General features: G+C 33.6%; 10 protein-coding genes and 1 long non-coding RNA gene across 13 annotated transcripts; 5 read left to right on the plus strand and 6 right to left on the minus strand.

The window, feature by feature from the left end:
• Nucleotides 1–328: 328 nt before the first annotated feature.
• Nucleotides 329–3,254, minus strand: LOC130804669 (uncharacterized). Its single transcript, XR_009040047.1, has 2 exons — nt 2,550–3,254; nt 329–692 (listed from the first exon to the last, which is right to left on the minus strand). It is a non-coding gene; the product is annotated as an uncharacterized LOC130804669 (long non-coding RNA).
• Nucleotides 3,255–3,471: 217 nt separating this feature from the next.
• On the plus strand, nt 3,472–18,413 carry LOC130803472 (DExH-box ATP-dependent RNA helicase DExH10). The gene is made up of 16 exons (XM_057667580.1): nt 3,472–4,793; nt 9,005–9,319; nt 9,603–9,707; nt 9,804–9,872; nt 10,227–10,394; nt 10,492–10,563; nt 10,643–10,759; nt 10,889–11,101; nt 11,213–11,371; nt 13,964–14,053; nt 14,158–14,250; nt 14,553–14,706; nt 17,065–17,213; nt 17,296–17,391; nt 17,701–17,793; nt 18,129–18,413. Exons 1-16 carry the CDS (start codon nt 3,660–3,662, stop codon nt 18,237–18,239), a joined length of 3,138 nt encoding a protein of 1,045 aa, XP_057523563.1. The 5' UTR covers nt 3,472–3,659; the 3' UTR covers nt 18,240–18,413.
• A 562-nt stretch (nt 18,414–18,975) lies between these two features.
• On the minus strand, nt 18,976–26,822 carry LOC130803473 (protein disulfide isomerase-like 1-4). The gene is made up of 12 exons (XM_057667581.1): nt 26,131–26,822; nt 23,519–23,648; nt 23,257–23,422; nt 22,436–22,554; nt 21,613–21,693; nt 20,894–20,980; nt 20,579–20,653; nt 20,432–20,500; nt 20,257–20,337; nt 20,037–20,171; nt 19,856–19,912; nt 18,976–19,358 (listed from the first exon to the last, which is right to left on the minus strand). Exons 1-12 carry the CDS (start codon nt 26,664–26,666, stop codon nt 19,173–19,175), a joined length of 1,722 nt encoding a protein of 573 aa, XP_057523564.1. The 5' UTR covers nt 26,667–26,822; the 3' UTR covers nt 18,976–19,172.
• Nucleotides 26,823–28,651: 1,829 nt separating this feature from the next.
• On the minus strand, nt 28,652–38,418 carry LOC130804122 (thiosulfate/3-mercaptopyruvate sulfurtransferase 1, mitochondrial-like). Its single transcript, XM_057668453.1, has 12 exons — nt 38,105–38,418; nt 37,461–37,652; nt 35,260–35,319; nt 34,953–35,015; nt 34,051–34,175; nt 33,793–33,955; nt 33,427–33,486; nt 31,859–31,917; nt 30,762–30,843; nt 30,519–30,582; nt 29,298–29,365; nt 28,652–28,909 (listed from the first exon to the last, which is right to left on the minus strand). Exons 1-12 carry the CDS (start codon nt 38,207–38,209, stop codon nt 28,814–28,816), a joined length of 1,137 nt encoding a protein of 378 aa, XP_057524436.1. The 5' UTR covers nt 38,210–38,418; the 3' UTR covers nt 28,652–28,813.
• A 1,394-nt stretch (nt 38,419–39,812) lies between these two features.
• On the plus strand, nt 39,813–48,509 carry LOC130803458 (uncharacterized). 2 transcript variants are annotated; one of them, XM_057667562.1, is made up of 7 exons: nt 39,835–39,951; nt 40,043–40,077; nt 40,643–40,706; nt 42,225–42,417; nt 43,024–43,091; nt 44,864–45,019; nt 48,287–48,509. In XM_057667562.1, exons 1-7 carry the CDS (start codon nt 39,920–39,922, stop codon nt 48,408–48,410), a joined length of 672 nt encoding a protein of 223 aa, XP_057523545.1. In that variant the 5' UTR covers nt 39,835–39,919; the 3' UTR covers nt 48,411–48,509. The 2 variants fall into 2 exon arrangements, with proteins under 2 accessions (XP_057523544.1, XP_057523545.1); XM_057667561.1 differs by having other exon boundaries at nt 39,813–40,077.
• Nucleotides 48,510–48,754: 245 nt separating this feature from the next.
• On the minus strand, nt 48,755–53,082 carry LOC130803457 (phosphoglycerate kinase 3, cytosolic). Its single transcript, XM_057667560.1, has 7 exons — nt 52,925–53,082; nt 52,629–52,833; nt 51,330–51,407; nt 50,969–51,229; nt 49,619–49,936; nt 49,332–49,490; nt 48,755–49,211 (listed from the first exon to the last, which is right to left on the minus strand). The coding sequence occupies exons 2-7, from the start codon at nt 52,821–52,823 to the stop codon at nt 49,017–49,019; spliced, it is 1,206 nt and encodes a 401-aa protein (XP_057523543.1). The 5' UTR covers nt 52,824–52,833; nt 52,925–53,082; the 3' UTR covers nt 48,755–49,016.
• Nucleotides 53,083–55,079: 1,997 nt separating this feature from the next.
• On the minus strand, nt 55,080–60,517 carry LOC130804060 (phosphoglycerate kinase, chloroplastic). The gene is made up of 6 exons (XM_057668367.1): nt 59,928–60,517; nt 57,739–57,816; nt 57,372–57,632; nt 56,102–56,419; nt 55,861–56,019; nt 55,080–55,521 (listed from the first exon to the last, which is right to left on the minus strand). The coding sequence occupies exons 1-6, from the start codon at nt 60,357–60,359 to the stop codon at nt 55,312–55,314; spliced, it is 1,458 nt and encodes a 485-aa protein (XP_057524350.1). The 5' UTR covers nt 60,360–60,517; the 3' UTR covers nt 55,080–55,311.
• Nucleotides 60,518–69,721: 9,204 nt separating this feature from the next.
• LOC130803888 (uncharacterized) lies at nt 69,722–81,246 on the plus strand. 2 transcript variants are annotated; one of them, XR_009039954.1, is made up of 9 exons: nt 69,722–70,238; nt 76,017–76,076; nt 76,331–76,579; nt 77,040–77,116; nt 78,265–78,341; nt 79,466–79,598; nt 79,675–79,862; nt 80,330–80,433; nt 80,793–81,246. XR_009039954.1 is itself a non-coding variant. In XM_057668116.1 (8 exons), the coding sequence occupies exons 1-7, from the start codon at nt 69,842–69,844 to the stop codon at nt 79,828–79,830; spliced, it is 1,149 nt and encodes a 382-aa protein (XP_057524099.1). In that variant the 5' UTR covers nt 69,731–69,841; the 3' UTR covers nt 79,831–79,862; nt 80,330–81,246. The 2 variants fall into 2 exon arrangements, 1 of the variants encoding a protein (XP_057524099.1); XM_057668116.1 differs by having other exon boundaries at nt 69,731–70,238; nt 80,330–81,246.
• A 1,893-nt stretch (nt 81,247–83,139) lies between these two features.
• Nucleotides 83,140–87,772, plus strand: LOC130803889 (peroxisomal 2,4-dienoyl-CoA reductase [(3E)-enoyl-CoA-producing]). The gene is made up of 4 exons (XM_057668118.1): nt 83,140–83,689; nt 86,351–86,520; nt 86,649–86,871; nt 87,349–87,772. The coding sequence occupies exons 1-4, from the start codon at nt 83,344–83,346 to the stop codon at nt 87,501–87,503; spliced, it is 894 nt and encodes a 297-aa protein (XP_057524101.1). The 5' UTR covers nt 83,140–83,343; the 3' UTR covers nt 87,504–87,772.
• Nucleotides 87,773–88,301: 529 nt separating this feature from the next.
• Nucleotides 88,302–101,496, minus strand: LOC130804154 (elongation factor Tu, mitochondrial-like). The gene is made up of 12 exons (XM_057668495.1): nt 101,097–101,496; nt 99,918–99,993; nt 99,575–99,667; nt 99,398–99,472; nt 97,178–97,282; nt 96,572–96,662; nt 96,278–96,483; nt 93,541–93,624; nt 93,308–93,373; nt 93,156–93,218; nt 89,496–89,736; nt 88,302–88,704 (listed from the first exon to the last, which is right to left on the minus strand). The coding sequence occupies exons 1-12, from the start codon at nt 101,300–101,302 to the stop codon at nt 88,634–88,636; spliced, it is 1,377 nt and encodes a 458-aa protein (XP_057524478.1). The 5' UTR covers nt 101,303–101,496; the 3' UTR covers nt 88,302–88,633.
• Nucleotides 101,497–107,128: 5,632 nt separating this feature from the next.
• Nucleotides 107,129–108,068, plus strand: LOC130803759 (uncharacterized). The gene is made up of 2 exons (XM_057667958.1): nt 107,129–107,765; nt 107,836–108,068. The coding sequence occupies exons 1-2, from the start codon at nt 107,129–107,131 to the stop codon at nt 108,066–108,068; spliced, it is 870 nt and encodes a 289-aa protein (XP_057523941.1).
• Nucleotides 108,069–115,388: the final 7,320 nt, after the last annotated feature.

The raw sequence follows: 115,388 nt of genomic DNA on the forward strand, positions 1-115,388 counted from the left end.
AGAAAATTTAAGTTTATATTAGTAATATATCATCTTTTTTAATTATTAAGTAGCAGTATTTCTTATGTTTTTATATGTTTTTTCCAAATAAAATTTATATATTTGAGTGTCAATTTTGACTATAATTTCTCATTGATCTATATGAAAAAACATATTTATGTGAGATCTTGATATATTATTCACAATATATATTTTCTAAAAATATCAAATTTTTAGAATTTCTAAAAACTCACAATTAAATTTTTTTAACTTTTAATATTGTATGGGATTTGCGCAAAAAATGAATGGGAAGAACATATGAAAATTGAAACAGCCCAAACCTGCGAAATAGTATAATAATACTGTCCACTAAACACAGCGAAAGACTTACAGATGTTTGGACTGAATCTGACCTATGATCCGATGATCATAGCAAACTAATATCAGAGTTAACGACGAAAATTTTTTACATAATTAAGTAAATACTATTTACAAAACATTATGAAATTATTACAAAACACTTGGTTATATAAATATTACATGATTTTAATTTACATAGTCTCAAAATACAACTGAAGCCCCCGCTACGCACAATACACATAACAAATAGTGTACATCCATCCATATAATGCAGCTAACCTGAAAGTGAATCTATTCCCTGAAAGGAATAGGCCCCATCAAAAGCAGTCAACAAATAAAATTTGTTGAGTAACCTGACAAACAATGCAACATTTAAATAAGAAAATCATTTGAAAGCTTATATTTTAATCCTTTGTTCATTTAGGTAAATCCCTTTTTTTTCTATCAAATTCTATCAATCAACTTTTGTTTGGCGACACATAAAACTATATTACATCATAGCGTAATATTCAACATTAAAGAACACATTTTTTTAATAAACCAAATACGGCTAAGAACTACGTAAGTTCAAAGCTTAACAATTTAAGGTAAATTCCTCGCAAAAGACACAATATTTGTCAACCATGAAAACAATACTTAAGATAGTATTTTAAAACATAATATAAGAGTAATACGAAAACAGGGAATATTCAGTGACCGCCAGAAGTAGGCTTGATCTAACATTCTGGTAAACGGGTGATCGTTATCACCTAAAACGGCTCTTGCAAGAACTAAATGGGATCGGGGGCTCGAGGCCAATCATAAAAGGGTACCTGAAATCAAGCTCTAGGGTTTTCACACAAAACCGGATACATAGTATCCGTTGTCTAATTCCCAAAACGACAAACATTTGTAATGTTTAATGCTTTATACAAAACTTTAGGTAAAACATGCTTTTGTAATCTCTAAATACAATGTTAAAATACTTTATTTCATTAAAAATAATTTCCGTGACATGGTAAAATTTATTAAAATCATTTTACAAAACTAATAATATTATTACGTAAACAAAATAATCAATGATCAGCTAGAATACCAATCGACTCATCATCAACAACACATATAGGAGTTGGAGTTACTATCAATGGAGTTTAACAAATCTTTACCCCAATCTTAAGTTCCAATGCCCATTTTAATTTAAATCCAAATAATATCAACTAATCAAATACGAATCCATAACTCAGCAATACATATCCATAAAACCCAATTGAAGAACGAATAATAACTCTAGACACATTATAAAAGGAATACTCAATTAATTTCCAAACTGGATCAATTTCAAAGTTAGTCTTTCATCACCGAAATAATATAAGTACTTCTGCACCTATAACCTTTCTTAATTTCATGAACTTATAACTAACCTCTAAATCATAACTTATGTACTCCATAACCGATTCCTGAGTCAATTCGAGTGTGGTACTTATAACACTTTCTCATATTAAACCCAAATCCAAGAATCCATCACTAAACTAAAGCAATCACATCTATTATAGGTTTAAAAATCAATCCCAAATTAATACTAATATTTACACATCCACCCGAGCAATATCCAAGCTTGGTAACAACATTGAACTCTTTTAACCACTTTTATGAAGATACAGACTCACTCAAAGGCTTATAGATAAAATTTCAATTAATATTTTTGAGTAATTTCAATTAGATGATAAACTAGACTTCCGTACGGTCATAACGACTGTAAATTTTCCTAAATCCGAGTCCGAACGAAGAAGATATCGCATTTTCAAAATGAGGCAGAAACTACTCGCGAGCCACGACCTGCACTATTCTAGTTTCCAGAAGCTTTACTAAAAAAATACAGAAGCTAAAACAAAGGGATTCGCAAGCTGCGTAATTATCCAATTTCGATTCTAATTTTTCTGTTCAACCGCACAACCCAGAAACTCAACTCAACAAATCCAAAAGCAATTTCAACACCAAAAACACTTCTAATCCAACCTATAACAACAATCAAACCCAACAAATACCACCTTATTCTACTTAAATCAAAGCTTGAAAATCACATAACTTCAAAATAATATGAAATGCTCAAATGTTAAATTACAACAAAATCAATTTAAATTAAAAGCTTAGATGAACAACTTAAATTACTTAAAACCAAATTGTAAAACAACTTTTAAACACTTTAAAAGAATCATTGAATTGTATCTTACCAGTAAATGGATAATCCACCATGAAAAGCTTGAGAAATCATGAAAACACCATTGTTAATATAAGAAAGCTTCACGCATATAGATCAAACACCATGGATGACCAACCTTCAACTTAAGACAACTTCAACACCCCACACATGAACTCTTGATCTTCAAATCATCATCAGCCCGAACATTTGATCACAACTCTATACTCAAACATGCTCTAACATCAGATACAATCCAAGGTTAACTTCAATTAAGCTCCATACTCCATATAAATTCTGTGGAGATTAAAATTGAACTTCAAGAAGCTTTTTATGAGATAAGGGTTACCTATAGTAAGGGGATACTATTAATCTCTTCATGATTTCTAAAATTATGAGAGAAAAAGGTGGAATTCATATTTTTAGTTTCTTGCTCACTTGAGAAAAAAATGAAATTTAGGATTTTGCTTTACTTGTTCACTTGGAGAAGGCAAAATTCTGAACTTGAATTTGCTTGTATACTTGGAGAAGGTGGAATTCAAAATATTGCTGTAGAAGTGGTGAGAATGATGGTGGATATGGCTTCTTGTATTAGACATGTGTAAGAAGAAGGAAAAGGTAGAGTGTTGGGTGAGTATTGGATTGAGGTGACATCATAAGAGGACTTCTTGCTATTTTATCCATTCAACAAGCTTAAGGTGTATAAAAATACCCATATATTCATCGTGCAATTTATTTTGTTCCTAAATTAATACAAATGATATCCAAAGATAATATTAAATTATATTAAGTCCCAATAAAATGACATAATTAAAATTTAATAATTTCAAATTTATTCAATCAATCACAATTAATTAAGTCGATAAAAATAGTACTATTTCAAAAATATATGAAGTATATAAAGTATTTTTAATAATCTAATATTTTTATGCAAAAAAAAAAACTTATATTTCGTGGTTGATACTGGTAAATACCTAGCATACTTGTAATTTTTTAGGGCAGCGGATCAAGTCGCAACTCACAAGTCGCAACTCAAGATTCAAGAAGTTAAGCGGAAAGTAAAGATCCAGCTAAAAACCCTAAAACCCTTCCTCAAAAAATATCCCTCCATTTCTCAAATTAAACCCCTCAACTTCTATCAGCAATGGCGGAATCTCATTCAACGGCAGAAACGTCTTCAACAATGGCGGAACCTCCTTCGACAACTACAGAAACACCCTCAGCAATGGAGGAACTTCCTTCAACAACAGAACCTACCTCAGATGCTCCTATTCCAGTACAACAAAACTTAGGAAAGAGAAAACAATCAGAATTTGAACAACCACCACAAAGCTCACACGAAAACACTCAAAAAATTGAGCAACATACTCAGAAAAATCCAGACCAACAAAGTTCAAAACGAAGAAACTCAACTCGGACATGCGTACACGAAGTAGCAGTACCGAAAGATTTTGTTTCAAGCAAAGATTCATCCATTTATGGAACTTTAGCAAACCCTAACTACACCGGTCCAATGGCGAAAACCTACGTTTTCACTCTCGATCCCTTTCAACAAGTCTCAATATCCTGTTTAGAGCGAAAAGAATCAGTCCTAGTCTCTGCGCACACTTCTGCTGGAAAAACTGCTGTAGCTGAGTACGCAATTGCTATGGCATTCCGAGAAAAGCAGCGTGTAATATACACATCACCGTTGAAAGCATTGAGCAATCAAAAGTACAGAGAATTGAATCAGGAATTCAGTGATGTAGGTCTTATGACAGGTGATGTTACTATCGCTCCTAATGCTAGTTGTTTAGTGATGACCACAGAGATTCTTCGTGGAATGTTATACAGGGGATCAGAGGTTTTGAAAGAAGTTGCTTGGGTTATTTTTGATGAGATTCATTATATGAAGGATAGAGAAAGAGGTGTTGTTTGGGAAGAGAGTATTGTTTTCTTGCCTGCTCAAATTAAAATGGTGTTTTTGTCTGCCACTATGTCGAATGCTACTGAGTTTGCTGAGTGGATTTGTAATATTCATAAGCAACCTTGCCATGTTGTTTATACGGATTTTCGGCCTACACCCTTGCAGCATTATGTGTTTCCAGTTGGTGGTTCAGGGTTGTACTTGGTGGTGGATGAGAATGAGCAGTTTAGAGAGGATAATTTTATGAAGCTTCAAGATACGTTTGTGAAGCCTGGAAGCGGGATGAAGGCGGCTGCTGCTAAGGCTAGTGGAAGGATTGCAAAAGCTGGCTCTGGACCTAAAGGGGGTTCTGATATTTTTAAGATTGTCAAGGTATGTTATATTGCATTGCTGAATTTTTTTGTTGCTAGATAAATGACTTGTTGGAAGTATGTAATATGTTGTGATTCCTGTGGCATATAACTGTCACGAAATGGAAGATATAGTCCTGTAGTCCATTACGTTACCAAATTTCCTTTAACTTTTGCTATTTTTTTGCATTTTTGATTGATATAATGATATTTGTTTGAGTGATATGACTTTAATGTATCCTTTTGTGATTGGTATTAGAAAAGCATTTGAAGTAATCCCTGGTTAAATTGTTTTTATGAGAGTGGAGTTTATTGTCTATCGGGGTAAGGTTGATCACTGAATTTAGTCGACATACTACATTATCATTGTCTTACCTTTATATGCTAGCGAATGAAATATGACGATCACAGGATTTTTGGGGATGCTTGCCATTGGGTGTTGACTATTGGATGTTTCGGTCGGGTTTGACAAACTGGTAGCGTTGACTTTTTAAACAATTATTTGTATAAGCCAACTATTGAGAAGATGTTTGATAAAAATAATTGCCGTTAGTTATTTATTAGAAAAAAGTGGGACAAAAGCAGTGGTGGTTTTGGTTTTTTTATCCGTGGGTTTGAATATATTGAATCAAATAATTTATACGTCTATCTACAATTTCTTGTTTTTTACAAAAAATAACAAATCGAGTAACCTATGGAGCAATTATAATAATATAAAAGAATTAAAATCAAACACGAATAAAATATTATTTTACTTTTATCAAAATTTCTAATTCATTATTAAGTTTATTTTAATCATCAATTTAATCACTAGTCTATACATTTATCTACTTAAAATCAAAATCTGAAAAAACTAATAAAATATATGAAAGCAAAAAAAACCTTAAAAGTTTTCGGAGTACAATGTCACTGGCATCCGCTTCTGACTGGCAGAAAGGTCTCGACGACGACAAGTTTGTGTATGTGAGAGCTAATGAAGGAGGTTGTTGAATAAAAAAAATCCAAAACTAGAAGGGTAAAAGAGATGTTATATGGGGTTTGAATCCCCTAACCTTGCGTGTGACATAGTGGATGCCATACCACTAGGCTATTGTGTTTCATATGCGCAAAATAGAGTATTTTTTTGATAACCGGGTATCTTGGCCAACTTGCGTGCACCAACTATAGGCCAAAGTTATATGACCGGGAAAACCCCTAAGTGATCCTTGGAGACTCGTACATGAGGTCTCTAGGATATAAACCCAGATTTCAACCAGTTGAGCTACTTCTCAAGGTTAAATAAAGAGGAATTTTTATATAACTAATTTTTTTTAAAAAACTGTTTGATTTTTTTGGGTTTTAGTATGGGTTTAGTTGAACCCACCGAGTTCATACTAAAACCGCCCCTGGACAAAAGCCAAAAACTAAGGAAAAAATATATTCCAAGTTGTTTATGGTTTTGGCTTTAAATGTAGCTTTTCAGCCAACTTATTTTTCAGTTGGTCAACTGACTAGCTAAAAGCCAACAAAAAATCCAGCTAAAACTCATTTGTCAAACACGTCCTTTGTCTTTGGATGGTGCCATTTTGGACTTTCTTAACACTAAATGTTACTTCATTTCTTTATAAAATCATGGCAAGATGTTGCATGAGATCAACTTTGCTAGGATCATTGTTAGTAATGCTTAAGGTTTGCTAAGGTCATAGGATATCTAAAGTGTTGGGGTCAATGTTTGTAGAGGCGCTAGGTGTGATATTTTAAAATAGGGATTCTTAAATCAGATTTGGCTTAGGATAACCAAAAATAAAAACAATAGTTGTGCCTTAGGGTTGCCTCATTGAAATGACCTCACTATAACATGAAAAGCGTTGTGCCTGATTCATATCAAGCCCATATAAGTAGGCAAATAGAGGTGAAAATTACTTGAATAAAAATCGCGAATTAAACAAATTCAATCCGAATAAGAAAAATCATTTAGACTTTCTATAGTCTTGTTTGGAGAATTTTAAACCAAAGTATTTTGTTTTGATTAGCCTTGAGCATACTAAAAATTAAAAACAAGAATTACACACCAAATTTAAATAGGTGCATAATAGAGCAAAATAGTATTGAAAAGGATGCGATGATAAGATAAGAGGATGATATAAGGTTGCGTTTGGTGGCTCATTATTAATCTTACTATCCATAGTATGTGGCGGTAGAGAGATTGTTTATGTTTTACCCAACTAATTCGAGGTTATTTGGTCAAAATGTTGAATTTTCTTATGAATGGAAGGGTATTACCAATAATTGATCCCACTTTGTTGGAATTGAGGCTTTGGAATTGTTGTCGTTGGAAGGGTATCGTCAAGATTTTGATAAAAAATTTACGTGATCTTATATACGACATTGGTATGTACATGTTTTCGAAAATTGATACTTCATATAATATACTATTGTTGTCTGAAGTTTGTGTTAGTCTTAGGTACAAATTTCAAAAAGCGTAAAGGAGGCTATAGTAAAATCACTCTTTTGGCCCTGATTCAATGATTTATGAAAAGGTGCACGCTTCTGTGAACATTTTGTGTTTGTTTTGGGAGAGAACATTTTTTAATACTGTCTTAGAACATTAGAGACAAAGAGTTGTGTCTTCTTGAAGAGTAAGAAAGAATCCAAAAAACGGTTTGCTCTTGGTTCAAAGTGATAAAAGAGAAAATGGGAAAAATAAGGATTTACCTGCAGTTCTAAAACTTCTATCCTAAAACTTTTCTCCTTGTGCCTCTACCACACACACCAATTGCCCATTGGTACTTCTGTTCCATTGCCTCTATCACACCTATAGGTACCTTCTTTTTTTGCCTTTTCTTTTCCTCTCATATATTCTTTCTTGAAGATTCCTCATCTTTTTCCTTTTCTTTTGGTTTTTTGTTTGGAAAATTTACTTAGAATAATCCAAATTTTTATTGATTTTTCTACAATAATTCCAACTTTTGATTAACCATAAATAATCTGAATTTTAGGGTCACTTACCCAAGAACATTGTTGCCCAAATGGTGATCGATTTTTATTGGTTAATTGCCACACCAAAAAAAGAAAACAAAATTAAAAATCAAAAATATTAAAAATTAAAAGTTAATACATAAAATATACTTACTCGATTCCTCTTTTTAATTTTAAAAATTTTTATGATTTTTTTATAATTTAATTTTGTATTTTACTTTTTTTTTTATTTTTTTTTATGCAAAATGACTTGTTGTATAGGTAAGAGGTTACCTTGGTGCATTCGTGGCAAGCACCCCTTATGGCTGGGATTATTTATGGTTAATCAAAAGTTGAGATTATTGTAGAGAAATTAGTAAAAGGTTGGATTATTCTTGGTAATTTTTCCTTTTTGTTTTTAGTTTTTATCATGCTTCTGATTTTTTTTCTTCTCTTTCGTTTCCTTTATTCTATGCGTACTTCTTTTTGTTTGTTTTTTCCTTTTAGTTTTCCTGTGTATTTCTTATCATTGCATTTTTCATCTTTGATTTTTGGCCGTCTTTAGGAATTGTCATTTTTACTCCCTTTCTTCTAGGTCTTTTTTCCCTCCAAAGCTTTAAAATGTGGGTTTAGTAATTTGTGCAATTTTCCACTATATTAGTGACTTAGCGTAATAATAATGAATTGATTAGATCTTATATGCATTTCTAATATGAATATCATATTATTCAAGTATAAAATGTTTTATAATTATTTGTTAGTTTTTGAGCAAAAAGGTGCACCTTGCCTAACAATAGCTCGTGCTTTCGCCTTGCGTGCCTTGCACCTTTTTAAACTAAGGTACTGGCTGGCGCGATCCTATAAGCTAAACGATGGGATTGAGATTGGTAAGCTAGCCAATATGGGACACTGTCTTATTATGGTTCTGAAATGCAGAACATAAGCTAAACAATGGGATTGAGAATTTGAGATTGGTAAGCTAGCCAATATGGGACTTTGGCACATTCTGATTCTGGAATGCAGAACTTTCAGATTCTAATTATTTATTTACTCCCCTGTTCCACTTTATAGTAATGCTAAGCAGGTGTACTTAGAGATTCTGAATTACAGAACCTATGGATCATATTTTTTTTACATTGTTTGCTCTTTCAACTTCATATTGAGTTGGAGAAAGGTTTGAGTACATCTGAAATTAGCAAATCCTTCATCTGGTAAAAATTTTATACACTTTTATATTTGTTATTCGGTGAGCCTTTTTGACTCTAACATTTCCTTTCTATCTAATGTGTGTTGTAGATGATCATGGAACGCAAATTTCAGCCTGTTATTGTATTTAGTTTCAGTAGAAGGGAGTGTGAACAACATGCAATGTCAATGTCAAAGCTTGACTTTAATTCACAAGAAGAGAAAGATATTGTAGAGCAGGTTTTTAAAAATGCGATTCTTTGCTTGAATGAGGAAGACAGGAGCCTTCCTGCTATTGAGTTGATGTTACCTCTTCTTCAACGGGGCATTGCTGTACATCATTCTGGGCTTCTCCCAATTATTAAAGAATTAGTGGAGCTTCTTTTTCAAGAAGGGCTTGTGAAAGCTTTATTTGCCACCGAAACTGTAAGTTCTCCAGAAGATACAAGTAATCACATGTTTTTATTGGCTAGAATCACCATTTCTGTTTATTGCTAGATGCTGTTCTTTACAATTATTGTCTGTTCAAAATTCTCAGTAGTAGCATTATTATATCTTTATTATTGGAGTTTGGACCTTAAAAATTGGTTTGCATGGAAAGAATTAGCATGTTAGGTTCGCTTTCCTTTAATTTTTTTTGTGACCGAATCATCTGTTGTTTGTATGTTTCATATTGCAACTTTTAGAATCTATTTTGTTTTTTTGGCAGTTTGCAATGGGTTTAAATATGCCTGCAAAAACAGTTGTTTTTACTGCAGTTAAGAAATTTGATGGTGATAGCCATCGTTATATTGGATCCGGCGAGTATATTCAGGTGAGTGAAAATGTCTCTTTGCCCCATTTTGGTGAATCTGATAAATGCTTGTTTTCTAATTTCCTTTGATAACTAGTCTCTTTTTGATTACTCAAGATGAGTGGAAGAGCAGGTCGTCGTGGGAAGGATGATCGAGGCATTTGCATTATAATGATTGATGAGCAGGTAATTCTTGTATTATCTTCTAAAAGCTTGCTGCTTTACCAATTGTGATGTGTGAAGACTATGTATTGATTATGCTTTGTATATTATACTTTCTGTATACCTGTTTATAACATGTAATGTCGTATTGAATATATTTTTTTTCTTTTTTCCTCAAGGTGTTTTTCAATGATCATTTTGCCTTACTAATTCAGATGGAAATGAATTCTCTGAGAGATATGGAGTGTGAAAACTATGTATTGATTATGCTGTGTATATTATACTTCATGTATATCTGTTAATAGCATGTAATGGCTGTATGGAATTTGTTCTCGACTTTTTGACCATTTTCCTCAAGGGGTTTTTCTGTTCCTCCAGATGGAAATGAATGTTCTGAGAGATATGGTGTTGGGTAAGCCAGCTCCTCTTGTCAGCACTTTTAGATTGTGCTACTACTCGATTTTGAATTTGATGTGTCGAGCCGAAGGCCAATTTACTGCTGAACATGTTATTAGAAATTCTTTTCATCAGTTTCAGTACGAGAAGGTTAGCCTTTAACCTTAAATAAACGTTACCCAATCTTGAAGGACAGACATACATTAACTATTATTTTTGTTGATTATATTTGATTTTCTTTTTCCAGACTTTGCCTGAAATTGAAAAAAAGATTGAGAAGCTTGAGCAGGAAGCTGCCGCGCTTGATGCTTCTGTAGAGGTACAATTTTCTATCCTTCAGAAAATCTGTTTTTTGAATTAGTTATTTTATCTTTCTCTTAAGGGAGCTGTGTATGTAGTCTGAAGTTGCTGAGTACCATAAGCTAAGGCTTGATTTAGCTCTACTTGAGAAGAAGATGATGTCAGAGATAACAAGGCCAGAGAGGGTCCTTTATTATCTTCTTCCTGGGAGGCTGGTAAACATTTATAACCTAATGTGATTGTTGCTACTTATATTACTAACATATTTTTTTTTTTTGCTGTCCTAGTTGTGATTTCATCCCATGAATGGTTAGTTTCTTACATATTTGTCCAAAATTCTTTAGGTTAAGGTTCGTGTTGGAGGAACTGATTGGGGTTGGGGAGTTGTGGTCAATGTGGTGAAAAAGGCCACTGCCACTGCAAGTGCAGGAACTATGCCATCGGGTGGGAGCTATATAGTTGATACTCTGCTTCATTGCTCCCCTGGTAAAACTGAGAATGGTTCTAGGCCTAAACCATGCCCCCCTCGTCCTGGGGAAAAGGGTGAAATGCATGTGGTGAGTTAATTCTGATGCTAGCCGCCACACTGTTATTGGTATTTAGATGTGTTGGTATTGTTCTGGATGAGTCTAGTGATTTGTTATTCAATTTTTTTGTATTCATTGCAGGTCCCTGTACAATTGCCCTTAATATCTTCTCTCAGTAAGCTCCGGATATCTATCCCCCCTGATCTACGCCCTATTGATGCCAGACAAAGCATACTTTTAGCTGTACAGGAGTTGGAAAGACGGTTTCCTCAAGGTCTTCCAAAGCTTAATCCCGTGAAGGTGTGCTATGGCTTTTTATCAAGTTATAAGTTTCTTCTCTTTATCTCTTTGGTGATGCTTCCTTTTGTCTAGTGGTGGATGTATCATCGGGGCTTTTTAAAACTTCTATCTATTTGAAATTCATAGATAATTCTGGTCGGTCAACTCGACTTTTTATCTGAACTTATATTGTATGGTTTTATTAACACAAATTATCAAATGAGACGGTCTCATGGTGAAACCATCTCTATCGGGTTGACCCATTGTACACTTAGTGTTTTAAAATGATGACTTATAACCTTAAAGTGATCATTTGTAGTTTTAAAGTTAAATTTTTTTTAGTCTTAGAGTGTTTACATATAACCTTAAAGTGATCACGTACAATCTTAAAGTGATCAATTAGAGGAATGTGCTACTTATATATATGGCTCATTGCATGATGATACAAGAGTAGCTGTATTATTAATACTCTCTGGCCCAAATTTATTTTGCCATTTCCTTCTATGCCTGTCTCAAAATAACTGCCCCCTTTCTTATTTTGGCATATGGTCCCTTGCATTTTTTTTTTCTTTTTTTTACCTCTACTTATCTTTAACCAACTTTTATATTCCCACCCTTTTTTTTAATTCTTTTGTTGTCGCCACTGTCTTCCCAAAAGCTGATGGGGTTGTTACTAAAGAATGAAGAGAACACAATTTTTGATTTGTGAATATATATGTCGTGAACACTATGGCCTATGCCTGCATATTGTTATAAGTTATATCTATGGCATGTTGTCAAGATAGATTTATCCAACTGTGGTAGAATAAAGATACATGAAACATTTATACTGTTTGGATAAGAATTTAAGTTGTAAGGGAAGGGTGAGGGAGTGAATGACGAGGGAAGTCCTTATTTGTTTCGGAGGGAAGGTTAGGGAAAGGGAGAGAAAGGTATGAATCCAAATGTACTCCTTCATTTCATTCTTGTTCCGCCTTTTCCTCCTCTTAGTTTACTATATTATCCTTTTTCTTTTTACTCTTTGTTGTTTTTTTCAACGAAATTTTTAGCTACTACTATTGTCAATTTGATGATAATGATTTTCACTACAAACAAATTTACATCATGTTGTACTCTTCTATAGATCTTGCATGAACAAATCAAGACAAATAGTGATAGCAATAAAATCATCATCGCAAAAAATTATAATATAGTAAACTAATTATACTAAATGTAAATAGAGTTATGACAACTTTTCCTTAGTTTCACAGTGAAGATATGAGGGACAAGTATGTTAGCACAAGATAATTACATTATTTCAAAGGCATATTAGGCCTAATACTAAATGAACTTTAAACATTGGTTTCGCGATTACTGTGACACTTACAAACAAAGAAATGAAGTTTATATTAGATAATGTAATATAATATAAAAAAGTTTAATTCTCACCGTAAAATAGATGGGGAAAGAAGCTCACTATAGTACATAATTTGATTTTTTTTTGGAAGGAAATGGATGGAAGAAGTTAAAGTATTTAATGCATATCAAGCTTACACATTCTCCCATAATCATTTTAGTTGACAACTAAAATAATAAATGGGTCAGGGCTTTGGCATTGTTGATCTATTGTTTTATGACTTCATGTGGCCGACCCCTAACTTTATGGAATTATGGCTTTGGCTTTGTTCATTAAAACGTTAACATGCTTGAAGCAAAGATTTCCACAATCAGAAATTCTTAAGCTTCTTAGGAGTTATGAAAATTACATCTCGGTATTTTATTGGAATTATGAAGGGTACAATAGTCTTTCCACAGAATTTTTTGATGGTCAACATATCATTAACTTCCAAATCTTTATACTTTTAGAGAGATTTGGTAATAATAAAGTTGAGGAAGTCAATCCCATCAAATCCCTCCCGTTCAAATCCCTCCTTTCAAAATTGGTATTTAAACAATGGAAAACATATCCCTCCCTTTCCTTACCCTCCAATTTGCTCAATTCAAAGTCCAAACACACCCCTCTCTGGTCCACTCCCCCATAAGGCCACAACTTCTTAAAAAAGAAAACAAGTCATTACGATGTTCGGTTTCCTGATTATTCTTATGTGTGCTGTTATCCCTCGTGCTGTTCTTTTTGATTTTTTTCGCCGTCTTAGGTAATTCCTTGACATATTTCATTGTCAATGATTATACACTTTTGAAGACAACCGTTGTAACAAGTATACTGCAACTAGAAGAAGTTTGCTTAGTTGGCTAGTCTTGCTGTTATGGTAGCTTTGTTACTATGGCTATTTTCAAAAGATAACATTCTAATGGCAGGAATACTGGTGCTTGTTGCATTCTGCTATCATAAGTAAGCCTTGTAAACCATTTTTGCCTGCTGCTGTTGAAGTTGCATGCAAAGCACCTCTGCAGTATTTTTTGTCACTCTTATGGTGAGAGAATACTGTTTTTACTTGGTTGTACTGTGTGCTAAATCATTTCAGTCTACTTTTAATGTTTTTTGCTGTTAGTTTTGAGTTGAAAGGGACTTTAGAGGCCTTTGATACACTGACTTTCGTAAATTAATGAGAAGGGCATTCAGCATCATTCTTTGAATGCTCATGTCGTTCGTGATTTTTTTTTGCATTGCAGGATATGGGTATTGAAGAGAAGGAAATTATTGAGTTGGTCAGTCAAATTGAAGAGCTTGAGAAGAAATTGTTTTCGCATCCTATGCACAAGGTTTGCACTATTGATCAGTTCATGTTTCTGAATGCTATGATATGCTCTGCAGATAGTACGTGCTGTGGTAGTTCTCTTTCTCGGTCTAACTTAATGTTTCACAGTCTCAAGATGCACATCAGGTCAAGTGTTTCGAACGCAAAGCTCAAGTGAATTATGAAATTCAACAGTTGAAAACTAAGATGCGTGAGTCTCAGGTATTGTTTTCTTTCCTGTTTTATATAATCATTATTAACGAGGATTTTCCATTTTAATTTGTTTTGTTTCGTATAGCTGACACAACATTGTTGGGTTTAAGGCATATTTTCCTTTACTCAGTTTTAGTTCTTTTAGAGGTTCTTAAGGCTTTTCCTGAATTCATGCATGCATGTGTAGTGTTAATGTTTTGCTTTGTTGCATCAGCTTATGTATAGTGCCTGCACTTAGAAAACTTTTTTCTATTAGGAGGAATATTTCTGATAAACCTAATCTGATTGTGCAATTTTTATTAAATTTTCAGCTTCAAAAGTTTCGGGATGAGCTTAAAAATCGGTCACGTGTCTTGAAGAAGCTAGGCCATATTGATGCTGATGGTGTAGTCCAGTTGAAAGGACGAGCTGCATCGTTGATAGACACTGGTGATGAACTTCTTGTGACAGAGCTGATGTTCAATGGTATTGGAGCTACATGTTATTGATGTCTAATTTCATCTCTGCATTTAAGTAATCTTGAACGCTTAAATTTTACTTCTTAATGTTTGAAACTAATAGAGTGACCTTTTTACTTGTCGGTAGGGGAAGTATGTTGGGGGAGGTAGTTTTCTGTTATAAGAAGAGGTGCATCTATGGATACGTCAAATCACAAATGAGGAATGAAGGAGTGATCCATTTTCAGAGAGATTTGTGTTTGGAGAGTTTAGGAAAATCGAACTGAATCAAGATAAGCTAAGAAACTTAACACAAAGTTGTGTAGGGTTTTGAATTTACCTTTGATCCCTGATCCCATTTTTCAAGCACTTGTAAACATCACTAAGAACCTTTTGAAATTTCACAAAGTTGTGCAACATGATTAATACTAAGAAATTTCACAAAGAAAATAATTTGGTTTCTTGAAGCTTTTATTTATAGGAAGCATAGTGCAATAACAAGGCCATTATATCACATTGACCGTATCCTAAAGGTTTTAAATTTATCGAAGGTATTACCCGCATTGTAAGGTGTAAAAGAACCATGTTTTAGACCGTTCCAAGTGTTGTTTCATGGTTTCGATCGATATTTGGCGGTACGGCAATTGTATCATCCCTGTTACCACATGACCGTGTCAGTTACCGTAACCTTAACTGTTACCATATTTTTGCACTATAATAGGAAGAGAAAATACGTTACAAATTAACTAATTTGCTTGGTTGTCAGTCTTGGTTGCTTTGCAAGTTCCTTAATCCCTACTGCTTGCATTGATTTAAGATGATAAACTTCTCCAATACACGTGTAACCTCTGTAGTTAATAGGCTGATTAGAACCATCTTTCTTTATCACAAGATAACAATACTAAGCTACATAATTCAGCTTTGTTAACAAGGTATAACGACTTGCCATTTAGTAACTTTGATGAGGGCTTCTTTGTTGCGGCAATCCCTGCTCCATTAGCCGATTATTTTCTTGTAACCTCTTTCTTGATGTGCTTCTTAATTGTTAGCCACTCCTAAGTAACAGTTTTACATCCTCTGTTTGATTTCTTTAGCTATGGAATGTCTAGTATTCCTCTTTACACTTCCAATAATCTAAGACAACCTGAGAACACTGAACCTGTATTAACTTCCATTTTCAAATAGCTGGTTATATTTTCATGTAAGAGCTGAGCATGGACATTGTCATGGATTTCTCGGACTTACTCATTAACTTCCTGATATTATTGTACTAAAACCATATCAAGGAGGGGATGTTTTGCATTTTTATCACTGGACAAGAGTTCACATAATGCCTAGGATCGAGCCTTAAAGCACATTAATTGTAAGACCAAACTGGTCTTGTCATTTCAGGCTGGATTCTTGTGTGATGCGAGACTGTTCAGGTTGGGGTTGAATTTGTAAAATAAAAATGTCAGTATTTTAAATTAACATAAAATAAATTTAACCTTATATTTACTCAAGTTCGATTGAAGATAATATAGACTAGACGAAAAATATGACAGCAATTTTATTTTTATTTTTTTTATAGTGGGTGATATTGATGATAGTTTGATGGTCGAGTTTGGGTTGATCTGGGCTCGGGTGCATATGGGGTTAGGTAAGCTTGGGCTGTTCGATGCATGTTGGGTTTGCTTTGAATCGTCTTTTTGTCTTGGTTGGTTCAATTTTTCCAAATCTGTATTTAAGGCACATGTTTCTTTGTTGAGGATCAATTAGGGAAATTCAGTGCCTCAATGCCTTTAAATGTTCCTCCCAAGGTCATTCAGAGAGTTTGCTTTTGTTGAATGTGTTAAGAGTCCTGCTGGCTGCTGGTCACCTCTAGTTTATTAAACTTGGCCTAAAGAGCACGTCATTTTGGGATCTAGTGTTTGAGAGAGCATTTAGGAGATGCAAAGGGGAAAATAATTTTCTCCTTACACTTTTTGTAGATGTACACTTTTATTGTAGCAAGGAGGCGCAGCAAAAAGAAAAAAAGATAGAGGCACATTTACTGCTTTTGACGAAGAACAAAGTGGAGTACCTCAATATGGAACATGCCAAAATGGAACAAGGATACATGATACATCAGTTCGAATATGAACTCATTAATTTGTACTCTCTTTATTTAGAGTGGGTTGCATTGTTGGAGTTTAGTAGAGTTGAACTGGAAGCTCAGTTTCAAAGTTGGAAGTTTTCTATAGATTGGATTTTAGCTAGAATTGGACTGAATTTCATCACTGTTAAAAGACCTACTAAACTTGGTCTAATTTAGCTTCTTGGTTACTCTTCCTTATAGGAAAATTTTTTGTATTCTTACGTTACTAGGAAGAAATAATTTTAAAGCTCATTGTCTAACATTACGCAGGGACATTTAATGACGTGGATCACCATCAACTTGCTGCTCTTGCAAGCTGTTTTATCCCAGTAGATAAATCCAACGAGCAGATTCATCTACGAGCAGAACTTGCAAAACCATTACAGCAACTCCAAGACAGTGCAAGAAAAATCGCTCAGGTTTTTTCTCTGTCCTCCTCCCCTTTGTTTAGACCTTTTTTATCCTTAATTACAGCCACTGGCAACACCTTTTGCATTGCAGATACAACATGATTGTGGACTGGATGTAAATGTGGAAGAATATGTTGAATCTACTGCAAAACCATACTTGATGGATGTGATATACTGTTGGTCTAAGGTAGCTTTCCTTCACAAGCTTATTTCGTGACTAAATGTCTTTCATAAGTCATAATGTTATTTGATTGCTTTACTTTTGATATTCGTAATTTGTTTGATCCGTGCCAGTCATTATGTGGTAAAGGCTGTCAGAGACTCTCAGTAAATATTATTTCTCTTTCCCCAGAAATGGGGAAGCTTATGCTGTCTGCTGCTTGTTCTGAACCTTATATCCGCAGGATTCTTTGATCTCAAGTCATGTCTGACTCATCTGTTTGAATTCTTTTACTCTGGTTTTTGACATCACAAATCTTTTTTTATTGGCGTTCAGGGAGCTAATTTTTCTGAGGTTATACAAATGACTGATATATTTGAGGGAAGTATCATAAGATTGGCGAGAAGGCTGGATGAGTTCTTGAACCAGGTGAGAAAATTTGAGGGCTATCTTTCTCTCTCTCTCATTGAACTTCACTTGAGTTGATTTATTCTTTTTTAGAGATTTTCCATTGATAGCAATTCCCACAATATTTAACCACAAAGCTGCTACTCTCGTACGGAAGGTTATGATGCATGAGAACATACAACATTAATTTTCAACATTTTTCGAAAACTACAAACTGTTTTGATAACAAAAATAAATTTTTTGAATAGAAAATGGGTGAAACAGCTTTCGAAGTGAAATCTTTCTAGTCGTTCGCTATTAAATTGCACTCAAATATATAAAATCTCCCTCTCATCTAAATTTTTGTGCTTTGTTAGTTGAAAGCTGCAGCAAGTGCAGTGGGAGAGGCTGATCTGGAGAACAAGTTTGGTGATGCTAGTGCCAGCCTCCGTCGAGGTATTATGTTTGCTAACTCTCTTTACTTGTAGTAGTTGCAATGCTTTTTTTGACAATATTTTTCCCAACCTTCAAATTGTAGTCAGCTGTATAATTGAAAGAATTTGTTTTGTATTTTGTTAAATTTAGAAACAAGTAGAATTTTATGAATGAAAATAGAATTGTAAACACAAATTTATCAATGAATATTCCTCAATTTTGATCAAGGTAGTTGCCAGTTGAATGCTGTTTTGTTGTTGATCTACTTGTATTTGTTCGGCTTTTCTGCAACATGCTTTATAAGGCTAACTTGAATATATGAACTTAGTAAAGCATTCTTTCCTCAAAAAAGTTAACTGGAGTATTCAAAATAAAGGCGAGACCAAAGCCTAAGTATGTTAATTCAATCCGATTCCAACCCTTATCCGACTAGATCCTAGTAAGTGAAAGACGATTTGAGTCTGAGGGACAATGTGGTATACATATGAGGTATTTTGCGTACATATTATTCTAACTTTTTGTTTAAAATCACGTTACTCAATAGTATCGTACACATAGGGAAACTGCTTAGGTACCTTATACTCATGGCAACTTTTGACCCCAAACCTAAAAATCGTTTTATATGTTGATATGGAAATGTAAGCCCCCTCTTGATTTTACCTTCTATTATTGTGATTCTATTAATTAAGAGTGATACACTATCGCAATTGTTCGGTATTTAAGTTGCTAATAATGGTGTATATCTTGTACGACTTTTTATCAGTAAAGTTAATACACGTACGAAGAGTTTCCGAAAACCTTAAATGCCATAATTGTTGAGTAAAGCTCATTACTAGATTGAACAACATAATTTCTATTCTCTATATTAGATTGATAGAATAGAAGAGCAATAGGAATCTCATAGTGTAACAACATTCATACAAAATTAGGTGCCATATTGTAAAAAGGAAAAGTATTAACTGAAAATAGAAACTATTTTAGTATGCTTATAACTCATCCCGTTCTACATTGGTACTGATGGGAGATTCAGAAGAAGTGATAGTCTCTATTGTTGAAGGCTCACTAACTTGTGATGTTGGAGTAATTGGCTTTTGAATCTTGAAAGGTGTTGTTGCATGCTTTTTGATAAATTTGTAGAGTGTCACAGCATTTGGTTCTTCCTCAAAAATTATCTGAATGTACAAACAAACAATTTATACATGAAAATTAATGTAAACGCAAATAATATAACAAACTATATCACATGATTCACCAATCTCTTTGGGTATCGTGAATTGAAAAAAAAAATTATGGTTGATTTTGGACTATTTTTACGTCATTTTGAGCAAATCGCAAATTCGAAAAGCAATTAGCTTGTGAATAACGGTTCTTTCTGTTGAAACCAATGGTGAAAAATGGAAGGGTTAGTAGAACTGCGGGAGGGGGTTTTGCTTTCGACTTTTTTTCGGAATATATTAAGTATACATAATTACACTGGTGATTTATGGTAAAATGATAATTGAGGTAGTGGTAAAATTAATATATTTGTAAATAAGAGGTTATAGGTTAAAACCTTTGTATCCTCTTATTTTCTAACTCAATTTTAAAGTTCAAAATTTAAATCTTGCCTCAACTATTGACCTAAGTTTCACCATTGTTAGAAACAATTGGAGTGAAAATTAATACTAACCGGATCAGAACTCTTCTTTCCTGCTGGGTAGAAAAGAATTGTAGGAAATCCTTGTGCCTGAAAAAATTTACAAAACAATTCATTTTTTTTTTGTATTAATGATAAAAAATGTAAAACATAAGCAAAAAAAAAAAAAAAGAAAATTATATAAAAAAATTATGCATAAATATAAAAAACTTACTGGTGCTTTTGGATGCTCATTTTTGGTGCCATCCATTTTTGTTACTAGTAAGGAATCAATTCCTTTTAAATGTTTTGCAAGCCGGTTGTACTTTGGTTCAAGTTCTTGACAATGAGAACACCAAGGAGCATATATCTAATACAAAATGTCTATAATTATAACTAATTTTTTCTTGGAATCTTAATTATATTTTCAAAAAATAATTTATAAAATTGATTACCTCAACAAGGACATCCTTTGATTCATCTAAAACAATTTCTTCAAAGTTTTTTCCCACAACGATTTTCACGTCACTGTCATTCTGAAATTATACAATAATAGATGAAAGTAACGTAAGACTTGATCCTGAGATAATCTTTAGCAAAGCTTAGGTCATTGTGTAGTCCGATACAAACCGTTTGTGGTATAGGCTCCGATTTGTAGAATGGTTTGAGTTTGTCCGCTAGAAAGTCGTCAATGAATGACTGTAGAAATTAATTAATTAGAATTAAAACGAAGTTGATGTATTTGGAAGAGAAGTGAATCAGATAAAGTTGTATAACCTTAATATTGTCTGATGTAATTTCTCCTTTCATAAAGAATTTTCTACGATCAGCGTTTCCGGTGTATGCAACTACCTATAACATAGCAAATTTTAAGAAAAAAAATGCTTCATTATTCATAATTTACGTCAACTTCGACAAAAATGATAAAATAAATATTATTATATATTAAAATATTGTATATGATTTATTGGACTCTTTGTCCACGTTCATGTACTTTTTTTATACATTTGACATCATTAACAAGAAATATGATAGATAAATTTTTCTATCAAAAAATAGAAATAAAGTAAAAAACAATTGTACTACACTTACTCTAGGAGCATCTCCAGTAACTCCCAAGAAATCCATCATTGGAATTCCATATTCTTTGTTATCCATTTGTACATATGAGAAAACGATCTAATTCAGACAAGAACAACTTTTAGTTATAATCTAAAATATAGATAAAAAAAATCACAAGAAATCATAACTTTTTTGACAAATTCTCAAATGAAACAATCTTACGGTGAGATCAACTTATTGGTCTAGTCCAATGTATATTTATAATCTCAAAGTGATCACTTATAACCTTAAAGTGATCGGTTACGATATAGCAGTGATCATTTCCAATCTTAAAGTGATAAATTAGAGAAACAGTTTGATTATATGAGTTCATTTCATGGTTAACGGTCTCATATAAGCCTTGTTGTAACTTGTATTAAGTGTCTTAATATTCATCCAAAATATTGGGTCTTGTTTCAGTTGGAGCAAGTACTGTCTTTCCTAAGTAAGGTCCCTCCCCTTCTCTCAGCCTACACTATAATAAAAAAACACAAAATAATTTTTGTTATTATATCTAAAAAAAATATCACAATAGCGTATCCATATATTTACTGAAACGTACTCCAAAATTCATAAATACTACTATTATTTTAGGCTAATGGAACACACTTTTCTCTCTCAACCTCAAATAGGACCCTGTGAAGAATCTTGACATTATTAATTGAATCATTAGCTTATATACAATGATTTACACTTCAATAAAGGATTACCTTTCCCTTGAAATCTTTGGCTGCTTCTTGGAGGTAAGGAATGAGTTTTTCTGACTGTTGATTAGGTGAAAAGAGGAAAACCTATATTCAAAAATAACAAAAATAAATAAATAAATAAATAAACCTTTTTCTTTTTTTGCCACTAACAGTGACATTTTATGCCATCTATCTCTTTGAAATTGTTGTTGACAGTGACATGTTGTGAAGGAGAATATCATTATCAGTAGAAATCTCAAAGCCACAAAGAAGTATAATATTGATGGATCATGACCTTTCTGAGAAACCATCTCTAATTGGGCCGGTCTATTGTATATTTTTTAAGATATTGTAAGTAGGCACCAAGAATAATAAGTAGTCATTTAAGATATTGAAAGTAGGCATTAAGAATACAATAATTAAGCATTAAAGATAATGTAAGTAGACATTAAGAATACGGTAAATAAGGCATTAATTTTTAATGGGTTGGGCTTGAGATACGTCCCTCAAAGAGATGGTCTCTCAAGAGACTAGCTGAAAAGATAAATCTAACTGATAGTGACATTTTACACTATCCATATATCCCTTTGAAATTGTTGTTGACAGTTATATATTGTGAAGAGAAATGTTACTATCAGTAGAACATTGATGGATCATGACAATAAAAAAGATAAATCTTATTGATAGTGGCATTTTAGACTATATGTTCTTCTGAGATTGCTGCTAACAGTAAGATTCTATAAAGAGAATTATTATCATCAATAACAATTTCAAAGGGACAGTGAAATATAACATTGAGATCATGAGAATATAAAAAAATAAAAAAAAAATCATATAAAGGACACACCTGTTTTTGGATAGGACCTTCAAATACAAAGGAAGCACTTTCCATGGTAAAATTTATAATTAGAGGGAGTTTATTGTCAGAAACAAAGTCCACAATAGCTGATTTTGAGAAATCACCATCTTGAGACAAAAATAAGAAGCTCAATTAGCTTAAAAATATACAATAAAAGTATTATTATTTTTAAGTAAATCGGTGGCGGACTTAAAATTTTAACAGAAATACAAGAAAAATCGAAGTGCTGAAATTTGACAAACCCAATAACTAATACAAAAGGGGAAAAATCAAAATGTTACTCTAAACCTTTTAAGTTGTTCTCAATTTTCATTTTTAAATGTTTTGTTTATTGTTAAAAAAATTATTCTATTTATATCATAAATTTAAACATAATTAACTTTATACATCTTCATTTTAATATTTATTAATGTTTATGGTTCTCATATATTTCCCCTAACGTTATTTTAACAATTTCATATTGCTAGCTAATGGTCTCCACATGTTTCATATTAATTTTATTTCAACATTTTTAATAATTGTGGTCCTAATATTTTTTTCATAACTTTATTTTAATATTTTGTAATGCTTGTGGTCCATACTTTTTCTCCATTAAGTATAATATTCAATAAAATAATATATCGATCATCTAAAATTTCTATTTTTTTGAATTTCTGTAAGCATTTCTCGTTTGAACAACTTTAAGATTCACAAAGACTAGAAATATCACATAGTGACACACAAATAAATAATATAATACAAAACCTAAAAATTTAAAAATTTTGAATCCGCCACTGATTATCGATAGCACGAAGTTAAATTGAACATACCAAACTTGGAAAACTTCTCAATCTCTTTCTTTAATAGAACCAAAACTGGGCGTTTAACATCAGGATCAATTTGGAAAATTTTAGCTACTTCTGCATTATCAGTCTGATAAAAGTTTACATCGTCCTCTTGTTTCGCAGCAGCATCCAGCACTTCAGATTCAGAACCCTACGATCAAATGCTACTATTATTTTCAAACCCTAAAAATAAAACATATTAAATTACATAAAAAAGTACGGTAAGTATAATAAAATTGAGTAATACCGTTAGAGAATCAAGATAGGCCACGACGAGTTTAGGTTCAGCAAGTAGAATATGCTCTGCATCTTCTGTGTTTGTCACATTGTACACCGCATGTTCTGTTTTCTTCTTTAACCATGAAACGATTCCATCCCTACATTATCATTTAATAATTATTTATTTGCATCATAAAATGATTTTGCTAAAGATAGAATTAATTTCAATTAGTAAATATATAATTTATAGTAAGGTATGAGCACTTTTAAATGTCCAGATGTAGTAAAAGATTTATTGTTTTTGATTTCAGATTATAAGAGACTGACTTATTTTCATCACATTTCACATAATGTTTGCTATCAAAGGTAAAGTTGGAAACCACCTATTTGTTAGCGTTATCACTAACAAGGTAAAAACAGTGCTTACATTCAGCTCTCAAACTCCATCCTAAGAGAAAGTCGGTTAACGCCATGACATTAAGATATTAAAATGTTATTACTATTGTATCGTTGTATGAGTATTTTCAGGCCCTTAGTAGATCCCGGACAACACTATTAATCACATAATCATATGTGATTATTAAGACAAAATATTAAATTAGATTCTCAAAGTGATTACTTATAACCTTAAATTGATTACTTACAATCTTACAGTGATTAATTAGAGACATAAACTGATTATATGTGTACTTTCAGAGTATATAACATATCCTAGGGCTTCAACCAAAAGCTTAAGCTGATGGTTGAGGCCCTAGGATATGTTAAACTCTAAAAGTTTAAGCTAATGGTTAAGGCCTTAGAATATGTTATATACTCTAACATGTACATTTTATGATGAAACGATCTTATACATAACTTACTGAATTTGAATCACATATTTCCTTCTTATGAAAACATAATTATAAAAAAGAATCATGAGAGAGTTAAGTCAACCGTAAAAACGAAGAATTTAATTTTCACCACTTTCAGCATATTTTTTTTTCTCTTACATGTAGGAATTTCCGATCTTACCATTTGTTAAGAAACCAGTTTAACTAAAAGTTTAAGATAATAATTAGGCCCCAACATATTTTACATCCTTTTAACACGCCTCCTCACATCACAACCCTTTAGATTAGAAGTGCGGAGGCGGCACATACCCTGCGCGAAATATTCCACTTAAATTTGAGTGACAATTGAAATTCGAACTTGTGACTTTTTTGTTACATTAACTTTGATACCATATCAAGGAAACAACTCAATCAAAAGTTTAAGTTGATGGTTAAGGCTCTAGGATATGACTTTTACGCGGGTTGAAAAAAAATAATATCACAATTCATCACATAATTATACCTGGGCCCACTCGCGTGGACACATCGGCCCACTCGCGTGGACACATCGGCCCACAAACTCACATGTAATGAGCATTAATGAGCATTGACTTGCATACACATTTGATGAGATTCACTATTTTTCAAAATCATATGGTAATTAAAAGATAACCTACCAAGCATTATAATTTATATGTAAGCCTGTAATCCACTATTTTAGTAACGTGAAATCTTCCTCACATGTGAAGTATGAGCACTGACTTACATACAAACTTGATGAGACTTACTCTCTTTCAAAATCATATGGTAGTTGAAAGATTACCCACCAAGCATTATATACAAGTCTAAAACCCACTATTTTAGTAACACAAAATCTTCATCACATGTGAACAGGGGCGAAACTACATGGGGGGCTAAGGGAGGCTCGGCCCCCCTTGCAGAAAACGCAATCCTTTGTATTTTTAGCTTTGGCCCCCTAACTAAAATATAATTTATAATTTATAATTTAAAGAGTGTTAAAATATAATAAAAATTACTATAGCTTAATGGTTGGAGTAATACATTTGTAACATAAGGTTAAGGGATCAAATCCTAATTCAACCCATTTTTTAAAAAAACTAATAAATTTATGTTATAATGTCACTACACTATATCTTTCATAATTTTACATTTATTGTTTTTAGTGCATGTTTATATTTTTGCTATTTTAATTTTAATAGTATATTTTTGGAGACTTAATAAGCGAATAATATAGTCAAAAACTCTTAGTTTTTCAAATGCAATAATTACAGGGAAACTTCAACTCTATTAATTTGTTGAATATAATTTTTACTATGATCCAACTTCATTTAAGTCTATATGATTTTAAAATTTTCATAATTTAACTAGTTTTTTTATTGGCAAATAATAGGGACGGAGCAAAATTTTAGACGCTCTATTTATTTTTACGATGTCTTTTAAAATGGTACCCTTTATTACATTAAAAGATAAAATTTTCACTTCCAGAAAAACAATTCAAGACAAAATGCATTGTAACACTATATTATTTAAATATAAAATATTTTGAAAAAAAAATTACTTAAAAAAGTATTGCGTAGAATCGGGTCTAAATAACACCCCTCAACATTTGAGGCCTCTTATTTATAGGGGCCCTAGGCGGTCGGCTATTCCAAATATCCTAATGATCGACACCGGTAAATAATTTCTGGTATAATGACTAGTTGCCCCCCCTAATTTAAAATACTAAATTGGCCCCTCACATGAAATATTTCCAACATCACTAAAGAATAAAGATAATAATGACAAAAAGATTTGGAATAAGAAAACTAACCTAGTCCTTTCACCCTCATAGGACTTAAACACACCATGATCAAAGAACAAAAGAGTAGGAAACCCATCAACTTTATACAAATCAGCCAAATCACTCTCTTGTATAGCATCAACTTTAGCAAGTACAACATTGGACCCACTCTCTTTAAGCTCACTAGCAGCATCACCATACTCAGGTGCCAATTGCTTACAGTACCCACACCATGGTGCATAAAACTCAACCATAACATACTCATTCTTCTCAATCACCGCATCAAAATTGGTCTTATTTAAGACCACAACTTGTTTTTCGTCGATCGGCGGCGAGGGTGGTGGTTTACGATTATCCCATGATTGGAATTCCTCGAAACTCCCAATTTCTTCGCCTTGTGGTTTGTACTTAGGATCGGCGTAATAAGGGTAGTCTCTCGGTGGGTTTGGTTCTTCTAAAAATCTTAAGTCTTCTTCAATGTCGTCCGCCGATTTAGTTGCGGTGGTAATCAGGATGAAGAACGGGAGAAGAGTGATTAAGAGAAGGGTTTTGATTTTGGAAGCCATTGTTGTTTGATTTGCTCTGCTTTGCTTGACTAGACTTGAGAGCCAACATTTTATATTATGCTTTGTATGTAATATGCGTGTAATACTCGCAGCTCATTGTAATATATTGTATGGAAAAATATTAACATGTAGTGTGGGGTTGGTAGTTTTTAGGTGTCTAATGATTTGATGTGGATGAGATGTAAGAAAATTTTCAACTATTAATTTTTATTTTGAATCATCATAAGTTATAATATTTTGAAAATGGTTATTTATATTACTAAAAGCATGTTTGGTAAAAGATTATTAGATGAAATTGTTGGCTGAAATTGTTAGCTGATTTGACCAACTAAAAGTATTGGCTATAATTAAGTTGTTTAAGTTAACTATTTAAAGTCGGTTGTTTGAAGATGTGGTCAAAATTATTTGTTGGGTGTTGGTTGTTAATTAGAGAAAAAATAGACTAAAAGCCAAAAAAAAACCAATGAAAATCTCTACTATGGATAGCTTGTTGGTTGGGTTAAAAATCAGTTTTTCAATTAGTTTAATAGTTATTTACTAAATATTATTTTAATTGTTTGATCAACTAAAAAGTCAAAAATTAAAATTTAACAAAAAAGACATTAAAAGGTAAATTGTCAAACACCATAAAATGCTAATATTATTATTAAATAAGTAAATACAACATTTAATTAGACCAAAATGGAGTACATAGTACTAGCTAGTTGCAAGATGTAATATGAAAATAATTAAAAAAAGTAGATCAGGATAACGGACGAACGTGAGCGACGACTAAGTAATATCTACCATGTCATTATTATGAGTATAATTGCACGTTTCAGGATTGATTCTACTTCAATATTGTCATTTGTATTTTAATATACAAGTACGAACTTATTTTTATCGGGAGTTAATATAGGTAAATAAAAATTATTTTAAAAAGTAATGAATCACTCTTATGTGTCTCTATAAGGGCTTTAAGATTTTTATTTTATCTTTTTTTTATTTTGTTTATTTTAATATTATGTATTTTGTCATTTTATAGTTTTTTGCAAATAACCGTTAATGATTAGAATTTTTTTTTTTGTTGGAGCAATACTCCCTTTGTATTAAAAATTTGCAATAATTATATATCACCTAAACACTTAGAAATGGTGAGACCATTCGAATTATGTGAATGATTTTATAAAAGAGTTGAATTTTACAGATGAAAATAAAAGACAAAAGTGAGATATTTTCATAGAAGAAAATTATAGCAAAGTAAAAGATACAAAAGAAAATTTTACGATCTATAAGAGACAAAAGGAGTATATGAGAGTTGCCCACGTGGGGATCTCTCATTGGTTTTGGAGGTAACTAATTAAGGTATTTTAGCCAATACCATTTTGACATGTGGCGACCGATTGTCATTTTGGCATGGTTGACTTGAGCTTTCATGTTAGTTTAGGGACTGTTAACATGCTGAGTGCGGTTATAGTGGTGAGCAACATTCATTCCTAATAATTCAACCACATTAATTGAGCCTTTAAAAAAATCCTAATTTATATTTTATTAACCCTTAAAAAATCCAAATTTATATTTATTGATTTTTAAAAATGCATATCAACCTGATTTTTTTATAATCGAATCTTATCTCAGTTAGAGCAAATATTGTTTTTCTTAGGCAAGATCCTGAAATCGAATCACACCTAGCATACTCTATATTTTGTATGTATCCATGTCATATCTACACAATGTTTCGACTTTTGAGTCCATGAGAGGTGGAGTCCCTAGTCTAACATTGCCAAGGGTTACACAACATTTACTCCGACCCACAAATACTTTGAGCCAATGCCAAAAAAAAATCCAGTTCGATTGGACAGACGATTGCTTACATGCATTGTATCTCAAGTAGAACGCAGACATGCATATCAATTACGAAAGTATTTATTATCGCAAACAAGCACACCCAACATAAAAACAAAATTGATTCACTTCACCCCGGGGCCAGGGATAAACCCAAAACAGATCAATGCTAATAGCACCAGCCGCTTTTTATTCATATTCGGTCTTTTAGATAGTTCATCAACTAACAAAAATGTAAAGAAAATGTTGTACGTAAAATATAAGAATTAGACAATTGAGCAACGCAAGTCTATAGATACAACTTTTGAGAATCTTTCAGACGCTCAAGAAGCCTCAATAGGGGTGTCGGGGTTTCCTCCCCATTCCGTCCAAGAGCCATCATAAACAGCAACATCGGTCTTCCCAAGGCGATGCAAACCCTAAGGAAACAAAAAAAGAAGCATGACAATTATTTAGCATACTCTCCATGCAAACTCCTTGATACATGTCTTGCTATGTCTCAAGAGTATAATTTAGGACTAAACTTGTATTAATACTTCGATTATTAAACATAACACCACTCATTGAAATTTGAAAAAACAGAAATTGTTCTATGAGACGGTCTCACCGAGAGACGCGCCTCATACATGGGTTAAATAGTCCATCTCATACACACATATTATGAGAATAGACTCCTTGTTTGAGGTCGTCTCACCAAAAAACACGGTCTTTTACAATAATAGCTCTTGAAAAAATCAGTTGGCCAAAACAATTCTGCAGCATCACTATTTAATAATAAATGTGCGTCAAAGGGAAAGAAAGAATCACCATTGCGAGAATACAAGCAGTCACGCCAGTACCACAGGATGTCACAATGGGCTGATCCAAAGAAATACCTGCAAAAGTAAAAGCGATAAAAGTAAGATTAAACTTGGACAAATTTACAGTTTGTGTAAGCATCTAAAAGCTTCAAATAAATTAAAAGAAAACGAACACTTAAAAGGCACAAGTCAAAATCTAGTTTGTTTATGTTTTTCTGACGAGTAAATAAGCTACACATCGCAGTTCAAAGATCAACTAAACATCGATATTTTTGAACTATGAAATTCTGGTTCAAAAGGAGACTGGTACGATCACCAGTAGAATTCTTCATCATCATAGATTTCACAACGAACAAGTCCGATTTTAACAATCAACAACCTAAAAACACAAAAACACCTCTATCAATTATCTTCAGCACTTGGTGGATTGGTGCTATTTTTCCCACTTTAGTCTCGTCTTTCCAAAATTCTGAGTGTTTACTAGTCATTACCCACATCTTGGCACCGGCGTATATTTTGACACAAGTTTTACTTTTTAATGGTGTAATTTATTTCATATGAGTGTTCACAAAAATATTATTCTGTAGTATATTCTCTTGATGGGGCACATCAAGTATCAATGATATTCAAGCTTCACATCCTCTTAGCACACACGCTACAGGATGACCTTTGTGTCATGCTTTTGTGTTCAACTTTCTTCATACTCTTATGGTTGCTCTTGTCCAAATCTCTTCCTTCCTACGCGCAAATCAGTGAGGAATGAATCACCATATCAGACTCACATGCCAAAGCTCTTTGCACGTAGGAGTCCCAATCTACATCATGTTTGCACCCTCGTGGCCAATAGGCTAGGGTGCACAGTGCACGATGCACGGTGCATTGCATGTTTCACGTGTCATATTTTAGACCACAAAACTAAGTTTGTGTCTATCCCTAGGCCCGCCTAAAGTTTGATGTACTTAGATCAATGAGTATATTATTCCTCTAACCTTCTATTTTAACTTAGCATTACAAGAGAACCAACACGTATTCGGCAAGATTTGCTTATTGGAGAAGCATTGGAGAATAAAAGACTACTTTGTTACCAAGTGGTCGGTTCCAAAGTCCTAACCAAGCATTTGCAGAACTTTATTCCAAAAAAATAATTATGCGGCTATAGTAACATCATGAAAACCTTCTCCAACGGCGTTGTCAGGAATAAAATTAAGAGGAACAACATAATCACAACCTTCCTGTTCAAATTTTTCCTTGAGCTGATCTCCAGATAAGAGAGTTCCTGACGAATCCAAAATCTGCAAAAAAATTGAGATAAGACATAATTTTGATTTCAAAGATGAAAAACATCATAACTCATAATAGAAATGCTGATCTTGAATCTTGTTAGCCAAATGGATACTCTTCTTAATCCAGTGAGAAAACGGGATATGCAACAAAGAAGTTCTTATTCATATGTTTAGCAGAGCTATAGTACCTTTGGGAAAGGAACACACTTGCTTCCTGGAACATGACCACTCCTTATTCCCTTTCGTGGTTCAGGTGCAGTTCCATCAAACCTGCAATGACATCAAAATACTCATCAATTCTACGCAACGAGACTGATCACTTGTTCAGATTAAGGACCATGTGCACCATGATAAGAAGTGATCTGACTAAAAGAGTGAACTATAGAGTTGAAGAGTTACGCCAAAGTGAACTAATTAGTAGAAACAACAGATTAGTTTATGATTCTAATGTTTATAGTGCTTTTAAACAAAAACAAAGTAGTGTTATTCTTTACATAATAAAGAACATGATTATCATTAATTTGTGAAAAAGAGGTTGTCACAGTGCCAAGGTGGTGGCTTTGACAGCATCTTGGCCACATTTTGAACACATTTTGAACAATGCAAGCTTCTGTTATCAGATGACCATTGTGATTACTCTTTATGGAACCATCCTGTACTGAAAGAAAATGTTTGCAAATTGACATCGCTTTTCGAAAAGAGCAGTTAAGTCAAAATTAATGAGAAGTTACTATCAAAATGAAGGCTATAACTAGACGAGTGGATTCTTTTATCCAACCCAAAACTGAACCGAAACCCGACCCAAAATTACAAGGTCACGGCCTGGAAATATTGACTTGTAAACCGAAAGGCGAAAATGACCCAGCCCAAAGAAAGGGTCAAACCAGACTATAACCCAACCCAACCATTTTGAGATGTTTTATCAATTTTTTTTAATTAACTTCCACATAATCACTTTTTGGACAGGAGTCAGGAGACACTATATTTCCAATCATTATTTTGTATTCATAAATATTGTTCCTTATTGAAGTCTTAAAAGCGATATATTGGTCTATTTATATACAAAACATTTTTTATAAAACAACAAAATATTTGATGTTTATCGGAAAATCTTAATGACAAAATAAGTTTTCTTAAACCCTTGAGTCTTGACCCATTGGGTCGACCCGGACACGGTCACACTAGAAGCCCGACCAAAGTTGACCCGATCGAAGAAACCTGACCCTGAAACCCACCGGCCTGAGCAGTTTGACAAGTTGAATTTAATTAATTAATATATGAATACCTCGCCTTTGATCGTGCATCAACAAGCTGATATGTCTTGTCCTCAATATTATTCCTCACCTGAGAATAATGTAAAACTTTTAGTAACATAGATGAATATAGTAATTTATGATATACAAACAAAAAGCACCTAAGGACATAAGAGACTTGTTTTTCATAATTAAGGGTGGTCTCAAACACTAAGAATTAAAATTAGAAAAAAAAATGTCACCAATCCACAACAGACTACCATCAACTCACACCTCATTATAAATACCCGAATATGCCCATTTAGCAAGTCTATGAGCTACATAAGAGACTATATAGAGACTCAACGCCAGTCATAAAACTTATCTCTAAATGAATCCAAGTTTCAGCATAAATTACTAGCATTATCAGTATAAAAGAAAAGACTAAATAGATCTAAGCATGTTCTCTTTAGCAACAAAAACTACTTTATTGAAGATACAATAGTGTTCCCAGTTTTATATGGCGGTGAGACGCGGACAGAATTCTGATGCCTCTCTATATGTAATATAGGAATAATTAGAAACTTAGGGATGAATAGGACTTCTACAGCGAATATGCAAAATAACCACCTTCATGTACAAACATAGAACATAAAAAGCCAAACTTGCAACAAAAATAGTTACCCCCGTCCACATTCTCTTGCCCAAAATGACCTAAATGCATGTCACAACCATTTTCAATACTCCCTCTGTACCTCTCAATTTGCACCACTTTTTGTCCCACTCATTTTGTACCTTTTCCCTTTTTGGCAGTGGACCCACTTTCTTTCTTTTAATCTCATTCACAAATTATTATCTCTTTCCATATTAACCAATCATTTCATCATCTACTTGTTTTTTTGTCTTATTCTCCAACCCAATTCACCTTTCCGCTAAATTTCCCCCAAAAATTTTGGGTGCACTCTCATAGGGACAGAGAGAGTAATTGGAAACTAACATAGGCTTCAATGTGTCTCATTAGAGATAAGAACTACATATAATCACAATTCTTCAAGGAAACTATGAGAGAAAATGAGTTTTTGACTGCAATGCATTCTCCCTCATTTGAATGGAATTTAATATCAATAAATCGATGCCTGTTTATGTAATTAAGACTCTTTACACAACCTTCCCATCATCCATCATTTTCCAATGATAGAACTTATTATGATTTCATCAAAATTTGTATGTATCCCTTATTTCCATCTTCTTCAATAGCCTAATCTGTTAAAAGTACATCTTTCCAACTCCTTAAACTAAAGCCACTGCCTCAGATGCCAATGATCTTAATGCTTTAGAGATATAATAAAAAGGGGAGTATATATAAATAAAGTTTTAGGCAAGAGTCCTATTCAAATGAGTACGACTATCTCTGCTAATCCAACTCACATAAAAGATCAGAATTCAGATTGAAAATTTAAGCATCGATAATAACCATCTCTAAAATCTGACCAAGCATTTCTCTTGTAAGATGAAATAACTATCTCCATTTCACAGAATGACATCAATAGAACTCTACCGTACTACAGAATGGATGCATAATTGCTATGCAAGAACACCGCAAGTATATAAGAAACATCACCTGGTCAAGCGTCCACACAAGATGAGGTTGAAATTTCGTCTGAAATGTGATTGGTCCAACCTGAGGAAACATAAGATGAGGTTGAAATTTCGGAGAAGAATTGCTAAAAAATTTGAGAGATTACACAGTAGTAACTAGCAAAACAAAATGGAACAAGCAACCCACACAACTTGTTGTCATTATAATCTAGTCCACATGTTTCTAAGGTGTATAATTCTGATTTAAACATAAAGCACACAGTAAATATCCCTCACATGGTTGCCTAAGAAAATTTCTCATCGCATTATCTTTTCAAACTGAAATTAAACCAACAGCGAAGAAGATGATTACAGATATAAGTAATTTACCAAATAATTACATAAGTACCTGTTGTCCTTGATATACTTTTTCAATGGCCTCACTGGCAGCACTTGCTTTCAAAATTGCATCACCAGAAGCACTGGATTCAACGTCATATCCCAATGCACGCCATCTAGGTAGACCTCCATCCAACACCCAAATTCTGTCATGCCCAAATACTCGAAACATCCTATACATTTTAAAGCAGAAATTATCACATTCATTCGGCATACAAAGATTCAGCAGTGAAAAAAGAAAATTTCACAGCCAAACTCCAAAGCTCACCACCAAACACGAGCAGCACTAAATATGCCCTTTCCATCATAGACAACAACTCCATCTTTATTCTCTATGCCAAGTGCTGAAACAGCAGCAGCAAAAGCTTCTTCAGAAGGCAACATGTGGGGCAGCTGAAATGATTATAAAATCAGTCAATGCTAAGCGGTTCTCTCATATTATATTAAACAACAATCCTAAAGTGTCAAAACTAATTGCAATGACTGAAAATTAGCTACAACAAACAAGTAAATGCAAAAAGTGAAATAGTTTCAGACCATGAGCAAGAACCACATAGTTATTGTCAAGTTAAATAAGTCTCATTAAATCATATGCATTTCTTATCTATGTGACGTTGCAGATAGTGTTTCCCCACTTTTTCACTTAAAATGGAGTTGCGGGATACATAAATACAATGAGAAAAAAATTGCTCTTCTTCTGACTAATGGGACATAAAATAGCGATGAAAAGTTGTTTTTCTTCTGAAGTTTGAAGAACGTGTAAAAAATGAGAAAAGATGCCTTTCTTTGGTTTATTTGAAATTTAAAAAAAGAGTTAAAAGATGTTTTCCTTAGGAAGTACGAGGAAGACAGAGAAAAGTGGGAAAGAAGTTACTTTCCTGGAAGAGAGATAAAAGTCAAAAAATCTGGATTACTTTAAAGATAAAAGAAGTTAGGAAAGAAATTGTTTTCCTTCATGATTACTAGATAAAAACATTAAGATTTGGCAAGTATAGTTCAAGACTTCAAGTACATTAAACTATTCCTCTCACTTTGACGGAATAAAGAAAAAACAGCCTCTAACTTGATTAGGTAAAACTGATAATTTGACAGAGATGAGCACATAGACATAATATATTAGCCAACTAGTATATAATGATCAATATTTATACATATGGAATAAAATCTTACATTTGTAGTTCGATCTGCAATGCCATCAACATCAAAGAAAAGCGCACCAGGAATATGTGCAACCTACTCAGTAGCAGAAATGGTTCACAGAAACAGAAGATATTTAGAAATAGAGAAGTACATTAATACTACAGGCTAACTTCTAAGATTTAAGTATCAGCTTATTGCCATGTTACTATATCCCAAAAACTAGTTCTCTACTCCTCCCCAGAGGTTTTTAGAAATAAGGAGACTAAATAAAATAGGAAAAATATTGATGGCAACATCAAATATTTAGCTTGATTCATAATTAATTAAATTTCAATACCTGATACTCCTGAATTGGATTCCTCTGCTCATCGGGCATATACCAAGATGCATCCACCACCTGACAATCGAAAGATGATATAATTTCAAATAGCAACTGCAGATTTCAGCATTTAGCCTCACAATTTTTCTTTTTTATGAAGCCAATTTTAAGATATAGCAGCTGGACCGTACACAACATAGAAATGAAAGCAACCTGCTTTAGCTTGCAAATACATCATTCTAAAGATAACGTAAAAAAGGAAACTAAGACCTCAATTGGTGGAGAGACAAGATGCCAAACACTACGAAAATATCAACCCTTATAAAATACTAAATTTGAACTAATTTTGTGAATGGAATTATTCAGTAGGCTAGCTTGCACATTTGAGGAGCAACAAACCCAGCCTAATACATAGGTAAATTTTCAGACCAATCCCGTTACCTCTTCTAGCCAAAACACGATAAGTGATAAGCCCAATGCTATGTAATCTTCTGTCGTTCTAGTGGAACATTAATGATTACAAAAGTACTAATTCAGCACCAGGAATCCAGAAAACAACCATAATAGTAACCTGCTATATGCACAAGAATAATTCACAATTCCCCTTGATTGTGCAAATTCAAAATAGTATTCCAAGAACACCCACCATGATGAAAAGCTTAATCGCATAAATCTTATCAAAGAACTTTAAATTCCACCTCTTTAATTTCATATGCCACAATTTATATTCCAAACACCACACAGAAGCGATAGCATTCTATGCAATTCTATCACTTCGGTGAAAAAAGTATTCCTTAAGTTTTTTGTAGCATGTCTAACTCAAAATATGTGTGTCCAATCTGGATGGAGCCAATAACTTGTAGTTCTTTGATTCCAGATTAATTATAATGGACTATAGTAATATAATTCGTTGAATCACGTGCAAATCTTATTTAAATGAAGTTGTCAATGATGTTTGCTATAAAAAAGAACCTCTTTTTTTTAACAAGAATAAGTTGCGTACAATCTACCCTAAAAACCCTGCCTATGTGTAACATTGTAAGACTACGAGGAAGCCACTTAGGCAGTTGTTGTCTAACTCATAATCATAAAAATAACAAACCTTCAAAAGCTAAATTTGCCAAATGCAGCAAAAAAATGGCAGGATTTAGCCATTTGGGGAGACACACTATGCAATAAAATGTGAAAGAAAGTCTCCACTTTCGTATGCTTCATTAAAACGTTAGGCACTCTCTCCATCCCTTTCATGAAAAGATAGCATTAGAAAAGTACTAAATGAACAGCTAGTCACAAACTTATGTCCCGCATATTATAACACAACTCATGTACTGTAAATGAGACACAAAATAAGTTTGAGACAGCAAATAACAAATATTTCCACTCATGAACTCCTGACTTATAAAACCAAACTGAAAAGCCAAGCTGATTTTGATTTCCAATTAATAAGCATGTAAATTTTGCATTTACATAAAGCATTACATCTATCTATAACTATATTGAAAGATTTCGTAATAAGTAAAGTTAAAGGATATAGTCGTTAGACTAGCATCATTATTATATGGGGGTCAGAAAGTTGGGCATTTGGAAGAGATCATTGCACTAAGATGATGGTAGATGAGATGCCTTTGTTGAAGATAAATGAGTTAACATAAACTAAAAGATAAAATATGAAATGAAGATACAAGAAAAGTATTAGAGCCACACAAAGTTAATTGAAAAATGCATTGGTTAGAAAAGTAAAAGACTATATGTTTTAGGAGCTTGGAAGAGTAAAAGGTGGGTCAAAGATCCTAATAATCGAAAATAGAATGAAGAGTTGAGATTTACATGAGCATAAGACGATAGATAGGAATTGATCAAGGAGTATAATATATATAGATAATCATTAAAATTGAATTTTTTTCTTTTATCTTTCTCGAGCTGAGGGTCTCTTTCTCCGATAAGGGTATGGAATGGTATGTCGTCTTTCATCCCTCTTCTATGAGCGAAAAATACACTGCATAATGATGATGATAATAATTGATTTTTCATAGTTGTAGCTAACATTAGACATAGGATCAAATAAAGTACTATTTTCTATTTGTTAGCGATAAATTCTCACATTAATTTGTTTTAGTTCACGTACCCAACTTCATATTATTGCGATTAAGGTTTTAGTATTGTCATTCTTTTGTTGTTCTAGCAATAAGTAAATTGTTCAAACTAGCTGAAGTAAGTACCTTAATGTCTGGTTGCCTGAGGTTGGCATGGAGCCATTCAACCGAAACGACAGGTTCACTCGTAGACATGGTGTCAGTGGAATAAGATTTTGCTCTGGAATCTGTCGACGAGACTACACAACGAAACCAACTATTTCTCTGCACCAATTTGCAGCAGCCCACTCCCTTAAACCATGAACCAACAGCTCTTGACTGCAATAAAGACAACAATTTTTTTTCAAATTACTTAACTAAATTTTGGATTCCAAATACAACCCACAAACTTTCTAGAAATTTAGCAAAATCAAGATATGAATCGCAATACCAAAAGACTGTACACCACACAAACTTCTGATCAAGAGAAGACAAAATAGAAAACCCATAAAAAATGACATTCATAAACTTATGCAAGCAAAACAAGATAAGAATTGCAATACAAAAAGACTGAACAGAAAGAGTACATCAAACAATCTTCTGATCAAAAGAAGACAGAACTGAAAATTCCAGATAAAATAATTGAAATTGACAGAATAAAAACACATTATATTTAAAACCGACAAAAATTAGGTTACAATAAGTGACTAAAACTAAGAACATATCGAAAACATTGAAAAACAATGAACAAAATTGATGGAAAAAAACGGAGAAGAAAACTAAAAGCTTACATGGAAGGATTGATTGTTGAGGAAAAAAGAGCGAGAAGAGGAAAGAAGAGATGTATTAGTCCTATAAACACTGAAAATTGTTCTGGAGAAAAGTGCAGACGCCATTAAAGAGTGTAGAAGAGCATCAAACAAAACAATCGGGGAGGTGGGTACGAGTGTGGGTTTGATTTGGAATTCGCATCAGCAGTCGTAATTGTTTGTGTATGAGAGCAACACGACCGATTCAAGACGGCGTATTACACTACTTGGAATTTAAGTGGGTTTTTTTAGAATTTTTGCTCAAAGTAATGTTTTAATAAATTTGAATATTCAATCACTATATATATATATATATATATATATATATATATATATATATATATATATATATATATATATTGCATTTTTACGAATTTATAAATTTTTAATTTAGATAGTTTTATTTTTGTTATGTCGTTGTTTTTAGTGCAGTTTTCCCCTTTATAGTGTCGAGAGGCCATCGTTGGCTTTATGTGCGTTTTCCATCAAATCATGTGCATATTGGCTTAGTCGATCATCATAAGAACGAAACACATCACCCTAAAAGTCATCGGAGACCATTAAAAGGGCATTGGATCAATAGCAAAAGAGGATAAAAAATAACCCTGGCTTGCTCGGACGAAGGCCACTCGGTCGAGCTTTAGAATTTTAAATTTTAAATTCTCGGTCACCAAGTTTGATCGAGCGCAACACAAATCATTTTTATGTAAATTTACTCTACAAATCATTTTAATTATCACCATTTACTACGAACAACCAACCAAACAAGTCATTAGCACTTACTATACATTACGTCCCCTATTATACTTTGGATTCATAGTTGAAGTTTGACAAAAATAATACCGTTGATAATGGTAATGATTTTATCTTTTGATTAATAAAATCTCGACATTATACCATTTATTCAAACATACAAATAATAAAAACAACAAATTTCCTGTGAGACAGCCGCATATGTATGACCACTCACAGGTCCAACCTATAATTTTTAAATTGCCATTTTAAAGTTTAAATTGGACATTTTGAACCTTAAAATAGGCATTTTAAATATTAGATTTGAAAAACATTGAACTATTGGAATAGACATTGTAAGTTTGAAATGAATATTTTATAGTTGGAGTAGGTAAGTAAAATATAAAATTAAGGGTTGGAGTAGAGGTTTTTAGAGTTACATTGGCATTTTAAGTAGTGGAACGAGTGTTTTAAGGGTTGAAGTCGATAGCTAATAAATTAAATTAAGTTTTTGGAAAAGAAAGATTAAGACTTGGAGTAAAGGTTTTAAGAGTTAGATTTGGCTTTTTAAGTTTTGAAAAGGGTGTTTTAAGACTTGCATTCGGCAAATATAAAATTCTTTTTCTCCCACGCGTAAGGCAGCTGTATATAGATTTTTGTGTAATAAAAATCTCAATTTTTATTAAATATATATATAAATCTCACATTTACATCATATAAAGTAACTTTCAATTGCTTTACATTAATTACCTATTAACATATGTTCAAGTGCAAATATACAAACTTAAGAATACAACAAAAAGCTACTGAAGATTATTTTAGATGAAAAATAATATAAAATAAAATATTTATATATTAATCAAAAGATAAGATTTTTATTATAAGACAAACTAAACGTAAGTTCTTTTTAATTTAAAAAGTATTTTAAATTTTAAAATTAAAATTTTTATTTTAAAATTTTTTTATAGATAAGATGATGAAAGAAAGAGGTGTAATGGTAGTAGATTTGATTTTGATTTTTGTTTGTCCTCCTCCAAGCAGCAATCGAGATATGACAGTATTGCGATGTCTGCTGCATCCAATTCCTTCATCTTTTGGTAAACCCCTTCTCACCCTTACTTCCTCTCGTTCTTCACTACAATCAAGAATTAATATAGCATTATCTTCTTCTTGTTCTTCATTCTCAAGCAATGTTTCTACTCATTCCTCCCCTTTTCTTTCTGGTACATATTCCTTCTTCCTTCACTGTTTCATTTCATTTTGTTTCTTGATTAATTGTTTGTAATGGAATTTGAAATTTAATTGGGGTCTTAAATTTTTATCCTTTGAATTTTTTAATTGCTGATTTTTAACATTGAACATAAATGATCAACACTAAGACGGATTCTTCTAAATTTGCATTATTGTTTGTGATTATTTATGAATTTTTCATTTGGTCTACTAGATAAGAGTCGTAGTAAAAATAGCTGGATGGGTTTTCAGCAAAAAATTATTTGGTTCTAGGTGGATTAACCCAACAGATTACTCCTTTATGTTGATCATACTCTCTCAAATTTGATTTTGCATCACTAGTGGGTAGTTGTGGATAAGTTTTCGCTTTGAAAATGGGATTTGAGTTAAGACTCTGACATTGTTGTTGTTGTGTGGAAATGGGATTTAAGTAATATTTATACAGTTGAGATGAAATTTAATAGGATTTTTGTCTGGCTACCTTCAATGTTATGAAATTTCCTTTAGCTTGCATTAGCTGTCGATTTGTGTTGAATGATTGTCAATATTTTTCTGCAGAGATACATGATGTTTTGAAGGGCTATCTATTTGGTCAGAAAAAAGTTACTGAAGTTGCTCATTTGTAGGTATTTGGCTACTGAATTATTTACTTTGTGAGTTTGCTCTTAATTTCTTGTTATTTATCTCAAATTGAGCTAAAATTAAGATTTAGATATCTATTTTCTATGCTTAATTTATTTATTATTACATTACTTCTGTTGGTAAACAATATTTTAGGGTTGTCTACATCTTTCTGCTCCGTTAACATGAGTGTTCTCTCTCCTCTCTCTCTCTTAGACGGGAGGTGGGAACCGTTTTAGGGACATTGGGCAATGTACTGTAATTATTAGTGTCTTTTTCTCTCCCGCGGATTAGATATATGCTGAATTCTCTCCAACATGTCTCTTTTGTCATGGAAAGGGCATAATAGAAAGCAAGATATAAGCTTCTTTTCCTTTCCGTAGCACCTCTGATATCCAAGAGAAAGTGCTCTTCTTCCCTCCTCAATCTTTCTTTTCCTTTTGTAACCTTCTCTCCCCATTTTTCCCTCATTAAGATCTTATCCTCAAAGGTATATTATGTATTTGTTCAGTCTATTTTCCACAACAGAGGGGGGGGGGGGGGGGGGGGGGGGGGGGGCGCGTTGTGGTTTGAACTTTGAAGTATGTGGATATGGATAAGTGGATGACATTAGGTTGAGTAACAAGTAACAACATTCTGCTATGTGGTGCCAATTTTTTTTTCGAGCACTCTTTGGTGATTACTAACAGTTAAATCCCAACTCTGTGAATTTTATAAAGGTAGTCAGCCAAGGTCTAATTTCTGTGCATATTATAAATGTTAATCCCTTAAAAGGTTGATGTTCACACAAAATTTGTCAATTTGAGAGCTAGTACTATAAATGAATTAGCAAACGTAAAACAAGGTGATGAAGAGGAAATATTAAGCTACATGCACATAGGCAAAATTACATGAGAAGGTTTCGGAAAAGTATCCCACCTCTTGTTTGACACACCCTACCTTTAGATGAGCAAACCTCCAAAGTCTCACATAAAATAAGCTCCTTTTCCTTCTTGTCACAGGGATGCTTCTATGAGTGAATAGTGCAAGCCTTGATGTGGGAGCATTCAACCTGGGGTGCCCAAGTTAGAGGGCCTCATATATCAATTGTTGATGGAATTTCTAAATTTGTTTGTTTGATGTAAAGTGTGATTCTCTTATCTGTTTCTTGTAGTTTAATTACAAGACTCTGAACCCTCTTTCCAATGTTTTTATTCTTGTTGGCTTTTCCTGTTTCTTAGAACCATCTTTGATCCTTTTCTAATTATTTGTTAATATATATTGTGAAAGTTTTATATAAATAATTAGCCGGTAACGATCAAAAGTACTTTTGAAATTGAAGTTAAGATTAATGGTAGGATTTTGATGGTCAAGTTTTAAATCTAACCACAAATTTTACAAGAACAAAAGACATAGAGAGTGTATGTTTGCTTTCGATTCCTATTATTGAATTTTATTCTTTTATGTGATATAGAAAGCAGTATTGGCTTAACAATAACTCTCTACAATTTCCATATGCTAATGCATCGTTTCAATATAGGGTATGGAAACTTGTGGTTCAAAAGGGTGATACAGTTGTTGATGCTACATGTGGTAATGGCAATGATACCTTAGCGTTGGTCAAACTGGTGATAGATGATTCATTTAAAGGGTGTGTGTATGGAATGGATGTTCAGGAAGATGCTATTAAAAATACATCATGCTTACTTGACCAATCACTTGATCCTGGCCAGGTGCGACTTACATTGATATGGTTGCTTGGATTTGTTCTATGCTTGTTAGTCACAATTAGCTTTCCTGATTGTGAAATTTTCACAAAGTAATTTCTTATCATAGTTTTTGCTAGCGGCCTTTTAAGAAAACAATCATGTTCTCTTTCTTTTTTCTCCTTATAGCTTTGCTGAAATGAAGCTTCTTTAATATCATACAAAATGGTTCTGTTCCCGTAGGCATAGCAAAAATAGATTCTAATTGCTTCTTTTTGCAGCAGAACTAAACTTATCTGTTTTGCATGGGATGTCATAAACGACAAACCAACATTGCCAAAGCTATCATCGATGAACACTATCATGATTAATAGGGTGTAGGTTTGGAGTTTTCTGCATTTCATATTTACAACTTACAAGTGCTACTATTCTTTCATGTTTTGCTTCTACATTACGTGCATTGTTCAGATCACATGTTAGGAAAAAGAATGAGAAATGGAGAGGAGGGGTAGGATGGAGAGATTAAAAAGAATTCTAAATTAGCTTGTGGTGGAGGCACCTCTTTATATCAATATGCTCAGCTGATTTATATAATAAGTGAAATGATGCATTGCTATCAAAACCTTTATGCAGAGAGAGTGCGTGAAGCTTTTTTCAGTCTGTCACAGTAAAATGGCGAACGTGCTTCCTACAAATGTCAGGTACTTTCTGCACACACTTGTGATTTATTTTATTACTGTTCACTCTGCCCATTGATTTATCCCCTCTTTACCATTTCTTGGTCTCTTTAGTTTGCTCCATTTGCCATAATCATAATTTTGCTTCATTTTTTCTCTCTTTAGGGGGCCAGTGATGGGTAAGGCTTAAAGGAAATACTAGGATGGTAAGGTTGGGTAATGGGGCATTTTTAAAGGATGAAGGTTATTGAAAGCAATATTTCCAAAGCAAGTGAGAAAACTCTGAATCTGCGTATTTTTTAGTCATGTATGTCTTTTCATTGTTCCTTGTCCTGCTTGTTGGGTCTGTTCAATTATGTGTGTGGTGCCTAGTTTTTTGCATAGAAAGATTATTATTTTGTACCACTTGGAAATCAGGAGTTATATAAATAGTATAGGTTTATCTTGAAGTTTTGCGTGTCAATTTCTCGTAGTTAGGTGACTTTACGCAAACTTCATTGGTAAGCTGTGACTTATGGAATTCTTCTGCATTGGGTGATGTCATTCCAACAAGCAACTGTGTCAGAAATGCTTTTAAGTTCCTTAATCATGAGAGAGCACTTTTTTTTCAGGTCATCGACTTCTTCCTTGTGGCCTTGTTCCTCAGTTTTTCTATTTCCCTTTTTTGTTTCTCTCGTCCTACTCTTTGGCCTGCTCTCATCTGTTCCTAGGAAGCAGGGATTCGGGCATGGATTCATGGACATGCTTAATTTTAAGATGTTATACCTAGGGATGCGTTTTTATAAGGATCCAATCCAGGACATTGACTCGGGGAGATGGGACTTTTTTCATTAAGATATCTTTTTATGACAAAATCTTGAACTCCTTTTGTTCATCTAGTTGAAAAAAGTTGATAAAAACTAATGTCCTCCCTCCATCCGTTTGACTCTGCTCTATTTCGACTTTTGTTAGTCGTAAGAGACTGTGAGAGCTTCCACATGAATTGGTAAAATTGAAATGGATAAAGGAAGTGTAAGATAAGGTAAACAAATAATTCCCATTTGAACCAAATAGCTTGTCGAATAAAATAGGAATGAGCCATGTGAAATCATGTTACGTAATATGGGATTTAAAATGTGCTATGAACCTGGGTAGTAAAACAACACAACAAAGTGAAATATGTTTAGATGTATAAAGTAGAAAGCTTTGATCCTTTTGTATATGGTAGACAGACTTTTGAGTAGTCAGGGCTCTCCCCAGAAAATAAATTACTAAAGACAATAATGTGAGCAGAAAAGTGATAGAAAATTCCAAGACTCTACTCCTAGATTTCTGTATTCTATAATCTATATAGCATGACCTGTGACCATTCTCATGCTTTTGGCGCTTGCACCTGTGTATTTCATGAATGGCCTGGGTGGGATTATACTCATTATAGTATCACGCCGTGACATGTTATAAACTGCTTACCATATTAGGAGCATTAACTATATTGAGTAAGGTTTTCAATGGTGTCTTTAAACTAGAATCTAAAATATGTTATAGAATCTTGATGTACAATCGTGTAATAAATTTCCGCCAACTTGTCAATTCACACTATGATTGCCACAAAGTGCATTGTTGCACTAGCAAGATGCCTCTTCCTCAACAACACACGAGTGTAAATATTAACGCGCACGCTACCTGTCCACAGTTTTTAATATTGTTTGCTTGTTAGAAATGGCGTGACATAGCTTATATCTTACATTTCTTTGCTTAATTCTTTTGTAATTGAATTCTTGCTAAATGCTGTTGGAATATGGTTTTGTAAACTCTAGGCTTGTTGCATTCAATTTGGGCTACCTTCCTGGTGGTGACAAGGGAATAATCACTCAGTCAGCTACAACCCTATTAGCACTTGAGGCAGCAAAGGAATTGTTACTTCCTGGAGGAGTTATCAGCATAGTTGCTTATGTTGGTCACCCTGGTGGAAGGTAATGCTTCTGTTAGTATAACAATCAAATTCATTAACAACAAATTGAAGGACTTTGTTCTCTTTTTATTCATTTGATGGGGAAGTCCTGTTAATGTCCTTTCTATGTATCCAAAGGTACAATTGGATTAATCAATTATATTTGATTTAATGACTGTCAGTTTGTTATGAATCAGAAACTGCCCAGAATAAGAAGGGAATATACAAAGAACAGTAGTAGGAAAGAAGCCAATGGGAGGGAGAAATAAAGAAGATAGAGTAGGGGGAAGGGCGTAAAACAGCTATCAGAATAAGAAAGAAAGAGAGAGAGAGAGAGAGAGAGAGAGAGAGAGAAAAAGAGAAATATGAGGGAGAATTCAAATCATCTTCATTTCATGCCCTCACCAATTATCGTCATATATATATATAGCTAACAAGCCTAACAAATTGCTATCACATGCTAGATTGGTTATACAATATTCCTTATCTAGAAGCTTCACTAAAAGACTATTTTGCCCCTTTTATGTGGATATTGATTCATCACATTTCCGTCACCCAAAGCTTCACCTTGTTTTGAAGGTGGGCTATGATCTGCTTCAATGTAAACAAATAGTGTCACAAATGCAATTTAGAGAAATCAAAGAGCGAAGGGAAGAAAATAGGGGTATGTCATTTGTGGAGTAGGGAAGAAAATAGAGTGTAATGGGGACTTTATCTGTATTGGCTTAATTAATTTTGGGTGGGTTATCTTTGGACTAAGAGCTTGTATGGGAAAGGAGGAAAATAGGAATGTGTTGATTGTGTAGTAGAAAGGAAAGTAGATAGTTGTTTGGGCTGAATTAACCAATTTTTGATGGTTTCCTTGTCGACAATTGTAAATAATTGAGCTAAGAAGAAGACATGAAATAACAAAACAACAACATTCTAATACCCCAATCCCATTAAGTGGCTCCCACCTAGGGCGGGGTTTCCGGGGGGTTCTGTGCACCGAGAATAATTTGTTGGCTGCATAAAACAAATTGAAGATTATGTAAAAAATTGACGAAGAAAAGGGGAGTGTAATTGTGATTTTGCACTACGGAAGAACAAGTGGCAGTCATCCTGAAAAATGCACTTCCTAAACAGAAGTTTGAAGAACTCAGGAAGAACCTTGGATTTTTTGGATTCAATTATTTAGGTGTTAGAGATAGCTCTTAAATCTCTTAAATCTACGGCATAATGAAGTTACTCAATTTACTACTCTAGTGCATATATAATAATTTTCTTGTCTTATTCAAGTTATCTCTTTCCACTTTCGGAAAATATCTCATTAAGTGCACTTCTTTTAACGTACATTTTTAGGAGTTTAAGGACCAAGGGACATCTTTACCTATTTACACACTGTACTCGCCCACATTTTCTTATATTACATGGAAATTTTTGTTGACTTACACTCCCTTTCATTATTAATTTTTTATTTTGCGTGTCTAAAACATTTTCATGCATGGAAAATTTACCCAAAGGGACAAGTGACTTTTGAAAAGCCTTGGAATACTCCAATAATCACAAGGTATTTTTTCTGTTCTTTTGTTATTAAGTATGTTAGGACAAGTTGCTGAGTTTTTAGAGATGTCCTCATATTCTTGTATATAAAGATGAAGCATGCATTGATAATCAGAGTGTTTTACACTTTGGAGCTTGAGTATGCTCGAAATACTCATTTGTTATCTCTTTACGTAATAGAACATCTATCTATCTGTCTATCTATGACTATTACTAATACAAAACACTGCTTAGTCTTAAAAGAATAATATGTATTATGTATCACATTGTCATCACAAATATGCTTAGTCTTAAAAGAATAATATGTATCACATTGTCATCACAAATATTCCCTCGAAATTAATAAGATGATGTTATCATTGACTTTTATAGCTAAGAAATCAATATATCCTTTTTATCAAAAAACTAAAAAGACAATACACTTATAAAAACCATAATTTTGTTACATAACAAATTTGAAAAGTACATGATACTTTAAACTTGCGGTAATTCATAAACTACTTTGGATATTTAGAGACTAACAATGTACTTAGAAATTTATTTTCTAAAATATTCCAAGAAATATTAGAGCTTTGGGTATTATCTAGTATTCTACTGTTTTACTTGTAATTTGTTCCTCTTCTGTGCAATGACCCTAATACAAACCCACCGAAACCCCCTAAAACACCCTCTCAGTCCTAACACCACACTCCGGCTAACAGCCATTCATTACATTGGTATCGAAGTGGTTCTTTTCCTTGGGATCATTCTGTGCAATGACACTATTACTAACCCACCCATTTGATCATTTGGTACTGTTGTTAAGCTTGCACTTGTGATTATATTTCACTTTAAAAGGTTTCTTTCAAGAGGTTAGTTAGTTTAGACTGGAAACAGTAAATTGTTTAAGTTTGATCCCCTTTCCTTGGCGGGTGCTGGGATTGAGGAGGATGGAGAAACGTCACATTTGCACATCCAAAATTTCATGGTTATTCTAGATACCGTTTATGTGATCGGGATGATCACTCTTGGAAGGACATTTTGTTCATGGCACAAAATATTGTATCAATCTCATTAATATATAAGTTAGTCTTGTGAGAGACCGTCTTTCGGTGAGACGACAATAAGAAGTCAATTAATGCTAATAATTGTATTAGCTAGTCTATTCAGCCCATTTATAGGGAGCGTCTCACAGTGGGACCGTCTCACACAAGAATTTATGTTAATTTTTTGATACAGATTGTTCTTAGTAATGTTGTCTTGGAAATGGAGGAATGCTCCCAACTTGGTCATATTGAATATTTCACACTTGAATGCAAGTGTAGTTGCTCCCTCGTCCCCTATTTTCGCATGATAGTATGGGGTGTGGATTCACCCATACAGGTGCCCGTTAGCCAATAAAACAAAAAATTAATAAATCAATATTCTACCCGTGTTTTCATTGATGTGGCTTGGTCCTTTCTATGTCATAATCGTCATCATGAGATATGGGATGTGTGTTCATTGGCACTATCACTTGAATTATTCGGGTAGGATAGCAATAGAGGTCCATTTTGGTATTAAAGGTTAGCTTTCTCCGTTGTCAATTTGAGTCATTTAATAACTCATCCATCTTTTCCAGTATTTCCTATGCAAACTACATTGAATCTTCAGAATTCCTTTTAAATTTGAGGGGCAAATTCCTTAATATTGTTGAATAATATGCATTTTAATTTATTTTGTGAAGATATGTAATCTCACTTCTTCAATTGAACTTGTCTTTATCCAGGGAAGAGTATGACATTGTCCAGCGTTTTGCGTCCAAGTTACCGGCAGAAAGATGGGCATGTAGCCACATTGAAATGCTAAACAAGCCAATGGCCCCGGTTCTTATTTTATTGTTCAAGAGATGAATTTCCAATCAGCATTGTAATTTCCGTCATTTTGAAACCCAGTTATAAACTAATAATCGCCTCAAGGTGAAGCATGTGTATTTTGAAAATGAATTCTGATGTCGTCTGTGTTGAGCTATCTCGTTTTTTTATTTGTTTTCCTTATGTAATGTTTCCGCTACTGTTTCAAGGTTTGTCATATTTCTTGATCAGAGGCACGGATCGCCCATAAACCTTTTCCTATAATAGGAAGAAGTGGACCAAACAAAATAGAAAGTAGGAAGTGATATATAACTTTTTAGGGCAGGCACGCTAGTCATTTTACCAAACTGATGGTTAATGAGTAACCCAATGGATGGATCAAATAACTAAAAGATTACGACTCAGTAGAAACCAATATTACAATAATCGCATGCTCAAGAAACACATTATTTGGGATCTGCACTAATGACAGTTCCCAGCCCCCTACTAATCTACAAAGGTGCATTGCTCAAGAAAAAACCAGTATCTCATCGACTTCAGGTAAAGATCGGGTCCATCCCCACATGCTCAAAATTACATTATTCAAGACCTGAACTAAGATCACTACAGGTCGTTTACAGATTTACTAAGTTGGTGAAAAAACACTTAAGCATGGTCAAGGGCCAACACTCCAGGAAGTGGTTTTCCTTCCAAAAGCTCCAAACTGGCCCCACCTCCCGTAGAGATGTGGCTCATCTTATCTGCAAGGCCAACCTTCTCCACGGCAGCAACCGAGTCACCTCCCCCTATTATTGTTGTGACACCCTTTCCACTAAGCTCAGCCAACTTCCTGGCTATTGCCTGCATATTCAAAATCAATTATCAACATGTTTCAACCACAAGGACCTATATTGTCATTAATCGATCGTTTGCAAAACAAATCTCTCAAACACAACGCATGTAAATTGGTTGATGATTTACCTCTGTTCCAAGAGCAAATTTGTCGAATTCAAAAACACCCATAGGCCCATTCCATATGACGGTTTGGGTTTTATCCAAAGCATCGCTGAAAGTCTTGATAGAATCGGGTCCAATGTCCAACCCCATCCAACCGTCGGGAATAGCAGAGGCTGGTACAACCTGCAAAAGAGTACAATCATTGAAAGAAGTCCATCATCATATAAACACTAAATAATCCATAATCAAGCACGACTTGAGAAAAACGGAGCATCACATCAGTAAACAAGCACATCGACATGTGTACAAACCTCGCTGTCAGCATCAGCAGCAAACTTATTAGCAATTACAACATCAGTAGGGAGCAGCAAAGATACTCCTTTCGCTTTCGCCTTCTCCATAAGAGAATTTGCAAGCTCAAGCTTGTCTTCCTCCACGAGAGAGGATCCAACTTTGAGTCCTTGAGCCTTGTAAAAAGTGAATATCATTCCTCCTCCAAGTAGAAGATAGTCCACCTTAGCTAGCAATGACTCAATCACGCCAATCTTTGTTGACACCTTAGAACCACCAACAATGGCTGCAAAAGGTTTCTTGGGGTTTGCCACGGCTCCAACAAGGTAGTCAAGCTCCTACGGTAAAAGAAAACATGTATTTGATCAAAAACTAATCACTCAATAGAAACTAGAAAGTCTGAGTTCCAACAATTAAGTAAACAAAGAATGAATAAAATGAAATATATTTGATGGTTAGAGCAAGACTATTATCTAACAAAAACTGTTCTAATATGGCCACGTCCGTAGTCCATGAATTGAAAGACTGCTAATTGAAATGGAAAATATTTTATAAACCGAACAGAACTGGCAAAAAATGCAACCAGAAGAAAAAAACGTACAGTTCAAATGGACGATTTGTCTGACCTTATGAATAAAATGAAATATATTTGATGGTTAGAGCAAGACTATTATCTAACAAAAACTGTTCTAATATGGCCACGTCCGTAGTCCATGAATTGAAAGACTGCTAATTGAAATGGAAAATATTTTATAAACCGAACAGAACTGGCAAAAAATGCAACCAGAAGAAAAAAACGTACAGTTCAAATGGACGATTTGTCTGACCTTCAATACAACAAGTTAGTTTGAAAAAGATCCATAAATCACATAAATCACTTGAATATATCTTTTCTAACGTTCAGAACGGTGAAGAACCAGTGTATAAACCTTCCAAACAGAATTACAATTGAGCTGAAACCTCACATGCTAGCTAAACAACCAATTTCATTGAATGGTCTTCGGTCCCAAAAATTTGCAAAGTACTCCCAATCATGCCTAAATTAAACACAAACCTGGAACATGATCTTTTCCTAGATACTATATGAGGTTTTGTTTCCAAAACCAGTTAGAAATATGTGAACTTTGTTTTTATTCTAGCCCTAAATGACGTGTCACAATAATATAGTTAAGTGAAGAAGATCACGAATCCACAAATTAGATGCCCATCAATATTTTCCTCACATGCCATGAAATTTCAAAATATAATAATAAAAGACAAAAGCACGTTGCAAAAGGCCTTCGAATTAAGAAAACTACAATCGTGAAATATTAAATATAAAGAAATACAATTGTTGCCACCCAAAAACAAATCGCTTAAGAAACATGTACCTTTTGCATCAAGAAACCAGCAACAGAAGGCTTCAAATACTTAGCAACACCCTCAGTGGATGCATGAGCCCTATGGGCAGTACCGAATGCATCATTCACATAAACGTCTGCTAGAGAAGCCAATTTCTTAGCAAATTCAGGGTCATTCTTCTCCTCCTCTTTATAGAATCTCACATTTTCAAGGAGAACAACACCTCCTTCGGGCAACTCAGCTACCAATTTTTCAACTTCCTCACCAATAGAATCATTTGCCATTTTAACCTGTCATAGATATTGTCATAAAAGAAAAGTGTCAGTCAGCAGAACCAATCTTTTCAGTAACAAATTCGAGTATTCCACACAGGAAAAGATCAAAAGATACCTCAATTCCAAGTAGCTCAGAAAGCCTTGGGATAAGAGGCTTCAAACTGTACTTGGGTGTGACACCTTTTGGACGTCCCTGAAAGAGAAAACACAACTAAAGTAAGCAGCAATAGCATAACATCATAACAAGAGAAGAAAAGCCACAATTAAAATGATAAAATCTAGCTGACTAGCTCACATTCTACCAGTGTATGTCATGCCTCAAAAAGGCACAATGTTGCACACATACAAAAAGCATCTTCAAAAGAATAAACCCAAGTATAAGAGATTCAATACTACCACTGTACCACCTGATGGTATCTATGGTCTGAAGCGTTAAAAATGATAATGGTAATGTCTTTCAATAAAAAATTGATAATGGTAATGGAAGTGTAGTGTAGGTTTTGCTTGAAGTAACACATAAAGGTTCATAGACATGCTTGTCCAATTCCAAAGTTTTTTTCACAAAATTCATCAACGAGTAGTATTAGATGATAATGAATATTAGTAAGGAACACACATGTTTTGAGAATGGAGTTCCATTCTATACGATTGACATGTTATATTTCATTATACTTAAAAGACTTGAAATTATTACTACTACCACATAACTTGTTACCATGTAAAAATTATTACATTTGAAATTGTTACCATTACCACATAACTTGTTACCAAATAAAAATTTACACTTGAAATTATTACCAATACCGCAAAACATGTTACCAAATGAAGCCATTAATGTCAAAGGATTTAACAAACTACAAAGAAGTAGAGCATAAAATGTTACATATACAACTCCAATGTCTCACTAGACCATGGACATACACTTGAGGTTTGATATATTCCATTTTACAAAATAATTGGTCACTGATTATTGACAGAAATATGTCCTTCATACAACTATGTATGCACCTGGAAGCCCCTCTTTCATTGCCTTCTAAAAACAATTCAGTCCATAGTGCTCTTTACCTCCATAAATCAAAAGAAATCATGATATTTCACTTCTATATGCTAATTTGACAATGCCATCATGACCTGAATGCCCTTGAACATTCCTTATGAGAACATCAAATAGGAACAGAGAAAGTATTTTATAAAATCAGAATATGTCTACATTTTATAAAAAGAAAAGATTCGGTCCAACGGTTAAGAATATGATTTTTTTTAAAAACGTTTGAGAGTTGGAACCTTGCTCCATAGCTTTTTGTTTGGAAATAACTCAAATTCGGAATAACACAAATCTGATAAACCAATTCAACACCATGAAACAACTTACAAAAAGCTCATACAAATAAAGGAAAAAGTTGATAATACATACCAGATGACTGCAGAGAATGACCTTAGCACCATAACCAGTCAAGTACTTAATAGTAGGAATCGCAGCGCGAATCCTTGTATCATCAGTGATATTAGAATTATCATCCAAAGGAACATTGAGATCTACCCTCACAAATACTCTCTTTCCTTTCAAATCTGCCTCCTTCAATGTTGAAACGCTCCTTTTCGACGCCATGCTTATAAATCTTGTTCAACAAACAAACAAATTTCAATTACCACTATCAGATTACGAGGATGACAAGATTATGGCATCTATGGAAGAGAATGAATACTTACAATGAGATTCAAGTGTGGAGTAGTTCGTTCGACTTTTCGATGTTCGCAGAGGCAAAAAGAAGGTTCGTATGAAATTTATGGTAAAAATGGGAAATATACGTGGTGCGGTGCGCCCATGGGCCTGCTGCATTTCTGTCAACCTTTCAATTTTCCTTTTGTTTTGTTTTTCTTTTTTCTTTTTCTAAAAGCCAAAAATTGGAATATTCGAAGTACTAAGTCTAACTAGCATTTTGGCTATGCATACTTGCATACAGATAGTGAGTATGGGTATTAGGTTGATTTAAAATCGGATTTTGTATTTATATTAATTTTTATATAATTTTAAATTTATTTTAAAGTCGAATTTGATTTTAAGGTCGGGTGAATATTGGGTCGTTAAGTCTATTTTGGGCAATAGATATTCATATGTTAAAGCTTGTGATTGAGGACTTAAAGGTGTTTTTTGATTTTCAGTTATTCTTTTGAGATTGTTTTGTCGAAATGATCTTAAAATAAAAAGTTAATATTTTTGTAATTTATATTATTATTGAACTCACATATATGGTGTGTTTGACAATGAGATTATCTCATTTAATAATTTGTATATGATTTTTATATTATTTTTATAGTTAGAGAGTTTTTTATTTGCCATTTAAATTTTAATAAAACTGATTATATATATTGAATATAAGACATTTATAAAGGAATGAAGGGAGTAACACAATTCAATTATTTTTTTGTGGAATTTTATAATAGTGGAGTATTTCATTATCATGCATGAGTCATGCTTCTTCGATGTTTTTCTTTTAAGTTTTGAGATATATAATTATTATTTGGGGTAATTAGTCTATAACATTTTATTATACAATTAATCGATAAGCTAAATGAAAGCGAAAATTAAGTGAGAAATTAAAATTTAATATAAAATCTTATCAAGGAAAAATAATAATAAAATTATTATTAATATAATCTTTTAAAAGGTGCATAACAAATGTCAGTTTAGATTGTTCTGATATTTATAAGAAAACTTTATATTCATTATTTATGCATTTATTACTCACTAAAAATTCTTGGCTCTCTACTTTTCTCGGAAATTTATTTATTTGAGCATCAAAGATTCAAAGCGTATTGTCCAGGCACAATTGTTTGTCTTTTTACATTAATCTTAACCTTTCTCAAAATTAAATAATACTCTTAATTTATTTCACCTATTAGTTCTATTTATTTCTTGTCACTATTCAATTATCACTCTTAATCTGTATTTTTTTCTTAATATATAAATAAAATATAGTCATGTATAATTTTGTTTGATTCGTCTTAATACAAGAATTATTAATATTAACTTTTATAATTTTTAATAAGAACAATTAGAGATATTAAAGGTTAAAATGTTGCCTTAAGAAGTATAAAAAACTAAATGAGATTAATAGATTAAATAAGAGGCAGTATTAAAGAACAATCAAGAAAATTTCAATGGCATTATAAAAAGACTTGAGAAAGTCTTTAAAAATACTCGTATAAGATGACTTTTTCGTTAAGAAACTAGTTTTATAGTTTGCACTATGAGTTTGCACATTATAAATTAAAAAATAATTATATATATGAATTATATGTGCAAATTCAAAAAAACATATAAAATGTTAAAAATTAACCAAGCATTAGATGAAAACAATCGGTCATTGGTGATCAAGACTTGTGTTCTCTTTCAAATAAAAATAAAGCTATTAAGGTATGAGACCGTCTCACAGTTAGACGACCTTAAAACAACAATCCCATAAGCTAAAAGTTTCTATCATTGGGCTACTTTACCCAGGTATGTTGCATGTGTCACGGTGAGCACATTTCATATAAGAATTTGTGATTAAGATGTGACCCATAGCAAAGGGATCAAAGCACAACCCAATCATCATATAGGTTGTAAACCTACTCTTGAGCGCCTCAGACATCGGTTCTTATAGAACATACAAAGATTTTCGAAAGAATGCTCATCGAATGCTGAATAAATGCCGATCCCACAATTACCAATGGTTCTTCGTAATCAAAGTCATGCATCGAATTTCGCCTACAGACGAGGACCCATGGACAGCTTTTGAACAGAGTTTTAGCAAGTACTCTTCAAACAGAAGAAACAATATGACGGGCTGAAATCGATACTCATGAAAACAACACAAACGAGTTGTGCAAAGAATAATTTAATTAGAATACAGACGGAAATGTATTTCAATAAATCGAGGGCAACAACTTAAAGTGCTCAACGGATATGTTCTTATTTCAAAGAAATTACAAGCATCTACAAAGTGACTCGGTTTCTATCGATTTTGGTTCTCGGTAACATACTCATGTTAAGAGGCTGAAGCTGGAAACGAGGGGAGATAAGAAAAAAGAATTTATAGGGTGATATACTTGTTTTACACGGGAACTGGCTCAGCCTCGTCAAGGGCAAGCACTCCGGGAAGCTCTTTGCCCTCCAACAATTCAAGACTAGCACCTCCGCCAGTTGATATGTGGCTCATTGACTCGGCCACTCCTACCTTCTCTACCGCTGCAACAGAGTCACCACCGCCAATAATTGTCGTCACACCCTTCTTGCTAATGTCTTCTAGCTTCTTAGCGATTGCCTACAAGAATCATAATGTAAAATAACATATGTTAATGAGCATGATGTTCATATCCGGTAGAAGTGTTCAGAAGTGTTCATTCGGGCCATCAGGTTGATTTCAGGTCAGGTGTTTCGGGTCGGTTCGAAATCGGGTCTTGAGTTCACATAGATTTTTATATAATTTTAAATTCATTTTAAAGTTGGGTGAAAGTTACAAGGTTGGGTAAATATCAGGATCGTCGGGTCTGTTTTGAACACCTCTAAGTCACACCAGTATCGTCAAAATTTGGAACTTGTTAATCAGCAATGAGCGTCGAAGAAGTTTTGATTAACTACACAAAAGCAAAGCAGTCCTCACCTCAGTACCAACAGCAAACTTATCGAATTCGAAGACTCCCATGGGACCATTCCAGATGACGGTTTGTGTGGTGTCCAAAGCTTCACTGAATTTCTTGATAGAATCGGGTCCAATGTCCAATCCCATCCAGCCATCAGGGATTTCCGATGCAGAGACAATCTGCAATTATTTCAAAAGTTATACATTTTTACGTCACTAAACATCATTATTCAAAGACTCGAAAAATCGGTACTTCATTTACCTTGCTGTTTGCATCAGCAGCAAACTTGTCTGCTATAACGACATCAGATGGTAACAAAAGAGACACGCCTTTCGCCTTAGCCTTCTCGAGGAGAGAAGTTGCAAGATCAAGCTTATCGTTTTCCACAAGAGAAGATCCTACGGAAAGACCTTGAGCCTTGTAGAATGTAAAGATCATTCCTCCTCCAAGGAGTAGGATATCACATTTTTCCAAAAGTGATTCGATAACTCCAATTTTGGAAGAGACCTTCGAACCACCCACTATAGCGGCAAATGGTCTCTTTGGGGTTGAAACTGCTCCAACAAGGTAGTCCAATTCCTGTTCCACCACCAAAACAAATTCAAGTAAACGAGGACGATTGAAAAATTCAGATCTACTATGAGGATTGATCATTAAAAAATCCTCAAACAAAATGAAAGGAATATTGGAGATGAGTAAATTAATCTGCGAATTCTCAACCTCAAGGTGAGCCTTGCAAGCTACCAAGTTGCTCTACCCCGAGCCGAAGAAAGGACTGAGAACGAATGGACAAACGAATAGAGAATGTGTCCTCTACCACGCTTGTACAAATAGTTACTTATGGCCTATAGCCTGCTAGGAGCTTAAATTTTTTATTTTTACACATTTCTTTTCTTTTTCTTCAGTTTTTCTTAAAGGTCGGAAAAAAGGGGGTAGCTTAAGGCTACATCAGTCATGAATGGTCTTGTCCAACAGATTCAGTCAACTAACTTTATTCATCGTATCCCTAATCTAAAGGGAGTGTTTGGCAATACATTGGCTGATTTGACTAACTAAATTTATTAACTTGTTTGACCAACTATTTTATTAACTTGTTTGAACAGATGATTTTAAACTCGCTACTATGAGCTATTTGTTCAAAAACAGTTTATTCATAATAATAAGTTGTTTCAACTAGCTAATTTACCAAACATTAGCATTGGATGGTTTGACCACCCAATACTCTATTTGTATAAAAATAAGCTAAAATTGTCTAATAAGCTATTTTGCCAAACACTCCATAATAAATAAAATATATCATGACAAAGTACATTATTTGCATGGAGCTCCACCCAATGATCTCCAAAAGATGCAATGTGAAGTTCTAGTAGGCAAGTTGTTGGTAGAGGTTATTCAGGATTATCCCCAACATAAACAAGCAAGTTTCTTCATACAAATAGTTCACGGGTGCTCAATCAAAATCAAAACAAGATGAAAACTTTCAACACATGCTTTGCCTTTGATTTAAATTTCACATAGAAAAAGCATGTACCTTCTGCAAAAGAAATCCAGCAACAGATGGTTTCAAATATTTGGTAACTCCTTCGGTTGATGCATGAGCTCTGTGAGCAGTGCCAAAAGCATCATTCACATAAAGGTCAGCCAAGGAAGCAAGCTTCTTCGCAAATTCTGGTTCGTTCTTCTCCTCTTCCTTGTAAAATCTAACATTCTCAAGGAGTAGAACACCGCCATCAGGGAGTCCCGCAACCAACTTCTCAACCTCGGGACCAATGCAATCATCAGCCTTCACTACCTATTGATTTGCAAACATAAAGAAAAGTTCAGGTTTGGCTAATATATGTGTGTGTATCTGAAAGCAGATGTCTACGTACGATCGGAAAGCATTTGAAGAAATGTACCTGAATACCAAGGAGTTCAGAAAGCCGAGGTACAAGAGGTGCCAAGCTAAATTTTGGTGTAACTCCTTTAGGTCGCCCCTGCATTGAAATAGAGAAATTCATTTTATAAAAAATACCAAGTCTGCAATCCATAGAAACCAATCTCTTTTGTAGGTGAATAACACGGCAACAATAAAAGATGCAGACAATAGCAGAACCTTTCAATTACAATCAGTATTTTATTACTTCAAGGTGCAAAGATTTACAAGCGTGTCAATCAAATGCCTCATACATCAAACGTGTGCAGCCAGGAAAATGATATGCATGGAGGAAATACGATGAACCACAACATTTTAGAGAGCAAGCAAGCGCAAAGGAAGAGACAGATCTACAATGACAATGTAGATACTAGCCAAATGAACAATAATAACATACGTATACATTGCATCGGTTCCAGTGTCACATGGTTCGATAATCGCTTTATGAATCGCGAATTGAAAAAAGTGAATTATGGTCGGTTTTAGGCTATTTTTGAACCATTTTGAGCAAATTGCAAATTCGAAAGGCGAACTAACTAGCGAATCATGTTTCACTGATCGGTTTGGTTAATAAAAATCCACATATCATTAAGTAAAACTTTAGATTAAAGAAAACAAACGGTAAAAATGAGTTATCAATTTATGACTACACTTAATTTGACAATAGCTCCCAGACAACTGTAGTACAACTGCACCTATTAAATTGCTTAGCTTTGATATTTACAACTACACCTACTCAAAGTTTGATTACTTTTGGAATCACTTGTTCTCTCTAGTTTGTATATGCTTCACACAAAACACCAAGTTTCACTCAAATTCTCAATGCTCATAATATGAATTTCGGTAGTACATTAGCCCTTACTGACACTCATCTAGTTTTTACATAAATGCGTGTTTTTACATAAACACCTTCATCTCGTTCCTGCCTTCCAATTTAGTTGACATGTCATCAACCCACTTATGACAAGTCGTTAGCTCTGGTGAGCGCTCGTGCTGAACCTTGAGGGTTCCAAAATCTGCAATGAAACCTCAAGGAGTGATAGTTCGTCGACCTTCTTGCCAACACTTCCCAAGCACGCTCATCAAAATCAACCATTTCCATACGTCATCAAGACTAGCTAGAGCATTTAACTCCACCCCTTTACCATGCACCCATTCATATCAATGCATCTAAACTTTCCTAAAGCTTCAAAAAAGGGGAAGCAAGATATCAAGTCAACCAAAGATGTAATCAAAGAGAGCTTCCAATAATTCACTATATCCTTGAGTTAACCAAAGATACAATGCATAAGCTGCAATCAAAAGGTTAGTTTTTGATTTGTTGACCAAAGTCATATAAACCTTATGTGAAATCTTGCCATTAGAATGCCAAGTAATATACAGCAGATAGGCTGCAGTAAAAAAGCATCCAGCACAAACAAAATATGCACAAATCACCAAAGATGGAGATAACTCAAACATACAACTTACCACCACAACAACAACAATGTCAATGTGGACATTTTGATGTTACTATCATGGAGAAGAAAAGCAATGATTATGCATCATTCAAAATTCCATAAGTACAAGTGTATTAGTACTTCAAGTCCTTGCATCAAACTTCAAATCATGAACAAAGTATTCAAATACCAACAACTCACGGCTCGTTCAATTGTTTGTACTAAATGGTGATAATAAAAATTATTTGTAATATTAATTTTCATGAAATGTAATATGTCAGTTACACGAGAATGAAACTTTGATCATAAAAAAGTTATATAGTTCCCAATTTTTCATTACCAAAGACCATGATAATGTATAAACATAAATTTTGCGAAGAAAACGAGATGATTGAACTAGAAATGACCATCAAATTTGTAACATTTTTTCAAACTAAAATTACACTAGCTTTTACCTTATGGTTAGCAACATTTAATACTGACAACCAAACGGATCGTTAGAAGAAACAAATCAACATGCCATTAGAAAACACCATATGTTGCTTCACATGAATAAAGGTGCACATGGTTCATCAAATGCTTGATAGTTGGACTTGAAAAAATGGGAATGTGTTTGAAAATAATCAAAACCCAGAAAAGCTAAACAGCAGTACAAATCAACAATGGCTAAATCAACAATTCAGCATAAGACTGTATTAGAAAAAATTAAGCAAAACCCAGATAAGAAAATTACCAAATGACTAGAAAGAATAACTTTAGCACCATTACTCATCAAATACTTGATAGTAGGAACAGCAGAACGAATACGAGTATCATCAGTAATATTCTGGTTATCATCAAGAGGGACATTAAGATCAGCTCTAACAAAAACCTTTTTACCCTTCAAATCAGCAGAAGTGAGGTCTCCAACACTCTTCTTAGCCATGGAAGCAGCCCCTCTAATGGGTTTAGAATTTAGAGAAGAAAACGAATGAATCTTGGATAGAACATGGTGTGAAAAAGAGGCATCAGCAGCAGCTCCAGAGAATCCCAAACGACGGAAAGGAGGACGAAGAGTTGAGGCAAGACGGATCAAGCATGGAGAACGTGTAGAATAAGAAGAAGATGAAGAAGATGAAGACTTAATGAGAGTGAAAGAAGAGGATGCTGCTGCTGTAGACGCCATTGAAGGACACACAAAGGTATAGATTGTTCGTTGTGGGTTGTGAGTTGTTTCAAGAGTCCACAAGAGAAAGAAAAGGGGATTGATATAGAGAGGGAAAATTGAGATGGATTTCCTTATCACTTAGGAGAGGCTCAAGATGTTTTATTTAATTTTTAATTTTTTTAGCCACTAGTCTATTTTGAGGGTGGTGTATTTTCTTGTGACAAAAATTTTTGTAGAGTGGAAATGATTTCAATTTGGTAAGGTAGGCCCCATTATCATTTTGAATGGTTCTTTAAAAAAGTTTATATTTGGTCTATTTAAATTGTATTTTCTCATTTTGCTTTGAGTTTGAGATAAAATTTAGAAAGATGGAATTGTTTACTCAAATTTTAGTTAGCGAATAAGATTAAAGGGGTTGTTTGGCAATTAACTAGTCAAAGTACGTTGGAAAGACTTGTGTTGGTTTGTGGGGCTGGTCTATAGTCTCCATGAGTAGTCACCAACTGTCCGTTGGGCCGGAGTGTTACAAATGGTATCAGAGCAACCCTGCGACCATGGCTGATTGTGTGTTCATTGCACCTAGCAGGGGAAAAAGATCCTGAAATTACGGTCCAACGAGGACGTTGTATTCCTAAGAGGGGGTGAATGTAATAACTCATATTTAGCTTGAAAAATGATTGATAGACTACTCATATCAACAAGGTGCATCTTCTTTTCTAGGAACCCATTTGCTAAGAACTCCACAGTTAAGCGTGCTTGGTGGGGAGCAATCTTAAGATGGGTGACCTCCTGAGAAGTTTTCCCAAGAGTAAGGTCAAAGTACGCTGGAAAGATTTATGTTAGTTTATAGGGCTAGTCTATAGTCTCCATAATTAGTCACCAACCGAACCGTTGGCCCAGAGTGTTACATTTAAGGCCATACAATTTTTCTTACCTTGGTTCTCTTAAGTGCTTTAGGAAAAAATTCACTGTCATATAGAAGGTGGCTAAATCTTCACTTACACAAGTAGCCCATGAGGTGTTTCTCACTACAAGTAATCAATCTTGTAAAAGATTGTTTCTCAGTGAGACGATCTCAAAACAAAAAAATTATATTCTCATAATTTGTATTAGTTGGACTATTCAACTCATGTATAAGGCTCATTGCACGGTGAGACTGCCTCATATAACAAATTGTGTTTTCCGGCTTGTCTTGTATGAGAACGTTTTACCATGAGTCGGACTCATATAATTAGCAAATTTCTCTAACTAATCACTTTGAAATTGTAAGTGATCACCTTAATAAAGTAAATGTGCATGGATCATTCTAATAGAGATAATCTCACCATAACACCATCTCATTTAAGAATTTGTGTTTTCATTTACTTTGGAATAAACTATTTTGGGCCTTCTTTTACTTTGTGATATATTAATTTTTAGGCCTATTCCCTTATCTAATTTCTGAATTTCTAATTTAGGGCTATAAGCAGTTACCCTTTAAGACTACCCTAGGGTCAGACCTGCATACACAAATCTTAATCTAATCTCTATAAATCCATCAGATGCTTCTCAATAACACCAATACGTAACATAGTTGAGATAGCCCTAAAGTTAGCCGCTTAATTAATTATAACTAATTTAAGTGTAAATGGATTATAAATCTTAAGCATATTATTTTATTTGGACTGAGTAAATTATTTTATTACCTTTGGGTATTAGTCGTATTAAAATTGGGAATAAAGTGAGTTATACGATGAAAATTGGATAAACGAAATTATAATAGTTAACACTTTACGTTTGTGAGATGAGTAAGTGTTTGAGGTTTTGTGGTTTTGTGCCACATCAAAGGCATGACAATGCATTTTTTTCCCTTTCTTTTAAAAAACTTTACTATAAAACCCATTTCTTTACTTCCCTTCATCATCAACTTCATTCTTATACCCATAAACATTATTATGATATTAGAATTCATGTGAGATAATGATTTCTATCAATTAAGTTTGATTATTGAATTGGAATTTCAAATTAGAAAGTTATGAGTGAAGTCAGGGTCCATCATATTGAATTGGAATATTTTTGATTTGAAAATGCAGTACATAAACCGAACATTTTGATTTAGCAATTTTCGAAACAGTTATGTTCGTTTTAGATTCTGGTGTCTTCGAATTTACTTGTTCATAATTAAAGATAGGGTTCAAATTGAGTACTCCTTTTTATCAAGTGTTTAAGGTTATTATTTATCCTCCAATTGGGTTTTCTTGATTGGTATTGTTGAGTTTTGTGTTCTTAGTTTATTAATATGAGTATTTGGCTCAAGTATCAATTAGGTATTTGATTAGTTGATATTATTTGGGTATGATATAAGTTACGTATTTGGGATTTAAGATTGGTGTAAAATTAGTTAAACTCCATCGATAGTAATTCAAGCTCTTACATGATGGTTGATGATGAGTTGATTGATACTTTATTTATTGATTGTTATTCACAACATAGAGAGGTAATCCTACAAACACTACTATCTTTTAAATTTAATTTAAGTATTTCAAAGTTTAAGTTATGGTCTATAAGGCGTGGTATTACTGCTATTGATATTTGACCAAAATCGTATAATTTTTGGTGCTCGAAACTTTAGATTTTAACTTTGTTTTGACCTTGCTTCTAGTTCTTGGTCAAAATTATGTTTTGTATGTTCACAATTTTATAAATATGAGCTTTTTAATATTGTACTATGAAATGAGTTGTGATTAATGATTTTAAAGAAAATCAAGAGACTAATTGATTCGTTTTATATTAAAATGTTCAATATTGAAAAATGTCCGTTTTTGGGAATTGGCAACGGATATTTATATCTGGATTATTGTGAAATCCTATAGCTTCATAATAGGTAATGGTTATTTGGATCGGTATCGAGCCCCCGATCCCGTTTCGTTCTTGCAAGAATCGTATTTTCGGTGATGACGATCACCCGTGTTCTCAGGATTTAGATCAAGCCTACTGCCTGACGGTCCATATATTCCCACATTTTTAAGTGTTGTTCTATCATTGTAACACCCCAATATTTTCCCGATATTTTTTTTCCCCGATATATTTAATAATTTACTAGTAATATTATTTCTATATATATTTTTTATTTATTATTGGGCTTGGTCATGAGATTTGCAATCCTTTTTGGCAATTAGAATTATTTGGGCCCAAACTTTTCCTTAACCCATCTTTTATTAAAAAAAAAAAAAAAAAAATAGGAGGGACTCTTGGTGGAGCTTGTAACTCCCTTAGGGTAATGAAGGATCAAGGCATTAATCCCATATAATTAACCCTTCTTAATTCCTTAATCATTTTCATTTTGACATCCTTTCATTTCTAAAGTTTTCAAGGATAAAAAAAACATATCCTCTCAAAATTCCTCCTAATTCACATTCCTAACTCCATTACCCTTCATCATTTGGTGTTTTCCTTTACAATTGTAAGTGTAATTCTTAATCTATGTTGATTCTTAAGTTTTAATTTAAAATTCTATGATTATTATATGTGTTATCTTATAATTCATGTTTAATTTATGAATTTAAAATTTCATATATGATTTTGGGATGTATTTTTCTATCTAAATTGATGAAGAATGTTTCTTTTTAGAGTTTTTAGATATGCATATATGTGAAGAATAGGATTGGTTTCTGTGATGGGTGATTTTGAAATTTATATATAAATATGAATGTTCAAGTAAAAAAATATGTGTGTTTTTTCTATATTTGGTGGAAAAGTTATTTATTTTATTGGCTAATATGAGAAATTTATAATTTTGCTAGAGAAAAAAAAAATATACAAATATGTATAAAGAAATTATTGTTGAACAATAAATTTAATCTCAAAGATGGTTCATAAGAATTATATAAATTTGGTCATTTATATTTGATAGGCAATGTACCATTTGGAATTCATTTGTTGATGAATTTTGGTGAATCCCGTAGGGTTAGGAAAATGGTAAAAAAAATCTATTTTTGGGACACTTTTTGGCTTGAAAATAGGTTAAAAATACTTAGAGTACATTATGAATTATGAAAATTGGTACCTAAGGGTTTTGACGCCTTCCGGACGCAACGGTGAAGTCGGAATTTCAGTTTGACAGTGTTAACATACTGTTCTGGACAGAATACTAAATCTGAATTTTATTTGATGTTATGTTGTGATGAAGTATGTTGTGTGATCATGAATTGTTTTCAAATGTGGCTTGATGTTAGATGTGTGTGTGTGTGTGTGCGCCTTGATTGTGGTTTGAGAAAGTGTGAATATATGCTTATTTCCGTACGTACGATTGAATCGTGTAGGAAGTCGATTCGTGACGGGAAGTTGATAGGTTCATTTAAGATTTGCTTTTGCTTTCTTAAGGTACGTACACGCAGTAAAACTTTGTATATCGTGGATTGGTTGTTATAAAGGAATAATAATAATAATAATATATTGAATAAAGTGTGAAGGTGATGTTATGCCTTCTTATTCAAGAGATATGATTTCAATAACTTGATGAGTAGAGGTAGTATGACCTCACTAACTTTAAAGTAGACGTAGTATGACGTCGATTGGTGGAAAGATTTTACTCGCGGTTTGTGGGGGCATTATGAGCCACCGCGGGGGTATGCATACTTAACCATAGGCATCGAAGTAAGGCGTGTGGCCTATGGTAGAGACTTGCTTAGGGGTTAGCTCCCCCTAATGTATTGTCTTACTCCGGAAGTTTGGGGTTTGGTTCGGCAGTATGGCCGAAAAAGTACAGCAGTATGGCTGACTGACTCAATGAATCATTTGAAATTTATTAAAAAGTAAATATTGAACTGTAGCCGACGTATGGTAAGTTGCCATTGTGCTTTTTGCTATAATGTTAATGTTATAAGAGATGTTTTTGCTGACGTGTACCTTTGATCTTAACGATCCTGCGATGATGTTGTTTTTCCTTTCGGGGTTAATAACTAGCAGTGAGTTAAGTTGCAGGCTGGGGAGTGAGGATTACATCTGAAGAATAAAAGAGATAAGAGTACGGAAGGATTTTAATTTTGAACTTTATTAGCTTCTTAGAAATGGATTTATTCAAGAGGCGACTTCGCTCTCGAGATGTACTCCTTGGACTTTTGGTTTCATATCTTTTATCCGCTGCAAAGACTATGATATCACTAATTAATCTACAATAACTCTAGTAGAACTCGATCCGCAAGTTTTAACTTTAAAAATTTTGTTTTCTCGTGCCTTTATGACATCTTGGTTTAACTCGGGTCCTGCTTGGTTTTCTTTTAAAATATAAAAATCTTCCTTTTAACGATCCGAGTTTTTCCGGGATGTTACAATCATTGTTTTAATATGAGATTTGAATAAATACGTTTGGTGTATAAAGTTTTGTTTGTTTCACAAATGAAATCATATGTTTCATTTGTCGTATTGTTTTGCTATTAACTTGTAAAGTTATAAGCCGTATTTTGATTCACTATGAACCAAAGGTTCTTAGTCGTATTTATGTCGATACCAAACGGTCTTTTAAAAGAATTTGGGTTTTGATAAATTAATGTTTAATAAGGAGATACCAAATGAGCAAAAGCTTAAATTGAAGACATTTGTTAATGACTTGTATATAGATGTAATAGTTGGTTAGATTACTCAACAATTCAATTGTTGACAGACTTTGATAGGGCCTATCCCTTTCGGGGGATAGATCCATTTTCAGGTTAGCTCTGCTGTGAAAACGATGCATACTTGTATTATTGTGTTACGTGCAAGGCGAGGACTTCTTTTTGAAATTCATAATGTAAATTAGATATTTGCAAATTAAATTGTAATAATTTTATAATGTTTTGTAAATAGTATTCACTTAATTATGTAAAAAGTTTTTATATACTCGTATATTGTTTTGCTGTGGATTCAACCCAAACTTCTATAAGTCTTTCGTTGTGCCATGTAGACAGTATTATTACACTGTTTACGCTGGTTTGGGCTGTTTCAATAGTTAGGGGCGGGTAAGGGCTTCGCCCCTTCGAGATTTTCAGCAACTTTTTTTTAGTATATAATCGTTATTTTATATTTTTTATAATTTCAGCCCAAGAAATAAAAGCAACACAATTAAAGGAAGAGAATAACTGAAACAAAATAAAAAAAAATCTTATAATTAATAATAGAGTATCAAATTAGGAATGAAATTATCATTTAACTAAAAAAAATGAAAAAAGAAGATGGTGATCGGGAGAAATCGTCAAAATAAAAAAATAAGCTGACCATACACAATTGAAGAATAAAGGTTTGTTTTATATTTTTCATTGAATTTTCTTATATTTATTTAATAATTAGTTCGAATAAGTGAATACTTGAATCATTGAAAACCTATACAATAAAATAATCAATTATGAAGATATTGAAGACAAAATATCGTAAGGAAATAGGCAAAGATTATTTTGTTGATAGTTTAGTAATATATATTGAGAGACAAATAGCAACATATAGTGTCAATAAGATTATAAATGATTTTAAAGTACTAAAATAGAGTCGAGCGTTACATTAATTTAAAATTTAATTATGATTTTTGATTGTATCGAAGATTTTAGTAGAATTCAATTTTTTTTTTTTTTTTTTTTTTTTTTAACTTTGCCTCCTAAAATTACATTTAAGTTTCGCCAATAATAACACCACCATAAATTAAAGGCTATAGATTTATACAAGCACCATCGCACAGCATATGGATAGGAAATGTAATGCTCGTCAAATCCTGTAGCCACATTTGATTGAAATATTGATATCCACCACATAACCTTAACCAATGACTTAAGCCTCATTCCTCCGGACATTTTAAGGATTATTTTTCCTTTTTAAACCCTTTGTTAAAGGATCAACTAGATTTCTTTTTAACATTACATATTCTAAAATAAATCACTTTATATTCTAGGATTTGCTTAACAATAGCGCCTATTCTTTTATTATTAGTTTTGTATTCTTTTTGTTTTCTTCTGTAGTTGGTTCTACTTATTTATTTTATTTATATGCATTCAATTTATTTTTTCCGTGTAGCTACATCTTATTATTATTCTTGAGTTGGGAGACTCCTTTGGTCGCGCTCTTCTTTATGGGTATGAGTTGCCGCCGTCCTTCCCTCCCCAGACCCTGTCCATAGTTTTTCTATGAGCGGAATACACTGAGTAGGATGATAATGATGATTAACAATACCATGTCTGATTTTTATGTGCCTTTTCTTGCAATTATAAAAGCTATTATTGGATAAGTATAAGTTTAAAACATTAACGGCCCGTTTGGTTAGTGATAATAAATGGAAGTAATGAGAATCATCTATAGTGTAAATTTTCATTAAAAGTTCATGGTGATGATACTTTGATCACAAAAAAAGTTTTTTTGTGTACAAATTTTCATTACCTTTTAATACCACATCTCCTAATGGTAATGCATTGGAATGAATTTTATGAAGAAAATGAGATGATTGAAGTTAAACAAGCATCACCATCAAGATAGCCAATAGGTTTTTCAACTAAAATTACACTAATTTTTCATTTCCATTACCAAACGGGCCGTAAGTAGTACAATCATTATTTAGAAAAGGCTATAATGGTAAATAATCAACAACATACTCAACAATCACAATTCACAAATATAATTAGAAAACCTAACAATTAAACCACAAAGTGAAAAAAAATATATAAGTTTAAAAAGTAAAGTTTACCTTTGAATTTTAAAAAGTGAAGAAATGAGAGGGAGAAATTGATGTGATTTTCTCTAAAATGAAAAAAAAAAAAAAAAAAAAAAAAAAAAAAAAAAAAAAAAAACTTAGGAAAGTTGAATTGTGGTGTAGATATTGAGGATAGGTCAATTTTAGAGAAAAAGGAGTAAAAAGCGAAAGAGTTTAAAAAATGCGTATGTAGACATAAAGCAATTCTCATTGTGAGCAGTTATATTAAGTGAGTTGCTAAATTACTCACCTTTTTAACAATTCTTTAGATAGAGTCCATTTTTGTCTAAGACAAAAACTATTCACTTACATATTCAACATAGATTGTATATTGAAAATATATAAATAAGTCAAAGTTGAAATTTAGGTTAACATTTGCATAACTTTGAGCAACAATCATTTATATTATGTTAGATTCTCTTATTAATTTTTTATTATTTACAATATATTATTTGAACTTTAAATTAAAACACGTTTATAACTCGTCCTACAAGAACCTAATCATTATAGCTCCACCAAAAATAATATAAGAATTAAAATCGTTTCATCATGAAATGAATTCTTACAATCAGTCTATTTTTAAATTAGTAATCACTTTAACATTATAATTGGTCTCTTTTGAAATTATAAATAATCTTTATAAAGGATATAAGTGACCATATTAAGATTAGAAATAATCACTTTTAAATTTATATAAATTCTTATATAAAATGGTCTCTTGTATGAGATGTCTAACCATAAAACGTGTCCTATATATGAATTGAATTGTTCAACTAATACAAATTATTAGCATACAAGTTTTTTGTTTTAGTTCGTCTCATCAAGAGACAATTTCTCCCGAGAGTAGTTCTTATAACACTTTAAGTTAATTAATAATCACTCTAAAACTGTAAGTGTACAATGAACTAACTCATTAAAAATAATATCACCTTATGACTGTCTTATTTGAGAATTTGTGTTAATAGCTTAACTCAACGATCCATTTGGATAACAGTAGTAATTGGTGGTAATGAGAATAATTTATAGTGTAAATTTTCATAATATATATCATGTTTAGGGGTGTTCAATGGGTCGGGCCCCCATTTGGAGCCCTTGTACAGCCTGTTTTTAGAAGGGCTTTGTAAGGGTAGGGTCGAAAACAAGCTATACTATAATTAAAATGAAGCGGACTATAAAAAGGCTCAATAAGGGCCGAAAACGGGCCTTTGTAAATAGCATAATTAATGTATAATTAAATTTATAAATGACAATGTCAATGAAATTATTAATATTTTTTCAATTTATTTATTATAAATGATGAGAATTAAAATAATTTTTAGTAGTAAAAATGAGCCGGGTTGGGTTGGAAGCCCAACATATTGTAATTGTAAAGGGCCCTTATCCGACCCAACCCATATTTACTTAAGCCCGACCCTCATCCGGCCCATTGAACACCCCTAATCATATTATTCTCATGGTAATGAAAGTTAATCATGAAATTTTTTTTTTTTTACAATTTTTAGTTACCACCTAATACCTCATGTTTAAATGATAATACTAAAATAATTTTGTAAAAAAAATAAAATTATTAAAAAAAAAAATAAACATGACAATTTAATTTTTCAAAAGATTACCCCATTAAAATCACAATAACTTTTCATTATTTTTGTTCTTTAGTAGCAATTACCGGGTCGTTTGTGTTAACACCCGCGCGGCCGCGCCCATTAATATCATTCAGGGAAAAAAAAATCTAGAAAAAATGGTGTATAAACCGAGCACCAGTTCTCCGAGTTCCCGGGAATGAACAAGTCCCGTTTTCCTTCTGTGAATTGTGATGGCTTTCACCTTAAATTCGACAATTTTCCCTTTCTCTAAATCGCTAAAACCCCAGCATATGAACAATCAGTATAAGTTTCTGAACTCCCAATTCAACAAATCATCCATATTAATGGTTAGAGCTTTAAAAGGGTGGAAAGAATATGAAGAAGCAGTGAAAGACAAAGACCTTGCTAGAGCACTAAAATTCTTGAAATCCATTGATTTGGAGACTCAAACCCAATTCACAACTGGGTCTTCATTGCAATTTGATCTTCCATTAATGGAGAGGAATAGAGATTGGGAAGTTTTGGATACTTGTTTGAATGCTAATGATATGAGGCTTGTTAGCAGTGCTTATGCCTTTCTCAAGGATAGAGGATTCTTGCCTAACTTTGGAAAATGTAGAAACCTTGGTAATTTTCTGTTTTTTTTCTCTTCCTTTTGCAAATTTGAATATTTGGTGATTGTTTCTTTTGTGGGTGTTTGGCTGTTTGCTACAATTCTTATCATCCTGATATATTTTTAAAAAATTTCAATTGAATCATTGTCTATTTTGGGAATCCTGTTATAAGGTTTTACTTCTGATTCTAGTTGATGTGTATACTATTGAAAATTAAGGTAGTAGCAATCATAGAGTAAAAGTGCTATATTGGTGGCGGTAACGAAACGGTGATGTGGTAATGGGAGTGGTGTGTTAACGCCTAAATATCATTTGAAACCTAAAGATATCCATTGATCCGGTCAAAACACGGTTTTTTTACACCTTTACAACGCGGCCGACGCGATATGATGCAACCTTGGTTTACACTATGGTAGCAAATGTTATAAAGGGAATGCTTTGTTGTGTGGAGGTAGAAGACTGTTGATCTGAAAGCAAATTGGGCCCGACAAAGGTGGTAAACATCACCAACAATACTACACTTAGATTATGCACACATTATGTGGAAAAGTTGGGAAGTTAGAATTAGTGTATGAGAATCTTCATCTTAAAAGAATTAGGAGATCACTAAATATAAGAGTAAAACAAGTGTAACTCCCCTCATCAATAAGCTAGTTCACGAATAATTGTATTACCCTTGCGAACAAGGTCACTGTAGTACAAAATCATTCCCGAAAGATTTCAGTTAGAGCAGGCATATGCCAAATGTCAATACCTCTTGAAGCAATAGGAACATCGAGTGTGGAAACCCAAGATTGAGTGAAAAAGATATTGCGAATGGAACTCTAACCCTCTAATCAATAGAGCATGGATTCTCCTCTTTGATGGGAATGTAACTCTTATCGTCAATGGAGAGTTGTAACTCCCATCGTCAATAGTGTGTTTGGATAACATTTAGGAAGGAAAGAAGGGAGGGAATTAAAGGGAAGGGAAGGGGAGTGGAAGGAAGGTTGAGGTATTTTGCAACCATATATTTTTGAAGTTGGAAAGATTCATACTATACAAAAGATAACAGAGTTCTCGCCTTCAATTTCCTTTCCTCCATTTCCCTCTCTTCCCCTTCGGTATCCAAAATGGAAAAAATGGCATCCCTTTATATTCCTCCCTTTCACTCAATTTCCTTTCATCCAAACATATAAAGAAGAAGATAACCATTGTTCCACCAATACTTTTCGGATGTATCTTACAAAATGCGACTCAATTTTCATGGCTCTATTGTTTGGACTTATTTTTTGAAGCTAAAGTTTTGAAGAATTGCACTTAGTAATCTGCCCATTGTATAGCCCTACAACATGGGAAAGTAAAACAAGCTAGCGAATTACAAGATCTGAAATTTTCATCAACAAAGAGAATGTAGTTTACAGGATCTTACTTTCTTGAAGTAAGGAGTAAGATTGAGCACAACTAGGAACAAGGAATGTTTTTCCTTAAATCTTCACCTCAAATTCTGCAAAAGGGAGCAAATCCCACCATAAATGAGCTTGGGAATTAAAAAGAAAAGTAAATGAACTAAGAATAAACTACTCTAAAGCCTTTGCTGGCTCCTTCTCCATTTCGTTGAGGTCCTATATATACAATGTAATTCCTAAGGGCAATAAAGTAAATACACCCAAGAAACAAAAATCATCTGCTGCTTAAGAGCTCGAACGAGCACTAGCCTTCAGGAGCTACTGACTGACAACAACTGCCTTGAACGAGCACCTAAGTGCTCGAACAAGCACTATGATCCAGTAGCTTCTGTTTGTTGAAATGCATTTGCCTTGAATGAGCACCATAGTGCCTTGAATGAGCACTGTACTACAAGGCATTAGGGAGCTCTTGGATGGTAGGAATGGGTTCCGCGCTTCGCCAAAAGATGAGATGGGTCGCTCATGCTATCGAGTCATGTCCCGGAGGCGAGGAACCTACACAAATGAGCAAAGTAAGGGAGGGGGAATGGAGGCAAACAAAGACAAAGGGGGAAAATGCAATAGTATGCACCTAAATGAACTAAAATGTACAAGAATGCAACTATCACTAACCAAGTCAAAACCTGAGCAATTAATTGACATAATAAGGGTAGAGTTGCAAGTAAATATGCGAGAAATAGATCAATAACTACCCGATGAGTGACATAAAACTCACTCATCAGTTGGGAACTAGCAAATGGTATTAGGAACCAAAACAGGCACATATCGATTCCATAAAAGGATTCGTGACCCGTAAAGAATGGAACTGGAAGAGAAGCCTCCCGAAACAATTAACATACGAGTTTTGATGGTAAAAGAATTAATAACAGTTTGATAATTAAAAGAGAAACAGAAGAGTTGGATACTGCCAAGTATTGAGTATGACGAATACCTGATGGTTATCCACCCTAGGAATATAGGATCTGCAACTAGCTGCAATTGAAAACAAAACAATTCCTAATTGGCTGATTCCGGCTCTGAGTGCCCTAAGATTTTGGTCACCACCTACATATGGAAGTATGGACCTTTAAAGCTACAACTTGATTAGCTAGCAATGTCACCTATGTTTTTTGTTGGAAGGCTATTCGTCTTTGTGTTATTTTCCTTATTGCTCCCTTCATTTCCATTTGATGTTTCCACTTTCCACAGAATATTTTGTTTGAAGAGAGAGTAATTTGTATGTAACTTTTCATAGGTATTTACAAGTTAAAATATATCCATATGAGATTGTGTTAGATTAGTCTCGACATGTAGAATTTAATTGTATACTTTTTATAATTTGTGCCTCAAAAATATGGATTGATAGATTAGTCTCGACATGGATTGATAGAGCCTCAAAAATATGGAAAACTGTGCAAAAAGCAAATGGGACAATCAAATGGGAACAGTGAGAGTAACTTTTTCTTAAAAGGCTAAGAACATCCAATCATTCATATTTGATGTTGCAAGGTGCTCCCCTTTCACTTTTTTTATGTACCAAAATGCATTATGTTGTTAAGCTTAATTCATTATACACAGAGGAAAAAGTATAGTGGATGTAAGAAAGTTATAGGCTCAACCCAAGAAGTTGGCATTTTTATGCTCCTCATCTTGTTCACCAAGCACCAAGTTCTTTCACTCAATCTCTTGAGCTTTTAGATGTGAAACTCAAATTGTATAAAGGCATATTTGATGAGCTTGGGGTTCTATCATTTGATAAGATTTCTCTTTATCATATTCATAGCCATTGTATTCAAACATTTTATGTCTTTTCCTTTACCTTCTCGAACAGTGTTACATGATTCACTACCTTTACCCACAAGTCGCGATTGGATTCGGTCGGCTCGAACTAAGAGTTTTGTTTTCTTGAAGCTACGCATGCCATTGAATCTCCACCATTGCTCCAGGAAGATGAAAGCTTTTTTGTTTTCGAAATGAAGAACAAACATGGTGTAGGGATAAAGATGAAGGCTTTTGTCCCATTTCTTAACTTAATAGGAGTAAATTAGGAGTAGTGATAAGTAGTAGAAGACAATTGTCTTGTAGCCTTGGGAGTTGAAACTTAGACTTTTTCAATTAGTATGGTAGGTAGTAGCCACTAAAAGTTAAGACTTAAATTGGCTTAGAGTTTTGGGACTTAAACACTCTTTAGACGTTTACTTAAAATTTTTTGTAGTTTATGGTTCATATTTATATGAATTTAGGTACTCATTTAAATACAACAATAATTATTATCATATTTATTTAGGGTCTTTATTTTCATCAAAAAATTATTTTGGGTTTTTATAAAATTATCTAATCTTGGAAAGCAAAATCTAGCAAACCAAATAAATTACATACACGAATCAACAACTCAACCTAGTGAACAACAAAATTTTGGCAACTATCAAATCGCAAACCCGAATCATGTGACACTGTTCCAAATAGACCTATTGAACTTATCCTCCCTTGAATTTTGGAAGGTCTATTAGAGCTCTTTTATCCTCTTGACTATGATGTCGTTAAGAATATATATTTATTTTAACTACCATCACAAATACTAGGGTTGGAGATTGTAGGAGGTGTGTGAGTGTGTCTCTATGTTTAGAGGTTGTGCTTGCATGACCCTTAATTCTCTTGTATGGTTTGGTATTTTTTATCAATCTTTTGTAATTTTACATTGGGAATCATGAAATCTCACCTTTTAAAAGGATGTGTAGAATTGGGATCTGAACTTTCCCATCTTTTACTGGATTGCCTTATCTACTCTAGTGTACATGACCGTTTATTTTTCACATCCTAAGACTTCTGTCGATGATTTAAATCATGAATTGCTGCTTCTGATTAAAAAGCTTTTCTGCAAGGTCTCACGGTCGGGCATATTCATTTCATTTGAGGCTCTGAACGATGTCCACATTCTTTCGTGAAAACTATTTACTTCAATTCTTGTGAGACACCAGTGAAATGGCTTTCCATGTCACTATCCATCGTGTTGTAATGCTGAGACGCAAATATTGTCTCACTGTTTGAACTCTTGAACGGTCTGCAATATACCTTTTAGGAATGTCTGTAGAGCAATGATGGAGAATAGAGTTTAAAAAACCTGTTTTTTTGTGATTAGATGACCTTGCTGCTTTTGAGGTCTGATGCAGAGGACAGAAATTTGAAACAGTTTCGGCCGCTGCGTGTGAATTGTGGAGTAATGTAGCCCGATCTCTATTACATCTGACTGTGTTGCTAATGATCCGTTCGGAAGTTTTGTTTGGCATCTGCCACAATGAAAATTCGTCTACTGTGACATCTTTTGTGTTAGAGTGCCAAAGCCAAAGTCCAAACTATCACAATCTGAACTGCTTTTAGTAAACTTGTTTTCAACTTTAACATTGAAGGAACCTTAGAACTTTTCCTGTACATTACAGAAACATATTGAATTTATCTCTTAATTAGAAATGATGTCCAATTTTTGATTGATCCTATCACATAGCTTTTTTATACTGGTCTAAATTATGATCATCAATTTTAGATGTTGATTCAAAATCTGTATTATTTTTCAGTTTGTGACTTGCATAATCAGTAAGCTATTTCTTCCTCGCATTACTTCTTTTTATGATTGTTGAATCAAATAGTTTTCTTTTCCTACGAGTTAATACTAATCCAAAAGGGTTCAATACTCTAGAGAAAATTTTATACATATATTTTTTCATTTAGAGCTGTCAAAAGTTTGTCCAACAGCTACAACACATGAATCGCACTTCAAATAAATGGTTTAGCGTTAAGCATGTTTACTTAAACAGGTTAATACGAGCTTAACTGTGATGTACAACAAATCGGTTTTATCTGTTTAACTTTACAATATATAATTTCATAAAAACTAGGATAATGTGAAGCTAATAATTAACAAAGTTTTCAGTATTCATTTTTAAAATGTTCAAGGGTTATTATTTAGCAAAAAATGAATTCTTACAACGTGAAAACAAAATTAGATTGAAAAAACTCTTATTGTACCTTTCAGCTTTCTTGATACCATGGTTAAACTGGTTAAATGGGATGAAACAGCTAACCGTTTATTAAATAGGCTGGGTTATTGTCAAAGCTTCTGACACGTTGATTTTGATGGGTCCACTAGTGTTAAAGGTTTAAACCTGCTTATTCTTACCATGAACGCAAAGTCGATATAATACTGCCTATGTGATTTGCCTTTCTGCAATTATTTATCTAATTTCAAGTTACTTGTCATTTGTGCATCAATAGTTACTCTCCCAACTGTAATAAGCTATGTCTTTACCGAATCTGTTTCCTGGATGTATGTTTTACCTCGAAAAATATATTTCATTTCATATATGCAGTTTTGGAAGGGCCACGAGATGTCACACCAACTATTCTGAAGTCTTCAACTGGCTTAGAAGGTTTGTTTTCAGCACCTAGCTCTCGTGCCTCACCAACTTGATCAAGGATACAAATATCTATTTTCAGCATTACTTCTACTTTTTCTGCTATTCATTTGGAGAATGAAACTGATGCTTCATCGTCTAATTAAATTTTCACAAGTATTGTAGCATTCGTCACTAGTAATTTTTATATATTGATGTACAGCTCTAGTGACTGAATATATCAGTTTCAAATGAATATACATTTGTTCATTGTTTTTTTTTTCTTGCAGTGTCCAAACTCTCTCCAAAAAAGTGGGGAATCACCGGAGCTTCTAGTGTTGTTATGTTTTCCTTTCTTGGTTGCATGTCTTTTTTGCTCTCTCAAGGAATAGATTTGAGGCCCAATTTAGCAGCTATCTTAGGATTGACTATAGTAGACTCTGTTTTTCTTGGTGGTTCCTGTCTTGCTCAAATATCTAGTTATTGGCCGCCATATAAGCGTCGCATCCTTGTCCATGAAGCAGGGCATCTTTTGACCGGTGAGTTATTGTTATTCTTAATGTTAAATCAAGTATTTGCAATCAAGGGTCAATCAAAAGCAACCTCTTTTTTGTTATAATGTTAAAGGTTTCATACATGTGACCTCCCAAATTCTGCCACTTGGCATTGGGGTAATGGCATGTCGGGAAAATGTTACCTTGAGCTATCAAATTGCTTAAGCTGGTCTTCCATGTGTTTTCAATGGTAATATGCCAATATTGGTTACTCAAGCATGGGTGTTCATGGTTGACACTTCATATTTCACATCTTCATCCTCCCTCCCTTCTACCCTCTTCCTTCATACCCCTAAGTCACTGTTCTTTCCGACTGTAAATGTAGTGTCGGACCTTTGCTTTTTGTCAGGATATGTGTCAAATCATCGTGATTATGAATTTGGGTAATACACGTTGCAATGATTTTCTTCTAAAAGTTTTTTCCCTGGTGATTTAAATCATGCAGCATACCTTATGGGCTGCCCCATTCGCGGGGTCATTTTAGACCCAATTGTGGCCATGCAGATGGGCATTCAGGGGCAGGTATGTTTCACATTCTGTAGTGTCTACTTTTATTGATTGTGGCTTGTTACACGGTCTTCACATATCTTTTTGTATGATGCAAAAAAATCAACTTGAGCACCACCCAAATTAGCATGTTATTTCTAGATGTTATGATTAAGTGATGGAAAAAGTCTAAGAAAGAGTCAAAACCAAGTCTTTTGTGTTTTGCTGTTGCTTAACCACATTTATTATTTTAGATCGTTGGTAAATCATTAGATGATATTGTACATAGATGCATCTTCCCTTAGTTCCTCTTTGCCTTCGGGAGGAAGTGTTGGGTTACCATATACAATTAAGGTCAACCCGTTAGAAAATTTGGAGGCATGCAAAATGTGTTTTATTGAAGACATGGAAGAAGTGAAAACCTGCATGAGACTTTTCAACTTTACTTTCCCCTTGCTCTTTCTCTCCTTTTTTTAAATGAATTAAAAGAAATCGAAGAAGTCTTTTAACTTTTTAGAAGTCCTTAGACTTGGTAGGGGTGTTCATAACCAAATTCCCAGCATTTCGGGTACCTAGAAAATTGGGTACCCGGTTGGTCGGGTATCTATTTTGATGGCCCATGCCTCGACCCAATTTATCTGGGTACCCGAATAAATCGGGTCGGGACAGTGGGTACCCGATTTTATTTATAACACTTTATAGCACTTGTGCATGTTACTTTTTGCCTTTCTAGATATCAAAACTTTTTACTGCAGATTTTACTTATATTTTTATTTTTAAATTAATGATGAATTTTTCTGATCTTTGATAGTCATATTACTAAGATTAATAAGAGTTTCAAAAAAAATATATATATAATAAGCAAACTAAATAACTTTTACTTAGCAAAGTTTGGATTGTAATTTTGTGTCTGAAAAATATACCAAAGAAATTATGGATTGTTGGACTAGTAAATTTCTATCTCATTTTCTCTCCACATACCAAAGCTAACTGCACATTAGGTAGCATTGGTGCTCTTGTTTATCATTTCATATTATTTCTTTCAAAGGCTCCTCCGATTGTACCGATCAGTTAGAATTTAGTTATGCTCTTTCTTTACTCTTCGCTTGTATTTATTGGACTGTAAATGTTTTAGGATTTGAGTTTCGAAACGGAGATTTATCTGATTTGATTTTAAATTGTAGGCTGGGACCCAATTCTGGGATGAGAATTTGGAAAATGAGCTTGCTGGAGGTCGACTTAGCAGTACAGCTTTTGACAGGTAACAATTGAGAAGCATTACATTTTTTGACATCCTCATTGTTTCTAAACAATTCTGAAAGCTTTAATCCCAACAATATGCGATTGACCGCTGAAGAACTTTAAAAAAATTGCTTCCTTGATATAGCACTAGGTGTGACTAGGATGTTCAATGAGCCGGATAAGAGCTGGGCTGAGATTAAGTAAATATTGGCCGGATTGAATAATAGGTCCTTTAAACTTAATATGGACTTTAAATGGGCCGCGCTTTCCGGCCCAATCCGGCACGTATTTATTACTAACAATTATTTTAATCCTCACTTATTAATTTATAACAATTAAATTATAATTTATAATAATTAAATTGAAAACAATATTAATAATCCCCGTTGACATTGTCATTTATAACATTTAAATTATACATTAATTATGCTATTTACAAAGGTCCATTTCCGACCCTTATTAAACCCTTTTATAGCCCGTTTTATTTTAATTATAGAAGAAAGTCCTTCTAAAAAGGGGGCGGATAAGGGCTCAAAATGGGGACCCAACCCATTGAACACCCCTAGGTGTGACAAACCAGGTGATACACGTTTAGCACAGAGAGGGAGATGTGTTTTAGGTTCAGAATAGGCATAGAGTTGAGAAGGACATGGAGACAAATAACGTTGTAACGGTGAAATATCACTATAATGGTGAAATAACGGGATTCACACGTTACGTAATGGGCAACGTGACATTTTGACCGTGAAATTTCACGCACCGTTATATAACGGGATTTATCATCACGGCAACTCTCAAACCGGTTACATAACAGGCGTTACGTAACGTAACGGGAGAGTTTTTATTCCATGGTTGACACATCCTTTTTGATTTTATCAACTGATATTGATCCTTTTTAGGATTGTATCTCAACTTGTCTATATGTGCTTTGTTGTTATTGACAAAACTTCGATCCCGAAAAAGTAAATTTATATGAATCTTAAAATTAGTTAAGTGTTGTATGAATGCTTTATCTGATATTATAGAGTGAAGAAGGTATTTGTTGCTGATACATAACCGATAAATGCTTCAGGATAAAGAAAAAAAAAAGTATTGTTTTTTGTGAGTTCTAGTGCCCGGTGTTTTAAGGCGTTACATTTTCAGGTACTGCATGGTACTATTTGCTGGTATTGCAGCTGAAGCTCTCGTGTATGGTGAAGCCGAGGGTGGAGAAAACGATGAAAATCTGTTTCGGAATATCTGCTTACTTTTGCAACCTCCATTAAGCATCTCACAGGTTTGATTCGATTTAAACCATATGTACTGAATGCCAAATCAAGCAATTACACTAACTTGTGCTGTCATTTGTGTAGATGTCGAATCAAGCAAGATGGGCTGTTTTGCAGTCATATAATTTGCTAAAATGGCATAAACAAGCTCATAAAGCAGCCGTTAAAGCTCTGGAGAACGGTAGTAGCCTTAGCAGTGTCATAAGAGCCATTGAGGATGCCTTGTCTTCGAAACGATGATGATCTTTGTTGGCTTTGTTTCCCGATAGAAGGTGAGCTTTGATCTTTGATTAATCTATCCTCAACTTGCTGAATATTTCTTCATGCCGTAATGAATTTTTCTTCACGCCATAAGAACCATTGAGGATGCGTTGTCTTCAAAACGATGATGTTCTTTGTTGTTGGCTTTGTTTTCTGATAATGGTTTTTGCGTGACTTTTTGGTTTTCGCTTTTTGGTTGATCAAACAGCCAAAACAATTGTTCGGTAAATGAATTTTAAGTCAAAATCAAAAACCTACTATGAGTAGTTTTCATTGGCTTTTGGATCTTTGACCCACTTTATCTCCAATAAACGGACAGTAACTAACAATCAACAACTAATTTTTACTAAAATCTTCATAACAGCTGACTTATTAGTCAATACTGGTCGAATCAACCAACAATCAGTTGTCAAGTAGTCCCTTAATGAACATTACGTGTTATTTAACGTTACTCGTTTGATGCATATGCACTATGAAGGTATGCTTCAAAATGCATGAAGAGGAGCACATATGGCACACATATCTGTCGATTGTCCTTATTCGACGTCTTTGGAGATTCTACAAAGATTTTTAACGTATCCGGTATCCCATTATCCTATCTTAACCTATAGAATAATTAGCTACTATTCTCTGATTCTCTCTGTCTTACAGGTTTTGCTACATTTTTTTTTGTTCGTCCCATTAATTTTGTTACCTTTCCTTTTTTGTCATGACTCACGCTTTCTTTGATTCTCATCCACATATTAAACGTATCTTTCATTTCATCTATGCATTTCTCTCATCTCCCTGTAAAATATTCTTTTCCTCCTTTACCTTGGATTGGTCACAAATTCTACTTGTAGCAAAAGTTATAAGACTGGTAGAGTAGTAATTAGTATGTTACTGTAAGGTGATTCGATATTTGATTCTCTTGATGGGTTAACCTTGTTCTTCTTGTGAAGCCTACAACATTTTCCCCAACAACTGGATCTCACATATTGCTCGAATAATGGCTTTAAGGATCGAAGACAAGGTTTCCACACATTCGTGTTAGTGTATTACCATTAAGTATTTCCTTCGTCTCTTTAAATTTGTTACACCATATACTAAAAAGTAAAAATTGTCATGAATTTGTATCATGTAACAAAGTCAAAAGAACATAGGAGTAGAATATAAGGTATTAAATAAATGACCAAGTAGTTGTCAATTGTATATAAATGGATCACCATCTATTTTATACTATGAACTACTCTTGTGAAATACCTTCTTTCAGTGAGATGAATTCAAAATAAGAAACTTATAAGTTGATAATTTGTATTAGTTGAGCTATTCAACTCATGTATGAAATGCATCTTACGGTGAGATTATTTCTTACAAAAATTTGTGTAATTCTTTTACTTATTTTCGAGTTTCTTATTTATATCTACTCTTTATATTTTAGCTACTTTTTTTTTTAATTTTTATCCGAGTTTTCCTTTCTCTATATATTTACTTCATGTCTCTAAAACTCAACTTTCCACCCGTAGTTTCACGATTAGAAAAATCTAGCAAGTAAACTACACTCAAATTTTACAATTAAATTTTTTAAAAAATTATCATACATGACATATACTTTCTCCATTTTTTAATTCTTACTCATTTGAACATTTCACATCTCCTAATACATAATTTTGATCATTTTCAACTATTAATATCTCTATTAATGTTTATTAAAAAATTATGAAAATTACATATTATTTAAATCGAAATAATTTAAACAAGATTCCATATGATTATATTTTATCTTATAGATAAAAGACTGTAAGAGTAAAATTTTTCTAATGAATAGTGCAAGATGGTCAAGTGGAACAAGATTTAAAGTACGAGAAAGAACATTAACATTTATACTTCTTCCGTTTTGAAATACTGGCTACATTAAACTTAGTAATACTATTTATCTTTTAAGTGTAATTTATATGTTGTAACTATTGTAAAAGAAAAAATATAATCAAATAAATCTTATATGAATCATTTAATCGTAGTTTCATAATATAAATTTTTTTTGTAACTTTTTAGCTAAGTATAATGTAACAAGCTAAAGTTCATATATTATAATAAGATGTCTATAAATAAAAATAAATGTCTTGTGGCCAAAAGATTTGTTTCAATTGGCTTAAAAACGGTGTGGTGTCAATTATAATAAAGTAGGCCTAAACCATAGTCAGCTTTTGTCTTTTAGTGGAGTCATCAATTTGGGTCCCTTCATTTCGTTTCTTGATTTTGTTCTTTAAACTAAGCATTGTTTTTAACGACATTACTTATTTTTATATAAAATATTATTATATGAAACGGTCAACACAAGTTAAATGTGGTGATTAATGTGTGACTTAGGTTCTAACTCCATGCTTAATATTGTGTGGTGAAAAAAAGGTGATAAAAAAGGGTAAAAGTGATTTAAGGTGAAAAGTCTTGAAAAGAAGAATTGGCTTTAGAGACAGAAGTAAAAGTCAAGTTGGTTTTTCTCCTAATCAAGAAAAAGCCGACTCGGCATTTAGTGTTGGATCATTTATGTTTTGTTCTTTTCGTTTCTTTCTTTCTTTAGGCTTTTATATGTAAGTAATTAGGACTCATAAACTATAATAGGCCCAATTATATAGATATAGACTAATGCTTTCTTAACCCTCTCCTTCTCTCTACAAATTACTCTCTTATCTCTTTATTCCTAATTCTCTCGGTTGTGATCATCAACATTGAACTCTATTTGAGGTTTCTTGAAGAAGCAATAAAGACATCTAGGCTGGGTCGTAGACGTAGCCCAATTAGATATGGACCACGTAAATTATTGTTTGGTTTGTTTGTTCTTTAGTTGCTTTGTTTTTGACTTCTTAATTATGTTGCATACAATTCTGATTTTAGGGTGTGTTTGTGTAACAGTGTAAATCATTTTTGAGACTTAAACCTTTGTTCATTGGGTAGTGGGGTTTAAATTCTTCATTAAATAATCTAGCTATTAAAAATTAGGAGAAAATAAGCTTTTATTTTTTAAATATCAATGGTCTTTCAAAAAATAACTATTTTTTATTACGGACTTTGATTGATAGAAAGGGAGAGTGGATCAAACTAAGGCCATTTCCCAAAAAGTTAAACTTCCTCAACATTTTCTAATTTTATTCACAAATTCTTAAATAAGACTGTTTTATGGTGATATCATTCTTATTGGACAAATACAATATACATTAAGTGTTAAAATGATTATTACTTGTAAACTTATTATTTACAGTTTCTAATAATCACTTTAAACTTTTCTATAATATAAAAGTGATCAATTATAACAAGTTTTAACTATTCAAAAAATTAAATTAGAGAAATAAAGTATTATACAGCAAATAAATTTTAATCCTTAGTTGCTCGTTTTAGTTTCATTTGTGGAGGGGTGGATGAGAAAAAAATAAACAACAATCCCTAATTGTGATCATTTTGAAAGATTGAATTAAAAATCGATTCTCCTGCAAGAATCGGTATCAGTCAAAGCAAATGGATTCTCCATTCAAGGCAGATGCTCTAAAGGGAAAAGTAGCATTGTTGACAGGCGGAGGTTCTGGAATCGGGTTTGAAATTTCAACTCAGTTCGGTAAACATGGAGCTTCGATTGCTATCATGGGTAGGCGCAAACAAGTTCTTGATTCAGCTGTTTCTGCTCTGAATTCTCTTGGAATTCCTGCAATTGGCTTTGTTGGGGATGTTCGCAACCATGAAGATGCAAAGAGAGTTGTGGATTCAACTTTCCAGCATTATGGACATCTCGACATTCTTGTTAATGCTGCTGCTGGAAATTTTCTTGTTTCTGCGGAGGATTTATCTCCTAATGGTTTTCGAACAGGTTTGCTGTGACTCTTATCATCTGACAAGCCTTCAATGGCTTTATTATTTTACGTGGTTTGGATTTGATATTGACAGGTCCTTTTAAAATGAAGAAATAATCATACGAAGAAGATAACAAAATCGTCCATTACAAGATTTATCAAATGAAACTCTTCATATTGAAAAAAATCAGTGTTAATCCGTAATTAACTTACCTACGCATGAACTATGATATTCAACATTATGATGATAAGCTAAAAGGTAATGATTGGTGCTGAAAAGCGGAAGCGATTAAAATGGGTTAGGAAGTTAAGGAAGGGGGTGGTTTATGCAATCAACAAACTATAATAATTATGCAAGTAATTAAGATGAATTAAGCAATAAACAAGCCAAATAAACAAGAACAAATTTATGAGCTTTACCAAGTTAGGGTTACGTCCTCACTTAGGCTAGTGTTTGATTACGTGTTTTAGGTACGAGAGCATAAGCTCCCAAATATGAAGGAATTACAATGGTAGAGAAACTAAGAGAGTTGGGAAGGGGTGCCTTGTGGTGTATGTGTTTGTGTCTAACGTTTAGAATTCTTAACTTAGGCTTAATATGACCCCTTTATATATAGGGGAGCAAAAGATAGAAAAGCCTAAAGCATTAGCAAAAGATGTAAACAAAATGGAGAAGGAATTGGGAGCTTGCTCGGTCAAGCCTTGATTGAGCCAACTTGGTTGAACAAGGAATATGAGACAACAAAAATCAAAGTTTCTTGCACTTCTTTCCATGCCTTACCAACTCCCGTGCTTGCACCAAAATGGAAACTTTCATTCTCCACACACTTCCCAGTTCCCACCATGCCTAACGTTCCCAAGCTACACAATCACATACCATAAAACTCCAAGTGAATGGAGACGAAATTCTTTGATGATTCTCAAAGCCTTAGCTTAATTTGGCCAAGACAATCCATTGGGAAGTAATCTCTTCCTCCCATGCACCATAACTCCCGTTAGAAGAGTCCAATCACTTAGCTAAAATAAGTCATTAGATGACCCAAGTCATCGGTGCCATTTTGAATAAAAAAAAAATTGGATGGGGGGAAGAGAAATGAGGAAATGATGAAACTTAAACCAAAGATGAGCAAACTGGTAATAAAAGAGAGTTGTGTGCCATTGTCAAAAACACACTTGAATTGACTACAAATTTGATAGGCAACCTAGTTACTATTTGGTGGGCAATAATATCACCACGGAGTTATTAACTTCTTTAGCCTTGCTGTTGTACAACCCGGCACGGAGTTTCTGAACTTGCTTAGCCTTGTTGGTTTCTTCTCAAATAGTTAGGAGCAACAGGTTTCAATCTTTATTTTATCTTGCTTCTTCTCTGCTAGACCTAATTTTCCCACTATAGGGGTGCATGAATCTTTATAAACAATTCTATTACGCATAGTTAACGATAATTGGAAAACTTCAGTAAATTTAGACACTTCCAGCTTTAAGTCCCTGAATCTCTTTCTCTCCTAGATCTCGTGAGCTTCTTCTTACAAACTTTCCCAGTTGTACTCATCATCATGACGCACTACTGGTGATGTGTGAGTTCCTGTAATACTTCCTTCAACTTCGTTCCCATAACTTTTTGATTAATCCGTTAAGCTCCCATGTTTCCTGTTTTTGCTCTTGTCTCTGGACCCATTATATTGCCTTTCTTGAAGGAATGTCTTCTCTTAATTCCTGGGTTGGAGGCCTTTGTGAGCTGGCTGGCTGTTCATCTTCAAAACTTCTTAAGAACAAGATCACACAAACAGAAAGAGATGGAGAATATACACTAGAGAGGTTAAAGAGTGTTAGGGTGTGGTTGGCTGGGTGTTTTGTGGTGTTTAAGGTCTGAAAGTTGCACTAACAATAACCTTGACTTTGATACCAAGCTGATGCTTGCAAGGGAAGGCATGCAAACATACAGAGAAAACTAGGTGTAAGTACCAGGATAAGAACAAGCTGAAATTGAAATGCAACCCTTTGAAGGTGGTTGACAATGTCTTGAATGAGGACTAAAACAACATAGATTTGGAGACAATGAAGAGTGATGAAAACTAATGGATTATTTCAACAAGCATGATTTGATAGAAGAAAATATTGCCTAGGACACACTTATCCAGCACGCTCATTTACTTCACACTACCACTGAGGTTTGGGGCACAACTGAATATTTTGTTGATAAAACACCTGGACATATTCTTTTGAGCTCTCCAAGGATACACCTTTACACAACTTGAACAAGCTCATAACTCAATGACCTTTGATGCCAGATTTTCTTCCTTGATGAATACTTTCCTGCAGGACTATCCACCTGAAAAACTTTATTTGGAGATTGGGACGATAGAATATGAGTAATAGAACCAACCTAAGCCAGTCTTTTGATAGTCAGATTTCTGTGTTCTGAAGGGTGAAGCGTTTTAAGACTTGAGAGGGTGTTATCTTATGCTAGCTTTGTGCTATCTATGATATTCTATTGAAGTGACAGTTAATAAAGCCGCATTGTTAACAGGCCAAAAACGACCCACATTCTCAATCACTCTTTTATGAATATGAAGGGCAAGGGGTTAATATATTTTGAATTCAGATGATATCCTTGCCTTCTGCGTTCTAGACAGTTGTGAAATCTTCAACTGACTTGCACCTCTCTTGCTTTGCAGTGATGGATATTGATTCTGTTGGGACATTCACTATGTGTCATGAAGCACTTAAATATCTCAAGAAAGGGGGACTAGGAAGAACTTCATCTAGTGGTGGTACAATATTGAATATAAGTGCTACTTTGCATTACACAGCTGCATGGTATCAGATTCATGTATCTGCAGCCAAGGTTTGTTTTTCATGGTGCTTTATTTGGGTCTTTACGTACTGATACTTTGGTTTGATCATGATTTTCTTTAGAATGATGATTGAGATTTATTCGGTTTTCCTTATAGTACTCTTTTGGTGGTAATATAGGCAGCTATTGATGCCACTACCAGAAACCTGGCATTGGAGTGGGGAACAGATTATGATATTAGAGTCAATGGCATAGCACCCGGTCCAATTGGTGATACGCCTGGGATGAGTAAACTTGCCCCTGATGAGATTACAAGCAAAGCTAGAGACTACATGCCACTTTATAAACTTGGCGAGAAATGGGATATCGCTATGGCTGCTGTATACCTCGCCTCAGATGCAGGTGGGTAAATCTTTTACTATTTATTTTCTCCATCGAGTACGTCATGCATTCAAACTTCACTGTGTAGCTTTCTGGTTTACTCCTAACTATGGGTTAATATGTAAAGAATTCATGAAGTTGTGTCTTCCTTCTAACTGAAAGTCAGAACAAACGCTCTTGAGCGTAAATTTAATAATCACTATAAGACAACCCATAAAATTTACAGAATAATAACCCAAAAATGTTTGTCTAGCTGCCTATTCTAAGGAATGTGTCATTAGGTACTATTTGTGTGGTAAATTGATCTTTAATTTTCAAACTGACTGATTTCGTGAAAATTTTTCACGGGTATTATCGAGAAAGATCCTTTGAATTTTCATTTGCGGGGTGGGGCTGGCGATGTGGTGTTCTTTGCGAGATGCTTCTAATAGAAGCCTACTCCCTTGCTATGAGTCATTAAGAACAGTGTTGAATTGACTTTACTTATCAAATTTTCAGGCAAATATGTCAATGGGTCAGTTCTTCCTGTTGATGGAGGACTCTGGTTGAGCCGGCCGCGCCACTTACCCAAAGATGCAGTGCGACAACTCTCTCGTGTAGTTGAGAAAAAATCAAGAAATGCACCAGTTGGACTTCCTAAGAGCAAACTATAATAGTCTAGTAGTCGTTCTACTTGGCTCATGATTATTGATCATTGTGTTTTATCTTACTAAAGGATTGTTCTATATTGATGTACTATCGATGTAGCAGTAAATTACTATCGTTTGATTGTTACAACAACTATACATGTAACTTCATTCACATTTACATGCGAAATTAGAGAGTATAGCTCATGAATTTCCTTATGTATCATATTCAGATATTGAAGACAATTATCATAATCATGCATATAATTCTACTACTCTATCTGCTTATTTGTTCACATTGGTGTATTTTAATTATTAATTTTTATTAAATTATTCAATTCAATATAGCATCACAAATTGTTGTATGAGATGGGTTATATAGCCTAATGATACAAATTATTAGTAGTCATTTTACCGAGAAACTATCTCTCGCAAAAATATCTCTTTTATCATTATACTCCCTTTTATTTCAGCATAAATATCTCATTTGACTTTTGATACCATTTTTCAAACACTTAAATTATATTGTATTCTTAATCTATAAGCTTTAACTCAAAAAATAAAATAAAATCTATAAGCTATAACATAGTAATGAAAACTCTTATTTGATAAATCTCAACACACAAATTATTATCTATTATAATTTTTAATTATACACAATTAAATATATTAGTGATAGAAATTATACATTGACAAATATGTTCAGTCAAATGGAACACATAAGGTGAATTAAAAGAGTATTATTACTTCAAGATTCAAATCATTTTGCCATTAGATATGTAGTTCATAAGATTGATTAAATAAATTCACTTATCAAAAAACATATAATTATTACTCAAATTACATTTAAAAAAATGAGTATGACACGATTATGTATCTCGTAAAAAATTAATAATTTGATAACCAAGAAAACATAGAAAGGACGCAGCTACAAGAAAATATTTACCCAACCATCAAACAGGTTGAATGATGAGTGTTTATCAATTATTAGGGACTACAAAGTGAGTATTTCTTTGAAAAACAAAATCATTTATATTTCATTTGAAATAATTCCTACAACTTACTCAGCATGTCAATTCAAGAGTACAAACATCCAAACATTGTCTTCAAATTTGAACAATCTTTAAGGCAAAACTGATGCATCCAGATTCCAGGCTTTAGCTGATAACTTTTGAAACCACACCAGCACCAACAGTTCGACCACCCTCCCTCAATGCAAATCTTTGCCCTATTTTGCACATAAACAAGAGTTAGAAGTATATAGATTTCATATGATTTTTATATCTTGTACTTTTATATTATTGGATAGGCATCAAACATTGTCAAAAGCAACGTGAATGTAGGTTTCATGGAATCCATTCATCTAGGAAATTCTTTAAAAGCAAAGGAGAGGGAATCAATCCATTGTAGTGAAAAGCAAACCCCTGTCACAAAGGTGAAAAAGAAAATCCTCTACCATTAAGCTAATCCATGATTCTTTATCCAAGGAATGAAGATTATGCTTCTTCACATAGTAAAATACTAAAATTTACATTAAATCTTAGCGTTATATCCAGCATGACTCATGCAATGAAGTCAAATACTAAAGTGTACATTGAACGGTGTTCAGATCAATCACTCTTTTAATCTCTCCCCTCCTCAAAAAAACCAGCCTCTTTTTCGCAGCACCCAGATTGGACATTAGCAGATCACAGATCAAATATCACAATATCTCCATTTCTTACAACGCCCTGCAGCCCTCAGGTAGAGATCATGAACTTTCATCATATAGGTCATGGTAAGCTACAGAAATTTTTAATCATAACATACGTCTCATAATTTCTCATAGTCCAAGTTGCCTTAAGATCTTCAAAGATCAAACTAAAACTCATTTCTATTACTTGTATTACTGCTAGACAACATGGATGCGTCACAATAAGCGCAACAACATTACTTGTAAGGACATAAGAAACATCTTCAGATCACATCCAACAGCAGAGTTTCATCTAAGGACAAGTACCAAAAAAAAGTTATACTTACCGGGTTCAAGAGGGACTGCTGATATCAATTCAAAAGTAGCAGTCACGTTGTCACCGGGCATCACCATCTTCACATTCTCTGGCAACTCAACTTTCCCAGTAACATCAGCAGTTCTCAAATAAAACTGAGGTCTGTAGTTGGAAAAGAAAGCTGTATGACGTCCACCTTCATCCTTGGTAAGAACATAAATTTCAGCCTCAAACTTTTTGAATGTCTTGCAACTTCCTGGTTTAGCAACAACCTTAAATAACCAAGAAAGTGTATTAGAGGCATAATTATATGTTCATGCAAAACTGATTAATGGACAAACATGAAACAAAACCCCACTTCAATTTTACACTCCAGGACATACGAAGGCATACAGTAAACATTTTGAGGTAGAACCTTATAAGTGCAAAGCATTTCATTTTTTTTTTTTGGTCATTTTTCAGGTGTTTTAGATAGTTCACAAGTCAAATAGATGAAGGGTAGAACCAATAGTTTGAGTGCGTGAAATTATAAGGACAGCATACAGAAAAACTACAATAGAAAGACATTCACAATGAAATGCATGGGGAGGTGTGATCGAGTTTCTTTTGATAATATCTTTTCAACAGTTAAATGCATCTTTCTGATTCTTAGTGTGCGTTTCTACCATATTCAAGCATGTATTGCTTGAAAACAGGCTGAAAAAACTGGATATATACAAGAGGAATTGTGCACTCTTGTAAAGGAGGTTTAAACATCTTTTTGAACGATTCTCACAGGAATTTTGAATAGGTTCTATGCTTCACTCACAAACAAACTACAAATTATTTACCTTCTCTTCCTTTAGTCACAAGAACGAATAGATAGATTGGTAGTTATTGACAAAACACAATTGTAAACCTTTTCAGATCTTCACCAGACAACATTTTGTTCATGAGCGTAGAAGGCCAACCTTATCTTCCTTATCTTGTGAGTGGATGGGAGGAAATGGAGGCATTACATTTCCTTCATTTGAATAGCAAAAGGAAGGAAGATAATTGGAAAAGAGAACTCCTTTACATTTTGTACCAAACAAATCCTTCTAACATTAGAAGGATTTGGAAGAAAAACACATCAATCTTCCCTCTCCTATCCTCCCCTTCCCTTCCTTTCCTTGCTAAAATGTATTCAAACACTCATATACTAGCTAGATTAACCCTAAGCCAACTGTTAGGACTAGGGGCTAACTACCACGGGTTTTGTAAACAGACAATCAATGCTTATAACCACAATCAAAGTTTGAGCAATTGTACGGAAAAAGTACAAGAATCAAAATTGAAAATGAAGAAAAAGAACAAACCATTTTGGAAGGTGGGAAAATCATGAGGACTAATAACCATTAAGACTAAATCACTCGGACAAAGGCAAGTTAGTTGAATTGAAGATTGTATGTTACAAAAAATCACACACAAGAACTTCTCAATGATTTTACTCAAAAATACACAAGGCGTTCTAGTGAGAACTCTACACTCAAACTCTAGCTTTATGAGTGTCAATCTTCTATACAAAATGCTTTCTCATTGATGTTGAACAAGGCTTTGGGTATTTATTTTCCAAGAACCTTGTTTATTAATCATGAAACACGAACAGATTATTGTGTGTTCATCCAAGCACTTGACACAACGATAGGCAGAAGGCTACTGTATAAGTCAGGAAATCTGAAATCCGCAGTAATTTTAGGTAATCTCAATTTCAACCCCTCTATAGTGTGACCCAAAAGCGCTCTACATTGAGTGGTGATCCATTTGACAAGTGAGCATCCCACATGTAACAACATGAATAATTCAAGTGGCCTCCTACTCGTCATTTTCCTCCATCCATTTCCTTTCATTATGCCCATTCATGTGAAAAACCTATTGACGCCAAGCTTCTCACAAACTCGGTGAATTTATTCAAATGATATCCCATCCTTTCTCCATTTACACCTTCTTTCTCAACTATAATCTTCCAACCCTTCAAACCCTTGAATACATTCAAGCATCTCAATTCTTATGTTAATGATAGTGAGCAGTTATCAATAACCCTCTATTATGGCTCTAAAGAAGGATCCCACAACTTCAAGTTAATACAATCCAAAGCAATGTTTCCGAAAAGGATATACGATACATAAACAAAAACAAAAACGCAAAACATTATTTTAGAGTTTTGAGAATGAAAGGTTCAGATGATGGGTCTTTTTTATATATTATTTATTTAGTAGTAAATTGAAACATTTTTCCATTAACATTAACCTGGAGTTTGGGAAATAAAGTTTTGAAACAATCTAGAATTTCATGGACGAAGTTTCCTATAAAGGACTCGACTGAAAATTTCTGATTCTATAGAGGATCCAAAATACTATTTGCATTATGTGTATGTTTTCTTGCCAATAACATATTGTTCACAACATCCAATAGAACGCATTGCGAATCCATGTTTGTAGTAGACCTCTCTTAAATACTTCTGCCAAATCTCTTTCACCTATGCACCACAATTTCATATAGTCGAATCAAACATCGAAGAAACATATCGTGGATTTATATCCATCTATCATCGACCCAATCAACCTTTTTTGTCATCCACTATCATTCATATTCGAAACTAACATTAAAAACACTTGCACTAGCGCAGAAGTCATAACACAAAAGGCCCAACAACTTCATTTAAACGAATTCGAACCATATGTACCAATAGATTTTGTGTTCCTCTAAGCGATGAGAAAAGTCAAGGCAATTCCCATTTCCTACGAAGCTCATCATTCAAGCTACTGAAAAACCTATTAGTTTGCAATTATTCATTATCATCTAGGTCACACTCAACGCACAATTCCTTAAAACTCATGTAATCACATGTAGTCTAGCTCAATATGTTCAACTTGACATACAAATACTCAGAATATGTAGGAATATATTTTTGGCCCAATTTCTTCCTCGGTATATTCACATAGTCATGTCAAAATTTTTGCCATTCCATCCCCCAAACGTTGCTTTTGCTTTGCTTCAAACCAGATGGTAGTTGTCCTCAGTCCTCACCAACTTGTACTAGGCCAATGTATATTTATCATCAGGGTTCCTCTAAACTCAAAATACCTTTCCAACTTAGATTTCAAAGTACACTTGTTGGTCATTAGAATACCATCAAACTCATACTCAGTGTCACATGATTCGGTGGTTGTACCCACAAACCACGATCCGAATCATGTGACATGTCAACTAGCGAATCGCGAATCCGAATCCGTACAACGAATCACGAATCATGTGACATTGCTCATACTTCAATCTTAAAGTTTCAATCTTCAAATTTAAATTTTTTTGTTCATTAGCATTAACTTGATTCGTAAAGAAAATGAGATTTTGCATATCATAAGATCCTATCTTTCTTGCAATCATCACAAGGTCACAACTAATGCACGAATCATTCCAACAAAACCTACTCAACAAAAATCTTACAACTATTTAAATTTGATTCTTTAAAAAATAACATATTCTTCTTTAAATTTAATTTCGAGTAACTCGCAACAATCATACGAACTCAAAAAACCTGCTCCACATCAATTACAGCTCAGTTCGAACAAAGCCCAACAACTCCCACAAACATGAATCCGCAAACAATTGCATTTCTAATTTGCAAAAATAACCAACCAAAACAAAATTTACTTTGCAACAACTAATTTACCTGTCCACGCTGTACATCTTCCCTCTTTAGCCCACGCAAAAGGAGACCCACGTTGTCACCGGCCTAGAATATGAAAATTTCATAAAAAGTTATAGTTCACATACCAACCAAAAAAAGATTCACTTTGCAACAACTAATTTTCAACCACTTACTTGACCGTGATCCAAAATTTTCTTAAACATTTCCACACCAGTCACTGTACTTTTTAGTGGACCACCCTGTAATGCAACAATAAAATCAAAGGTTCAAACTGGAAAGAGACCAGAACACTTATATGTCAACTGCACACAAGTCAAAATTTGCAGAACACATCATTTTTAGATTAAAATTCTGCAAATACAGTTTATATTATAAGAAATATAAAAGTTCAAGTTTCAGCAGTAACCTGCATCAACCCCAATATTTCTACATCCTCTCCGACTTTTATGGTGCCTTGCTCAACTCGACCAGTTACCACAGTACCACGTCCCTGAATCACAGCATATTAAAGATTACAGCTTATCTTACCAACAGGTCCTCTAAAAATGAAACTTCAATTCTCATCTAAAGAAACAGATTTCAGAAATGAAGAAATCAGTTGGTCTCGCAAAAACTTATTTATCAACTAGTCGAATAACATTCATAATATACTCCTACCCCAAATCATATAATTTAATAAAATAGCGAAATAACAAACAGCAGCTTATTAGAATTTTGTCAAATTCATCATTTCACAAACTCTTTGATTATTATGTGGCGGTTAAAAGTACAAACCAGCAAAATTTAAAAAATGTTCAATTTATGATTTAATAGTTTATAATACTCATTAATTTAAGTTGTTAAGAATAAATATTTCATTGAAATATCAAATATTTCAACCCCTTCCCTTAAAAAGATCAAATATATTCCTAACTAATAAAACTAACGGATATTACAATGAGTTAGATATATCATACTTAGATACATATATTCCTAACTAATTTTACTAATGGTTATTACATATTACTATATTACGATGCGTAGAGTAGATATTACATTGAAATATCAAATATAGCATGCTTAGATACATATATGATAAATATAGCTGAAAAATAATGCCTAAACTATACAAAATATAAGGACAATAACTACGCAAGCAAGAATCACCCATACTAAATAGGGTGCAAATTCTCTTCTAAAATTATACACAGGCAAATAGGGAAAATCAATCAAACTTAGTTAGAATATAGTATTAAACTTGTTATAAATTCCAAAAATGATATGATAAACTTTCATACAATTATAAAGATGGGACCTTTAAGATTCAAAACATGTTATGATGACTGTTTTTGAGTCCCATAATTATCATGATCATAAAAATACTAAAAAATCATATCATCATTTAAATTATCTAAAGATGAAATTAAGTAAGCGTACACTTAGCAACAATTTTTTTAGCTTTAGGATGTTTATATGTTTTAAAATTACATGGATGTTGACTAAATACTAGGGCAATCACAAAATTTAGAAATTCTATAACATTGTGTTTGGATAGAGAGAAATGGAAGGGAAGAGAAGGGAAGAGATTTGAAAGGACGAGCAATTCCTTGTTTGGATGACAAAAGGAGAGGGGAAGGATTTGAAGGGAAGGGTTTGGAGGGAAAACATGGACAAATTTTGTTAAGAATACAATCTCTCCTAAAGTGGAAAGATTTGGAGGGAAAACACTCATTTTCCTTTCTTTTCTCTTCCTTTCTCTTCTAAACAAACAAAGTGCACTCTCCGTCCTCACCCCTCCACTTCCATTCCCTTAATTTTGGTCTGAGATTGGGTAACAAAAATATTTCACGTAATTTTGGTCAAAGTAGCAAATTTAAAGAGATGGAGCAAAATAGTATAAAAGAATGGAAGTAATAGGGAGCATGATTGATTACAATTTCTATGAATACAAATGGAATATTATACAATGTACAACATTAATCAATGACATTATATTACTCTCACAAACAATCATTCCATATTTAATATATTTTAACATTTTAAACATTATTGAACTACTATTTACAATAGCTATATATACCAATTACACTTGCATTAATGTTTTACTAAAAACCATCCTTTTTAAGCATGTATTCAGCAAATTCAGCCGAATAATATTAGTAGATGAATTCAACAAAATAACATCAATTAACAATGGGTGATCAACATTCTTAGAAACCTAGGTTATTAACAATTCTGTTTTGAAGTCTTAGTAAATTGTTTAGTTAATGAGATTTTAATATGTGACTATTTTTAATTCAAAAAAATTGTGATTGATGTTTTTAACATTTAAGATAATTTAATTGAATATAATTATTTTTATTCAATCAATATACTTTTAATATTACATAAATACTTATCTTTTTCATGTTATGTTCATTTGCATGATATGCAAGAGAGTTTATCCTCATTTTGATTCATAAAATTCAGGTTTTCGCTTTTTTAATGTTTGAATGGTTGATAATGTCAACACATTTTGTTACGTATTTTAACATCATTGACATCTTTTGTTGTTCATGTAACTCTTTTACTTGTTTACGATTTAAAAATTCTAAATAATTTACCAATAATTGATTAGTACATAATATTATGTCGACTTTCTAAATGAGTACAGTTGACAAACATGTAACTACCAACAATAGGCTCTTGTTGTCATATGATACGTCATTGAGCTCTTTACTTTACACTATAATTCTGCAATGAAAAAGCCAAAAATATATTATCGACATGACCGAGAAAGATATTTTAGTACACCTCCAACCATTGGCTAGTCATAGATTAGGAGATTAATTTTAATCTTATGGGCCTTTTTTAATTATAATATGTTATTACTTATTCATCTATTTTTAATTTATTTGTTAATAACTATAGGATACAAAATAAATTTAAATAAACATATTTACCACTATTCAAATTTTTAACTTATAAATTACTAAACACATGCACAGGTACCTATACTAGTAAGAGAATAAAGAGTGCATCCTCACTGCTCAATTGCTCTATAGATTAAAATAAAGATTGAAGCAGCATTGAAATCAATTGAGACTACCACACACAAAAATACAGCAATTAACCATGTAGGTCATTCCAAGAATTACATTTAGACACACACAAGTTCTGTATACCTGAATTGAGAAAACATCTTCAACTGGCATCAAGAAAGGTTTGTCAAGTTGGCGAACAGGGTCAGGAATGTATTCGTCAACAGCATCCATAAGCTTTAGGATAGCTTGCCTCCCTATTTCATCATTTGTTCCCTGCAAGGCAGACAAAGCTGAGCCCCTAATAATAGGGATTTCGTCCCCAGGGAATTTGTAGAAGCTAAGAAGCTCTGCACAAAGACAAAGAAAGAAGAATCAAATGCAATAATTGCAACATCAATTAAAACCAAAAAAAAAAAGACTTTCTCAAAGTTATACCGCGTAGTTCCATTTCAACCAATTCAAGTAGCTCTGGATCATCAACAGCATCCACTTTGTTCATAAAGCAAACCAATGATGGCACACCAACCTACAAAGAAATGCGGGAATAATTGGAAAAAAATTTTAAAGTCACATAGAACGATCATAATTTAAAATGACAAAAATCAGTGATGCAAGCATTCAATTAAACCCTGTATGCAACACAAACTCTAAGGGCATGTGAAACAATGGAGTATTTTCCTAAACATTATGTTTCTTTTATAAAGGTGAACAGTTCCCTACAAAAAAAAAGAAAAAAGCCAGCAGTTTGCCCATTCCTGAGTTTGTATTGCAAGGAACTGTATCTTACGAGTTACGAGCATTTATTCTACATCTGTGAACCCAAGTCTTCATAATCCCATAGTTAATTGGTAATAATGTCATATTTGCATTCCCCTTTTTCACGCATTGCATAATGGCTTGTTTATTCCATTTCCATATAAGCACAAAGGTATGAAGCATAATGAGGTATAACAAAAAAAAAAAGTAAACTAAAAGAAAGAGCAGAGATATGACCCATAAAGTTCAACCCCAATGCTAGTGCTATAACAGCAACTGGCATACCTGACGTGCAAGTAGAATATGCTCTTTGGTTTGTGGCATAGGGCCATCGGGAGCAGATACAACAAGAATACCACCATCCATTTGAGCAGCACCAGTAATCATGTTCTGCGAATCAAAAGATGTTTTGTGAGAAAGTGGCCACAACTAAATAAATATTATAAATGAACTCATGAAAATGCATAAGGTCAACAATAATGTAACAAAAATTAATTGAACTCCCCTGAACACAGTTTAGGAGATCGAAATTCCAAAGCTTTTGACAAAGATACATTTTGGAATATGCAAAGAAATATCAGCTAAAGTTAAACAGTAATGACAGAAAGCGAAATTTTTTAAGTCTTCAAAGCACAAACTCACAACCAAAATAATTTTTGAAGTCTTAATTTACATGATTGTTCAAAGCACAAACTCACAAGCACAAACTTTATAAAAAGAGGGAAGGTAAGCTAGTAAAAGTTCAAAGACAACACTGTTCAATCAATTTTCTTTTTTCTTGGTGGCATACTACTGTTAGGGTTATAATATGTTAGCAGACAAAAAATTGTGTACAACTACAACCACCTCATAAGTATCCACTATTGTGTATAACCACCCAAATTAACTTCTTTGAACAATCATGTTATATACTCCCTCCAATCCTTAAAAAAGTTCTCATTTGCCATTTTAAGGTGTTCCATTTGTTGTTTCTATAAAGAATCTATCTATTTATAACACTGGATAAAAATAGCATTGTTCATCCTCATTTTAATAATACTTACGGTACCCACATATCTCCCACTAAATTCATTTTAACATTTTTATATTCCTTATGGTCTCCAATATTTCCCAAAAACTTTATAAAAATATTCTTTATTAGTTGTGATCCTCATATTTTTACACTAACTATTTTTAACATTTTTTTAATGTTTATGGTCCCCAATTTTCCTCTATCAAATTTATTATTCAATAAAATAATATATCTACTATCTAAAAGATTCTATTTTTCTTAATTTACATGAACATTTCTCTTGAGATCTTCATTAAGAAATGAAGGGAGTATCATTGTTAGAGAAACTCTACCACCTTAAGCCAGAACACTACAAACTTCTTGTATGTGGGCCCCGCATATATCTTTGATTTTTTCTACATTTATTTAGTTCATCTAGCTCAAAATTCCCAAATACGTGAAATAAATGAAGCCTAAAATCTGGTAATCAACTATTTCGATTTCAAATGATATTTTTCACATTTTGGTATTGGATTTTATTGCAGAAATTTCTTTTCTGATGAGGAAGGTTGAAACAATTATTAATCTTGATATTGGAAGCAACATATGTAAATCCATCATGAAACTGCCACCAAGAGCAAACAATTTCATTGGAGGTCCTACAACCTCCACACATAATGGCAATTAAGTGGTCAAGGTCAAGACAACTTACAACTTCAGCAATGAATCGTATAATCTACAGCCAAGATTGAACAATTAATTAACAATCAATCTTGTAAAGAGTGTCCACCAAGTAATTGTTTAAGGACTTTAGCCGACTTTATGACTACAAATAAATGGGTGAAATTAGGGGTACACTTAACAGCACACACTAAATGCAGAACCAATATGAAAAAATTTGGCTGGAATACAAAACAAGGCAATGTTACAAGAACAAAAAAAAACATCTAAGGTGCTGGTTGCTAATTGTAAAGATCAAGTAAGATGGTTCTATAAAAAAATTGGATACTAAATAAGGTGGTTGTAGACAATTTTTCCTTTTTTAATTTGATAAGAAATAACAAACCTAGTCAGCTAGTCCTTCGAGGTGAAAGGATAAAGGGAATCTCAATCCACATACCAACCTTCACCATTTAGATAAGAAACCTTGAAATTGTGCCCAATCCTCTTTGAACATAGACAAATGGTATACCCAACTCCAAAATTTAGTTATAGAACTGGTTTTGACATCCCACACATAAAGACATAACAATGCTAAGACAGCTAGACAATATATTGGCAGGTGGACAAATGAGTCCTCATACTTCGATGCTACAATATCACAATTTTCTAAACTCTAACCATTAAGTCATATATCAAATCATCTTTAATTGATGAATAAGAACTAAATCGGTTGATTCGTAGCATGATCCTCATAAAATGAAGACCATACGAGGACAATAACTCAACCCTCTAGCACAATGGCAAAGGTGCATCCTTGTATATTTCTAACACACAAATAGGACAGTATTTACCTTGACATAATCAGCATGTCCAGGACAATCAACATGTGCATAGTGCCTCTTTGCAGTCTCGTACTCCACGTGTGCCTATAAATTAACATAATCATCCAATCATGTATAATTGTACAATCATCCTCATCTGAAGTGATAAGATGATGATAATTTATAAGAATCACAAAAACAACTAACCGTTGCGATAGTGATTCCTCTCTTCTTCTCTTCGGGAGCTTTGTCAATTTCATCAAATGCAACAGCCTTAGCTTTTCCTTCTTCAGCCAAAACCTAGCCAAGCAAACAACACTAATTTAGATGAAAATGAATCTACATTGTCAAAAAATTTACAACTCGGCATCCGAATTACATCCTACCTAACCAGCTGCAGAAGAAGGAACAAAGAAAACAAACGCTACATAAGGAACTAACAACTAGTACAAGAAAGGATAGAATGAAGCATCAACTAATTAAAAATAATTGAACTATAACAAAAGGACATAAAAAAACCAAAGGACATAAATGTTTTATTTTAATACACCTTTGTAATTGCTGCCGTCAATGTAGTCTTCCCGTGATCAACATGACCAATAGTTCCTACATTGACATGAGGCTTTCTGCAGAAGAAATAAAATACAAATTAGGAACCTACAACTTGGCACAAAGATAAAATGTACATAAAATATTTTCACATTCTATTCTGTCTCCTTGTTATTACTAGGGTAAGGTGACCCGTGCTCCGCTAGATGGGAGCCACGTGATACCCGAGTAATGGAATGTTGTATTCTTTATCGCTTAGCTCAAGTTCTAATCTTAGGACATTATAAATGGTCTCAAAGGGCTATAGAGCAATTTGAACAAAAAAGCTTACCTGATTCCACTATGGATTTATTCTCTTTAATTTACAAGAATTGAAGTGCATTCGAAGGTACTAAATTGAGTTTTTTGAGTGCAAATGTGAGAGTGATGGTGTAAGGAAAAACCTAAAGTGAATCGAACTTCACATAAAATAAAAAGAATAGGCTCTATATCAAATACCAGTATTTGCACAATACCATTTGCACAGGAAACTGGAGACAGTGTAAAGATACTCCAAATCATAATTATATAACAAGAATGCCAAAACCTCAAACTCAAGAAAATGGAATTTGAATTCCATTTAATGCTGAACATGCGCCTGATTGCTCGGTATCAATAAATCCACCTAATTCAACTACTAAGTAGTAAGTATCCCTTTGAAATACATTACAATTTTTCATTCTATTATATATCTATCCTCTAAGAATATCAATCTTAAGGTATACCAGAATACCTTATTTTTCGCAAAATTAATATCAGTATCGACAACTCAAAACTTTGTTCATTGATAGACTACAAACTACTAATGTACATACTACAACCTCGAAATCAGTCACAGTAAAAACTAATTTATCTAAAAACCTCAATTATTCGAAGTTCCAACAAAATCAACAACTAAGAAATGATATCATTTTAACAACATAAAACCTCCAAATAAAAAATATAAGAGAGCATTTCAAGCTCGATCTCCCAACGAAGTACAGAATAAATACATCAATCCAAACTCAATATTTTCATAGATTCTTCAAAATATTTTGCAATACCAATTCAACAATACTTCTAAATGTACAGAAACACACATATTTTGGACCTAACAATCACAAAATCAATAATCAGGAAAGAGAAATGAGAGAAAACATACGTGCGCGTGAAGGTAGCCATAGATCGGCTCCAAAAGGAGACAGACGACGGAGAGGTTGACTCATATCTGTAAAGCTGTTCAGCAACGGAAGATGAACAAGTTGGAGAAAGAATAGCTCGGCAAGATGTAGTATAGAGGTTGATTTGATGGGAAGAAGAAGGAAGAAATCGTTTGGAGTTAGGGTTTCGTAAAAGTAGTGCCGCCATTTCTGAGGGTAAAGAGGAGAGAATGGAGAATGAAGACGGTAGTAGAAAGACGACGGGAAAAATGAAGGAAGGGTTTAAGCCGCAACAGAAAACAGAAAGAGGGGGTTTTAGGGGTTTTAACACAACAAAAGGCAAGGGCAGATTTGGTCTTTTAGTTCTTGTAATGGATCGACATGGTCACATGGGTCTAGAAACAAGCATAGCTGCATCTCGGTAGTTTACCTGTGAAGTGATAATTGCTGATCAATTTGATAAGTAATTAAAAATAATTTTGATTGTTAGATTGTGAATGATAAATGTATGTAATTTTTTATTTTTTATATATTTTCACTGCTATTTTAAGTGGGTAGTTTATCCGACGGGTAAACAACAGCAAATCTCCTATGAAACAGTCGCATACGTCCAACCACTTACAGCCAGTCCTATAATTTTAAAGTTGTCATTCCAAAGCTTGCATTGGACATTTTGGACCTTGAAATAGGCGATTTAAATCTTAGATTTAGCAAATTTTAAACAATTGAAATAGACATTATAAGTCTTGAAATTGATACTTTATAATTAGATTAGGTAAGTAAAATATAAAATTAAGGGTTGGAGTAGGGAATCTAAGAGTTAGAATTGGCATTCTAAGTGGTGAAATGGATATTTTAAGGGTTAAAGTCGATAGCTAAAAAATTAAATGATTGAGGCTTGGAGTAGGCGTTTTTAAGTGTTAGATTTGGCTTTTTAAGTCTTGAAATGAATATTTAAGACTTAAATTCGGCAAATATAAATTTTTTTTTGTCGCACGCGTAAGACGACTACATACAAATTCTTGTGGGTAAACAAAGTTCCTTAAGAAACGGGTCCAACTCTAATTAAAATGTATGAGCTCTTATGGTACACTCTAGAGAATTTACTCTTGAGATGGTCTTTACCTTTCATGAAACGGTAGTTTATATTCTCATAATACGTATTAATTGGACTATTTAACGTATATGAAGTGCATTTAATGATGAGACCATATCATAAATGATACAATAATTTGTGATTAAAATTTTTATAGCATGAGCAATCACACACTGCACGTGAAACATTTTTGGGATCGTTGTTGATTTTCCTTTTTTTTTTTTACAAAGTGCTACACTGGACATATATTAGATGGAGGTTAGTTTTATTAGTGACCACTTATGTAAAGATTTTAGTATTTTTTTAAAAACATAATGATCTAGATTTATATTGAGGAATTCAAACACAACATTTTTGAATATTTAAAAATTTCTCTATACTTGTATTCATGCCCATATCCTCATTATTTTTTATAGTTTGTCAATTACTACCTTAAAGCCTATGTGAGGAGATTCATAGGATGATGAACGCCTTTTGGTGGACATCGTCTAAGGATAAAGGATTAAAATGGATGATTAAAATGGATTTCATGGGAGAACCTATGTATCCCCAAAAAATTTGGTGGTATGGAATTCCGTTTGCTACATGAATTCAATCTTGCTCTATTGTCTAAGCAAGGTTGGCGTATATTGTCTTCTCCTAATTCTCTTATGGTTAGAGTTTTTAAAGCTAAATATTCGACAAATCTATCCTTTGGGAGGTGAGTATTAGTAGTAATGCTAGTTTTGTTTAGGGAGGTATATTAAGAGCTAGAAGTGTTTTTAGAAAAAGGAATGCGATGGAGAATAGGGTTAGGAAGGGAGATTAGAGTTTGGAATGATAAGTGGATTCCAAAGAGAAGAGATATGAAAATCCATTCACCAATTATTAAGGAGTTTAGGGATCTTAGAGTTAGTGATTTAATTATAGAGGACAGAGGAAGGAGAAGGTGGAGCATAGAGATATCAGAGCAGTTGTTTGATAAGGAATATAGGGATTTAATCACTATAATTCCCTTGGAGATAATCCAGTTAATGATCAATAATTTAATGTCTTACTACTGATGGATTATATACGGTCAAATCGGGGTATTGGGTAGCTATGGATTCAAGGAATGATGGATGGAAAAGCAATTTTATTGCTGATGTTATTTGGAGAAGAATTTGAAACTTAGAAGTTCATGGGTGGTTCGTGATTTTGTATGAAGGGGTAGCAGGGATGTGATTCCTACAAAAGATGCTATTAAGAAAAGAATTAATTTGGGGTCTGACTTTTGTGAGCTTTGTGCCAATGATACAGAAAATATACTTCATGTAATCAGAGATTGTGTGTTTGCTAAATAGGCTTCGGCTCGTACAAATCTTGTTTTACCTATAGATTGCCTTAATGCTAGTTCTTTTCGAGATTGGATACGTGTTATATTATATGCTTGTGACAGTAGAAAAGCTATATTGTATGTTTGTTTTGATTGGCGCCTTTGGAATGCTAGAAATGATAGAGTTTGGAATGATAATTCAGTGGATGTCCAGTATCTTTTTTCATAGGTACAAGCTTATGTTCAAGAATGGTGGTTTGTCAATGATAAATACAATGTACCAAAGAAGTCACATGGTGCGAAAGTTAATTCTTATACAAGTGGAAGTTTAATGTAGATGCTGCAAGTTTTAAGGAAACTAATATGTTTGGTTGGGGTGGTATCCTCAGAAATCATATGGGTGAAGTGCAAGCAGCAATATCAGATGTTCATTTTGGAGGTGGAGATTTAAACATTTTAGAAGCAAAAGCTTCAGAATTTGCAATGAGATGGGCTATTGATAATGTAGTGAAGTATATATGTTTTGAGCTAGACGCGCAAAGAGTTGTTCAAGTTATGAATAAAACTGATATTTCTGAGTTTGAAGTTATTATTTATTGTTGTAAAAATTTTATTAATCATTTTGTATCTTGCACATTTTCTTTTGTTTCTAGAGATTGTAACAAAGCAGCACATATGCTTGCTCGTAGGTCTATTAACTTTGGCTGTTGTATGATATGGATGAAAGATTATCCTTCTTTCATCCAAACGATTATTTTGAATGAAATGAAAAAGTAATCTCCTTTAATCTCAAAAATTTTTCTGTTACATGAAAATAAGATGAAAGTTAAATTTAATTGATGATTTATCTTATTAAGTTAAATTTAATTGATGATGTATCTTGTTATTTATTATCAAATTGACTTGTAAATTTTATATTTAGTTAAACTTTTAACTATAGCTCAACAAAATACAACGTAATTTCAGTTGAGTCATTTTAATTTTTTTTGATATTATAATAATTGTGCTAATAAATTTTAATAAATAGTCTATAGAGTATTACTTTATATTTGTGGGTATAAAACGAATAATTATGAAGTGACCGAATGGAGAGGTATGGACTGGGTGAGTGAAAATAAAGAAGATAATATGTCATTGTCGTCATAGGCTCATAGCCACCACCTATAGAACGAGGATTGAGGAGTACCTGAGAAATTGAACAATAGGTTCTAAATATTGGACCTAGATCCATATTCGTTTTCTTATGCAAGTCTTAAATTCGAATCCATGGATTTGACGGACCCAATATCAGTCCAGGTCAAAAACGTGTCCACCTTAGTTTGGCATGTTTGATGAATTTTGAATCGTATTCAAATTGCGTTAAAGGTATATTCATTAACTACTAGATACTACTACTACTACTACTAATAATAATAATAATAATAATAATAATAATATTAATAAAGTATATGACTACACAATCTATCACCCAAATAACATTATACAACTTAATATTGTATTGAAAATACCCAACTAACATATTAATAAATACACAATATTAGAAAATTAAAATATAAGTTTGTAGCAAAAAAGTAGAATTTGACAATTATCACAACAAATTGTATACATTGATTTCTAAACACCTATAATATGGGTGCCATTGAGAATCATCCAGTTGTCTGCCCCTCAACCAATTTCACTTCCATCATCATGGTATTGGAAATATAGGTCTACTAAAGGTCTTCTCAAAATTTTTTTATGGCTACAATCATCAACACATTAGTAATAACAATATGTATAACATTTGTATATGAGAAATGTGTTTAGAGTTGTGTTTAACATGTGTTTGATATGAAAATGTATGGTGTGGCACGAACTTATCGTTGCAATAAGAAAGTTATTTCCCAGACTATCCCAAGTGTAAATAGAGGGGACTTTCCTAAGGTTAACACACCCACTAAAAGCAATGTACACTTACTACTTGAGGTGTGGAGCAAATACCACTCTCGTACAAGTGAATTGGAAAAAGAGATGAGAAATTGAGAATTGTGTGTTTGCAAATGAATAAAACATCATCTATTTATAGGGATTTTCTAACAACTCTTTTTCAATCTTCATAAAACATGGTCAAAGAATATAAATGTATTTTATTAAGATTAATTCACTCCATGAATGAAAAAAGAGTTGTTGAAGAAATTAAATAAATCCCTGAATGAAAAAAAAGTTGTTGGAGAAGACTTTAAATGGCCATTTATCCAACAAAATGGGACAATTCGAATTAGGGGACTAACCATATTAAGTAAATGCGAATTGCAGGTCACTAATTTAAAGGTTTTTTTTTTAAAAAAAAGGAGTCTCAAGAATCTACGGGACTAGGTATTTTTTGAAATCTGAATTTGGATTCTTCAATAAAAAACGGATCTAAATCATTCAATTTAAAATGGATCTAGATCCAACTCAGATCCATCAAGTCCAAATTTTTAGGACCTAGATTTGTGAAAATGAATTCGGATCCATGGATCCGAGCAAGATTCAAGATCCATCGTCGTTCTTACTTTCTAGTTTAAAATGTAATTAATTCTAAACTTTAATATGAAAATTTCAAAAAATCAGCTCATCTTGTATGAGACCGATTCACTATAAGACGAAACAACATAATTAACACATTTTTATAATTGACCACTTTAAAATTATAATTGACCACTTTAACACATTTAAATGTACATGAACCAAATCAATAGAGAGAATTTCATCATGATACCATCTCATTTAAAAATTTATATTTTTTTTAATAATTAAATTAAATTTACATTTGTGGTAGCACGTATATGACCGTCTCATAGTAGATTTACCATCATGTGAGGTCTAAACCAAAACCCAAACCTATACCCAAATCCAAGAGAGTCATTGTCGCATTTGACGTTTGATTTCCCGCTCTTCCTCCAACAGTTTACACCCTTAGAGCATCAATAATGGTGACTTTTTTAGAGGTCATATGACAAAATCATGGTAAAATGCTTATAATGGTGATCTAATAATAGGTGGGTTGGGGAAAAGATTGGGCAATTGGGTCAAGGGGTGACCCATTCATGTGAACGGTCACCCCATTTTTTTTAAAAAATATTCGCCACGTGTCGGCTTCTGATTGGGTGAGGAAAAGTAGCTCCCTACTGCTCTGACACGCGTCAGCCCCTACTTCCACCTGTTGCGTTGTGATTGGGTGCAAAAAAATACCCGGTTTTTTGTAATTAAAGGCTATTTTCGTATTTAATTAATTTTTTTTTAAAAAAATTATATCAACGGTCATATTTTTTCGAGATCTATAAAATGAGACCCATATTGATATTTTTTGGCATAATTTTTTATTTACATATTTTCTTCTTATTTTCCTACTTTTTTTTGTTAAAAAATACCAAAATAATCATTTCAAACATCCCAAAACAAAAAAATATATGGATTCAAATAACCCAAATTATGGAAGAAATTCAAGTTAAAAAAAAAATAAAAACAAATCTTCTAACAATCAAAGTGCTCAAATTTAGTATCAAAATCCTCCATTTAATCCTCTATTTTCTCAAAATACTCCAAATTCTTCTTACTATATTCCTCAAAATATCTCAAATTCATCTTATTATGTTCCTCAAAATACCCAAAATTCTCAAACTATGTTTCACCACCATCATCAATCTCACAATGTCCACTCTAATATTGATAACTATTCAACTCCTATAAGGGGTGAAAGTTTAGACGAAAATGAGATGGAGTATGATGATGATGATGATGAAAATGAAGAAAATGATCAAGATGATCAATATGGTGAAGATGGAAGAAATTCTGTTCATCAAGATGATGTTGATGCTAGTTTCTACACCCAACTATCATTTCAAGATCTACTTTCACATTTTGGTTCACCATCGAACTTCACTCAACTGGTTCAACCATCTCAACAACATCCTAATGATGAAGCCCCTATACCTTCAAAGAAAAGTTGGAATTCGATTGAAGATATTGCTCTCATATATTCAGTCATGAACACAAGTACAAATCCAATTGTGAGCATCAACCAAAAGATAAGAGTGAGGTGGCAAAAAGTTAAAGAAGCTTATGAAGCAGCGAGGATGGAACGACCCCATCTGATCCCACGAAGAACCGCCGACATGCTTAAATGTCGTTGGGATAAAGTTGCTCCAGCATGTTTGAAGTGGTTTGGAAGTTATGACGAGGCTCTTAGGAGGAAGAAGAGTGGCACGAGAGACGAAGATGTGCTTAAAGAGGCGCATTTAATCCATCAAAGAAAACACGGTAACTTTAACTTGAATGAGCAATGAAAAATTTTAAGAAAGTATAACAAGTGAAAGCAAGTGGTAAAAAGTAATAAAAAAAAAACAATTGGATCAACAACTAACTGGTGGTGTTAGTAGTGAAAATAGTAGGAAAAGATCAAGGACGGAAGAAGATTCTGAGACACCAACAAGTGAATCTCAAGGAGGATCATCTACTCGTCCCGAGGGTGTGAAGAAGGCTAAGGCTCGCATGACTGGGAAAATAGTTGCAGATCAATCAAATTCAAACTTTAAGTGCATTCGGAGAGAGTCTTCGACTTAATTCAAAAACAATGAAGGAGAAGACAGAACTTCAAACACAAAAAGAAGCCCGAAAACAAAAACAACTTCAAATGGGAGAATATCAAATGAATTAGGATATCTATCAAACATTAAGCAAAAAAGGAAAATCTTCAGCCATGGGAAGCTGATATGATGGTTTAACTTGGACAATACTTTCAGAATTACAATCGTCATTAGATGGTTTAATTATGTAATGTCTTAATTATGTTTTAATTATGTATTGTTTTTAATTTGTGTATTTATTATCCGTATGCGCATTGTAATCTTTATTTGAATTTAACGAATTTTCCTTAATTATTATTAATGTCTACATTTATATTTATTAAAATATATTAGTTTTATTAAAAGCATAAGTTTTTTTAATTAATAAAAAAGTAGATCTATTTTAATCAAATAAAAAATTATATTAACTTTGTACATGAAAATATTATTATAAAAAAATAAAGATAAATGTTAGATAAATTAAGAAAGAGAAATTATGGTGGGATAGAAAAAAGTAAGAAAGAGGGGATAATGACCTTTTAAAAAAGATCATTATTAATAAAATTAACTTGAAAAATAACCGAGAGAAAAATTATAAATTTTTTTTTAGATGATGAGTAAGGATGGTCTTGTTCATGTTAAAAACTTAACACTTTAAAGTTTTAAGCCCAAAGTTTAAACCCAAAATTTGTCAATTGTTTTTCAGGTAGAAAATTGCAAGAACTATACAAGTAATTTTTCTTTCTCTCGTTAAGTGCTATTGCGATATTATTGTGTAAATATTGCGATATTATTGTGTAAATATTGCATATGATGGGGCTAAGCTAATTTAGGAATATTCACTTATTTGGTTACGATATTTTAGGAACATTTCCTAAATTATCTTTTGCCTAAATTAACTTTCATTGTATTATATATAGAGACGGAGTACTCAATACAACGCACAATTTTCCGAGTGTGTACCATTAATTTCTACATGGTATCGGAGCCTAATTTTTTTCCAAACCTGTGCGTGTCAAACACTCGTGCTTTTCATAAACCTAAATCTAATATTGTGCTTTTCAAAAACCTAATTCTCAAAAACAAACCCAATTGTGCCGTTTTCCAGCTTCCTGATTCTTCTTCTCTGTGCTCTGCTCTTTCATAATTCAATCCATAATTCCAATTCCAATTCAATCGATTATTCTGTGCTTCTCAATTGTGCTATTCCATAATACAATCCCATTAATTCCTTTCTCTGTTATTCCATTAATTGTGCTATTCCATTAATTCAATCGATTATTGTGTCTTTCTCTGTGCAACCATGGCGGCTGGCGAAGCACCATCTTCACAGCCATTAATTCCGTCCACTTCACCATTTTATCTCGGCCCACAAGATAGGCCGGGAGATTTTATTACTAATATTCGTTTAAAGCTTGCTAATTTCAACGAATGGTCTCACGCCATTCGCATTGCGTTGTGCTCTCGCCGGAAATTCGGGTTTCTTGATGGTTCAATTATGAGTTTCGTTCCACCATGTACGAAGGATGATTGGGTAACAATTCATTGTATGCTTGTTTCTTGGCTCATGAATACTATTGACTCGGAGGTAAAATCTATGCTCTCTAATTATGATAATGCTAAAAAGTTGTGGGATGATTTACATGAACGATTTTGTCTTGTTAATGGTCCTCGTATTCAACAAATAAAATCTGAAATCAATAGCTGTGAACAAACGAAAACTATGTCTGTAGCTGCTTATTATAGCAAATTATCTGTTTTATGGGATGAATTGGACAAACATGAACCTCTGATTAGTTGTATTTGTGGAAATTGTTTGTGTGATGTTGGTAAGCAACACGCAGCACGTCGTGATGCAGACCGTCTTCACCAATTTTTACTGGGTTTAAATTCTGAATTTTATGCATCCTTGCGCTCTAGTTTGTTGTCTCAAGATCCCTTGCCCTCGTTAAACAAAGCCTTTCAATCTGTGGCGCAAGATGAAAGAGTGCGTGATATTACTGTGTTCAAAACTGATTCCCAGCAGCAACCCAACTCAGCTCTTGGGTTTGCTGTTCATGTCACAGCAACAAGAAAGGGTCGTGGCCCTAATGGCAGTAGCTCTAGTGTGCCGGTATGTGATAAATGCAATAAGCGCGGGCATGATATTTCTCAATGTTGGACTGATAAAATTTGTGATCATTGCAAGAAGAAGGGACATGTTAAAAGTGCTTGCTATGAGTTACATGGCTTCCCAGCGGGTTACACACCCCGTGAAACAAGAGGGGTTCAGTCTTCTACGGGATTCGGCAAGGGCTCTAACCCACGTGCAAATGCTACTGTTTCGGTCCCAGCTTCTTCCGTTTCAACCAATTCAAGTGCTCAATTGTTTACCGCCGAACAGTGGAAAGCAATCACTGGATTATTTGGTAATAGTACATTTACGGATAACCGAATGAATGGTAAGTTTGACAATTCTTCTTGGATCATTGATACTGGTGCTACTCATCATGTAACTGGTAACAAACATTGGTTATTTGATGTCAATTCCATATCTTGTCCTGTTGGTTTACCTAATGGTGAAACAGTATCTGCTACAATGGAAGGGTCAGTCCGGTTGTCGGATACAATCACTCTTATTCATGTTCTTTATGTGCCAAACTTAAGCTGCAACTTGCTGTCGGTATCTCAACTTAATGATAATTTACAAACTATTGTCCAATTTAATTCTTTTATGTGTGCAATACAGGACCAAGCGAAGAAGCTGATTGGAATGGGAGTTAGGCGAGATGGACTGTTCTATTTTAGCAAACTTGACATAATGCCATCAGTATCTGCGGTGGAAGCTTCTTCAACCTTGGAGTTGTGGCACAGACGCATGGGTCATCCTTGCGAGAGAGTAGTTAAGTTACTTCCTCATGTTGGTAACAATAAAAGTAGTTTGAATAATGGATGTGAAGTGTGTTTTCGAGCCAAGCATCATAGAGACAAATTTCCCTTAAGTGAAAATAGAAGTTCTAGGATTTTTGAGAAAATACATTGTGATTTGTGGGGTCCTTACAGGCATGTTTCGTCCTGTGGGGCTCGTTATTTTTTAACTATTGTTGATGATTATTCCCGAGCCGTATGGCTTTATTTATTGGTTGATAAAACTGAAGTGTTTCGTTCGTTTATGACATTTGTAGCCATGGTTGATAGACAATTTTCTCACAAAATTAAAATTGTTCAAAGTGATAATGGCACAGAATTTAATTGCTTATTTGATTATTTTTCCGTCATGGGTATACTGTTTCAATCATCTTGTGTCGGAACCCCACAACAAAATGGGCGAGTTGAGAGGAAACACAAACATATCTTAAGTGTTGGGAGGGCTTTACGGTTTCAAGCAAATTTACCCATTTATTTTTGGGGGGAATGTGTGCTTGCTGCGGCTCATCTTATTAATCGCACACCAACTCCTCTTTTACAAAATAAAACTCCTTTTGAAATTTTATTTCAAAAACCTCCCATGTTTAATGCCATTCGCACCTTTGGTTGCTTGTGCTTTGCTCATAATCAGAAAACACAAGGTGATAAGTTTGCTAGTCAAAGTCGTAAGTGTGTGTTTGTGGGATATCCGTTTGGTCAAAAGGGGTGGCGTGTGTATGATCTTGATGCTAAAGTTTTTTTTGTGTCTCGGGATGTGAAATTTGTGGAAGAAGTTTTTCCCTTTCGTAATCCGGAAGATATTAATATAGACCCTCATATTGGTAATTATAATGATGATGTGCATGATGATTTTGCGGATTTTCGTATGATTGATGTGGTATATGAAGATGAACATGATTTGTGTGTGCAAAGCATGTTGCCGGATCCAGGCACTACGCATGTACAGCAACCAGAAAACAACGAAAACCCCCAGCAGCAGCCCTCCCCACCTACTGAACTGCTCACTGGAGAGGCTGCCAGTGCTCCCAACCTCCAGCAGCAGCCCTCCTCACCTCCTGAACTGTTCACTGGAGAGGCTGCCAGTGCTCCTCTTCAATCGCTGCCTATTCCGGAAGGGTCTCAAACTCAATCCAGCGATGCTGCCAGCTCTCTTGATCAATGTATTGAACCAATCTTAGGTCGTGGGATGCGTGAAAGAATCCCAAATGTGAGACATCGGGACTATGTCACTCATCATGTGTTTGCTAATGGTCCATCTCCCTTCTCTTCCTCTTCAAATCACTCTTCCGGTATCTCGTATCCTTTAGCACACTATATTAAATGTGACAATTTTTCTGTGAATTATCTAACATTCGTTGCAGCTATTGTTAAGAGTGATGATCCAAAATCATTCAAAGAAGCTATAAAGTTCGAACCTTGGAGAAAGTCCATGAAAGAGGAAATACAAGCATTAGAAGATAATGGAACTTGGACTCTAGAACCTCTACCACCGGGTAAGCGTGCTCTCGGTAGTCAGTGGGTCTATCGTACAAAGTTCAAGTCTAATGGTGATATAGAAAGATTGAAGTCTCGTTTGGTAGTATTGGGAAATCATCAACAAGAAGGGATTGATTACAACGAAACTTTTGCTCCAGTCGCCAAAATGACAACTGTTCGGGCATTTCTTGCTATTGCAGCATCCAAAAATTGGGAACTTCATCAGATGGATGTCTACAATGCTTTTCTTCATGGCGATTTAAATGAAGAAGTTTATATGAAACTTCCTCCCGGGTTTGAAACCTCCGACAACTCCTTAGTTTGCAGACTACGAAAGTCCTTATACGGTCTTAAACAAGCTCCACGTTGTTGGTTTGCGAAGCTCGTTTCCGCTTTAAAAGAGTATGGTTTTCTTCAATCTTATTCAGATTACTCTTTATTTACATTTACTAAAGCTAGCATTCAGATAAATGTTTTAGTATATGTAGATGATCTTGTTATATCTGGTAATCATTCCGCTGCTCTCTGTGCATTCAAGGCTTATCTCAGTGACTGTTTTAAAATGAAGGATTTAGGTCCTTTAAGATATTTTTTGGGAATTGAGGTCGCTCGTAGCTCGGCAGGTGTGTTTTTGTGCCAGAGAAAGTACACCCTTGATGTTATTTCTGAGACAGGGCTGTTAGGAGCTAAGCCAAGTAGTTTTCCCATTGAGCAAAATCATAAACTTGGTTTAGCTACAGGTGATTTATTGGCAGATCCGGAGCCTTATCGCAGACTTGTTGGACGATTAATATATCTAGCAGTCACAAGGCCTGACTTGGCCTATTCTGTGCATATTTTATCTCAGTTTATGCAAACACCGCGGCTAGAACATTGGGAAGCTGCTCTTCGGGTTGTTCGTTATTTGAAAGGTGCTCCAGGACAAGGTATATTGTTGCGAGCCGATTCAGATCTTACTTTGCAGGGTTGGTGTGACTCCGATTGGGCAGCTTGTCCAATCTCTCGTCGATCTCTTACGGGTTGGCTAGTTTTTTTGGGTAAGTCTCCCATCTCGTGGAAGACTAAGAAGCAACATACAGTCTCTCGTTCTTCTGCAGAGGCCGAATACAGGGCCATGGCCTCAATCACTTGTGAGTTAAAATGGCTTAAAGCTTTATTATTAAGTCTAGGGATTCACCATTCAAAGGCTGTTCCGTTGTTTTGTGATAGTGAGTCCGCTTTACATATTGCTAAAAACCCGGTTTTCCATGAACGCACAAAGCATATTGAGATTGATTGTCACTTTGTTCGTGATGCTATAACTGATGGTCTCATTGCTCCCTCGTATGTTTCGACCAAAACTCAATTGGCGGATGTGTTCACCAAGGCACTAGGAAAGAACCAATTTGAGTTTCTTATTTCCAAGTTGGGCATGTTTGAACCCCATGCTCCAACTTGAGGGAGGGTATTGCGATATTATTGTGTAAATATTGCGATATTATTGTGTAAATATTGCATATGATGGGGCTAAGCTAATTTAGGAATATTCACTTATTTGGTTACGATATTTTAGGAACATTTCCTAAATTATCTTTTGCCTAAATTAACTTTCATTGTATTATATATAGAGACGGAGTACTCAATACAACGCACAATTTTCCGAGTGTGTACCATTAATTTCTACAAGTGCATATAGGTGATTGAAGATTTGTTGATTGTAACCTAAAATTGACGATTTTGATTTCGAAATTTGATTTTTCTTTTCTCGAATTGTTTGTAGGTAGATAGAGACTTCAATGGGAAAATGTGAAACGACACTTGAGGAGACAAAACGCAGGATGATTAATGAGGAGTATAAGATATGGAAGAAGAATACTCCATTTATGTATGATTTCGTGATTACTCATGCACTTGATTGCCCATCTCCCACTGTCTAGTGGCTCCCCGATCGAGTCGAGCCGCCGGGAAAGGGTTATTCGGTCCAGAAGTTGATTTTAGGGACCCACAGTTATGGGAGTGAGCCCGATTATCTTATGTTGGCTCAAGTTCATCTTCCTCTCGAGGATGCCGAAAATGACGGCCGTTACTATGACGATGAACGGTCGGATTTGGTGGATTTGGATGCGACAACGGGAATGTATATTGCTCATCTTGGTTGTGCTTGTAGTAATTTTGTTGGTTTGATTTTCTTTTTACTTTTCTTTTACTATTATTTGTGGGAGTGGGGGCGAGGGCGAAGGCGAGAGAGGCGCACTGGGGCAAGGGGGCGCACCCCCGATTCAAAAACATTATCTGGTGTATGGTTGACTTGATAATTTATAAATTATAATAAACGACATAGGAGATTATTAGTCATAGTTTTAGTCATCTAACATATCCTTCACATGTTAGGTCCCAGCGAAAAAGGTAGCAAATTGACCATACTTATACTTATACCCCATTTGAGGAAAGGATATAGAGGATTATTATAAAGATATTAATTAAAGTTTAATGATTAATGTAGTAAATATGAAATTGAACGTATGTGGTTCGAATTTTCATACAATGCTACAAATTAGAATTATAACTTGCTTTTTATAATTGTTTTGTCAGTTTATTGGTTATCTAACTATAATTTTTTTTGCTAATAAGAATTATTAATTCATTGTTGATTGGAATGCATAGCTTTTTTTTTGTTGTAAAATTGACCATATTTCTCTACTCGTGAAGACAGTACGAGTATGAATTGTTTGTCACCTTTCCTTATCTAAACCCTGCTTTCGAGTGAGATATTGGGTATGATGATATTGTCCTAATGTAAAATTGTGTGCCTTTTGAATTTGTTTGCCTGACTAGTTACTAGTCAATCATGTTTGCAGCTTAGCTTTATGCTGCTGCTATGTTCATAGATTGCAATGTTGCAAGTGTTCCATGCTCTTGCTAAATGCATGTAGATATTTGGAATTTTGTTCAAGAA

Source organism: Amaranthus tricolor, chromosome 17, assembly GCF_026212465.1.
Source record: "Amaranthus tricolor cultivar Red isolate AtriRed21 chromosome 17, ASM2621246v1, whole genome shotgun sequence".
NCBI lineage: Eukaryota > Viridiplantae > Streptophyta > Magnoliopsida > Caryophyllales > Amaranthaceae > Amaranthus > Amaranthus tricolor.

Excerpts from the sequence above, each read along its gene's own strand:
- LOC130803472 (XM_057667580.1), top strand. The coding sequence starts at position 3,660 with ATGGCGGAATCTCATTCAACGGCAGAAACGTCTTCAACAATGGCGGAA. Across the intron at positions 14,251-14,552 it reads CTAAGATGCGTGAGTCTCAG|CTTCAAAAGTTTCGGGATGA; the intron begins GTATTGTTTTCT and ends TTAAATTTTCAG. Across the intron at positions 14,707-17,064 it reads GACAGAGCTGATGTTCAATG|GGACATTTAATGACGTGGAT; the intron begins GTATTGGAGCTA and ends AACATTACGCAG.
- LOC130803473 (XM_057667581.1), bottom strand. The coding sequence starts at position 26,666 with ATGGCTTCCAAAATCAAAACCCTTCTCTTAATCACTCTTCTCCCGTTC. Across the intron at positions 23,423-23,518 it reads CCTATCTTGATTCTCTAACG|GGTTCTGAATCTGAAGTGCT; the intron begins GTATTACTCAAT and ends ATTTGATCGTAG. Across the intron at positions 19,359-19,855 it reads GAAAGAAGAGTTCTGATCCG|ATAATTTTTGAGGAAGAACC; the intron begins GTTAGTATTAAT and ends TTGTACATTCAG.
- LOC130804122 (XM_057668453.1), bottom strand. The coding sequence starts at position 38,209 with ATGGCGTCTGCACTTTTCTCCAGAACAATTTTCAGTGTTTATAGGACT. Across the intron at positions 34,176-34,952 it reads TTGCAGATCGAACTACAAAT|CTGCCCCACATGTTGCCTTC; the intron begins GTAAGATTTTAT and ends TAATCATTTCAG. Across the intron at positions 29,366-30,518 it reads GGAAAAATTTGAACAGGAAG|GTATTTCTTTGGATCAGCCC; the intron begins GTTGTGATTATG and ends TTACTTTTGCAG.
- LOC130803458 (XM_057667561.1), top strand. The coding sequence starts at position 39,828 with ATGATGAAAGAAAGAGGTGTAATGGTAGTAGATTTGATTTTGATTTTT. Across the intron at positions 40,078-40,642 it reads TTCCTCCCCTTTTCTTTCTG|AGATACATGATGTTTTGAAG; the intron begins GTACATATTCCT and ends ATTTTTCTGCAG. Across the intron at positions 42,418-43,023 it reads AATCACTTGATCCTGGCCAG|AGAGAGTGCGTGAAGCTTTT; the intron begins GTGCGACTTACA and ends ACCTTTATGCAG.
- LOC130803457 (XM_057667560.1), bottom strand. The coding sequence starts at position 52,823 with ATGGCGTCGAAAAGGAGCGTTTCAACATTGAAGGAGGCAGATTTGAAA. Across the intron at positions 51,408-52,628 it reads TCATTCTCTGCAGTCATCTG|GGACGTCCAAAAGGTGTCAC; the intron begins GTATGTATTATC and ends TTTCTCTTTCAG. Across the intron at positions 49,491-49,618 it reads CTGCTGATGCTGACAGCGAG|GTTGTACCAGCCTCTGCTAT; the intron begins GTTTGTACACAT and ends ACTCTTTTGCAG.
- LOC130804060 (XM_057668367.1), bottom strand. The coding sequence starts at position 60,359 with ATGGCGTCTACAGCAGCAGCATCCTCTTCTTTCACTCTCATTAAGTCT. Across the intron at positions 57,633-57,738 it reads CTGAACTCCTTGGTATTCAG|GTAGTGAAGGCTGATGATTG; the intron begins GTACATTTCTTC and ends GCAAATCAATAG. Across the intron at positions 56,420-57,371 it reads CTGGATTTCTTTTGCAGAAG|GAATTGGACTACCTTGTTGG; the intron begins GTACATGCTTTT and ends GTGGTGGAACAG.
- LOC130803888 (XM_057668116.1), top strand. The coding sequence starts at position 69,842 with ATGGCTTTCACCTTAAATTCGACAATTTTCCCTTTCTCTAAATCGCTA. Across the intron at positions 76,077-76,330 it reads GTCTTCAACTGGCTTAGAAG|TGTCCAAACTCTCTCCAAAA; the intron begins GTTTGTTTTCAG and ends TTTTTCTTGCAG. Across the intron at positions 77,117-78,264 it reads AGATGGGCATTCAGGGGCAG|GCTGGGACCCAATTCTGGGA; the intron begins GTATGTTTCACA and ends TTTAAATTGTAG.
- LOC130803889 (XM_057668118.1), top strand. The coding sequence starts at position 83,344 with ATGGATTCTCCATTCAAGGCAGATGCTCTAAAGGGAAAAGTAGCATTG. Across the intron at positions 86,521-86,648 it reads TTCATGTATCTGCAGCCAAG|GCAGCTATTGATGCCACTAC; the intron begins GTTTGTTTTTCA and ends GTGGTAATATAG. Across the intron at positions 86,872-87,348 it reads ATACCTCGCCTCAGATGCAG|GCAAATATGTCAATGGGTCA; the intron begins GTGGGTAAATCT and ends TCAAATTTTCAG.
- LOC130804154 (XM_057668495.1), bottom strand. The coding sequence starts at position 101,302 with ATGGCGGCACTACTTTTACGAAACCCTAACTCCAAACGATTTCTTCCT. Across the intron at positions 99,668-99,917 it reads TGACGGCAGCAATTACAAAG|GTTTTGGCTGAAGAAGGAAA; the intron begins GTGTATTAAAAT and ends TTGCTTGGCTAG. Across the intron at positions 93,625-96,277 it reads AAGATGTTTTCTCAATTCAG|GGACGTGGTACTGTGGTAAC; the intron begins GTATACAGAACT and ends GCTGTGATTCAG.
- LOC130803759 (XM_057667958.1), top strand. The coding sequence starts at position 107,129 with ATGTTTCACCACCATCATCAATCTCACAATGTCCACTCTAATATTGAT. Across the intron at positions 107,766-107,835 it reads AATCCATCAAAGAAAACACG|TAATAAAAAAAAAACAATTG; the intron begins GTAACTTTAACT and ends AGTGGTAAAAAG.